The sequence below is a fragment of the Drosophila nasuta genome, unplaced genomic scaffold (assembly GCF_023558535.2).
Source record: "Drosophila nasuta strain 15112-1781.00 unplaced genomic scaffold, ASM2355853v1 ctg16_pilon, whole genome shotgun sequence".
NCBI lineage: Eukaryota > Metazoa > Arthropoda > Insecta > Diptera > Drosophilidae > Drosophila > Drosophila nasuta.
This window is the reverse complement of record NW_026869398.1, coordinates 901952-1046130: the sequence shown is the minus strand read 5'-3', so window position 1 is coordinate 1046130 and position 144179 is coordinate 901952. Positions and strand designations below refer to the sequence as shown.

Sequence of the window (144179 nt, the reverse complement as noted above, 5' to 3'; positions counted from 1 at the left end):
CAAATCTGTATTCCGTATAGCCATATTGGGGCTATGCATTGGATATGCACAGCCCTCTTAGCCCTAAGTGTCATGATGCTCTTAATGCAATTTAATGCAAACCCCAGGTATTTGGCTACCTTCGGCTGTTCTAAAGTAAAGCCTTCCAGCTGGATAAGGGGCCTAGTTGAAATCAACGCTTTCTGCGTGAAGCATGGGTTGACGGTTTTCAGGGGGTTTATCTTTAAATTCCAACTCCTGCACCAGAGTGATAAGGCACACCTGTACGGCGTTTGACTGAATGTTCGTCCTTCCAGGTATGATCTAAAGAGTCCATACTATGGTGCTGGTAAAATACTTTTTTATATTGCATAGCAAGCCGCCATGCCAGACTCTATCGAAGGCCTGGTTTATGACTTCTAGAAGCCGGTGGCCGAAGAGACTCTCCCACACCTTGGATATAGCAGGGAGAAAACTTATGGGGCGATGTGACTCAGGGTCTGTTTCCGGTTTACCTGGCTTATGGATTATCAGGATAGATGCCAACTTTCACTGCTTGGGATAAGCGTCCACTCTGAGCATAGCGTTAAGTATTAGCGTTATATACAGGAGCGCTCTAGTTAGTAGAGCCTTCAATGTAGCATAGCAGATCCTGTCTGCACCAGGAGCTTTATTGTTTGACAGTGTCTTGGTAATGCCAGTAATCCCCCTAATCCTGATAGGGCGGATAGGCAGAGACATCTGCCGTGGTGTCAGCAGGGTATTCCGAGTCTCGCTAACTTGCTGGATAGTGGCAAACTCGTGCGGTGTGAAACGATCCTCCAGGTGGTGAGCGAATGAGTTGGCTTGCTCCTCCTCATTTTTCGCCAACTCCCTGTTTGTGCACCTGATTGGACTTGCCTGAATGGCTGTCTTTTAAGTGATTTAGAACACTTCCATAGCGAATAATTTGTGCCAGCGGTGTAATCCATGTTAGCCAACTTTTGTTCGAAAAAATCACTTCGAAGTTCCTTCAGAATTTCGCGGAGCTGTTTCGCTGCTCTGTTCCAAGGAATACGATCCCAATGAACTTGCGATCGAATTGCTCTTCTACGAAGGCGCCTTTTCGTTTTAAGGAGCTCTCTGTCATAGATATCTGGACTATCGGAGGGCATGAGGGCGCTGCAACTGCCCTGTAAATGTTACTGGTAAGTGTTATAGGCGCCTCTATATCTTTCACTGTATCCAGTGATTCATTAAGCTGGAATGCCGTGTCTGTGAAATCTCTCTCAATCAATCTATTTCGAGGAGGGCAGTAGATGGCACTAACTTCCATATCACCGAGCCCGGTGACTACCTTAATTGTAGACATTTGAGTAGTTAATGTCTCAATAACTCTTTGTCGAAAATGTCTCAGGGAGCTTTTCACCAGGACCGCCGCTCCACCTACGCTCCTATTATTGTGAGATGGTTTAAAATGTGGGTAAAAGGCGTAACCGTGTACTTTAATGGTGGTTCCCATGTTTAATCGTGTTTCGCTTAGAAGGATTATATCAATGTTGTTATTGTGCGCAAAAAAGCTCAACTTCTTTGGCTTTCCCTGCGATGCCATTGACAATTCGGCTTAGAATTTTAAGAGAACTCATTGTGACGCTGATGCGTTGTTCGGGACGTGGAGGTTCGAGGGATCCCTATTCCTTTGCTTAATGGTTTTTTAATAATTCAAACACCATACCTTGAAGCCGGTCTAGTCGTTGACTATTTTGCTCGGTCAGTTGGTGTTGATCATGTTGTTGCTGTTGCAGGAAACGTAGTAGTTGCTGCTGTTGTTGTTGATTGTGTTGCTGCTATTCCATGAATTGTTGCGGCTGCTGCATACAATTTCCGTTGGAGTTGTTAGTCTGTATTTGTGTCTGGAGACCATGTAATCGGCGCTCGGCATGAGCATTGCTATTTCTAGCAACAGATGCATAGGACAGGCCAGCAGTGCACTGTGGTTCGACTTGTATGGAGCCGCGGCCATAAATATTTCTAGTTGTTGTATTGTTACAAAATTTTCCCCAAAATTATAAAAAAATATTACAAATATATTTTATAAAAATGGCCATATCGTGCATCTATATGATATAGCTGCTATAGGAATGATTGGTTAAAAATACAAATTTAGTATGAAAAATTTTTTATTTTTAAAGATATGTTACTATAAGTATGGTGTAGTTTTACATATGCTTAGCAAATTTTATTAAAATCGGATAACTAAATCATATGGCTGTCATAGGAAAAATTAACTATTTTGTGTTTTATTATACTTAAGTTAAATCTTATCCAATCCCCAAGCTGTACACCTACTAAAATATTATCATATCAAAAAATCCTAAATGAAATCAACCTAAACCAATTTATTAAATTGATATTTGCACAGCCATCAATGAATCAATATAATTATAACATAAATAAATACTTCCAGCTATACTGTTACAAAAAGCGTTGCATACTTTTACATCTAAGATAGTCAGTAGTAAACTATGCTCAACAATTATCTTTTTATTATAAAAATCGAAAATTCTGTAGGCTTGCGTTGATGTATGTTTTTCCTAAAGTATTTTTCCTCTTCGGTTGACAGTTGAGTTGTCTCTTTTTTGAACTGAAAACGAAACTGGCCTGCAGTAACGTGTTGATGAAAAAATAAGAGGTCGTGTAACCTTATTAACGATTACAAATACACCCGCAACTTTCTGCACCTAACTTTAACGATTTTAAAATCTTAAAACTATGACAAAGATAAAAAATAATAATTATAATGTGGAATCGTGTGGGAACACAACTAAAACTTTAGGTAAACACATTAAAGACACACAAAAAAAGGACAAACAAAAGGGTTTCACATATCAAGTTAGTTTTCATTAATTTCATATCAAGTTTGTATAAATTAATTTCATAAATTAAAATAAATACCTTGAGCTTCAAAATCTATTTTAAATAATATAAATTTATAAACTTAAATAGCCCGATTTGAAGTCCGCTTTTGCTCAGAAATATTTTACCAGAGCTGCGATGCGCTCTTAAAATGAACACGTGTTCATGCTTTGCCAGCGAAAACCGGTTTGTAAATTGAAAATTTGGACATTTTAGAGACTAAATGTGTAAATTGAGTTTAAATATTTTCTGATCGGTTTTATTATTTTTGGCCTCTGGCGAAACCACTGTGGTATGGCTTAAAAATTAAATGGAAGAAGTGCAGCTTTATGCAAAACAAAATAAATTTTCTTGGCCACTCCATTGAGGCTGGTAAAATTTGGCCGGGAAAGGAGAAAACTGTAGCAGTCAGCCATTTCACCACGCCGAAGAATATAAAAGCAGTACAGTCATTTCTGGGATTGACGGGATTCTTCAGAAAATTCGTTTGCGGATATGCTCACATTGCACGCCCGTTAACTGATCTTTTAAAGAAGGGAGCAGATTTCCATATTGGTACGGCAGAACTACAGGCGATGCAGCAGTTGAAGGATATACTGACGAAGGAACCGGTATTGCAGATTTACTCAAGAGATGCCCCGACCGAGCTCTACACTGATGTTTCTAAAGACGGTCTTGGAGCTGTATTACTGCAGTTGTTCGAGGGCAAGATGCACCCGATTTACTATTGGAGTAAGAAAACGACGGACGCCGAATCAAAAAAGACACAGCTATTACTTAGAGGTCAAAGCAGCCTATTTAGCCATCAAAAAGTTTAGACCCTACTTGCTGGGTGTTAACTTTAAGCTGCTGATGGACTGCGCCGCATTTAAGGCTACAACAAAAAAAAACAGGAGGTTCCACGAGAAGTTGGGCAATGGATATTCTACTTGCAGGATTTCAGTTTTGAAACAGAACACCGCCCTGGGAATAGAATGCAGCATGTAGACTTTCTTAGTCGTTTCCCAAATTCCTGTATGGTGGTAACTGTTGTGTGTGCGTTAGCATGTGCATTGCGTGTTGTGTGCATAAGAACTGAACTTTATTAAATATGTATAAGTAATTGGTGATTACAGAGTTGCCAGATGATATAATGTTATTAGTATAATAATGTACGATAGTATTATTAGTGTTGTTAGTGAGGAGAGATTTTAAAGTTTTTTTATTTCAGTATATATAACACATCTCCTCCCTAAATTAAGAGCGATTGTTAGTTTTTGATTTTCTAAAATCTTTTGGCTGAAATCGGTTAACTCCTTTTGGCGGACTGGTATTCCCGATGGACGTCGTGCTGGTTGAACTTCCTTGGTCTGTTGGGTTACAGTTGCTGGCGTATCAGGGGCACGTTTCTGAGCGGATGATGAGCTTAACGGTTCATCATGGTATTGAGACTCTGGACTTTTAGTAGGGATGTCAGGTACAAACCAGAAGTCGGTTGATTTGTCGTTATCATTTGAGGATCTTGATTTGAGCTGATTATAATGGCGTTTAACATAGCCACTTTATGTGGCCCTTCGAAATTTTCGAGTGAAGACCGGCTGATTAACTAGGTATTTGGTGTCTTCATGTTTGTGTTGCATAGGCTTCTCAAATATTTGGCTCAATAATGTTCGAACTGGTCGACCGTGTATTAATTCCGCAGGAGTTTTTCCTTGAGCATTTGGTGTAAACCTGTAGGATGCGAGATATTTGGTCACTGCTTCTCGAACTTTTTAATCCATCAGATAAATTTTTCTTTACAGAAAATTTGAAAGTCTGTACAAAACGCTCTGCCAATCCGTTAGATGCGGGGTAAAACGGTGCTGTAATAAAATTGAGGATAGTGCTGCAATCGTGTGGACGGTTGTAGTAGAAGGCATTTGAACAGCAAATGGAAATTGTGAGAAAGTGTCTACGCAAATTAGCCACATGGCGTCGAATATTGGTCCCGCGAAATCAATGTGAATACGTTCCCAAGCTGTTGTTGCTTCCGGCCAACTATGATATTCTCTCGGCGGTGCTGGATTGTTGCATTTGCAATTGGTGCATGAATTGACAAGATTTTTGATGTCTTGGTCAATGGTAGGCCACCAAACATGTTGCCTGGATAGCTGCTTCATACGAACAATGCCCCAATGTCCTTCGTGCAGGAGCTGCAGAATATGGGCGCGAAGATCGACTGGTATAATTACACGACTGGCATCTGTGTGTAAGCAAAGTAGTTGTCGGTTAGTAGTAATTGCAATCCTACGATTAAAATATGGCAACAAATCCTTTTGACTCGGTTGAAGTTTTTCTGGCCAGCCTTTAGTGACGAATTGTAGGACTTGTTTGAGAACTTTGTCGTTGCTTAAGTGTTTGTGAATTGTGTCAGCATTAATGGGCGGTGACGATTCAAGAACCGTGTTGCAGGCTTCCTCTTCTTTGTCGAAGACTGAGTCCATACCTACTGGAAGGCGTGAAAGAGCATCGGCGTTGCCATGTGCTGCTGTGGCACGATATTGAATCTCAAAGGTGTATGCCATAAGAATGATAGCCCAACGTTGTAACCTATTTGATGTCATCGAAGGAAGATGCTTGCCTGGATTGAAAATAGTTACAAGCGGCTTGTGATCTGTTATCAACGTAAATTTTCTTCCATATAAATATTGGTGAAATCGTTTTACTCCAAAGATTATAGAGAGTCCTTCCTTTTCGATTTGGCTGTATTTCACCTGGTGCTTGTCTAAAGTTTTTGAAGCGAAAGCTATTGGTCTTTCTGTGCCGTCATGCTGACGATGGGAAAGCACTACTCCAATACCAAAAGATGATGCATCAGTTGCAAGTATTAGGGGTAAATTTTCGTCGAAGTGGGCTAGTTGCGTTGCATTGATAATGTGCGACTTTAAATCCGTAAATGCTTGTTGCTGCTGAGGTCCAAACGTGTAATCTACATTTTTTCTGCGAAGTTGGTTCATGGGAGCAGCCAATTGCGAATAATTTGGAATAAAGTTGCAATAGTAATTTACTTTATCCATAAATGCTTCCAATTGCTGCAGATTCTCAGGAGGTTTCAGTAGTTTAACCGCTTCTAGGCCTGAGCTGTCTGGAAGAATTCCATGTGCGCTAATTTTCCGTCCCAAATATTCAATTTCATCTTCGAAAAAGAAGCATTTCGCCATTTTGCATTTAATTCCATTTTCCTGAAGGATTGCTAGAACTTGGTCAATTCTCTTTAAATGTTCTTCGCTGGTCGGCGCTGCGATGATGATGTCATCCAGATAATTTCCACAACCTTCTATCCCCTTTAGAAGTTGCTCTAAATATCTTTGAAAGATTGCTGGTGCGCTGGCTATTCCGTATGGAAGACGCTGATATTGGAAGAGCCCCAGCGGTGTGTTCACAACCATGATTTTCTTGGAGGCCTCAACCAATTCCATTTGTAGATAAGCATCCTTGAGATCTATTTTGCTAAATTGCTTACCAAACCGGATGATATGAAATATAGCTTCCTTTGTAGGCAACGGATACTGTTCCACATCAATTTGTGCGTTTACTCCTTGCTTAAAGTCGCCACAAATCCGAATTGCTCCACCTGTTTTTGGTGCTAGAACAATTGGGGATGCCCAATTGCTGAACTTGACTGGTTTCCATATTCCGGCTTGTGTGAGCCTGTCTGCTTCTGCCTTGAATTGCCTATATTTGTGCGAAAGGAATTTGGTGGCTTTTGTAAAATTTTGGTGTTGCTGACGATTTTAGGACTATGCTGGCTTTGAAGTCTTTGATAGCTCCCATTGCTGACTCAAATACGTCTTTATATTTTTAGCAGATGTCACTCACTTCGTTACTGCGCACTTCATTAATGTTCGACAATAGCATTATATCAAACCCGAATGTTTTGAATAAATCCATTCCGAAAAGATTGGTCGAATTTTCCACATTTGCCACAATTATGATTATTTCTTTTTCATTTTTGCCACACTTCGCGACAGTGCGAAGCTCTCCGAGTAATGGAATTGGTGTATGTCCGAACGCATGTAACACTCGCGAGCACTTGTGCAATACTGGGTTGTTTAAAAGCGCATATGTATTTGAATTAATTACAGAAGCGGTTGCTCCTGAGTCCATTTGAAATGAAATCACTTGTTTAAGTATTTCAATATCAATAACTTTTTTTGTTCATTTCACTTTTTTACTACGCCTGTAATTCTGTTCACTGCTTCTATCGCTTCTATTTCGTTTGCTTCGCTTTCGCTTTGTTTTTGGCCTTGGAATCTATTTCGCAACTTTGTTTTGTCTTGCTTTGACATACAGACGACAGCTATATGTCCTTTTCTACCGCACTTATGGCATTCAGCATCGCGAAACTTGCACTTCTCTCTTTTGTGAGAATGTCCACAACTCGAGCACGATTTTAATGTGTTTTTGTTTGAGCTGGTATCTCTCGAGTTCTTTGAATACGCGTTTACTGCATTAAGTGGAATATTTTTTTTAACATTTTTTTTCAGCGTTGCTACGGTTTTTGTCATTGTCTCATAGGTTTCTGCAACTATGAGCACATCTTTCAGAGTTGGCTGTGACTTCTGAAGAGCAGATACACGAACTGCATCGTATGGAGTATGTACTATGATCTGATCTCGTATCATTTAATCTACATATTTTGAAAACAACCTTCCGATTTACATACAAACTGACATTCAGGAGCGATCTCGCGTAAATCCCACTCTCTATGTGTTTGTGAATGTTGCATTCCTCTTTTAAAGAATTCGTACCGAGCTGCCACAATGTGTCGTTTCGTTGTGAAATGATCTGTGAGCTTGTCTGTGAGTTGTTTGTATGTATATGTGTTCAAATTGTTACTGCCGAACAGATTTTTTATGAGTTCAAATATTGTTACACCATACCACGAAAGAAAATAAGCTTTTTGTTTTTGATCTGCACTGACCGAATATGCTTTAAAATGTTGCGATAATTGTTCGAGATATGACTCCCAATTTTGTATTTCTTTGTCAAATACGTGAAATGGAGGACACAGAGGTTCACCCGCGTGGCTTGAATCACTCACACTTGGAGCTGCGTTCTTTTCTAATACTGCCTGCATCCAATTGCGTTGCTGATCTAATATCGCTGTTGTAAATTCTTGCTGTTGAGCAAGAATTGCTTGTATTAAGTTGTCATCTGCCGGCATCTTGATGAATATCAACGACTACGCGATACGATTCACTTTTATTTTATTTTTCTTCGAATTTTTCTCCTCGTCGCCAATAACGTTGTGTATGCGTTAGCATGTGCATTGCGTGATGTGTGCATAAGAACTGAACTTTATTAAATATGTATAAGTAATTGGTGATTACAGAGTTGCCAGATGATATAATGTTATTAGTATGATAATGTACGATAGTATTATTAGTGTTGTTAGTGAGGAGAGATTTTAAAGTTTTTTATTTCAGTAACGACCGAACTGACAGCTCCATAAGGAAAGCGCAACAACAAGACGATTTTATGAAGGCGATCATAGAAATCGTTAAAGAACGACCTTATAAAGAATTTAAGCTGAAAGCAAAAAAATGTTAATGAAAGCGAATTACTAGCTGTTCCAAGGTCACTGGAGCGGGAGGTTATTCAAACAGCACACGAAGTTGGTCATTTTTCGACACAAAAGACAATGCATGCTATCCAGCAGCAATTCTGGATCTCACATGTGGAGAGTAAGACAATTAATTTGATCTCTAATTGCATAAAATGTATAATCCACAGCAAGAAATTGGGAAAACAAGAGAGTTTTCTAAACACGATCGACAAAGGCGATGCTCCCTTACACACATTACATCTGGATCATTTAGGTCCCATGGATGCATCTGCTAAGCAATATAAGTACATTTTGGCGGCAGTAGATGGATTCAGCAAGTTCGTATGGCTGTTTCCAACCAAGTCGACTGGCCATGAGGAAGTTGTGAAGAGGTTGAACGAGTGGTCCAATGTGTTCGGGCTGCCCCAGCGTATTATTACGGACAGAGGAGCAGCATTCACATCGGATAGATTTCAACAATTCCTTGACGAGATGAAGGTAGACCACGTAAAGACGACGACAGGCGTGGCAAGAGGTAACGGACAGGTTGAACGGATTAACCGAACAATTTTGTCGATCATATCAAAACTGTCAACAAGTGAGCCAGACAAGTGGTTCAAGCACGTCGCTGCAGTTCAGAAAGCCATCAACTCACATGTACATACATGCATCTTTAAAGATGTCTCCGTTTGAAGTACTTTTTAGCGCAAAAATGCATAATCAATCCGAAGATCTTTTACTGCAGATGTTAGAGAAGGAGTTGGTCTGTCAATTCAACAATGAGCGTCAAAAGCAACGTGAGAAGGCGAGACGAAATATAGAGCAGACACAGCAGGTCTACAAACGTAATTTCGACAAGAAGCGCCGGCTAGAGCAGACATATAAAATTGGAGATCTTGTCGCCATAAAGAGAACGCAATTTGTCGCCGGACGTAAGCTGGCAAGCGAGTATCTTGGTCCATACGAGATAACAAAGACGAGGGGAAATGGGCGATATGACGTTCGTAAGGCAGCTGATGTTGAAGGGCCTAATATCACTGCTTCTAGCTGCGACAATATGAAGCTCTGGAGGTTTGTGATGGACAACGAGGAGTTACTGTCATTTGGGACAGATGAAGAAGATCAGGAGGGCCGAATGTAAACAGGTCACTTCTGTTAATAATAAGTTTAGCGATCCGGCAGCTCATGCACTCTGTTAAATATAAAGAAGAACAAGAGTTGCGAACGCACTTCACTCCTTGGAAAGTCGCGAAGTCACTCCTTGCAGAAAAAGTCGTAGTTGATGAAATATAATGCGTAGTATTGTTCACTCCAAGTTATCACGATTAATCATAAACAATTAATTTACATTTAATAAAATACTTTACATATATGTATCCATATATATAAGTAACACTACCACACTCATTTCTCGTACGTGACACATTCTCGTAATTATTCCCCTATATTCCAAAAGACCCTATGGCATTCACATAAAGATCATATTATATTCTAAACATAAACTTGTCGTGACAGTGACGAATCGTAACAAACAAAAAAAATCCACTTCACGCCACTTTCAAAGTCCAAAAAGATCAATTAAAATTTTAAATTGCAATTTGAGGACTCAGCATTATAACACTAACACACACAAAATATTACACATATGTTAGCTCCAAGTCGCGATAAGAAGTTTCTTGTTCCAACTCAACATATTGTAAAGTTAGTTTTTAAAGATTTTTTTTCGAAGACAAGACGCGTAGCCTGCTTTCTTGCAATCCCAATAAAATTCATCTAAAAGTAAATTAAAATAAAATCGTTTGTTTTATTTTTTATTTACCATTCGTGTAACGCGAACAACATAATTGGCGCAGCCGGTAGGATATGTTCTAAAATAACTAACAGTCGTGACCCCTAAAGGATTCTAACATTATCCAAGGTCAACGCGTATAACGTTGTGCCTTTTTAAATACATATCCGCTAAAAACATCTACGTGCATGAAGTGCAGTTAGAAATCGGAAAAACCAAGTTAATTGGTATCCGAACAACAAACCGCAAAAACCCGTACTAAAAACCCACGTAACACATAACAACTGGAATGGAAATCTGCGTAAGTTCACAGAAGAACTTGAGCGCAACTCCTATATTGTCATTAACAAATTAGCATTATATAACGACCCTAATGACACAATATTGTATTCAATTGCTTTAAAACAACAGTTAAAAATGTTATAACGAAAATATTACCTGATATTCATGACCTTAGCAAGGCATGACATTACTACATTAAGTAGACTAAAAGCAATTGTGAAACAAGAATTTATGAATCTTAAGAAAATCATTATAACTCTAAAAGTGAAAACAATAATAAAAGAAATAATAACAGGTCTTATGCAAACGATGCACCTAACAATTCTTATTTGAATGATCAGTCCAATTCTCAACCTCAAAATAATTATTTGAATCAAAACTCAAGAAATCAAAACCTTCATCAGGAATTCAAACAGAAGCTAAAAGAAGCTCAAGGCCAGAATCCTATTAATTATAAAGGAAAACTTCAAATAATCGTGCGCCAAAAAAAGACAGAAAGCCAAAGTGGTCAATTTAAAATGGAGACAAGTTAAAATATTCATCAAAATGCCTCGGACTCAAATGCAGAATGAATACCCCTTTTATAAAAATTAAATCAAGTAAGAAAGTTACACTAGAGTGTGCTCTACTGTGAGATACCCGCTACCCATTTTGAATAAAAGCAAAATATTGAGGGTTTTTTCAATATATACTAAAAATACTTAAAATAAACTAACTAGTATATTTGGTATATCGATATGGTACCACATTTAAAATATACCATAGACGACACAATATTCCAAAGCAACTCAGACCCCTAGTAAGTAGGCGTTTTTGCCTATACAAAAGTATTTCTTTAATAACTTATTGTATATTATACGAGGGCTGCTATTTAAGTTTCTGGCCTAGGTCACTTCTAGCCATATTATGACCAATTGGCTATTTCCCAAAGAAAGTTTGAACTTTTATCGATAAAAGCTCCATACAACTTTTTCATGTGCGACCACGTTTGATATCGATAAACGATTAATCAAAAACTTACCTCGGCAGAAAAATCGAATTAACTCGTGAACACTTTTGAGCAAAAATTTTTCACAACTTTCGACTTGGATTATTACGACACGAGTGCACCGATGAACTTAAATCTTTATAAGGCGATGAAGTGCCATCCTATAGCCCTGTGAAATACTGGTTTAATGGATTCTATCGTGGCCGATGCTCGCTGAAAGACGAAGGTTGTGAAGGTCGTCCAAAAACAGACGTTGTGCCAGAAAACATTGATGCCGTTCGTGAACTGATAATGCTAGATCGTCATGTGACATATCGTGAGATAGAGGCATCCTTTGACATTTCTTCCACCAGAATACATTCGATATTGCATAAACACCTGGTCGTAAAAAAGGATTGTGTTCATTGGATCCCGCACAATTTGACAATTGCTCAAGAAAAGATGGATCATTCTGCACCATGACAACACAAACTCTCACACACCAGCTCAAACCCGCGCCTTTTTTTCCGGTCAAAACGTGGAATTTATAGGTCATCCGCCGTACAGCCCTAAGTTGGCACCCAATGACTTCTTTTTATTCCCGTACATCAAGGAAAAAAGGCGTGGTCATCGATTTTCGATGTCAGAAAGTGCTGTTAAAGCGTTCAAAAACCATGTTTTGGAGGTGCCTCAATCAGAGTGGAAAAAGTGCTTCGACAATTGGGTTGAGCGCATTCAAAAGTATATAAATCTTGCTGGAGAATACTGTGACAAACAATAAATCCATTTTTTTTGATAAATATTTGCATTTTCATTATTAGGCCAGAAACTTAAATAGCAGCCCTCGTATATATTGTATATACATTCGCAGCTCTAGCTTTTAAAATTACGCTTGTTTTTTGATTTGCGGGAGCGGAAGGGGGCGCGGCAAAAATTTGAAAAAAAACTTGATCTGCGTGCAAACATAACTAATGCTATCGAAAATATAGCTCTATCTCTTATAGTCTCTGAGATCCAGTGTTTTATACGGACGGACGTACAGACGGACCTGGCTATATCGTCTCGGCTGTTGACGCTGATCAATAATATATATACTTTATAGGGTCGGAGATGCCTCCTTCTACCTGTTACATACATTTCCTGCCGGCACAAAGTTATTATATCAAATTCAATTCTTGGCACATCGTTATAGTAGAGAATTTGAAATTAAATTTTAGATTTAAAATTAAATTGTGAATCGCTAAGGGAAAACATTTGTTTTTTGTTTTATTAAGCGAAAGTGACTAAGGGAATTTTCTATTTCTATTGCATCGAACTTATTCTCTTAGTTCGTTGCAATTTTCGCTTTCGTCGCCCCCTTTGTCACTAGATTCGTAGCCGCTGTAACTTGTGTGCTGTTAATTAAGCGCACATACATACATATTATATATACATATGTACATACATATATACCCGCAAGCCAATACTGCACCGGTTCATTTTGGCTCCGTAGTTTGTTGTTGCTTGCATTTCATTTTCGTTTCGCACACAGTGCATTGCGCTCTGTAGTCTGTGTTGTTGCTTGCTTACATTCGTTGGTTGAGTATATCAGTGCGATATCTCGTTAGCTCCCTCGAATTGTGTACTCCCCTATAATTGTCCGATATAGCTCAGAGGTTGCTAGGACAATTAAAAAGAAAATTAATTAAAATAAAGTATAATTCAAAAATAAAAATTTAAAAATAAACAAATTTTTTTTAAGTTTCTTTTTTTGTTGTTGTTGTTTGTAGCAACAAGATTTTATTTTGTTTTGTCTTTATTTTCTCGTCTCTAATAATTTTTAAAAATGAATTCGAAAGAAGGCTTGAAGGCTCTAGGAAGAAACTTGCTATTTGCGTAAAGAGCATTAGCAGAATTCATGATCAAATTCTCGATGAGACTATCGGTCGAGATTTGACAGATCTAGAGTGCAGGCTTGAGATGTTGTCGTCGCATATTGAAAATGCTCTCAAATATCAAAGTAGAATTGAGACATTTGACGAATTTGATGAATACCGGTGCGAGTTAGAAGAGATTTGCATTTCTGTAAAGGCAAGGCTGAAGGCGGTGGTGAAATCGTTGATCGATACTTCATCTGCCAATACATCGATTCCGCTGATTGCTGCTCCTCGCACCCGTCTGCCCAAACTTTCATTGCCAAAGTTCAGCGGAAAGTATTCCGAATTTAAAAATTTTATAAGTTTGTTTGAGACTCTTGTTGACAATGACCATTCGATTCCGAGCATTGAGCAGATCAATCATCTCATTGCATGTCTCTCTGGCTCTTGGAACGGTGAGACCGTTTTAAGCAACTGAGGACAACTATGAGAAAGCAATGGCGAGTTTGAAAAGAGTATATGACAATGATTGTCTGATATTTAATGAAAATATCACAGCTCTTTTCAATTTGATGATTTCGCAAAGATTGCGCTCCGCTTCATCGTTGAGAAAGTTGATTGACACTGTCTCTGCGATATACGGATCATTGTTGTCGATAGGTGATGATATGAAGATTGCAAATGCAATCCTTATTCACCTAGTCATGCACAAAGTTGATGCAATGACAAAAAAGAAGATTCCATTTTGGAGTGAGTGTGAAACTGTGCTTAATCGTCGATATCGGAACTTGTCAGCTGAGAATTCGACAAAGTCCGATAGTCAAGCCGTTTCTGCCAAACAGCCTAATAAAAGCTTGTTTTAGTGTACAAATGTCAAATATAAGATTGATCAAAAGACCCAAATATGCGTATATTGCAATTCCGAAGAGCATTGCATCGTAAGTCGCTCCATGTTTTCTGCCTTGATAGTTAAACAGAGATTTGACTACGCGAAAACAATTGCATTATGCATTAATTTGTCTTTGGAAGGGTCACACTGTCGCCAAATGTAAGGCAAAAAAGTGAAAGTGAAAGTGCAGCTGTTCACATCATATCATACGTTGCTGCACATATATTCTGCGACTACAAATAGTTACCACCCCGAGTCCCTCCGCTGCACTATGGTCCGAATTCCCGATTTGGTGGCATAAAATCGAATATTGCATCTATCGAGCTGAAACTTGGCATACTTCATTAATAGACCACTCTAAATATTTAAGCAAACTTTCAAGTAAGTTTGACCACGCCTACTCCAATGCCCATATAGACATCATGACGTATACGTGATATTTTATTTAATTTTTATTATTTTTTTTTATTTTATTTATTGCTCTCTTTTTTGTCGTCACTCAGTGTACATTCATCTATTTGACCAAATACAAGTTCAACAAGCGCGGAAGAGTGGCGCCCGCTGTCCATCCACACGTCCAGCAACGTGGCGTGACAGAACTCAAGCACATCTAAATATTTAAAGCATCGGAAAAGCCGCAAAAAGCCGCCAACCGGACTGTTATTACAATTTAATATAAAGTGTCTACTATTGTTTAACAAACATTACACAACGCACAAATACGCAGAACACCTTTTTTTCCTCTACAGAAGACGAACACTTTTGTCAGCTTTTTGATTTCCTTTGACAACACAAAACAGTACACATATATAATTTAATTTAATTTACATACCTCAAACTTCAATATCCATTTTAAAAAATAGAAAAATATTATTTAGTTTGGATTTGCCAAGCGCTCAAAGTTATTAAAAGTTTCCCGCCAATTTTGTCACAAAAATCAGCTGCTTAATCACCTGACTTTAATCATCTGTAAAAATTGCAAGGACGCATTTTTGACAAAAATATTTATTGATAATTTCTATCTAGGGTATCTAGTTTAAATATATAAAAAAAAATTCAGATTTTCTTCCATAAAATTTTGGACTTTATGCCACAAAATCGGGAATTCGGACCATAGTGCGCTGTTGAGCCTGATCGTCCATCTACTTCGCATGCAATGCATGCGACCGTGTCGGATAAAGTGATCCTGGCCACAGCAATCATAAAAATAAAGACGAATTTAGGTGATTTCGTCTTAGCTCGAGCTTTGCTGGATTCTGGGTCACACATTAATTTTGTGACTGAGGAACTAGATCAGCGACTGCATTTGCGTAGAGAAGACTCGTGTATCAGCTTTGGCAGAGAGGTCCAGAGTGTCCACTACTCCAAAAGACAAGCCTTGGGTGGATTGTCTCGGGGCGGTAACCTCCTGGTGAAAAACTCATCAGAAGATGACTGTCAATCTGAGCTATCAGGAAGAAAGTTTGAGCTCGAGTGACAAGACCTTGCTGAAGTTTTCGACTGTTGAAGATGTGCGCTCTCCCTCCAAAGTCCTTTCCGCTGAACAACAAAGTTGTGAAGATCATTTCACGAATAATTTGAAATGATTGCCGTGTGGTCGTTTCGAAGTAAGACTGCCGTTTGAATCAGATTTACACCAGCTTGGGTGCTCATTTGAAGTTGCTAAACGGCGGTTTTTGTCGCTTGAAAAACGCTTAACTCGTTAAAGCGAATGTACTTGGAATTTATAGAAGAATATGTACAGATGGGCCACATGTCCAAAGTGAGTCACATCCTTCCAAGTACTGCACATTACGTTATTCCGCACCAAGCACTTCGACAAAGCTGAGAGTCGTATTTGATGCTTCATGTCGCACTTCGACACATAAAGCGTTGAATGACATTCTTATGGTCGGGCTGACCATTCAAGAAGAGCTGTTTTCGACTCTGCTTCGTTTTCGATTGCATAAATATGCATTAACGGCCGACATCAAAAAGATGTACCGCCAAGTTATTGTGCACGAGGCAGATCGAAAGACCCATCAGCCTCATTGAAATTATTATTATTAAATACTGTAACACATGGCACTGCGCCAGCGCCATTTTTGGCCATACGGTGTATGTCCAGCTGAGCGAGACTGCGAAATTCTCGCACCCCATGACAGCTGAGGTTATCAGGCAAGATTTCTAAGTTGACGATATACTGACTGGTGCCGCATGCGTCGAGGACCTGAAGACATTTAATTCTGAAGTGCCGCAGATACTGCTAGGAGCAGGTTTCGAACTTGCGTAGTGGTTCTCGAATGCTCCTGGGTTCTCCGCATCAGACAGTACACCAAAGCCGATAACGATCTCCGAGACTGACGCAACCATGACCCTAGGAGTGATTTGGTTGCCAAATGAAGACATGTTCCAGTTCCGGATCGACGATTCATTTATGGGTCTTAAAGCGACAAAACGGAATATTCTCTCGGTAACATCGCGGTTATTCGATCCGCTTGGCCTATTGAGTCCCTTAATTATAGAAGCAAAGAGCTCTGGCTTCAAAAGTTGGAGTGGGACGAATCCATACCATTGAGTTTGGATACATCGTGGCAGCAATTAAATTCAAATTTGACGCAATTGCAAAGCATGAAAGTGCCACGATATTTGCTCACAGAGCCTACGTCACCGATAGAGGTACATGGCTTCGCCGACGCCTCAATAAGAGCGTATGGGGCGTGTATTTACGTTCGTACACATAGTGCAGAAAGTTGTAAAATATTACTAACTTCCAAATCAAAAGTAGCACCCTTAAAGACTAAGACTCTTTCTAGACTTGAGTTGTGTGCAGCTTACCTTCTTGCAGAACTGCCACCGCATCCGAAGGCTGATCCGATCACCAATTGAACGGACGGTACTTTGGTCAGATTCGGAAGTCACTCTTCATTGGATTCGGTCACATCCTTCCACTCTCGCGACATTCGTGTCGAATAGAGTGGCCGAGATATAAGAGTAGTCGGAGAGCGTAGAATGGAGTTATGTTAAATTCGCTCGCTCTCGCAGTCGCAGTCGGACGTGTTTTTTTTCTTCCCTCTTAAACTTTGTGATTTTTAGCAAAACAATTGTGTTTTCGTTGCCGCTGCACTTTGTTTTTGTATTTTTGTTTACTTTAGCGCTCTTCTTTTTCCACTTGCTATTCTTTGCGCTCAACGCTGTTACAATAGTTAACTCTCCCTCTCTTGGTGTTGTTGTTGGCTATCGTCTATTTTGCGTCTCGCTCGACCCGCACTTTACTCTCAGTGCTTGTGCTTTGTGCTCTCAACGCAGTTTAGAATAGTAACTCTCCCTCTCTTGGTGTTGTAGTTGGCTATCGTTTATCTTGCGTCTCGCTCGACCTGTGCATACTCTCTGTGTTTTGTGCTCTTCGTAAGTACAGATCATATTAGTTTGCAATTAATTTATCTATTTTGATTTATTTCTTTTTTTTTTAATTTTTAATTGGTTTAATAATCTTTGTTTTAGCAATATGTTAGTCTGCTATAACAAGAAATGCCGGGTGCCAGTTGGTGCCAAAATGGGTTTTGTTTGTTGCTGGTTATGCGACAACGTTGCACATGAAAAATGTGCTGGCTTTAACGGCCGTATTGTGGATTTGATTTCGGCCAAGTCAGGATTGAGATGGACTTGTGAACACTGTAGGGACTCTGAACGTGATATGGCTGGGTTTATACGGCAGACGCGAACTGGTTTTAAAGATATATTGGCGGGCTTTAAAAAACTCTCCGATAGCTTTTCTGCCTTGGATTCTGGGTTTAAGAGTATGAAGCTCTTGACCGAGTCTCCGAAACGTAAAAAGGCCAATACGCGTCTGTCGATTACCCCAATCGAGCTTTCTGTCCCAGTTGATGTTCCAAGTTTATCTGTACCACCTGCTGGGGAATTAATGTCATTTAGTTCTCCGTCCCTCAACCTTCGGTAGCTCTGGATGTTCCACATCATGACATTACGTCATTAAGATTGGAGTCTCCTGCTCCGGCTTCGATTTTGTTGTCGACTGAGATGGAGACGGTTGAAGAAATTCAACCATCACCATCCTCTGTTGAGATCGTTAGTGCTGTAACGATAGAAGAATCGCCTCCAGCTCCTACCTCAGTTGTCCGCAACACATTAGTTGCAGTGCCGCCTCTTAAGCAGATTTTCGTTTCAAGGCTTTCCCCTGATACGACTCCTGATGATGTTCGGGCTTATATTAAGTCCAAATCTCAAGCCAGGTTTAAAGTGGATAAATTTAATTTCTCGTACGAACGGGAGATTTCATCTTTTAAAATAAGTGTTCCCGCTGAACAATTTAGCATGATGTGCAGTAAAGAGTTTTGGCCGGAACACCTATTAATTAAAGAATTTGTTGCTAAAAAGAAAAATCGGTCTCCGGTTTCTCTTCCTATTAGTGGAAAGAATTCTATTTCAAAGCCTCTCTATTCCTCTATGTCTGTCAGTTCAAAAAACTAACATCCTCTTTACTTCTTAGCTATCAGAATGTAAGAGGTATTTGTAGTAAACTTACTGACTTATATTTAAATAGAGTATCTTTCCCTTTGAATGTCATTGCCTTTACTGAAACATGGTTAAAAAATGACATCCTTGATACGGAAATCTTTTCTAGTAGATTTTCCGTATACAGACGTGACCGCAAGGTACGTCGCGGTGGTGGGGTTTTAATTGCAGTAGATGCTCAATTAAATTCTGAATTGATTGATCACACTTCTGATATTGAGCTAGTGGCTGTTAGATTATCCTTTGGTAGTTTAAACATTTTTATTTCTTTCTCATATATCCCCCCTGCTTCAGATGATGCTTTATATTTAGCTCATTTTTCTATTATTAATAACATTTCTAATATGCTTTCTGATCGTGATCACTTTATAGTCCTTGGTGATTTTAATATTGGTCATGGCATTCCGCCAAGAATCTAAATGGACTTTCCCCCTCTGTATCCCATGTTTTTATTGATAGTATCTTCGGGGTATCATTGTCTCAGATTAATGGTATTCCAAATTGCTTAAACAGGTCTCTAGACCTTATTTTTGTTTTAGACCCAGATTCATGTTCTCTATCGAGAATATCTCCTATATCTTCCCCTGAAGACCCTTATCATCCCACTTTGGAAATTATGTTGGAGCTTCCATTTATTGCATCAGAGTCGAGTGTATGTTGTGGTGTGCTTTCTCGTTGTTTTCGGAAAACCGATTTTGAGAAACTTGCTCTGCTTATATCTCAAAATGATTGGTCCCAACTTTCTTTGTCTACGAACTTGGATATAGCGGTTGAATTTTTATACCCGCTACCCATAGGGTAGAAGGGTATTATAACTTTGTGCCGGCAGGAAATGTATGTAACAGGTAGAAGGAGGCATCTCCGACCCTATAAAGTATATATATTCTTGATCAGCGTCAACAGCCGAGACGATCTAGCCATGTCCGTCTGTCCGTCTGTGTGTCTGTCCGTCTGTGTGTCTGTCCGTCCGTCCGTATGAACACCTAGATCTCTGAGACTATAAGAGATAGAGCTATAATTTTTTTTTTCGACAACATTTGTTATGTTTGCACGCAGATCAAGTTTGTTTCAAATTTTTTCCACGCCCACTTCCGCCCCCGCAAATCAAAAAATCGAATAACAAGCGTAATTTTAAAGCTAGAGTTACGAATTTTGGTATATGCAATATTTACTATAGTAGTTATGATTCCTGAAAATTGGTTGCGATCAGATAAAAATAGTCGAAGTTATTAAAGAAATACTTTTGTATGGGCAAAAACGCCTACTTACTTACTTTGTCTGACAATCTGGTATATTGTGCCGTCTATGGTATATTTTGAATGAGGTACTATAACGATATACCACATATACCATTTGGTATATTTTTTAGTATTTTTGTAGTATATTTGGTATATTTTGAGAAATATACCGCAAATGGGTAGCGGGTATCTCACAGTCGACTACACTCGACTGTAGCTTTCTTACTTGTTTTTATTCTACTTTGAACTCGTTATTTGATGCTTGTGTTCCATCAAGTATTCCACATTTGTCTGATAAACCCTTATGGTTTACTAAGAAATTATCGAATTTAAAAAATCGTAAGTCGAGACTTTACAAAAAAATTCAAGGGAACTGGCTCTTCTTTTGATTTTCTCCGCTATTCTGTTGCTCAAGCTGCTTTTCGCACCCATAACAATTTGAGTAGGTGCAGAATAAGATTTCAGCGCGATCCAAAGCGATTTTACGACTTGGTTAACTCGAAGCGTAGATCCACATCATCACCAGCATTTGTGTCTTTGGAGAATATGACACTATCTAATGGTCATGATGTTGTCGATTTATTTGCGGACTTTTTCCAAACGATATATTCTGTCCCAAGTTCTCAAAATTCCTTTTCTTATCAGTTAAATTCATCTAATTGTATTTTTGGTCCTTTAATTACTGAAAGCTCTATTTTAACGGAACTATTGGCTATAAAACCTGTTTTTTCGGCAGGTCCAGATGGAGTACATAGTTGTGTGCTAAGGTATTGTGCTGTAAACCGCTTTTAAAATTGTTTGAATTATCCGTTAACTCATGTTATTTTCCTAATATCTGGAAAAAATCATACATTATACTTATCCTAAAAAAAGGGAGCAAATCTAAAGTTCAAAATTATCGCGGTATATCTAAATTGTCTGCGATTCCGAAAGCATTTGAAACAAGTAAGAAAGCTACAGTCGAGTGTACTCGACTGTGAGATACCCGCTACCCATTTTGAATAAAAGCAATATATTTTGCGGTATATTTCTCAAAATATACCAAATATACTACTAAAAACCAAAAAAAATATACCAAATGGTATATTTGGTATATCGATATAGTACCGCATTCAAAATATACCATAGACAGCACAATATACCAGACTGTCGGCCAAAGCAAATTAGACCCCTAGTAAGTAGGCGTTTTTGCCCATACAAAAGTATTTCTTTAATAACTTCGACAATTTTTATCTGATCGCAACCAAATTTTTAGGAATCATAACTACTATAGTAATTATTATATATACCAAAATTCGTAACTCTAGCTTTAAAATTACGCTTGTTATTCGATTTTTTATTTGCGGGGCGGAAGGGGCGTGGCAAAAATTTGAAACAAACTTGATCTGCGTGCAAACATAACAAATGTTGTCGAAAAAAAATTATAGCTCTATCTCTTATAGTCTCTGAGATCTAGGTGTTCATACGGACAGACGGACGGACACACAGACGGACAGACACACAGACGGACATGGCTAGATCGTCTCGGCTGTTGAAGCTGATCAAGAATATATATACTTTATAGGGTCGGAGATGCCTCCTTCTGCCTGTTACATACATTTCCTGCCGGCACAAAGTTATAATACCCTTCTACCCTATGGGTAGCGGGTATAAAAATTATAACTTCTCAACTGCAACATCTGTGTAAATCTATAATTTCACCTTACCAACATGGGTTTGTGAAGTCTAGATCCACTTCTACTAACTTATTGGAGTTCTCTTCTATTGTAATTAAACGATTCGAGAATAAAATGCAAACGGATGTCATTTACACCGTTTTTAGTAAGGCTTTTGACTCTGTTAATCATCACCTCTTACTGTATAAGCCTAATGTTTTAGGGTTTCCTCATAGCCTAATTGAGTGGATATCCTCATACCTTTCCAACAAAATTCAGAATGTTTATTATAATGGTTTTGTATCTAAATGTGTCCAAGTCACTTCTGGTGTGCCCCAGGGCAGTCATTTAGGTCCTCTATTGTTTACTTTGTTCATAAATGATCTTCCTTCTGTTATTGAGCATTCCCGTGTACTTATGTACGCCGATGACGTTAAGCTTTGCCTGACTTTTAATGATAGTCTTGCGAGCTCACTGCTATATTGTGACCTTAATCGTCTAGAATCTTGGTGCAGAGTAAATATGTTACATCTCAACTGCAATATTGAGCGAATTGAAGGTGTGAATGACTTAGGGGTTCTGCTTGGTGCAAAACTAAAATTCGATAAACATATTCTGTTTGCTGTAAATAGGGCCATGGGTGTTCTGGGATTTATAAAACGCTGGTCGAAAGAGTTCAATGATTCCTACATCACTAAAACTTTGTACGTCTCACTGGTTCGTCCTATCATTGAGTACGGATCTCTTGTCTGGAATCCCCAGTATAGAGTTTATCAAGATAGGATTGAATCGGTGCAGAAACAATTCTTATTATTTGCTCTTCGTAGTTTAAATTGGAATCCTAATATTAGATTACCACCGTATCGTAGTAGACTTTTATTACTAAACCTTCCTTCTCTTTCTGACCGTAGAACTATGCAAGGTGCTGTTTTCATACAGAGACTAATTAATGGTGAAATAGACTCTTTGGAGCTGTTAAGTCAAATTATTTTGCAGTTCCTGTCAGGATCACTAGGAATTTTTTTCCACTTCTCATTTCACGTAGATCTACTAACTTTGCTTGCCATAATCCCTTCCGTATTCTGTGTGTGAACTATAATAATCTCAATAACGTAGTTTGCTCTAGTAAATCTATTCCTTTGCTTAAAACCTTATTATTAGCTTATTTATCGAGTATTTAATTGTTATTTATCTTATACATATATTCTAACATATTTTTAATCTAATTTAATTAGCTGTCCAGCGTCTTTTAATATTTATTCGCGGTTTTCGTGTAATGCAACAAGCGCGCGTCAACAAGCCCGTGCTTGGTTTCGCTGGGCTACTTGATGGTACTGCCGTTAGTACGTCAACGTTCAAATATAACTAAGCAGAACCCCGCAGACATTGTATCGAGAGGTTGCGATGTGACTGAACTGTGCGCGTCAATGTGGTTCAGTGGTCCGTCATTCTTGAAGGAATCACACGACGCATGGCCAGTTAACCAACATTTCGTCTCTGAAGAGGATCGCAATTTGGAAGTGCGCAAGACAGCTATTGGACTGACAGCTATAGTGGTAAAGTCAGATCTAGTGGAATCGATCGAAAATTTTTCGATGCACACAAGTCTGTTGAGAGTGTTCGCCTATGTGTTCCGCTTCATTCGAAGATGCAAAGACAAAACAGTTCAATTTGAACTGGTTCCAACGGCAATAGATCTGAGAGAAGCATTCAGTAAAATCGTAGAAGATATGCAGAATTTCGAATTCAGAGACGATATACATAGATAGGGTTCGTAAGAGTACACGTGCTCGAGCTCGAGTCTACAACGACTCAATCCTTTCATACATGAGTATGAAGGATCTTGGTGCTCGTTTTCGTTGTTGCGAATTGGGGGGGCGGCTGGTAAATGCTCCTATTTCGTATGATGCTAAGTTTCCACACCTTTTGTCGAAGCGTTCACAATTTGCTCGTAGCTATGTGAGGTACCTTCACATGACCGACTGTCTAATGGGAATTTGCCTGCTGATCGGCTCCGAGCGCTCCACCCATTTTAAATTTGTGGCGTTGATTTTTGTGGCCCAGTTGAGACTACCTATAGGATTCGCGGAAAGTCGCGTACATAGGGACATCAAAAAGGAAAAATTCTCAATGAAAAAAGTTCCAAAATTTTTGAGCTTATTGGCAAGGATAACTTCCACATAATACCCCTTGTAAAGGGCAACATTCAGGAAACAAAATTCAAATGAAGTCTGAAGACAATTACAGAATATTATCGAAATATCTTACCGAGAATAAAAAGAACTTTTACACGTATCAGCTAAAAATCAGCAAGGGCCTGCAAGTCGTACTTAAGGGCATAGAATCCGAAGTAACACCTGCAGAGATAACAAAGCGCTATAAGAGAAGGGATTTAGCGCAAAGACAGTTTTCAAAATTCTTAACAGGGATAGAAAGCCGCAGCCACTCTTTAAGTTTGAGCTCGAACCAGAACATAAGCCCCTGTAGAAATACGAGTGCAACCTATATAAATTAACAAAACGTTAAGTTTGTTTTTTAAAAAAAAGCGATTGCTTTATTCAGCTACAAAAATGAAACTAACTTATAACAATTCAAAGTCTTAAAATGAAAGCTCGCTGCCGCTACTGCTGCTGCCGTCGCTGCTGGTGATCCCACGTTGGTGCTGGTTGCGCAAGTGTCACACGTTCGATATTATGCTGACACAGGGCATGTGGCACTCGCTGTTGCTGGCGAACCCGCGTTGCTGCTGGTTGCGCAAGTGTCCCACGATCGATGTTATGCTGACCCGAGGCATGTGGCGGATGTTCTGCAGACTTTGCAGAGCTTGCAGAATTGGCTGAGTGCAGTTCAGGTGTCGATGCACTTAGCCATATTCTGATGTGTTAACATTGTTGTTAACTTATACAATCTTCGGTTCAAAAAGTTCATTTCTGCAATCAGCATACCAAGAACCGAACATGGCTCAGCAGCATCAATCGCCGGAGCAGCCAAAAAGCAATTTCGAAGCTATGTTATGCAGCCTACAACAAAGTCTTACGGAATTTATGTCATTTATGCGCACAACTATGCAAGATTTAATGCGAAACCAGGGTATATTGATTCAAATGTTTCACAACAATCCAAATAATGACTCCCCTACGGATCTCTACGTGGAACGCTAACGGCGTTTCACGGCATAAACTTGAGTTAGCTCAATTCCTACTCGACAATCAAATCGACGTAATGCTGCTTTCAGAAACACACCTTACAAACAAATACAATTTTCATCTACGAGGATATACTTTCTACGGAACAAATCATTCAGACGGTAAAGCACATGGTGGGACTGGAATTCTAATCAGAAGCCGTATTAAGCACCACTATCATAACAAATTTGCTAAAAACTACCTACAGGCCACATCTATAAATATACAATTAAGTACTGACAACCAACTTACACTAGCCGCCGTATACTGCCCTCCTCGCTTCACTATAGCTGAAGATGAGTTTATGCAGTTTTTCAACTCACTAGGAGACCACTTCATAGCAGCAGGAGACTATAATGCCAAGCACACGCACTGGGGATCTCGTCTCGTGACTCCAAAAGGAAAGCAGCTCTACAATGCAATTATCAACGCAAAGAACAAGCTCGACTGTGTTTCTCCTGGCACACCAACATACTGGCCGGCAGACCCAACGAAACTGCCCGATTTAATAGACTTTGTGATTACCAAAAACATTCCAAAAAAATCTGATAAGCGCCGAATGCCTTTCGGATCTTTCATCTGATCACTCGCCATATACTGTTTATTCTACTCCGTCATCCAGGTACATTGGAACAATCACTAAAATTGACCTCGCAGAAAACCAATTGGATTAAGTACAGAAAGTGTATTAGCTCACACATTGAGTTGAGTCCTCATCTCAACAATTAAGCCGACGTAGGTAGCTTTGTTAATTCACTGCAGTCTGTACTTGTCTTTGCAGCTCGAGCTTCAACACCTCAAACTATAAATACACAACGCAATCAAAAGAAGACAAATCTACAAAACGAGCAGCTCGTCCTCGAAAAGCGACGCTTAGGTCGAGAGTGGCAATTCTACAGATCGCGATCTGCTAAGCAATGTTTAAAACATGCCTCACGTTAACTTACTAAAGCTCTACAGCAAGAAGAAGCATATGTCCAACGCAACCACATAGAGCAATTGTGTACTTCTAGTACAAAAAAACTCACTATGGAGAGCTCACCCAACTCTGAGTTCACCGAAAGAAACCGTGATGCCTATTAGAAATCCCACAGGAGGCTGGGCGCGCAGCGATGCAGACAGAGCCAGCACGTTTGCTAGCCACCTTAAAGATGTCTTCCAACCAAATCCTGCCACGGGTGCGTTTTCTTTGCCTACTTTCCCATATGAGCCTCAGCATCAACATGAGCCAATTCAATTTCGCCCAAATGAAATCGTTAGCATCATCAAAAATCAACTGAATCCGCAAAAATCCCCGGGCTGCGACCACATAGCTGCCAAAATAATCATCGAGCTCCCTTACTGCGCCGTTTGCACTATCACCCAGCTTTTCAGTGCCTTCGCAAAACTTTGCCACTATCCAGTGAGATGGAGAAAGTCAATTACAATAAATATGCTTATCTAAAGTCTTTGAAACGTTTTGACTCGGATAAACACATACGTAAGACTCTAGTAAGGAATTCCGTCACAGTTTGGGTTTCGTGAAAAGCACGGAACAATTGAGCAGGACAACCTGATAACATCAGAAATTCTGAACGCGTTGAAGAATGCGAGTACTGTACTGCCATATTTTTAGATGTGTCTCAAGCATTTAATAGATTCTGGCTAGAAGGTCAAGGTCAAGACAATGCTCCCCAACAACACCCACAAGCTTTTAGAGTCTTACCCTTACGACAGAAAATTTGTTGTGAGATGCAACACTGCTATATCTAATGACGTGCTAGGGCCAACACTATACGTCCTCTATACAGCAGACTACCCGACAAGCACGCGAATAACAACATCTCGTTTGATGATAATTCTCAGCCGCTTAAAATGCCCGAGGCAAGCAACAACTCTTCATATGGTCGATGTTGAAAAATGACTACCAGATTGGAGAATTGAAGTGAATGAACAAAAATGCAAGCACGTTACATTCACGCTGAACAGGCAAAACTGCCCGCCGCTAACGTTAAACAACTCTCTACTCCCGCAAGCAAACGAAGTGACATATCTAAGAGAACACCTCAACAGAAGACTCACATGGCGCAGGCACATTGAAGCCAAAAGAAAACACCTAAAGCTAAAAGTCAAGCAGCCTTCATTGAAGTGAACGAACAAAAATGCAAGCACGTTACATTCACGCTGAACAGGCAAAACTGCCCGCCGCTAACGTTAAACAACTCTCTACTCCCGCAAGCAAACGAAGTGACATATCTAAGAGAACACCTCAACAGAAGACTCACATGGCGCAGGCACATTGAAGCCAAAAGAACACACCTAAAGCTAAAAGTCAAGCAGCCTTCATTGGCTTATCAACGCTCGGTCTCCTCTTAGCCTTGAATATAAAGTCCTGCTGTATAACTCGGTACTAAAACCTATATGGATGTATGGCTCCCAGTTATGGGGGAATGCCAGCAATAGCAATATTGACATAGTCCAGCGAGTTCAGTCGAAAATCTTGAGAACCATCGCCGTGGTACGTTCGCAACGAAAACATACATCGCGACTTAATTATTCAGAAGGAAAAGTACTTTACCAAGCTTTTGTTGCACCCTAACCACCTGGCGAGAGGTCTAACGAGGTTCAGCAAACAATCATGTCTTCGACGCAATTATATATACCTCTATAATGAAACAATTTTATATACCTATAATTATAAAACAAAGCATAAAACTACTAATAGAACCCCAGCAGACATTTTTATTTATGCACAATTCATAAAAAAACAAAGTAAATAAAATACACAACCTTAATAAAAACAGATGTAATTTTGAAGTATATATAAGATTTATACAAGCCCCGTCAGTAAAGTCTAAAACAAAGAACCCTTTCAAAAAGAAGGGTAATATCAAGAGACTTAACGAAAAACATTTTGAAAAAACAAGCAGAGGAAGAAAAGTCACCCATTATAAATCAACATTTAAAAAGAAGAAAGTAATTAATAAAAGCAATTATTACATTTCCAGGCCAAACGATGAAACATCCCAAGTTGCTGTTGCTTATTATACTATGAATTATTTGTACGCCTATAAACACTTGACGAGTTGAAGTTCACCCTATTCAAAACGACCAAGGATTCATCCTATTCGATTCAGGAATAATCAATTTACCTGTATCTCTTGAACATCATTGCTTAACTGTAAACGTGTCACAAATAGAAAATTCTTTTGACTTATCAGTAACTCAAAGCCATATCTTCATTAAATACCCTCAAAAACTATACTTAATAAATAAACTTGAGAAACAAACGACCCGTATTAGAATAGCAAGTTGTACCAAACGTGATTTATTTGATTTTATAGGATCTTCTTTTAAATTCCTTTTCGGTATTAATAACAGATTAATATCATCGCTCATAATTCAATCCAAGCAAGCAATCTTAATGATTTTATAAATAAATTTAATCAAGGCATAAATATAATAAATAACCAAAGTAAAATTCTGGTTATTCGCCCGCTCCTTCTGGGTCGACAAGTAAAAGGGAACTCCTTCAGCTCAACTCCGCATTAAAGTTGATCGGCCGTCTTCGTCTGCCAAAACTCTTTCGTTGCCGAGACGACTTGCCACACGCCAAAGCGACGCTCCGAAACTTCCAGGTGCTGTGCATAGTCAGGCAGCCACACGCTTATGCCACGTGCACCGATGCATTGCATCGGGTCGGCGACAACGAAGGCATAGAGGCCTTGGAGGCCAAGTACGACCACTGCTATTCAGTGTATGAGCGGTGTCTCGTCCGTGTGAAGGGCCAAATCGCTCAAGTATCCGGGTCAGTCAGGAGTGATCCGCGCATCCTGTGTATTCCGGTGGGTGCCGGCTCCCTCCAGTTGACACCGAAGTTTTCCACGAGGATCACTTGCGTTGGCCGACCTTCCGTGATAGTTTTACGGCCATCTACGTCAACAATCTAAGGTTGACTTCTGTCGAGAAACTGTTCCATCTGAATTCCAAAAATGCAGATATGGCCAACGAACTCATTGCCAAGTTTTCGCTCACGAAAAATTGTTTCGCGTCGGCTTGGAGTGCTCTCTATGAGCGCTTTGAAAACAAGCGCTTATTGATCACGAGCCAGCCCAAAATACTCTTCAACAACGATTACGGAGCTGCGAAGCACGATTCAGCGGTGCTTAACCGCTTTTGAGCACTCAGACATTTTCGTCTCTAGTCCATTCGCAGATTGCATCCCCATCTTTCTTTGCTCATCTACGCTCCCCAAGCTTTACTCTCATTATGGGAGCAATCATTAGTGGACAAGTCCAAGAGCACGATCCTGAACGAGCGTTATCGTACACTCGAGCCTATTGAGGACGTGAAACAAACTGTGACTTGTGTTCAAAAGAGAATCATCCTGTCCGGGCCTGTCCGCGTTTCCTTCAAATGTCGGTCAATGATCGTAGGACCTACACTAAACAGAAGAGCCTCTGTATAAATTGTTTTGCAAGAGGTCACCAGCTCCGAGAGTGTACGAGTGCGCACAATTGCTTCACATGCAAGCGGCGACACAACACTCTTCTTCATCGGGGCGATAGTGGTCACAATGGTGCCTCTTTCTCTTCGAATTTAGCGACACTTTCTAACATACAGTCCACTCCGAATCAATCAGCAACAAACGTGCAGAATTATTTTGCCATTAACACTCAGAATATCCTTCTCGGTACGGCGGTCATTAATGTATGTCATTTGGGTACTACATACACCGCGCGTGCACTAATCGATTCCGGTTCCGAAGCGACTTTCATTTCTGAGCTTTTATTCCAACGCATAAAGTTGCCATTATAGTCCGTGCAAGCCCAAGTATCTAGGCTGAATCACGCTGTTGCGGCCCAAGCGCGGAAGCTATGTCACTTCAGCATTGGTTCTCCAACGAAGCCATATCGAGACATCAGCGTTCGTCATTCCACAGTTGGCAGGCAAGCTGCCTTCATTCCATATGCCGCAAAGCGATCGAACTTCTACAAAAATGCTTAGATTAACATTTTAATTGGCGCGAATATCCTTCCGTCAGCCATCCTGAGCGAGTCCCGGCCAAACATTTGTGGCTCACTCCTTGGGGAAGAAACCGTGTTTGGTTGATTCTCACCGGCCCCATTTCCCAGAATGTGTCGATAACTGTCTCTGTGTTTTCGACAAGAGTCGCCATCCAAGCAGACGATCAGCTCGACAGACTCATTTCCAAATTTTGGGAGCTGGAGGATATTCGAGCGAAGCTGATAAAGGAAACCGATTTTGTTTGCGAAGAAAACTTCGTAAACACAACTTCTCGTAGCAAATGTGGCAGATATCGGGTGACTCTTCCATTCCGGAAGCCCAATGGCATTGAATTGGGTCATTCCAGATCCATAGCGCTGGCTCAGTTTCTCAAGAACGAGAATCGTTTGTCCAGAAATGATTCTCTAAAAGAGCAGTACAATGCCATTCTTCAGGAGTACCTGGACTTGGGTCGCATGACACCCAGCTCGCCACAGCCGATTGTCACGACTTCTAATTTTCATCTGCCTCATCATTCCGTCTTCAAACCAGATAGCACCACATCGAAGGTGCGGGTCATTTTTAACGCTTCTTGTCCATCCTCAAATGGCAAAAGTCTGAATAATATCCAGGGCCCATTCTCCAGTCGGATCTTACTTTGCACATCCGCAAATGGCGATACTTTCTATATGTGGACTCGAAGCATACACCGTTCCAACGAATTCTGTTTCGTACGTCGAACGGTGAGATCGGTGACTTCGAGTTAACACAGTTACATTTGGTATCAACTGCGCGCCTTTCGTGGCCCTACGAGCCCTCCAGCAACTCGCTGCAGACATACGCTTGCAAAATCCTCTCGCAAGCCGAGTCATTTCCAGCAGCACGTACGTGGACGACGTCCTGGCAGGGACGCACAATACGGAAGCGGTCATCCGGACCATTACGGAAGTGTGTGCAGCCCTGGACAGCGCTGGCTTCCCGCTGAGGAAGTGGACGTCGAATAACAGGAGAACAACCTACTCCGAGAGGACTTCATATCATCAGGTGGCAAGCTCACGACGACGAGTTCTTCTTCATGCCACCAGAAGTTGCCCATCAGGACTCCTATACGAAGAGGGAAGTACTATCGCAGATTGCAAAACTCTAGACCCAGCCGGGTGGCTGGCCCCTTTCGTTATCCGAGCCAAGATCTTCATGCAGGAGATCTGGCTGAAAACGGTCGAATGGGACAAACCTCTATCCGCGGATTTTTTACTCCAATGAACGGAGTATTTCGGGAGCTATCATGTTCTGAGTAAGATCCGGATTCCAAGGTGGGTTCAGTTCCAAACAAGAGTAAAGCTCCAGTACCACGTATTCTGCGATGCTTCAGAAAGGGCGTATGGAGCGGCGATCTTTGTCCGCGTTGAGACGTCGAACAAAGTCATTACGCATCTCCTCACTGCGGAGACAAGAGTGGTTCCTGTCAAGTCATTCTTTTATTTATTTATTTATATGGACGTTGACGTACTAACGGCAGTACCATCAAGTGGCCCAGCGAAACCAAGCACGGGCTTGTTGACGCACGGACAAAACAAAATAAATTTGTGAACAGCATGCATTACACGAAAACCGCGAATAAATATTAAAAGACGCTGGACAGCTAATTAAATTAGATTAAAAATATGTTAGAATATATGTATAATAAAATAAATAACAATTAAATACTCGATAAATAAGCTAATAATAAGGTTTTAAGCAAAGGAATAGATTTACTAGAGCAAACTGCGTTATTAAGATTATTATAGTGCACACACAGAATACGCAAGGGATTATGGCAAGCAAAGATAGTAGATCTACGTGAAATGAGAAGAGGAAGAAAATTCCTAGTGATCCTGACAGGAACTGCAAAACTAATTTGACTTAACAGCTCCAAAGAGTCTATTTCACCATTAATTAGTCTCTGTATGGTCAAAAAGAGAAGGAAGGTTTAGTAATAAAAGTCTACTTCGATACGGTGGTAATCTAATATTAGGATTCCAATTTAAACTACGAAGAGCAAATAATAAGAATTGTTTCTGCACCGATTCAATCCTATCTTGATAAACCCTATACTGGGGATTCCAGACAAGAGATCCGTACTCAATGATAGGACGAACCAGTGAGACGTACAAAGTCTTAGTGATGTAGGGATCATTGAACTCTTTCGACCAGCGTTTTATAAATCCCAGAACACCCATGGCCCTATTTACAGCAGACAGAATATGTTTATCGAATTTTAGTTTTGCACCAAGCAGAACCCCTAAGTCATTCACACCTTCAATTCGCTCAAGAGGAGTATCACATAACATATAGTTATTTAACTGGGAAGAACCCCTACAAAAGGTCATAAACTTACACTTATTGCAGTTGAGATGTAACATATTTACTCTGCTCCAAGATACTAAACGATCAGGTCACATTGTAACAGTGAGCTCGCAAGACTATCATTAAATGTCAGGCAAAGCTTAACGTCATCGGCGTACATAAGTACACGGGAATGCTCAATAATAGAAGGAAGATCATTTATGAACAAAGTGAACAATAGAGAACCCAAATGACTGCCCTGGGGCACACCAGAAGTGACTTGGACACATTTAGATACAAAACCATTATAATAAACATTCTGAATCCTGTTGGAAAGGCATTAGGATATCCACTTAATTAGGCTATGAGGAAACCCTAAAACATTAGGCTTATACAGTAAGAGGTGATGATTAACAGAGTCAAAAGCCTTACTAAAAACGGTGTAAATGACATCCGTAATTTTTTCAAATGCTTTCGGAATCGCAGACAATTTAGATATACCGCGATAATTTTGAACTTTAGATTTGCTACCTTTTTTTTAGGATAAGTATAATGTATGACTTTTTCCAGATTTTAGGAAAAGAACATGAGTTAACGGATAATTCAAACAATTTAAAAAGCGGTTTACAGATACTACCAGCACAATACCTTAGCACACAACTAGGTACTCCATCCGGACCAGCCGAAAAAACAGGTTTTATAGCCAATAGTTCCGTTAAAATAGAGCTTTCAGTAATTAAAGGACCAAAAATACAATTAGATGAATTTAACTGATAAGGATAAGAAAAGGAATTTTGAGAACTTGGGACAGAATATATCGTTTGGAAAAAGTCCGCAAATAAATCGGCAACATCATGACCATTAGATAATGTCATATTCTCCAAAGACATAAATGCTGGTGATGACACGGATCTACGCTTTGAGTTAACGAAGTCGTAAAATCGTTTTGGATCACGCTGAAATCTTATTCTGCACCTACTCAAATAATTATTATAACACTCATTGCTATGAGTGCGAAAAGCAGCTTGAGCAAAAGAATAGCGGAGAAAATCAAAAGAAGAGCCAGTTCCCTTGAATTTTTTGTAAAGTCTCGACTTACGATTTTTTAAATTCGATAATTTCTTAGTAAACTATGAGGGTTTATCAGACAAATGTGAAATACTTGATGGAACACAAGCATCAAATAGCGAGTTCAAAGTAGAATAAAAAAATTCAACCGCTATATCCAAGTTTGCAGACAAAGAAAGTAGGGACCAGTCAGTTTGAGATATAAGCAGAGCAAGTTTCTCAAAATCGGTTTTCCGAAAACAACGAGAAAGCACACCACAACGTACACTCGACTCTGATGCAATAAATGGAAGCTCCAACATAATTTCCAAAGTGGGATGATAAGGGTCTTCAGGGGAAGATATAGGAGATATTCTCGATAGAGAACATGAATCTGGGTCTAAAACAAAAATAAGGTCTAGAGACCTGTTTAAGCAATTTGGAATACCATTAATCTAAGACAATGATACCCCGAAGAGACTATCAATAAAAACATGGGATACAGAGGGGGAAAGTCCATTTAGATTCTTGGCGGAATGCCATGACACCCCAGCAATATTAAAATCACCAAGGACTATAAAGATATCACGATCAGAATAGAAAAATGAGCTAAATATAAAGCATCATCTGAAGCAGGGGGGATATATGAGCAAGAAATAAAAATGTTTAAACTACCAAAGGATAATCTAACAGCCACTAGTTCAATATCAGAAGTGTGATCAATCAATTCAGAATTTAATTGAGCATCTACTGCAATTAAAACCCCACCACCGCGACGTACCTTGAGGTCAAATCTGTATACGGAAAATCTACTAGAAAAGATTTCCGTATCAAGGATGTCATTTTTTAACCATGTTTCAGTAAAGGCAATGACATTCAAAGGGAAAGATACACTATTTAAATATAAGTCAGTAAGTTTACTACAAATACCTCTTACATTCTGATAGCTAAGAAGTAAAGAGGATGTTAGTTTTTTGAACTGACAGACATAGAGGAATAGAGAGGCTTTGAAATAGAATTCTTTCCACTAATAGGAAGAGAAACCGGAGACCGATTTTTCTTTTTAGCAACAAATTCTTTAATTAATAGGTGTTCCGGCCAAAACTCTTTACTGCACATCATGCTAAATTGTTCAGCGGGAACACTTATTTTAAAAGATGAAATCTCCCGTTCGTACGAGAAATTAAATTTATCCACTTTAACCCTGGCTTAAGATTTGGACTTAATATAAGCCCGAACATCATCAGGAGTCGTATCAGGGGAAAGCCTTGAAAGGAAAATCTGCTTAAGAGGCGGCACTGCAACTAATGTGTTGCGGACAACTGAGGTAGGAACTGGAGGCGATTCTTCTATCGTTACAGCACTAACGATCTCAACAGAGGATGGTGATGGTTGAATTTCTTCAACCGTCTCCATCTCACTCGACAACAAAATCAAAGCCGGAGCAGGAGACTCCAATCTTAATGACGTAATGTCATGATGTGGAACATCCAGAGCTACCGAAGGTTGAGGGGACGGAGAACTAAATGACATTAATTCCCCAGCAGGTGGTACAGATAAACTTGGAACATCAACTGGGACAGAAAGCTCGATTGGGGTAATCGACAGACGCGTATTGGCCTTTTTACGTTTCGGAGACTCGGTCAAGAGCTTCATACTCTTAAACCCAGAATCCAAGGCAGAAAAGCTATCGGAGAGTTTTTTTAAAGCCCGCCAATATATCTTTAAAACCAGTTCGCGTCTGCCGTATAAACCCAGCCATATCACGTTCAGAGTCCCTACAGTGTTCACAAGTCCATCTCAATCCTGACTTGGCCGAAATCAAATCCACAATACGGCCGTTAAAGCCAGCACATTTTTCATGTGCAACGTTGTCGCATAACCAACAACAAACAAAACCCATTTTGGCACCAACTGGCACCCGGCATTTCTTGTTATAGCAGACTAACATATTGCTAAAACAAAGATTATTAAACCAATTAAAAAATTTAAAAAAAAAGAAATAAATCAAAATAGATAAATTAAAAAAAAAAGAAATAAATCAAAATAGATAAATTAATTGCAAACTAATATGATCTGTACTTACAAAGAGCACAAAAACACAGAGAGTAAGCACAAGTCGAGCGAGACGCAAGATAAACGATAGCCAACTACAACACCAAGACAGGGAGAGTTACTATTCTAAGCTGCGTTGAGAGCACGATATTGAGAGCACAAAGCATAAGCACAGAGAGTTGAGCGAGACGCAAGATAGACGATAGCCAACAACACCAAGAGAGGGAGAGTTAACTATTGTAACAGCGTTGAGCGCAAAGAATAACAAATGAAAAAGAAGAGCGCGAATGTAAACAAAAATACAAAAACAAAATGCAGCGGCAACGAAAACACAATTGTTTTGCTAACAAAGCAAAGCAAAGTTTGACCACACAATTTGTTGTTATATTTTCAGAAAAATTATAATAATATGATAAATACAAGAAAGCACACAGCGATTTAACGATATGTAGTTAAACACAAGTGAGAGAGTAAAATTAATGTTATAATAATTGTAAATAAATATGAAATTCAATGAAAAATCACAAAGTTTAAGAGGGAAGAAAAAAAACTCGTCCGACTGCGACTGCGAGAGCGAGTATTCAGTGCCAGTGTATTCTCAGTGCCACGTTTGGAACTTTGTGGTGCAGTCCTGTTTGTTATCTTCGGTCCTCCTCCTAATTCTTCCAGCAGAGAGTTTCCAGACTTTCTTTTGCACTGATTTAAAAATTGTTCTAGCTTGGTTGAACAAGCCACCCTGCAAATGAACAGATTTTGTGGCCAATCGTGTGACCAAAATAGTCCAAGACAGCGACTCCATGCGTTGGTCGCATTTGCGATACGAGCACAATCCGGCAGATCTCGCAAGCCGAGGTGTCCTGCCAAAAGAACTGATTCATAACCCTTTGTGGTGGCATGCACCAGAGTGGCTTCATCTCCAACCGGATCAATGGCCAACATCTTCAAATCCCATTCCCGAGACTCTGCTGGAGCAGTGGATTAGGTGTAACATCGCCGAGATACCCCCTACTCCTGATTTACTGAGCAAGTTCTCTGATTTTGGCAGAGCAATTCGCACTTCCGCCTATGTTTTCAGATTGATTGATAAAAGTCGGAAATTGGCAGTTCCAGGCTCGACCGTGGTCAACGCTGATGAGCTGTTACGAGTCCAAGAGCGACTGGTCATCATAACTCAACGAAAAACCTTTCCGTAGGAATACCACTGTCTGCAGTCCAAGCAGCAGGTTCCATCTTCAAGTTTAATCCGAATCTTGAATCCATTCCTCGATGGCAAGGGGATTCTGCGGGCCAACGGGCGTCTGAGGGCGTCCCAGTCGCTGCGATATGATGAGAGTCATCCAATTATACTCTCATATTCCTTAACCTTTGCGCGACTTTTGGTTCATTTCACCCATGGTATATCCTTACATGGGGCTAACCAAGCGTCTGATCCGCTCCAGATTTTGGATTCCCAAGCTGAAGGTCCTCGTAAAATCCACCATCAGTTCTTGCAAGGTTTGTGTGATCTAGAAGAAGAGAGTGGAGACCCAAATGATGGGGGACCTGATGGGGGACTCAAGACCGTTCACTCACATGGGAGTTGACTTCGCTGGCCCATTCGAAGTCAAAAACTACACTGGCCGAGCCTGTTTCATTACCAAGCGATATGTCTGCATCTTTGTGCTGAAGCACACGAAGCACACGACGATCCACATAAAGGCGACGTCGGATATCACGACGGAGAAATTCCTGGCCGCATTTTCCCGTTTTATAGCACGGCGCGGGCTCACAGCAAATGCACTCGGACAACGGTAAGACCTTCATTGATAAGGTGATCTCCACCGACTTCATCATCGCAAAGCATGGTCACCAAAGCCTATCCTGATTATGGGAAGCCGGCGTAAAGAGTTTTAAGGCACTCTTTTGCAAGGCGACCTCCACCACAAAATTACGTTTGAAGAGTTATCCACTCTTCTGTCTAAGATCGAAGCCTGCCTTAATTTGAAACCGATCTCTCCGATGTCCGAAAAGCCTACGGACCTACTAGCCTTTACTTCTGGCCGTTCCTTCATAAGTGGCCCGCTTATTTCGGTGTTAGAACCGGAAATTACCCACCGGCCACATTCACCCAACCGACCACCTCTTCACCAACAATTTTGTTTCCGTTGGAAGGATGAGTACCTGAAGGAGCTACATAAGCGGACGAAATGGCAATCCCCTACACGGAACCTGCAGGTCGGTGACATGGTCGTCGTAAAGAAAGATAACCTTCCCTCCAACGAGTGGCGCCTAGGGACGGGTTCTGACGACGTGCCCAGGCACCGATACAAAGGTCCGAAATGCAGATGTGCTCACGGCGCGGGGAACTATCCGAAGACTCGACGCCAAGCTGATTCTACTCCCGATGGTGGACAGCAAAACTGACCCCTCTCTCTGACGGACGAATGACCTCCTATTTCGTTTCTCTAATCGTCCATGTGTCATTGCCAAATTATAAGAGGCTACTATAATAATCATTGTTTTGTTTCATTCCATGTAGTATGCCATCACATGCAACCGCCGCCCCGCTGGCGCCAACTCCTTCCAGTGTCGCGTGTGCCGTGGGATCCACCCGCTAAAGAAGTGCCAGCGCTTTCTCAGGCTGACAGCTGAGAAATTGTTGAGAGCAGTACTTATTAACAAGTACTGCTCTAACTGTCTGTCCCACCAATATTCAGGGCAATTCTGCCGAAGCGCGGGTGTGTCAGAAGGACCATCACACGCATCTCAACTTCAAGGAGGCACGCAGCGCTCGCCCCAGCCGTCAGCGACGACGCAACGAGCAACCGGTCTCGGTCTCCGCTTCCAGTACGGCCCCGCTCCCGCTCACCTTCCCCCATCGGCATGGCCTCACCTCTGCCTGAAGATGCATTTCCAATTTCGCCCACATCCTTGCTACAGGATAAGGCTGTGAGCATACTCCTGATGGCCAACATCCTAATCGACACAGGATGTAAAACACTGCGACCAGCCGTATCAGCGCATATTTGGCAACGGCCTATAGGTTATCCGTCAGCCGCGTTGGTACGTAGGGCGTATGCATGGCGATCATCCGCTCGCGGACATCCGATTTCCGTCGAAAGGTGCTATTGCAGGTTGATCCCCAACTTTTCCGCCGCACCCCCCTCCGACCAGTCGATGGCGAGAACTTTGCGCGTGTGACAAGGTCATCTAGTTTTCCTCTCGTGTTGGTCACTTGCCCACTTTTAGTGCTTTTTGCATATTATCATACTACTGTGGGCAAAAAATAGAAAAAATTTGTTCATAATTTTAAAATTCTTTATTTATTCTGCCAAATCTATTTTGTCCCCCTCAATGTAATCCCTGCGGCCACAATACACTTTCGCCAACGTTTTTCCAATCCTCGAAACAGTTGTTAAAGTCAATATCCTGAATAGCCTTCAATGCGCGTAGCGATTTTCGTTTAATGTCTTCAATTGACTCAAAACGGTTTCCCCGGAGCAATCGTTTGAGTTTGCTGAACAGACAGAAGTCACACAGAGCTAACTCAGGCGAATATAGTGGTTGTGGAACAATATTGGTTGAATTTCTGAATGTTTCGGCACCCGAAATTTGATTCCGCACACAAAATTTAATGGAACTTCTTTGTTGAATAATTTCACTCATTGTAAAAATCGCCGAATGCACTTTTTGCACTTCAGGAAAACAAGCATATACCAAAAACTAATGATATTAATTTATCCAATTTTATATCTTAAATATCAAAAGTCCATAAAAAAGTTGTTGAAATGACCAGAAAAAAAAACGAAAACGAAAACTAACAATGAATACCGGAGCATGTCTGAATGACCAACAAATTATAAAAACCGGAGCACCTAAAAACGAAAATCTCGGTTTTGGTCCCAAAACGAAAACGAAAACTGATACCGCAGCATGCCTGATAATTCAATATTATAATATTTGAAATAAATCATTAAATTTTATTTGGTTTGCTTTTGATTTTTTACGCTTATAGTCATGGGACTATCCTACGTGTTTTTTTATCGAACGGGTGTCGTAATGATATAGTCATACAGAAACTATAACAGAGTGTCTTTATCCAATTTGCTTAAGTTTTGGTACTTATTACGCATTAGCGCTCGGAAAATTGTAGAGAATACGACCATCCGCGTCGGCAATAACGTAATTAACTCGAAAACATTCATCAGGTATATTGGAGAGATCATCGATACCCGACTAAGTTGCCGGGCTTATGCCTTCTGCAAACTAAACTCTCGCAAGGATGATTGTAAATACTAGGGATCCTAACAAACGAGCCGTCTTATACTGATGAGTGCAAAAAGTTTTGCAAGAGAATCTAATTAACTATACGCGTTTGTTATGCCTTTAGAACGGTATCTGATGATTCGATCAGTCATAAGGGCAACAGGTTTCGCAAGAAAATACACTTACAAGCCCCGTCGGCACTATTCGCGTTTGTTGGAAGGTAAAACAAGTGGCGCGAAAGTGAGTGGGAACAAATCAGTAAAAATACTAAATATGAGACGCTGGGTCGAAGACAGATACAGCTGTGTAAATATTTGCACAGGATTGTGCATGGTTGGAGCCCCCCAATCTTTCGTTTTGCTTGCATTAGATGTGGTCTCTCTCAAGTTATGTGTGCCCTTTCCCGATCTCCTTCAAACGACATACACTTCCAACAAGTAGCTGTACCCAATCCGTCTAATTGTTCTTTTCCAACCTTTTTCCAGTACGAAAAGATTCTTACACATGTTGTTAGGGATCGATACTCTCATGGAACCTGCCCACCGCAGTAAACTACAAATTCCTCTGCAATTACATTACTTATTGTTTGTTAATTATTAATCTTACATGTATTTATTAGTCATTTGGGTAAATTGGGAGTTAAAATTAGTTATATACTAATTATATAATTATATAAATTTGGCATAGTATTCTGTTAATAAACAGACAAGGAACTAAAGAAATTGAAATAGAAAGTTCTTTCTTTCAATACAATCAATTTAAAATCCAAAACATTTTTTGAGGATATATTTGGGGGGCTGCAATACTCTTAAATATATTTGTATATTGAAGATTAGTTGTATAAAATGCAATGTAATTCTATAAGTTTGCCTCTTTTCTCGAAATAGCCTAATTTATTTTGATCATCACAGGGTTGAATTAAGCACCCCGTGACAGTTCTATAGTCATACGGAGCTATCGCGTTTTATCATAAGCGGAGTTTGGACGGTAGCTTCATCATCAGATTGTGTTGGTTCAATCGTGTTTATGATGTTGCTTGGTGCTCCCATACAAGCTCTGCTCGTTTGTGATTGATTCATATGATGTAACGCTATGGTTCGACCATGGGATTGAGCATATGTGTTTGATGCTGAAATCATAGAACTATTAGAAGTAGACGATGATGATCCAGCATATTCCTCCGGTGACTCTCGGGATACATGCGTATTACTTTTTTCCGCAGAAATCGGTAATTGATGAAATGTTGAAACGTTGGGAGTAACACGGTTTGGTTCAATGGCATTACTTGTATATCGGGGCCATTCGTTTTGAAATGACTGGCGAGGAAGGGTACATTGAGCAATGACATTTGAATACACATGGGGTGTAACATTCTGAAATAAAATTAAAAAAATATTATATTTATTAAACATTATCCAGAATGTCTGTCTGTCTGTATGTCCGTATAAACACATACATATGTAGATCCTATAGGTTATAAGAGATAGACATTTATTTAGTTTCCGCAAATCGACAAAATTGAGTAGCAAGCCTAGTTTTAAGGCTAAAGTCACGATTATTGGTTGCGATCTGATAAATAATTTATTTGGAAGTTGATGTACTATTGGCAGCACGGGTTTTTATACACGCTACCCATAGGGTAGAAGGGTATTATAACTTTGTGCCGGCAGGAAATGTATGTAACAAGTAGAACGAGGCATCTCCGATCCGTCAACGAGGCGATCTAGCCATGTCCGTCCGTCCGTCTGTATGTCTGTCCGTCTGTTCGTCTGTCCGTGTATTTGTATGAACACGTAGATCTCAGAGATTATAAGAGATAGAGCATTTGTTATGTTTGCACGCAGATCAAGTTTGTTTCAAACTTTTGTCACGCCCCCTTCCGCCCCTGCAAATCAAATAACAAGCGTAATTTTAAAGCAAGAGTTACGAATTTTGGTATATACAGTAATAACTGGAGTAGTTATGATCCCTGAAAATTTGGTTGCGATCAGATAAAAATTGTCGAAGTTATTAAAGAAATACTTTTGTATGGGCAAAAACGGCTACTTACTAGGGGTCTTAGTTGCTTTGGCTCACAATCTGGTATATTGTGCGGTCTATGGTATATTTTGAATGCGGTACCATATCTATATACCACATATACCATTTCGTATATTTTTAGTATTTTTAGTATTTTACAGTATATTTGGTATATTTTGAGATTAATACCGCAATATATATTTCTTTTATTCAAAATGGGTAGCGGGTATCTCACAGTCGAGTACACTCGACTTACTTGTTTTAATTTTAATTTTTGAAACAACATGCATTAATCAATGCATCGGCGTCTCATAAACTGCAGATCTTAACTGAGCTCAGCAAAGGAAGAAGTGTCTGGCGGTTAAACAATAACCTATAAATTCTAACCTATTAATTCAACAATAAAACTCAGGTTGGGATGTCAACTCAAACGACCGAAGCCTCTCTGCGTGTAGCGGTCACGCCTCTAATACCAGAGGTTGATGCGCGAGATGTCAATTCAACGGTGCACGTTGGGGGTCTGAAGAAGTTATAGTTAAAGAAGAACACGCGTTTGTCTTGTTTCTTGCGAGAAAATAATGCACAGAGTTTTTTATTAGTACTAACCGCTTTTAAGGAGTATTTAGTCGGAACTAAATGTTTCCGGCAATTCGGTCATCTAGCCAAGCTTGGCTCTGCGTAGGAGCGTTACAAGAGAGAGAAGCTGAAAGCACTCGAACATAGAGTGCTTTCTAGTGTGTGAGCGCATTGTAGACGAGCGATAAGCATTGAGTGGTTTTTGATCAGCGGAGCGGCTGTTCGTTTTCAGGTTCGGCTCGGCGACAGAGCACATAACTAATGCCACCTTGCACCTCAACATAACAGACTAGATGGAAAAAAAAGAGAAAGAACTGTGTCCAGGGCGGATAACATTTGTGACTGTGAGTTTTATAAGATGACTTCCTCGTCCAACAGAGATTCATTGCGAACGTTCTGCTCAGGCTTAAACATACACATACACATCTATGCTAATAAAGCTATTGTCCAAGCAGTCTTTCAATCCAATTCTGATTAATACGAGAAATGGAGTGTGGACCGAAATCACAATAAAACTCTTAACTTCCGAGAAATAAGAATGGTGATTAACAATAATGGTGATCTTGACTCATTTGCGAGTGTCAAGATGCCCAGACTCGATGGACTTTCGCTAGCAATGCTGCAATCTAGCAAATCTGCGGTAATTATATGACTATTTCAGATATTCTCAGCGTGACTCGCTTGGCGCTTGACCTATTGTCTAGAGAATCTCCAAGATCCAGTACAAACGACTTTTGGTTAATCAGCCTGACGTCGTTTTTATTAAAAGCTTTGGAGAAGTTCATCCTTCATCGAAATAGCACTCGACTACAAAGAATATGCTTTCCTAGATTTTCTTGTTGTTTCAGACATCTTCAATAATGTGTCCAATGCCGTCATTGCGAGAAGCTTGTTCCACGGACGCCATTAGGGAAGAGCCTTACTTTAGTCAATACGACTAAAGATCTTAGCGACAGGCGGATAGAAGTTATGTGTGGCGATTCGACTATTGCAAAGTGCGAGGTGCGCCCAGAGTGGGGTACTCTAGCCATTTCTTTGGAATCTGGATCTCGAAATAATGGTTGGCATCGATCCTCTGGACATGTACGAATTTACTAAAGCCCATCTTGGGCGAATAGGTAGGGAGGTGTCTGGTTCAGGTGTAAACAAAAAAAACCAATTGAATTTTATCAGAAAAGCTTGTACTGTACTGCAAATCCTTAGCATTTCCACTGTATTTTGATAAGAGTATGCAATGAGCTGTCTAATTGGACAGCTGTGCATATAATGAAGTTGTATAATTCTGGAAACCAAAACTCAATATGGATTCGCACAAACATGCGATATTTTGTATCCTGTAGTATATTCCTTGGGTACACTCACCATTGGCAATGTTCCAACCGGTCTTATATTTTGAGCATTTCTTCCACTGCGTAAGGTACAATAGCCAATGCTATGAGCCCCGCATAATGTTTCTTCCGTTATGTCCATATGCTGCCCCGTGGCGGAATTTATCAGAACATTTCTACAAGGATTACAACTGGTATCTATTGTAGATATATGTTGTCGCTTTCGTGTGTATTCCACCTGTTTGAATGAAGCAGAATGAATAGGTCACTTTGTAATTTTTCATTTGGTAAAAAAAAAATTTATAGTAAACAGTTGTGGTTCAGTATTACAATTTACTATTGGTCTATTTTTGATCTGTGTTACAAATTTGTAAAACATTCATGATACTATTACAACTGGAGTTATATGGAGAAGAAAATGCCTTTTGACCTACAGCTAGAGATAGTTAACATATTAAACTACTGTATAACTATAATATGTTGAAAATATAAATACTTACTTGATCATCATAATCAACAAGTTCTGGAACTACATCAGGATTTCTTTCATCATTTTCATCAATATCCTTATTGACACTGTGATCACTTGGCCCAGGAGACGCATCTCTAGACTCGTGGTCGTTTGACAGTTCTTTTTGTCGCCTTCGTGATGTAGCTGCGCAAGGAATTCGGAGTGCAAGCACTATAGCTAGGCTTGCGACAAACACAGCTAAAGTTAATCCTATAGTTAATGACACCATTGGAGAGAATAGAAGCTCTGCTCGTGGTTTATTGGCTATAATTAAAATAAAGGGATATAATTTTGAATAATTTCTACTGAAATTTTTATTTAAAGGTTCAATTAGATATATCTCAAAGATGCAAAAGCCGTTGAAAATATTTTCCTACAAATTATTAAGAGAACCTCTTTGGTTGACGGTCCTAGAAGTCGAAGTCTGGCTCATGGGTGACGTTTTCAAACGCATTACTTCGGTGGAGACTGCCAAGAGTGAATGGACACGCGAGTGATGAAGAGACCAATTACAACTTTCATCATCTCGCTGATTCTGCTTAAAAAACATTAGGGACCAACACCCATACACGAAAAGCGGTGATTTTCTCAATAAGTACTATATAAATGATTTCAGTTTGCTTTTTGAAATACCAATCGGAGATGGTAAAAGTTATAGTTAGCATTATTAGGTAAAGATCTGATGTGTTTATTTCTTAAATTCAGAGGGATATAAAAGGATAGGATTCTGATCTAGACAGAATAACGCTGGATGATTTAGAAACAAAGAATAATTGACGGCATAGAGTTTTGTATACGATTAACTTGACCCACCGACACTTTAAGAAAACCGGTAATAAAATCTAGCCTAATCAATCAATATGGGCTTTGTCGAGGCAAGGCCAAAACAGGTAAATCGGAAAACGAGGAAGACCGATTGATGCTTAGGACAAATACTAAATATGGATTCAATAATAATAATATACGAATAATAATTGTAATAATAACAATATGTTTTTTTCAAGATTACTTAAGACCAGAAAGGGACAATAATGAAATTCTGTCAACTAAGAGACAGAGAATTGTTGAGCGATAAATTCGTTGCACTGTTACACTGTTACACGGCTCGAAAATGTACAAACCAAGACAGACTCTTGTCTAATTGCTGGAAAATGTCACAAAGTCTTACATTATTTGTTTACGACCAACCGTTTGTTTTCGAAACGTATGGTGAAATAGCAAAGCGTCAAAGAAGATTTGATCACAATAGCACGAGATTCATTACTGGTTTTGAAGTTGAGATGGAAAAGTTTCAAAACTTCTGAAATTTGGAATTGCGAAAGTAGTACGCGAGAAAGCCTTGGTCTCTTTTTCTACCTTCTCCCCATTTATATTGGCATAGCATATCGAAAGTAAGCGTATTGACTCTTATCGCAAATAGGCTAATGTGGTCGCTCGCGGCTATGAGGTTTTTTGGGCCTGGTTCGACTCGTTCTGCGCCATTATACCATGCGTGTGATAATTAGGAGAGTAGAGTAGAGGCGAATGAAATTCCTGTTCAAACTCTTGCGACATTAACTTTGAACTGCATTGAGTACTTTTATAGATTTAGATAGGCTTTTCTCACCATATTGGACAGTTCTTTATCCCTCCAAGCGGATGCTCGAGATTAGAGCGTCTCTTTTTATCCTGGCTTGTTTCTCAAATTGCATTATATTTGGTGAAAATCTCGGTACAATTTCCAAGTTTGATATTTTGACGGCAAAGTAGAGATAGCTAATAAACGGTTCGGTATAAATATATCTTGCGAAAATACATGATGGAAATAATCGAACCACCAAAATATTGTGGTGGCGCAGAAAAAATTTAGAACCTTTTTATACCCGCTACCCATAGGGTAGAAGGGTGTTATACCTTGTTCCGGCAAGAAATATACATATGTAGAAGGAGGCATCTCCGACCCTATAACCTAATTTTCAGGAACGCTTGTTATTTGATTTTTTTTATTTGCGGGAGCGAAAGTGGGTGTGGCAAAAATTTGAAACAAACTTCATCTGTGTGTAAACATAACAAATGCTGTCGAAAAATTATAGCTCTATCTCTTATAATCTCTGAGATCCAGTGTTTCATACGGACAGACAGGGTGACGGACATGGCTAGATCGTCTTGAAAAAGGGCAAAACGCCAAACGCCACACAACAAAAGATTCACACTGCACAAAAAAGTTCGTGTTTATTTAACGATTGTAAGTGTTAATTCCTTTAGGCACTATTCCTTCAGGATAGTTCAGTTCACTTTCCTGTGGCATAACCGAATTTCTACTATAGTTTGTGCTTTGCTCATCGGCTACTAGCTTTGCAGTGACTCTCTGGCACAAAAAGACTCTGAAGTGATAACCAAACCATAGTGTGTCCAAAAGCCAAAAGGATTCTAATAAAGACTCCAAGCTCTTCCTTAAGGACGCTTATGCTACGCGCGCTGATAACCGGACGGCGACAATGAAGTCATAGAGGCCATGGAGGCCAAGTACGATCATTGTTATTCAGAGTACGAGCGGTTTTTCGCGCGTGTGAAGAGGCACATTACCCAAATATCCGGTTAGGAGTGAAGCATCCGCGCTTCCTGTGTATTCCGGAGGCTGTCTGCTCCCTCCTGTCGACACTGAAGTTTTCTACGCAGATTACTTGCGTTAGCCGTCGTTTTGTGATCTTTTCACTACCACCTATGTCAAAAACCCGAAGTCGACTCCTGTTGAAAAACTTTTCCACCTTAATTCTAAGACTGCAGATGATATTTCCGTCTCCAGAGCATTCGCAGATTGCATTCTTGTGTTTCTGTGCTCATCCAAGCTCCCAAAACTCACACAATCGCTATGGGAGTAATATGTGGTGGACAAGTCCAAAATTCCCGCATAGCAGGACTTACCCACGTTCGTCAATGAGCGTTACTCGAAGCGATTGAGGATGTGAAGCCAACTTCCAACTGACAGCCGCTGTATCATCTCGTCCACAGCAAAGTTCAAAGCAAGTTAACTTTTTCGAGGCCTGGGTCAGTCAGAAGGGCAACTCGTGCTCGTATGCTCAAAAGAGAATCACCCTATCCGGATCTGTCTGCGGTTTCTCCAAATGGCGGGCAACGATCGGATGACCTTTATCAAACAGAAAAGCCTTTGCTTAAACTGTTTCGCAAGAGGTCACAGCCAGTCTACCAGCGATCGAACTCGCGGATACATATTTCTACAAAAGTGCACAGATTGACAAACTAATCGGCGGGGATATCCTTCCATCAGTCATCCTGAGCGGCGCCTGGTCAATCATTTGTCTCGCTCCTTGAGTAAGAAGCTTTGTTTGGCTGGATTCCCACCGGCCCCGTTTCCCAAAATGTGCCGACAACTATCGCTACGTTTTCGACGAGTGTCGGCATTCAAGCAGACGATAAGCACGACGAAGTAATTTCCAAATTTTGGGAGGTAGAAGATATTCCGGCGAAGCTGGTTAAAAAGTCAGATTTAATTCCAGAAGCCCGATTGCATTGAATTGGGTCATTCCAAATCCTCAAGAACGAGAATCGTTTGTCCAGAAACTGCTTTTGTGGCCAAAATAGTCCTAGCCAGCGATTCCAAAAGTTAGTCGCATGTGCGATCCGAGCACAATCCTGTTATCTCGCAAGTCGAGGTGTCCTGCCAGAAGAGCTCATCCATAACCCTTTGTGATGGAGTGGACCAGAGTGACTTCTTCTCCAACCTGATCAATTGCGCACCTCATCAAGTCCTATTCTGGAGAGTCTCCTGGAGCAGCGCATTAGATGTAACATCGCCAAGTTACCTCCTTCTCTTGATTCACTGACTTTCCCAGAGCACTCCCGCTGACGTATTCCGTTTTATTGACTAAAGTCGAAAACGGGCAGCTCCATGCTCGATCATGGTCAACTCTGATGAATTTTCACGGGTCTAAGAGTGACTAGTCATCGTGTCTCAACACCTAAACTTTCCGAAAAATTATCACTGTTTGCAGTCCAAGCAGCAGGCTCCTCCTTCAAGTTCCGTCCGGAACTTTAATTGCTTATTGGCTGGCAAAGGGATTCTACGGGCTTGTGGGCGTCTAAGGGCATCATAACTCACTGCGTTATGATTATAGCCATCCAATTATACTCTCATATTCCTCTTCCTTTGCCCGACTATTGGTCCGTTTCACCCATCGTATATCCTTACATGGAGATAACCAAGTAGTCATGCGTCTGATCCTCTCTAGGTTCTGGATTCCGAAGCAAAATGTTGTCTTCAAATCCATCATCAGTTCAGGTAAGGTTTGTGTGATATAGAGGCTGCAGACCTAAATGATGGGGGACCTGCCCACAGAACGGGCATCCTACTCGATACCGTTAACGCACACAGGAGTTGTTTTCGCTGGCTCATTCAAAGTTAAAAATTACACCGGCCGAGAATGCCTCATCATCAAGGGGTACGTCTGCGTCTTCGTGTGCTTTCCACTTGGAGGCGACGTCAGACCTCACGACGAAGTAATTCCTGGCCGCGATTTCCCGTTTTATATCACAGCACGGGTGCCCCCAGCAGATGTACCCAGACAACGGCAAAACCTTCGTTGAAGCCCATCATAACCTATTCTGTCACAGGTGAATCCACCAGGCGCACATATGGAAGGGTTATACAAAGCCGGCGTAGAGTTTTAAGGAACTCTTACAATGCAACCTTAACAAACAAATATACGTTCGAAGAGCTATCCAATCTATCCACTCCGCAGTGACTAAATTCTCTCCATCAACAATTCTGTTCCCTTTGGAAAGATGAATACCTAAGGGAGCTGCATATGACAAATCCCTCTCCAAATGGCAAACCCCTACGCGAAAGATTGATGATATGCTCATCGTTAAGGAAGACAACTTTCTCTTCAACGAGTGGCGCCTAGGACGGATGCTAGCGATATGCCCAGGCACCGACGCTATGGTCCAAGTCGAAAAAGCGCTTATGGCGCTGGGTACTATCTGCAGACTTATCGCCCAGCTGATACTACTTCAAATGGAGGACCGCAGTTCTGACCACTAATCCACTATTTTACCTCTATATTCGTCGTCCTGTGCTGTCCTACTAATGCCATTTGTTATTAGAAAGAGGCTACTACAATAATCATTGTTTTGTTTCCGTTCTTTTCCCCCTCTATTTGCATGTATGCATGCCATCCTACGCCAACCACCTAATCGATACCGGATGCAAGACACTCGAGATGCGCGTGCTGATCGACCGGTGCACTGCAACCAGCCGTACCAGCGCATCTCTGGAAACAGACTATCGGCTATCCGTCACCTGCGTTGGTACCGAGCCGATCAAACGCTCTCGGACATCCGACTTATATCGAAAGGTGCTGCTGCAAGTTGATCAGCAACTTTGCCGCCGCAACCCTCTCCGACCAGCTGAAGACGAGAACGTGGAACAGTTCCGTAGCATTACGATTACCGATGAACACTGGTTCCAGACATCTATAGTTTTCCTGGCGCTCGGCACTGATATGTATCCTCATTCAACCTGGCATACTGCCGAGCACCAACGGCTTGCCAATGGCCAAGAACTCCAAGTTGGGTTGGATTCTGTACGGTCGATAAATCCGTTTGCAACTCATTGCAAGGGGGGGGAGAACGTTGATGGCAGATGTTACCGCACAAACCAGCTGTCACTGTGAAAGCGATCCACATATTGAATTGTTATCGGTAGCGTCAAAGTTGGCATATTCTGCGTGTGACTTTGTGACACACACAATCCTCCTAATCGAGCTTCTCTTCGTGCTGGTCACCCTGCCCACTTTTAGTGCTTTTTTGATGCTATATGTTCTTTTTTTTCAAGTTCACGACAAATATTTTGTAGAAATTAAATAAAAGTGAAGTTTTTCTCCAAAGAAAAAGTATTTTCTTATTCTGCGAAACACAAGCACGAGCAGGCGATGGATAGGTCAATATTCGTTTAGACAGCAAATTGGGCTAAGGACATAAAGTGGTACATTTTGTGCCATTTGTTGGCCACGTGAGTAACTTTGTAGAATTACTTCAATCGCTACCATATGTTGGTCACCATTTGAACAAATCGCTCTTAGTGAACCATTTTTCGAGAGCACCTCGTTGGGGTTTGGCTACCGATACCAGAAGCGTGACGACATCTTAATACCACGAAGCTGTGGTATGATTCAAAAGAAACTGCTAAGCTTTCAGAAGAATATGAGATTCGATCCATAATTTGGACTAACATTAGAGAGTCAATCGACTACAGGCCGCAACTATCACATGCGAAAAAAAGATTCGTAGTAAGTTACCCGCAATACCGGGTAGCATACTCAAAAATCAGATCTTAGAGCTAAATTATTTTCCAGGAGTCCATAAGGCGTAAGCTGCTTACAGAAATTGTATGTAAGAGACAGAAAAAAGGCATCTTGGACTCCATAAAATAAAATTCTAGCATTGATCAGCGCCAACAGCCATATTCGTTTGTCCATATAAAAACCTAGATCTCAAAGACCATAATAGAAAAAGCTTTAATTATTTATCGACAGAACTTCATATTGTTGGATGCGGATCAAGTTTGTTTTAGATCTTTTTCACATAATTTCAAGGGTACATATAACAAGAAAGTTACAGTCAAGTGTGCTCAACTATGACATACCCACACCTATTTTGAATAAAAGCAAAGAAGTGCAGTACTATTTAAAAAAAATATACTAATTTCAGTATCCCAATTCCTATACTAATTTCAGTAATAATTCGGTAGTAATATATAGTTCAAAAATACGCTTTTTATTTATGTTGATTTTTCTCGATTTGATTGTATTTATTTTATTGCATTTGAGATGCCAGATTCCCTGCAGGCCAAAATTTATAATTCCGTTTTACTATATTACAAAAAGAACAATGGCTACAACAGATAAAGAACTAGCGCAATAGATCAGAAATTCGTATAAGGCAGACCAATCAATTTAGGTATAATATATAAAGTGCTTTGATAGGACTGTACGATAGTTTGTTAACCGAAAGAAAGAACCGAAAGCCTTAAAAGATAAACCAGTCGCTAGACTACATCCTGTCATTAGGTAAAATATACCCCATTATTTTAATTAAGGAACTCCACGAAGATATTCTCATGACTGCAATTCGTCACATAATATATACATTGCTGAGCTCGAACAACACCTATCCAAGCTGAAGGACAATATCTAAATGTTTGTCGATAAACAAGATTTGATCAAATCATCGAATGCTTTCATAGACGCAAATAGACAATGTATCTTTTCGCGCTAATATCGGCAAAGCGATAATATGCAAAATTGTAATAAAATTAGAAGCAATAAAAGGAAATAGTGTGGTGGCATTATCTCGTGAAGAGAAATTGCAATAATGAAATCAAAGAATGTGAGTTCATCTGTTTCTTTTAATATTATATTTTCATTTGTTTTAATTGACGAATGTTTCATGATTTTTTTTTTAGCTTTTTACTATTTCCGTTGCAAATATAGGCACATAAAAGTTGCTAAAAACGGTCTGAGTAATTTTCGAAATATATAGCTTTTTCGCAGATCATTTGAGTTAATTTGGGAACAATGTTTAACTCCGAAAAAATTACTACGCAAAGAGAAGTTATTGATGTTAAGGTACATAAAAAGCTAGAATTCAAGTTATCGCCAAAGTTTAGAAATGAATTAGATTCAAAAGCTAGAAATACTACCAGACAAAAATCGTCATCAAGATATATAGACATAATATAAAAACATAATATCTGTCAACAGATTTTTCTTGCCGATTTACCATGAAAATTGAGAGCCATAGTCACCATTTCTGGAATATGAACATAAAAAAGTAAAATTTAATTTACGTAGACTCAAACCTACTAGAAAAAAAACGAACACGAATTAAACAAATGAGAAATCTACATGTACACGCTACCCATTTTTAGGTAACCAAAACAGTCCCCTAATACTGTTAACCCTCTAGTGCCCAAGTCTTCCTCTAGACGGGTAAGGTTAAAAATACCGTTATTTCATTCTTGTCATTCCTTTTGACTCGATTTTGCGTTTATTTTTTAATTCATAGAAACCCAAAAATTAAGTTAATTGCTTCAGTAGGCATGGAACGACTGGAAATATATAAGGTATTAACTATTTCCGACGATGATTTTCAAATTCAATTATTTTTGACATTGATACAGACAAACCACACAAAAATAATTTCTTTCTTGGACAGAAAATTTGGGGACTAGAGGATTAAGATATACGAAATTAATATACCGAAAAAATACTGAAATATGCCTAAGGACATTTTGTATATCAATATACCATTCAAACTATATAACCGAGTAGAAAATATATATCATTGTTAGCCAAAGCACTATGGGCAAAAAGTCCCGAATTGCGGCATTTTTACCATTTTTAAAGATAGAAACATGAAACTTTGTACATATACCTAAAAAATAAAGATCGAATTTCGGATTTTTTCTTTTTTCAATTGGACCACGCCTTCCCCTGCCCACCTTGCCATGAGGTTACAATTTTCGATTTTTTTTCTAAAAATTTGTTTTTAAATATTTTAATTTAATAAAATTAAACTAAATTTATTAAATTAATATATTTTTAGCAAATTCGCATTTTACATTTGATTTGGATCCATGCAAAATTAGAGCCCAATATTATGTTTTGTGACTCCATACCTTGGTGTCCAGTTAATAATTTAATCTTCACAAAGCTCCTCCTCCAACTCCAGGGGACTTTGCCCGAAAATTTCGAGTTCATTATCTCCGCCTTCTTGTACCTGATTATCATTATTGTCTACACATGCCCATGTTATTGGAGGCTCAATATCAGGAGATTCCAAAAGAGCTATAACATTTCTTGGAAGGCTTTTTTATAGTTTAATCTTTGGCGTTCCTTTAGATTTATAGTTGAAAGCAGTGGGTCAGAGGAATTCAATGCTCTATTAAACACATCTGATATAGTATTCAGGCGGCTGTTTTTCCTTGCATGAGAAAACATATCGAGTTTGTACAATTTTTTGCGCTCTTCTGACGCATTTTCACGGAGAGCCCCTAGAAGAAGTACGGAGATTTCTATAATTTGGTGCCAATGTACCAGTACTTAATGCAAAATTTGAGACATTGGATACCACTTATAAGTATTAACGTATAAGTACATCAAGTACCTGCTTTAACTTTTGATGGGCATACCTCAAACTCACATTATGCAGCAATTAAAATTATATAAACACTTTTCAAAACGGCATGCAACAATAGCATTGAATTTTCTGTTTCATAGACTAGTTCAAATGCTAATTTTCACTTTAACCTTTGTCCTGCCTCAGTATACGTCAAGCGTTTACGACCAGGCTTTTCGCGTGGAACATCATCTTAAGAAACTCAATTATGAACGAGGATGCAAGCCATTGCGCAGGTTTTTCTGTTGCATTTTCGTAAATTAGTGTTATTCAATCCAAAAAACTGAATAAGCTTATTTTTTATTAGGATTTGCTGAACATCACTTAATTCATTTTCATCGATATTTTGCAAAACTGCTTCACAGCAGTTGGCGGTTGTTGTTGCCCCCAAAAATCAAACAACGTTGCAAAACAAGACGTAAATACAACTGCAACATTGAGTTTTGCCGTAAATCGGGCAAAAACGGGCAAAAATGTTAATCACTATTTGATTGTTAACTGTTTAGTTAATAAAATTCAGCTTTAATATTGCCTCGACCGGCCTAGACGCATTAGTTATACTCCACAGAAACACAAATACATTTGTTACCAGGGACCTAAAAATATACCAACAACTCATTGCACGATTGGACAATATATCACATCTACTAAAAATTTAGTGCCAATAATTAATATTACATACCTTGACGATTAAATTCCATATTCAAGCTTTTTTGTTTGATTTAATATTTGAATATAAAATTGACAGAAAAAATCACAAATTTTCCCGCCATTTTTTTTTTTAGAGGGTCCAGACCATGGTCTTTAAATATGGGCGAATAACAAGTTACCAACGAAGTCTAAATTTTTTTAAAAATATCTTTCAGTATTCTAATTCAAAAAATAAAGTCAATTTAATGATACCGAACACAAAAAAAAAATGTAAAAATGTCGCACTTTGCGACTAGCAATTTTTAACCATATTAAATTGTTTCTTAAACAAAAATCTTTATCTGATCGCAACAAAATTTTCAGGAATTATAAAGACTAGCAATTATTGGACGGTGCGTGACAAAATTTTAAAATAAATTTGATCTGTGTGTACAAATTGCAAATGCTGTCTCTTTCTTTAAAAGTGTTTGAGATCTTGGTGTTTAAATGAACAGACGGACGTGGCTATTTTTTTTCGGCTGCTGGTGCTGATCAAAAATTTATAAACATTTTTTTGTGTCGCAGATTGACTTATTGACTTTTCATTAATTGACTCCACTTTATTTTGCTTTGCACCATATTAAGGTACTCATTGATACGTTCAGTTTTTACTTACTTTGTTCAAATGTCAGCTGTTTTTCTGGCATTCTTAACATTGCAGCATTAACTACAGTTGGATCTGATCGACCTTTTGAGTTATAAGCAAAAATGGATAATATGTAGACATTACCCGGATGTAGCCCCGATACAGTAAACCTTGGAACTGTTGATGTAATATTTGCTTTGATTTCCTAAAAAAGAAGAATGTTAAACAAAATGTATTATAGAGTTTATAAAAATTTCTAATCATAACAAGTTAAGTATCGTGAAATTTCTTACCCGTGCGACGTTCATTTGTTGTACATTATTATTTACATTTAACTCTTTTGGGTTTCCACACCATGACCGCCTTAACTATTTATTGAACATATGTATGTACATATATGGGAAACTCTATTTAACGGACGGTTGACGACAAAAATGTATGCAAAAATTTATTTTATGGAATGTCTAAAAGATTCAAGTACCTCATTGCATGGATGTCAAAATTAAACTTACTTTTATAATTATGTTATGTAACAAGTTACCCATTCAATTAAAAGACAAAATCTTGTAACAATTATTTGAGAGCCATATAAGCAGACACATCTGTTGGCCAGATTAAAAAGCGAGTCTAGCCATTTCACTTACATACCAAACATTTGGTATGTTAATTACTCTAACGTTTGTACTTACTTTATTATTTGCATCTTGAAGCTCTAGTATAAATAGTTGTGGTAATCCTCCATTGAATCCATCGCTACAAGTTGCGGTTAATGACGTCATTGAAATATTTAATATAGTGCAATTATGTACTTGATCCGGCCGACCTTTAAAGCAGTAAGAAAAATTTCCCAAAATTAGTAAAGAACACTTATGTATACCAAAAACACCAATGCAGATTTCCGAAACTATTTGATTTTGTGTTAGTAAACGTGGTGCATAAGATAGTGATAACTTCTTCCCTTCTTCTAACCTGCGGGTAGAGGCTCTATTTTCGATACATACAATAATAATTACAGTATTTATAATTTCTTAAATTTTAATTGTGATCTGACAAAAATTGTAGAAGTTATAAAAGAAATGTCAAATGCTATTTATTGATATAAAGTAGATTCCGGTTATAGCGACTTTTAACGGACCGACGATTTTACGTCGTTATACCCGGAAGACGCACTAACCGAAAGGAGCAAAACAAATTTTTGTTTTTTTTTTATGGTTGCCATGTTCGTAATAGGGTTTTAAGATAAAACAAATTAATTTTTAAACAAAACAAAAAAAATGTATAAATTTCATTTAATATCATCGTTTTTCCATAGTAAATCGTTTGCCTGCATGTTCCTTAGCATAAGCTAAGGCGTCAGCTAAAACTAACAGAGAGTAGTGAGAATATAAGAACCTTCCTGTCGCTCATACGAACACAAGCAAGATTGCCGATCACTGTTAAATATTATTTAAATATTTTGGCATTATTTCGCTGATTTTTTTTTTCGTTGCAATATCCGGTTGAATTCTGAAAAATTTCGTCGGTATAAGCGGTTAGTCGCTAAAAGCGAACACGTTCATATAAGTTTGTATGGGGACCAACCAAGCCATCGAGTTTTCGTCGTAATAACCGGTCGGACACTATAAAAGGAGTCGGTATAACCGGATTTTACTGTAGTTTCTTTTAGATTTTTCAGGGGCTTCAGTCGAGTGAGCTCGACTATGAAATATACGCTACTCATTTTAAATAAAAACAAACTATTGCGGTATTATTATCAAAATATACCAAAATAATGTACACCAAAAATACTATAAATATACCATATTTGGTATATTGATATATTACTACATTCAACATATACTAAACAGTGCAAGATATACCAGATTGTCAGCCAAAGCAACTAAGACCCCTAGTAAGTAGGCGCTTTTGCCCATACATAAATATTTCATTAATAACTTCGACAATTTTTATTTTATCACAAACAAATTTTCAGGAATAACGAAGATTCTGCCTGTTACATATATTTCCTGGTAGTGGGTATAAAAACGAATAGCAAGCGTGATTAGTGTCTCTATTGTCTTGATTTTTAGCACTCACAATAATAACAGTCATTATGATTAATTTGTGATTCAGCAGAAGTTATTTAAGCAATTAGAATTACACTGCATTTATTTGTTTTAATTGAAAATGGGAAGCGAGTATCCCACAGCAAAGAGACTCGACTGCTTTCTTAGTTTTTTAAATATGTTTTAAGTATTAGCTATATGTTCGCGGTTTAACAGTCCAGAGGGCAAGGTCCGCACAAACTATTTAAGTAACAAGCTCGCGATAACCATAAGCCCACCAATGTGCACACTCGACTGTAGCTGTCTGACTTGTTATTTTAATATTTGCGAGTTTCTGGAATAACTTTTATAATGTTTATCTGATCGAATCATAAATGTATATATATATACCCAATTGAACCAATAGGCTTTTTTCAAACAAAAATTTGGACTTTTACCGATAAAAGCTCCATACAATTTTTTCTTGTGTGACCACGTGTGATATTAATAGATGATTAATTAAAACCCTCAGCAGAAAAATTGAATTAACTCGTGAACTCTTTCGAACAATTATTTTTCACAACTTTCGACGTGGATTATCACGACAAGAGTTTATCGATGAACTTAAACCTTTGTATGGCGATGAAGCGCCATCCTATAGTTCTGTAAAAAACTGGTTTAATGAATTGTAACACCAATTGACCATATAGGTCTTTGAAGACAAGCCAAATCCAACGAAAGTTGTTCGTGGAAGAAGAGTTTCGAAGTAAATGGTCGCCTGTTTCTTTGATAAAACTGGTCATGACTGTTTCGCTTGAGCAACATAGGACGGTTAATAATGGTACACCCCAATTTGTCTGCCTGAAGTCTTCGGAGAAATTCGAAAACCGAACAAGAAAATACGGATCATTCTGTACCATGACAATGCGAGCTCCCACACATTAGCTCAAACCCGCGCCATACAACCCTGATTTGGCGCCCAATGGCTTCTTTTTATTCCCGCACATCAAGTGAAAAATGCGTGGTCAACGATTTTCGTCGCCAGAAGATGCTATTGAAGCGTTCAAAAACTATAGTTTGGAGGTGCGTCAATCGAAGTGGAAAAAATGCTTTACAATTGATTTGAGCGCATGCAAAAGCGTATAAATCTTGCTGGCGAATAACTTGAAAAACAATAAATCCATTTTTGATGATAAATACTCGTATTTTCATTATTAGGCCAGAAATATGTATACATAGTATAGCAATCCTCGTATGGGAGTGTAGTTTATAAAAAGACTATTGGCATATGATATATGTGGCGGCATTGCGACTATATTTATGAAGGACTTTGACGTGCTGTTTATTGACTTTTTTATGAAATTCTTAAAAGTTATAAAAATATACCGCACAAGAAGAACAAAAACAACCCACGGCAACATTTCATCTGTTTTTACATATTCGGGCAACTTTTACAGTTTGTTTGTAAAACAAGTCGCACGATAGCCCTAATTTAAAAACAAGTAAGAAAGTTACAGTCGAGTGTGCTCGACTGTGAGATACCCGCTACTCATTTTTAATAAAGGCAAAATATTGCGGTATCATTTTCAAAATATACCGAAAATACTAAAAAAATATACCAAATGGTATATTTAGTATATCGGTATAGTACCGCATTCAAAATATACCATAGACTGTGCAATATACCAGATTGTCAGCCAAAGCAACTAAGACCCCTAGTAAGTAGGCGTTTTTGCCCATACAAAAGTATTTCTTTAATAACTTCGACAATTTTTATCTGATCGCAACCAAATTTTCAGAAATCATAACTACTATAGTAATTATTGTATATTACGCTTGTTATTCGATTTTTTTGATTTGCGGGGGCGGAAGTGGGCGTGGCAAAAACATAACAAATGCTGTCGAAAAAAAATTATAGCTCTATCTCTTATAGTCTCTGAGATCCAGTGTTTCATACGGACGGACGGACAGACACACAGACAGACAGACACACAGACGGACATGGCTATATCATCTCGGCTGTTGACGCTGATCAAGAATATATATACTTTATAGGGTCGGAGATGCCTCCTTCTACCTGTTACATACATTTCCTGCCGGCACAAAGTTATAATACCCTTCTACCCTATGGGTAGTGGGTATAATAATAACTGTAACAATTTTACCTGCGGCGATTATATGAAATACACATGGAATCCGCTGTCTTCCGATTTTGTTTGTTGCTATACAAAGAAGCGTTCCGTAGTCCAGTTCAGTTATTGGAGTATACGTTACAATAGAAGTTGTACCTGAAAAGATTTCATATAATTTCAGATTAAATGTAAAATTCGCATTATAACTTTTTACCAATGCGGGAAATATGATTTGTCGCAACATCAATACTTTCAGCAGAGTTGTTGAAGGTCCAACTAAAGTCAACTTCCTGAGGATTTGCATCAACAACACATTTTATCTGTGCGTCTTCCTGTTTTGCTACCCCATATATCTTAGGCTGATTTTGAGCACATGTAGGAGCATCTATTTATATACAAAGAAAGTTATAACTTTTTATAAACCCTTTTTACTCATTTGCTTCAAACTTACACAAAATATTAAGGTTAAATGGTTCGCTAATACCCTCTCCTTCCGCATTAAATCCGACACAGGAATAATTTCCGGCAGTGGCTCGAGTAACTCCTTGTAAAACTAGAGAATGGTTACTTATAATAATTCCTTGCGAAATATTATGTAGTAGTTGATGGTCCTTTAAAAAAGAATAATTATATTTTATTTGCCATAAAACTTAATAGAAGCGCGAGTACGAACGTTAAAGTCGAGTGTGATCGACAGTAAGATACCAACTACCTATGCGCAGTAAGAGCGCGGTATTATTCTCAAAATACATACATATATCCAATTATTATACTGGCGAATTCCCATAATTCATGCCGGGCGTTTCACCTAAAAAGTTGGCCCCATCACAATGCGGAAATAGTGAGTACATCATTCTAAACAACTATAGACATATATTATCATATATGTATACTATACTATAAACATGAAGGTTTTCCAGCTGTCTGCACTCTGCTTCGAGCGAAAAGGTATTACTACCGAAAATAAAATATATATATTTTTATAATTTTTACCCAATAATAAAGTTAAAAAACACGTAAACAGTTAATTAATTAAACTTTTATCGTATCTGATTAGGTTTTTTCTTCGCTTTCCCTTATCCTTACATATTTCCTTAATTTTGATACCCGCTACCCATAGGGTAGAAGGGTATTATAACTTTGTGCCGACAGGAAATGTATGTAACAGGTAGAAGGAGGCATCTTCGACCCTATAAAGTATATATATTCTTGATCAGCGTCAACAGCCGAGACGATATAGCCATGTCCGTCTGTCCGTCTGTGTGTCTGTCCGTCTGTCCGTATGAACACCTAGATCTCAGAGACTATAAGAGATAGAGCAATATTTTTTTTCGACAACATTTGTTATGTTTGCACGCAGATCAAGTTTGTTTCAAATTTTTGCCACGCCCACTTATACTAAATATATACTAAATATACCATTTGGTATATTTTTAGTATTTTTGTAGTATATTTTCGGTATATTTTGAGAATAAAACCGCAAAATATATTGGTTTTATTTAAAATGGGTAGCGGGTATCTCACAGTCGAGTAAACTCGACTGTAGCTTTCTTACTTGTTCGTTTTCAAAACGAAAACGAAAAGTGAATACCGGAGCATGCCTGTTTATATCCCTATCTCCCATTTATCTTGAAATACTCTGTCAATTTAATTCTTTATTCCTTATGCTCTGGCTAGAATTAAGTTCACGTCATTACAATTCCTCATTTCTTGATTGTAATAAATTTTGTTTACGCGGGTTGATTGGCATCTGCCCATCAGCCTTTTTGTAACACCTAAAATTTTGTATATCACACGTAATTAGTTTCAATAGTGATACACGAAAAGGTGTATACAAATTTTAAAGGCAAGTCCTATAAATTTGCGAAATATTAATACTAAAGTTCTTATGTGTCGTTAATTCCTCCTCCTGTTACATAAATTTCCTGCCGGCACAAAGTTATAATACCCTTCTACGCTATGGGTAGCGGGTATAAATAGTTTAATATATAAAGTAATGTATACAATTATTTTTTAATATGTTGATCGACATGAGGAGATGTCTCCTACCCATTGCATACATTTCCGGATTGCCCAATGTTATAATACGCTATAATATATTTTGTACCATATAGTATACTATGAACGTACATCACTATATCAAATATAGTTTTCTGTATATTAATTTTGTATGATCGCAACCAAATTATATTTTATTGTTACTCTATCTTTAAAATTACGAGTGCTAATAGAGGTAGATCTGCCCTTCTACCCTAGCTTTTGTTTGTCTTATGTTATAGATAACAGGCTTTTACCTGCAATGTATTACTTCAGCATTACATCTATAGAAAATACTTACATTATGGCGCCATTCAATACGAAACACCTGAGGATGGGCAATTACCAAGCAATCAAAGTAAACATCAGTTCCCTCTCGCAAGGCATTGGCTTCTAACGATGTACCCAAACGAACGTAGGCTTCAGGAATATCTAAATTAATTACATAGAATAGGATACATTAAACTATATATATATACGTCATCGTGACATATGGTTACATATAAATATTAAAAACATAGAATACAATCAGGCTTCCAAGTGGGCACTATATAAATAAGTACGATTATTCTATGTAAGATATAGAAAGTAATAGTTACGAGTATATATAATATTACTATATTTCAAAATGTTGGGCTTTTTTAAAACACAAATTGAAACGAACAAAATACATAAAAAAAAACAGTTATGCAATTAAATTATATGGTTGGAAGGACTATTTAAAACATAGCACTTAAATGTAGCTGCAGTTTTTTAGCAACAACAGCCGAGGCGATACTGTTGAGTGAACACTAATATAAAAATCTATTTTTTATACATGCTGCTACCCATAGGGTGGTAGTAACAGCCAGAAGGAGTCATCTCGGACCATATTATGTATATATATATGTATATTCTTTATCAGGGTAAACAGACGAGACGATAAAGCCATCCTCGTCTGTCCGTCCGTCTGAATGAACACCTAGATCTGAGACTATAAGAGATAGAGATATAATTTCGACTGCGCTTGTTATGTTTGCAGGCAGATCCAGTTTGTCTCTAATTTTTGGCACTCCCACATCCGCCCCCGCAAATCGACAAAAATCGAATAAGTGTAATTTTATAGCTAGAGTTGCGAATTTTGGTACATAAAATAATATCTACAGTCTTTATCATTCCTAAAAATGTCGAAAATATTAAAGAAAAACGTTTGTATGGGGAATACTCGTACTATAGAGGATTCATAGTTCCTTTGGGTGACAATTTGGTATATTCTGCACTCTATAGTATATTTTAAATGAAGTACTGTATTAATATACCTACTTCGGTATATATTTACCATTTTGTGGCCAAATTAATAGTATATCATAAATTAAATACCACAATATTTTGCTTTTATTAAAAATGAGCCGCAGCTTAAATTTCTATTTTCGATCACTCGCTATTTAAAACTCTTTCGTATGGCCGAGCATCGAAGAACTACTTTGTATTTTGCTGGTTGGAGCGAGAAGGGTCGTGAGCGAGAGAGCTCTGAATTATATTCTCTTGTTTATCGGTTTGCCAAGTACGTTATTGTATGCGGTCAGATCTTCGAAGACTACATTATGAAGAAGAATACACTATGTTATAAGTAATTTTCAATACACTATGTAAATTTCACTACAAACCACTATTGTGATACACCTTCTATATCAACTACTATAGAAGCCTGCGCACTAATCTTTTGGTAAGGCAACTCCGTTACCTCCATGATTTCAGTTCCAAATCAGCAGAAGTATAGTCAGATAAGTAAAGCGTTTATCTCTCAAATGACAAAATTATATTGCGTATTTTTAAGTGTATTATAATGAATAATCGTAAATATGCTATGATGGATATAATATTTTTAGTTTTTTTATTAATATAGTTTTTGCCAATAATTATCCAATGTTGTCCTTCACTTCACATCAAAAGTGTTTAAAAAGATCAGATCGGTATAGAGGCGTTTAATAGTGACGATGAATATTGATGCAAATTAGAAAAGAGTATATGGGCGAAACAACGTAAGTTTAGTAATTTTAACAATGGTAAACCCCTTTCTGTTTAGGAAGTTGCAAATATTGGTTTCGGGACCACACAATGCCACAAATATCTTGAAAGTGCTTTTACATCCAACGTCTAGCTTTCTTCTCGAGGGATGATTGGTCACAGGAAGAATGGAAACGCTCCATTGCAATGTCGTGACTCTTCACTTCATAAGTCTATGTGGCAGGTTTAAAGTCTGGAAAGACCCTATTCCTACGTACGGTGGAAGGCCAGGGTCTTCGCCATCGATCCCGGACAGTGGCGGTCTGAAGTGGTGTCGAATTGTCTCATCGCTCAAGCGAGCGTTTTGGCAATGAAGAACCCCGGTCACGGGAGATATAAGATGCACCCGACGAGGCAATAGTCTAGCTCGCCATCGACGCAGGTTATGAAATCCCCTGCCATCGCATTCGTGGATGACCGGACGAATAGAACCGTGTTTCAGATAAAATTTCTAAACTCAGCAAGAGCACAAGAATATTTAAAATTGCAAAGGAAAAGTGTAAGTAGTGTAGTAATGTAATATGAAAGTGTGTGCAAAACCAATTTTCATGTGGGCAAAACACCATACGCTCTTCAGCATACAAAACAAGTTAGAAAGCTACAGTCGAGTGTACTCGACTGTGAGATACCCGCTACCCATTTTGAATAAAAGGATATACCAAAAATACCCCGAGTAAGTAGGCGTTTTTGCCCATACAAAAGTATTTCTTTAATAACTTCGACAATATCTGATCGCAACCAGCAATCACAACTACTATAGTTATTATTGTATATACCAAAATTCCAGCTTTAAAATTAATCTTGTTATTCGATTTTTGTTAATTTGCGGGGACGGAAGTGCGCGTGGCAAAAACTTGAAGCAAATTTGATTTGCGTGCAAACATAACAAATGCTGTAGATAAAAATTATAGCTCTATCTCTTATAGTCTCTGAGATCTAGGCGTTCATACAGACGGACATGGCTAGATCATCTCGGCTGTTGACGCTGATCAAGAATATATATACTTTATAGGGTCGGAGAAACCTCCATCTACCTGTTACATACATACATTTCCTGCCGGCACAAAGTTATAATAACCTTCTTGTGATTGTTACATTTATTTTAATAAAAGTGACGGAGATACCTTCTGTGATTGTTACATTTAGTAATGTTATACTTACATTGTATATCCAATTTCCATCCATCTTCTAAAGGATCAGATGGGACAGCATGGTTATATGCTTTACATGATAAAAATTTTCCGGAATCGGTCTTACTTAAATTGATAGAAAGCGTACTGGTCGTTTGATTTCCGTCACTTGATGTCTAAAATGTGAAAATAAAAATGGAAAGTTTATTGGATCAATTTGGTAGAATCATCACAGGAAATATAAAGGCTAAAAAATACTAAATAGCTGCAGTTAATACAATTTTTTGTTGAAAAACTTTTCAGTTTTAATTTGATCGAAATTCAATTGATTGCATCAAAAGTCTAATATAGCTTTTAAGTTGCGTATTGGATTTTTCCACATTCACTCAATTGTAAGGTGAATATAATTTTATTAACGCGTTATATTAGTCCATTTGATACCCTTTGAGTAGCAATGTAGGAAATGCATGTAACAAGTTGAAGAGCCTTCTCCGACTCCATAAAGTATATATATTCTAGGTCAGCATGAACAGCCGAGACAATATAGCCATGCGCGTCAGTCCGTTTGAAAATTAGATTTAACTAACTTACGTTGGCAATACGTACACAGTTGGCGAAGCGAAAACAGTGGTGGAATCATACAACTCTGCGATAAACTGGAAAGTTATTTTCAGACGTCTAACAGTTATTATGCAGATAAGAGAGATCTAACCATTCTCGAGTATCAAGTCGTTAACCTAAAGTAGTTCGTCCATTATGGAATTCTATTAAATGGTGTACTATCAGCTGCCATTAATCCTTAACCAAGTTGACGTATAGGAAAATTCTTCTGACCCAATAAAAGAGTTATCGAACAGCTGTGGAGGCAAAGCTCTTCTAAGAAAGTATGCTTACGGGGGCTCAGTGGAGATTTTCTACGTCTTTTAGCTGTAAAAGAACCAAGGAATGCATTGCATTTATATAGTTTGCTGCGCAATCATTGAAACCCTTTCTTACCAAATGTCAATTACCCCTGTACCACTTAAGCAATTCAAGACTCTGCTATACACCACGCCCAACTAATCAGCACCTCCACCAAGACAACGACCTTTTCAACCTAGAGCAGGAGCAGGAGCCTGAACAAAGACTTGCTCCGGAAAACATCATAATTTCAGAATGAATACTGGTTGTAACCAGAACTGTTTTCAACCTTTATTCGTAAAAAACCCAAGGAAGAACAAGAAATCTTTTTTCGTCGTTCTTTATGCCGCCAGAATATCAATTAGGCTTGTAATTACTTTTAAAAGGACTAATTTCTGACTCCACCTCAAATTTGCAAATAAAATTTTTGGCGTCGGCAACAACAATTTTCGTTTTGGTGAGCGACCGATAAGTCCGACACCATGAGTTATCGCCTAAACTGCCATACTTTTGGTGGAATGAAAGTTAAAAATACTTGAAACGGATGGCATTAAATTTGTTGAAGCTTTTTTTTTTTTGTGGACTTTGCTTTTATTTATTGAATCTTCTTCTAAATTTTGAGACTAACAATAAGTTTACGAATCTTAACATTAAAATTTCGCTAACAGTGTATTAAGACTGCATTCTGGTTACGTGTCACTCAAGTCGGTCGCTAGGTATGTAAGTCATTATGACGAAGACGTCATTCGTTGCTCAACCTTGTTAGACCTCTCGCCAGGTGGTTAGGGTGCAACAGCAGCTTGGTAAAGTACTTTTCCTTCTGTTTTGCAATCACTTATTTAACTGGTAGAATGTTTATGTCGCGTTGTATGTTTTCGTTGCGAACGTACCACGGTGCCCCGGTGATGGTTCTCCAGATCTTCGACTGAGCTCGCTGGACTATGTCAATATTACTTTTGCTGGCATTCCCCCATAACTGGCCACCGTACATCCATATAGGTTTTAGTACCGAGTTATACAGCAGGACTTTATATTCAAGGCTAAGGGGAGACCGAGCGTTATAAGCCAATGAAGGCTGCTGGTTTTTAGCTTAAGGTGTGTTCTTTTGGCTTCAATGTGAGTTTTCTGTCGAGGTGTACTCCTAGATATGTCACTTCGTTTGCTTGCGGGAGTAGAGTGTTGCCCGGGGATTTGTTCGGATTCAGTTGATTTTTGATGATGCTAACGATTTCATTTGGGCGAAATTCGATGGGCTCATGTTGAAGCTGAGGCTCATTTGGGAAAGTCGGCAAAGTAAACGCACTCGTGGCAGGATTTGGTTGGAATACTTTTTTAAGATGGTTGGCAAACGTGCTGGCTCTGTCTGCATCGCTACTCGCCCAGCCTCCTGTGGGACTTCTAATAGGCATCACGGTTTCTTTCGGTGAGCTCACACTACTTAAGCTCAAAGCAACCAATACAAACCTCCAGTCACATACGAAACATTAATCCAATTTTCCACGGCATAGGGGCTCTATTGATATACTCTGGCAACGGAAAGGCCTTCTGGAAGCGACACGAGATTGCACCGTATCTAAGCCTGACAATAAAAGTTAATCATAGCTTTTCAACCCCACGAACGGCCCATACTTAGGAGGACTATAGGAAGCAAGCATTTCTCCACTCTTCTGTCCAAGATCGAGGCGTATCTGAATTCATGGTGGATAATCCCAAGTCGATGAGCTCTACGGACTTAATGGCTTTATCTCTCGATCACTTCCTGATATGCGGCCCTCTTGTCTCTGTTACTCAGACCGTGGTCTTCATTCTTAATATGGATTATCAGATGTGTCGCTTAAAAATATATATATATATATATATATATATATATATATATATATATATATATATATATATATATATATATATATATATATATATATATATATATATATATATATATATATATATATATATATATATATATATATATATATATATATATATATATATATATATATATATATATATATATATATATATATATATATATATATATATATATATATATATATATATATATATATATATATATATATATATATATATATATATATATATATATATATATATATATATATATATATATATATATATATATATATATATATATATATATATATATATTATATATATATATATATTATATTATTATATATATATATTATATATATATATATATTATATATATATATATATTATATTATTATTATTATATTATTATTATTATTATTATTATTATTATTATTATTATTATTATTATTATTATTATTATTATTATTATTATTATTATTATTATTATTATTATTATTATTATTATTATTATTATTATTATTATTATTATTATTATTATTATTATTATTATTATTATTATCCAGCGCAAGGGGTCGGAGGCATTGTTTTTATGGCAAAGCGTCTGATCGGCTTTAACTTGGCGAAGTCCAGCGTGATCCATACACACGTGTCTCAAGCATCTCACCGCCTCCTCGCGGCGACCCTGGCAAATAAGCAGCTATCGTCCGATAGCTTCTTAGCTAAGGTGAGAAGGCGTAAAAAAAATCCAGCATGCGTCTGTTCCCGAATCGGGCGGCAAACTGGTTAGCGTCTGTTCCACATTGGACGGCTATCAAACATGTCTTTCTCCGGATCGGGAGACACAAAAGAAGATTCGCTCGCTGATAACCAAGGCAATCTTTCACCTCAGTACCCAGCTTGAACCCCTGGCGAAATGGCTGATGGGCAAATGCCAAGGTTACCTCCGCCCTATTAAAACGTAGCGAGTCTTTAGGTACGTTCGACTCGTGATCATCGTTGATTTGATGGTACAGGTGCAGTTGAGTTTCACTCCTGCTTAACGCCGTCCTGGCTCTGAATACGAGTTTCATAAGAGCTCGCATCAACCCATCGCATGGACCTCACTGCTTGCAAAGGGACCCATGGGGACGAAACAAGGTATCTGTACATACGCGAGGAGATAGCGGCCTAAAGTTTGGACCCATATAGAATGAACATACAATCAACAAAAACCACACAAACAAAAGAGAAAGAGATGGAAGAAAATATCTTCAACAAAAACACGAAAACAGCGAGAACACCACCTAAGCAAGCTGACGCCATGGAAGCAAACAAAGCTGACTCCCTGAGCACGAGCAAGCCCAAGCTACAACAAAACGAAGATAGCACACCTAGAAATGTTCTACTCTCGAGGCTAGGTGACATAGAAACACCAAGGATTCCACACGATGCAGCACCACTCACATCGCAAAAAACCAACGCAAATCCAGCGCAACAAACAAGGATCAACTCTTCCCCACGGCAAGAATTCATACAAAAGATGCGACGGGAAGAAGAAAATGCACTGCAAGAGTGCCGGCGGGTTTTGCGGAACATGAAAGCCGCAATGAAGATCCAAAAAAACATTTCTAGAGATGTTAAACAAGGAGTCGGCGAACTCGATGAAATCCTCGACCAAGTGGAAACATACCGACGAAACTGGCTAAGCCAGGAGGCTGAAGGTAAACGCATAAGTGACATAAAAAAAAACAATGTGGATGAATCGACTACGCCGAAAACCTCTGCCGCTCCGCAGTCAAAACGGCCCCTCCCAAGCCCAGTGGACGTCGACTCACCAAACACAAAGAAACCATGCGCCACGAGCACAGGCGCAAACTGGCAGGTTGTGCAGTCAAAAGCTGATAAAGCACAGAAGCAAAAATCCAGCGCTCCCAAACAAACAACTGGCGGCGAACAAAATAAACCCTCAGGAGTCAAGCCAAACTCAGAGAAAGGCAGCACTCAAAAAAGACGGCCAAAAAATGAAGCCCTTCTTGTGAAACCAAACGAAGGACACACTTATGCAGACATACTTAAAAGCCTTAAGGAAACTGTGGACCCAAACGACGCTGACATTAAAATTCATGCAGTTCGGAAAACAATGTCTGGAGCGCTACTACTAGAAATGAAAAAAGGCACCCAGGTGAGCACCGATTTCATTAACAAAATCAAAGGTGTCCTACAAAAAACAGCGGAAGTAAAAGAACTCAAACCGACGAGCACACTGGAAATCCGGGATCTAGACGCACTCACTACAGCCAACGAAGTCGAGGAAGCCATACAGAAGATCCTCCCGGACATAGGGGACCGACTAAAAGTAGTGGTGACAAAACCAAATAGTCGGGAACAAGTGAGAGCATATGTCACACTCCAAACTGAAGCTGCAGAGACGCTTCTCAAAGCAGAAAAATTAACTGTTGGCTGGATTTGCGCCAGAATGCGCATGCAAACAATTCCCACGCGCTGCTTTAGATGCTTCGAGTCGGGTCACACCCAAAGAGAGTGCAAAGGCCCAGACAGAAGAAACCTTTGCATCCGGTGCGGCGAAATTGGACACAAGTACAAGGAATGCAAAAATCCCCCAAAATGCTGCGTGTGCGTCACTGCCGGACTGAAACCAGTTGACCACATCCCTGCCTCCAGCAAATGTGCATCGGTAAGAGCCCAAACATGAAGATCCTCCAAGCAAACATGCACCGGAGCAAAACAGCCGACTCGCTTCTCTCTCAACTCGTGCTAGAGAAGGCGGTTGATGTTGTCATCATCAGTGAGCAGTACAAGACTCTCAACAATGGTACATTCCTAACTGACAACACCGGGACGGCAGCCATCTGGCTGCCAAACATAAACAACTTCACCGTTACAAGAAGCGGTGCCGGACAAGGCTTCGTATGGGCACAAACTAAAATCTGTAATATCATGAGCTGCTACCTGACGCCTAGTGACAGTATAAATGAATTTAAGACGAAGCTAGACGCAATAGAAGACCAAGCACAGCAGCTTGGCGGAGACTTGATCATCGCGGGTGATTTCAACTCTAGAGCCATCGAGTGGGGCATGACGACAAGAAACCCCCGGGGCAGACGGGTACTTGATATGGCTGCCAGGCTCGGGCTAGTGGTCGCAAATGAAGGGTCCACACCCACTTTTTGCAGACCAGGATGCGAGGGTACAATCCCAGACATCACTCTGGTGACAGAAAGAGCAGCGAGCAAACTACAGGAGTGGGGTGTACTGGAGGACTACACGGGCAGTGACCACCAGTATATCTGCTTCTCCATAAACTCAAACCATAGACGTCGGCCCGATCACAATAAGAAAATCACCCGAAGGTGGATCGCGAAAAAACTGGACACCGAGAAACTCATCGAAGTACTAGACGCAAGTATGGAAACAGCCGTAGACCCTAGGGACGCAAGAAGCACAGTACGCCACACCATGCGCGCTATAGAACATTCTTGTGCGCAGCGATGCCCAAAACGACGAGCTTCCTTAAAAGGAAAGCTGCCTACTGGTGGAACGAACAGATCGCGGAGCTCCGAAGAGCCTGCCTACGCGCGAGAAGGAAAATGACTAGAGCCAGATCTCGAAGCAGTGCTACGGCGGAAATCGAGGAGCACAAAGAAGCTAGAAAGCGCCTTAAACTTGCCATTGTCCACAGCAAAAAGAGCAAATGGGAAGAGCTGCGAAACGACATAAATACCAACCCGTGGGGTCTCGGCTACAAAATCGTAACGCGCAAGCTAGGAGCGCAAAGGCCGACTCCGGAGCTCAACGAAAACGTCATGGCCAATATAGTCAACACGCTCTTCCCACAGCACAAACGACGCACCGACCCAGAGATGCCCGCCCTCGAAGAGGTTCCTTTCTTTACAGAGAATGAACTCAGATCGGCAGCAAAATCTTTGAAAAACAACAAGGCACCCGGACCCGATGGGATTCCATCCGAAGCACTAAAAGCCATAGCAGACGCACGCCCGGAAATCCTGCTAAACATGTATAATGCTTGCTTGATGGAAGGAATTTTTCCAGAGGTGTGGAAGCGACAGCACCTAATGCTAATAGATAAAGGAAAGGAGACCCAGCTACCCCAAGTGCATATCGACCGCTATGCATGCTCGACACAGCGGGGAAACTGCTAGAAAGATTGTTAAAACCTCGGCTATCTACAGCCATAGAAATGGCAGGTGGCCTATCAAATAGACAGCATGGCTTTCGACCAGGTAGATCGACAGCTGGAGCACTGCAGTGCGTCATAGAAGCGGTAAGCGATGCACAGAGAGGAAACGCCTATTCCAAAAAAATAGTGCTCCTGGCCGCCCTTGACGTTAGAAACGCCTTCAACAGTCTGCGATGGACTGACGTCATCGACGCGCTAGAAAATCGCTTCGGAACACCAGCCTACCTGATGCGCATGGTCCGCAGCTACCTAAGCAACCGAGAGCTGATATACCAGACGCAAAGTGGGACCAGGCGAAAGACCGTCACTTCGGGTGCAGCACAGGGCTCTATCCTCGGCCCGGACCTGTGGAACGCTAGCCATGACAGCATCTTCTCAATAGAAATGCCAGACGACTGCAACCTGGTCGGGTTCGCCGACGACATCGCCGCCATCATCAAGGCACGCGACATGACGGAAGCGCAGCGGAAGCTAAACCAAGTCATGATGCGAGCAATGGCTTGGTTTGAAACCCATGGTCTAAAGCTCGCCACAGAGAAGACTGAACTAATAATTTTAACAAAACGGCACATCCCTCTCGAAGTGAACATGCACGTGAGCGACGACATAATAAAAACAAAATTATCGCTCAACTACTTAGGCATCCGTATCGACCCAAGAATGACTTTCTGGACCCAAATACACCATACAGTGGAAAAAGCGTCAAGGGCAGTGGCATCACTCAGTAAGCTGATGGCAAACGTTGGTGGCCCAACTGAGGGTAAGCGTAAACTGCTGATGTCAACAGTAAACTCGATACTGCTTTACGGCTCTGAAGCATGGGCAGACACCCTGACCATAACACAAAAATGCAAAACACTGTTGGCCGTTCAGAGGACGGCGGCACTTAGAGTAACATCCGCATACCGGACAGTGTCGACAGCAGCAGTCTTGGTGATTAGCAGCGAAATCCCTATAGACCTGAAGGCCAGAGAGCGACGGCGCACCTGGCTAAAGCGCCAAAATAACCAAGAATCTGACACCGACCCCAGAGAGGAAACTATGCAACAGTGGCAAGATCGCTGGACAAACGAAGAAACCGGTAGGTGGACTGCCAAACAAATACCTGACGTAAAAATATGGAGCAACCGAGACTTCGGCGAAGTAAACTATTATTTGACACAGCCGCTTTCTGGGCACGGATACTTCGGAAAGTACCTGCACCAAAGAGGACTACGCCAACAGCCAAGCTGCGTGTATGGCGATGCCGATATAGATGACGCAGAGCATACTTTTTTCTCATGCACTCAGTGGCAAACAGAAAGAGAGCTACTTGAATCGCAGATCGATGGAATCTGGAGACCACAAAACGTTGCAAATCTGCTCGTAAGTAACGAGCAAAACTGGAAAATAATAACGATACACGTCGAGAGAATCCTCCGACGCAAAAAGAGGCGCCTGGACGCAGGTGGAACATGAGCTAAAAACACCAGAGCGCCCAGCCTGAAGTTATGCGCACTCAAATGCGGTTCCGGGCTGGGAAATTCCGCCCTGAAACAGCGAAAGGGGAGTTTTTAGCGGGTCAGCATGCATATGCGATCCCCGCACAGCCATAGTTTGAGACGTCGCTATGGTGGTGTGTAGACATTTTCTTCCCTACCTCAAAAAAAAAAATGATTATTATTATTATTATTATTCATGGATTATTTTTTTGCAACAATAACCCAACCACATATTATTGCCTACATAGTCTTGCTACTATTAATTAATGCTATTTTTCTTCACGGGGAAAATGTCCCAAACGTTCTATTTTTATTTGACCATCTTGATGTTTCTCTTCACTTTCACTTAATATATAAGTTCGGAATAATAGGTTGTTTATTTTTAATAATAGATATAATTCGACATCACTTGTTATATTTTGCTAGCCAATCAAGTTTGTTTCGAATTTTGACAAGCCAATTTTGGCCCCCGAAAATCAACAAAAATCGAATAGAAAACATAATTTTGACACTAGAGTCGCGATACTTCTTCGATACTGGAATTTATGTGGCTGTCAAATCAGTAGTTCCTCATTCGAAACAGGTAAGAGACAGTGTCGCCAACTTGGCTAATTTCTTGCCAGATTTGGCTATTTTGCATGACCTAAATCTGGAAACCACTCAATTTTGCAGGATATTTTAAATAATTTGTAATATTTGATTATATTCATTTATTTAAAGTCGACTAAAAAAACAGTCGACCTTCAAATTTAATTTTCGGAAATCGTACATTGGCAATAGAGACATTGTATGTGGCTATCGATACATACACACCACGTTTACCAAATTTTGATTTGATTTCGTTGACCGAATTTTTTATTTAAATACTAAAATATTATTTACCCCTTTCTAGCTTTCGGGTACTTGGAATTTTCTCAACATTCAATTTCACTGATTTTTGTGTTTGTGCGGTCGCTTACGAAAAATTCTTAAAATATATGCTTGATTGAAGGATCCTTCAATTTAAGGACGTATAATGCGTTTACATCAGACAACCAGATCATTTTGAAATCTACATTTGTTTGGAGTAGAATTGTTTAAAACCAGTTAAGTTATTAAGTTATTGAATATTTTGAAATTCTTTAACACGCCTTCCGATAAAATCGATCCTATACTGAATCAGTATGCTAATATTCATTTATCTCTCATTATTTTGGACCGAAGTTAATTTGTACAAATACGCTGGAAGAAATATTCCATTTAACGATTTGGCTTCACTTTCTATCATGCTCCTAAGCTTACCATGGACAAATGCAATGGTAGAATAAGTTTTTAGCCAGGTGAACCTGGTAGTCATTTTTTTTCAGATATGGATTGCAACGAGCTGAAAAATGCTGTTTTCAGTACGACTTCCCCCCATAAGTGTCTTTCACAGATTGGTACAATGCACTATGGGTCAAAATCCCAAATTTGCGGCATAAACTCTAAAAATGGACCTAAGATTCTGAAAATTTGCACAAATATCTGGGAGAGAAAGATAGAATTTCGGAAAAAATTTTGTGTCAATTTGACCACGCCTTCCTCCCGCCCCCATATAACCCTCCGTATGAAACACTGGATCTCAGAGACTATAAGAGATAGAGCTATAATTTTTTTTCGACAGCATTTGTTATGTTTGCACGCAGATCAAGTTTGTTTCAAATTTTTGTCACGCCCACTTCCGCCCCCGTAAATCAAAAAAATCAAATAACAAGCCTAATTTTAAAGCTAGAGTTACGAATTTTGGTATATAAAATAATTACCATAGTAGTTATGATTCCTGAAAATTTTGATTCAATCAGATTAAAATTGTCGAAGTTATTAAAAAAACACTTTGAGCAGCGCTGCATGAGAGAACTCATAAACACCTGCAACATGTATTGTTATTTCAAAAGGGGCAAAAACGGGCAAAAACCATTACTAAAAATGGATTCTATAGAGATTTGTTAAAAATATTACATTTTTACCTTTAAGGCACTTTGAGGCACTTAAAAGAAAAGCTTCACAGAACACATGTACTTTTGTTAGAATAAACTAGAACAACACATTTGCAACACATTAGTCAAAACAACACAAACATTTAGAAATATAGAAAAACGTTTAGTAACTATTAATTTACATACCTTGATCTTTATTTTCCATTAACACACTTTTAACTTTTAATGTTTGGTTCAATTGAATTACGAGCTGCAAGTCGTCAAAATTTTCGCGGGTTTTTTGTCTAAAACAAAACAACACTGAACAGCTGACTTTAAAAGCGCGCCAAAAATTAGGGGTATTCCCAAAAAATTTTATCAAAATTTTTTTATATCATTTAAGTATTCAAGATACCAAAAAAATAATTAAACAACACTATTTCAAAAAAAAAAAAATCATTTATGCCGCATATTTGGGCTTTTGACCCATAGTGCAATGGGAAAGTATTTAAGTACCGAGGAGGAAGAAATTGGGCAAATTTTAAGCAATTTGCTTAACGAAGAAATATCATAAAATAATCAACACTTAATTAACAAAAATATAAGATTTTGTTATTTACAACTAACGGCTATTTTAATTTACTATTTTTGAAAAAAATCTAGTTATTTTTGTCTATTTTTTTTGCCTTCACTGGTATAATTGTCCACTAAGAGTTGGCAACACTGGTAAGAGAGTGTGGCCAACAAAAGTAAAACAGACCAGTATTATTCTTAAGGACATACGGGTTTTTACATTCAAATTTCGCGCTTCGCTTGTGAAGTCAAATATAATCGTATATGGCAATGCTGTATATCGTTTGAAAGGTATTGGCATCACCTTTAAAATGTCATATATATATGTCAAAACGCCGAGCAGTGGTTTAGGCGATTCCGAAGTTGCAATTTTGATACCGAAACACCCAAGCCTTCCGGACGACCAGTGACGGTTGATACGGAGAAAATCATGGAAATAGTGGATCGAGATCGTCATGTGACTATTAGAACCATCGCAGAGGAGCTGCAACTAAGCACGGAAACCGTCCATAGGCATTTAAAGTCGAAAAATTTACCAAAAAAGCTCGATGTATGGGTGCCTCATGAGTTATCCCAAAAAAACCTTTTTGACTGCACTGTAATAAACTTGACTCATTTCTGGATCGGTTAGTCACTGGTGATGAAAAATGGATAACATAAAGCGTAAAAGATCCTGGTCAAAGCACGTCGTCTCAAACGGTGGCAAAGCCAGGACTGACGGCTCAGAAGGTGTTGCTGAGTGTATAGTGGGATATCAGAGGAATTATCCATTATGAAGTGTTGCCCTATGGCCAAACCATCAATTCTGACCTCTACTGTGAACAACTGGAGCGATTGAAGATTGCTCTTAAACAGAAGCGGCGAGCCATGGTGAATCGTAAGGGCGTTGTGTTCCATCTTGACAACGCCTGGCCCCATACATCTGACGCGTCACAAGCTACGGGAGCTTGGTTGGGAAGTGTTAATGCATCCACCTTATAGTCCGGACATTGCCCCAAGCGATTACCATCTGTTTTTGGCCATGCAAAATTTTTTCGATGGACAAAAATTGAGTTCAAGGGAGGATTGTGAAAATCGAATCGCCGAGTTTTTTGCCAGTAGGAACAATGACTTCTTTAGGAGAGGCATATACAAGTTATCATCAAAATGGCAGAAAACCATCGAAGACAACGGTAATTATAGCACTTAAATCGGACAATGCTAACTATCTTAAAATCATCGTCAAAAATCAATAAAAAAAACCGGTATGTCATTACCAAACAACCAATATTTGGTATGGATATAGTACTACACTCAAAATAAGCCACATTGTTAGCGAAAACAACTAAGACAGATAGAAACAAGTAAGAAAGCTACAGTCGAGTGTACTCGACAGTGAGGTACCCGCTACCAATTTTGAATAAAGGAAATATATTTCCTGTATTTTTCTCAATATGTACCGAATATACTGCAAAGACTCCGAAAATATACCAAATGACATATTTGGTATATCGATATAGTACCGCATTCAGAATATACCATAGACGGGACAATATACCAGATTGTCAGCCAAAGCAACTAAGACCCCTAGTAAGTAGGCGTTTTTGCCCATGCAAAAGTATTTTTTTAATAACTTCGACCATTTTTATTTGATCGCAACCAAATTTTCATCAAATCAAAACTACTATTGTAATTATTGTATATATCAGGAAATGTATGTAACAGGTAGAAGGAGGCATCTCCGACCCTATAAAGTATATATGTATTGTCTTGATCAGCATCAACAGCCGAGACGATCTAGCCATGTCCGTCTGTGTGTATGTGTGTCTGTCCGTCTGTCCGTATGAACACCTAGATCTCGAAGACTATAAGAGATACAGCTATAATATTTTTCGACAGCATTTGGTATGTTTGCACGCAGATCAAGTTTTTTTCAAATTTTTGCCACCCCCACGTAATTTAAAAGCTAGAGTTACGAATTTTAATATTATATATACAATAATAACTATATTAGTGATGATTCGTTAAACATTGGTTGCAGATAAAAATTGTCGAAGTTATTAAAGAATTACTTTTGTATGGGAAAAATCACCTACTTACAAAAGGGGTCTTAGTTGCTTTGGCTGACAATCTGGTATATTATTTCGTCTATGGTATATTTTGAATGCGGTACTATATCGATATACCAAATATATTGCTTAGTATATTTTTTAGTATTTTTGTAGTATTTTGGTAAATTTTGAAAAAAAAAAATACCGCAATATATTGCATTCATTCAAAATGGGTAGCGGACATCTCACAGTCGAGCACACTCGACTGTAGCTTTCTTACTTGTTTTTTATATATATATATGTCGGAGAGTGAGTAAAGCAGCATCTCGTGTCGGCACATTAGCACTGCGTAGTTGTAGGTGCGTATCGGCACATTGACACTTTTTCGTTTTTTTTTTTATTATTATTATTATTATATAAATTTAACAGAAAATAAAACAATAGATAGAAGATAGAAAGGAACTGTCAAGGAAATTCTCGTGTACTGCCGTGTGGTATTGGTTCACGAGACCTTGACAAGAGCTCACTCCCCTCCGCTTCGCCTGCGAGTACGTTCCCTCTCTAGAGTCCGTAGTGCGGTGGTCACTTTTTCTGCATAGCTGCATACCGCTGATCAGTACTCTTCTTTCTCCAGCATGTGGTTCACAATAGAGTCCGTCGTGACTCTACATCTTCTCTCTCCTTTAAGCTCTCGTCGCTCACTATGGCTCTTGCCATTTCCTTAGGCACTCTGTCTTAAAATTGGCCCTCTACTCCTGTAACTATAAGACCTCTCTATCGCCAGAGTATCCATCGTCATGCCAGCTATTGCTAAAGCGGCGTCATCCGATATGGTCCTGAAGCCACTGCAGACCCGCAACGCGCAGAGTCGATAGGTCGACTGCATCATTGCACCCATACTGGAACGCCGTAGAGCATTGTTGCTCTAACCACATGATCTTTCGACTATTTATCAGGACCGCTTCAGTCTTGTGATCAGCTAATTGCAGTCCCACTGTCGCGAGCCAATCTTGGACAGTGGCAACCACTAAGGCAACATCGTCTGCAAAGCGGACAATGGTTGCACACTCTGGAACGTCAAGGCGCAATATGTCATCGTACATGATGTTCCACAGTAGCAGGCCCAACACGAATCCTTGCGGAACACCTCCAGTGATGTTGAACGATTTGGTTCCGTTATCCGTCCTATACCTCAGAAAGCGTTTCCTAAAGTAGTCCTCAATTATTCCCATTAGGTAGCTCGGGGTATTGAACCGCCTTAAGGCGCCTATAATACAGCTCCAATTTGCAGAATTGAAGGCGTTCTTGACGTCAAGAGTCATGACTATGCAGTACTCCTTTGCACCACGCAACACGTCATCTTCTGCCTGACTCTCTTAGCTATATCTGCTATATCTTGTGAGATAGCGTCTACGGTTGAGTGCTGCTTTCTGAATCCGTATTGCATGGGTGACACATCTCCTGCTTGACGGATAGACTCCTCTAGCCTATGGCTCACAAGCCGCTCCAATATTTTGCCTGTTGTATCGAGCAGACAAATCGGTCCGTAGGACGACGGCGAATCTAGTGACTTGTTAGGTTTTGGGATCAGCACCAGATTCTGCAATTTCAGTCTGCGCGGGAAGACACCTTGCCTCATACACTTTCCAAAACTTCTGCAAAGCACTCCGGATTGAGCCTAATCGCCATCTTCAGCACACGATTTGGCCGGTGCTCAACGTGATCTTCCATTAAAGGAACAGTGGATGCGCCCGTGAACAGCGCACCCACTTTGCCATTATGGACGCCCTCCTCTCTGCGGCACTGCGCAGACATTTGGCTTGAGTTTTTTCAGTACCACATCCCCAGATGGCTCTATCGGCTTCGTTGCAAAGTTCTAGGAATTTGTCCCTCATGCTGCTCAGGATGGACTTTTCAGCAGCCTGCGATTAACCTGCGATAAATCAGCTCTGCCTCTTGATTGTTGCAGGATCCTTCGCGATCTTATACATCGCCTTCTTGCGTCTGCGATCTGCTGGTTTCACCAGAATACTGGTACGTGGTGTCTTATGCATGATCTTCACACCGCAGCGTCGCAGGCATCCGTGATTGAGCGCATGAGCAACTCGGCGCTTACCTCTGCGTTGTCACTCCAGTTGGGAACTACAAAGGATCCAGCGAAAGTTTCCGATCCAGTGCCAGCTCTGGCGAAAGTGTGTTGGTCGCCATTGTTCATGAGGGCCAGGTCTGATGTGGCAAGGGCTTCCAACACTGTTTGTCCTCGGGCGGTTGTCCGCCTGCTACCCCATTCCTCCGCCCAGGCATTGAAATCCCCAGCGATGATCACCTGTGGCTTTCCCCTAAAGTCGAGTGCTATCTCCTCCATGATGGATGCGAATTCTGTGAAGGTAAGACTGGGAGCCAGATAGCAGCTGTATAGCCACTGGTTTCCCCATCTAGCCCGCACGAAACCACGGGATAAGCGCACATTAGTAATCTGAGGCTGTTCTAGGCCATATACCCATATTGACGCCTTTCCTTTCGCGTCTTCTACGTAGCTTGGATTCTGAATGCTTCTATATGGTTCGTTCAACAAAGCAGCATCCAGAGGTTGGTAATGATTCTGCTCATGATTCTGCTATGGCTCATGATTCTGCTATGGCAGCCGCTTAAATTTGATGCAGCTCTTTCTGTAGCTCCTGAAAGTTTGCCGCGTTTCTTTCCTCCCTTTGGTTCGTGTCTCTGCTCTGGGTCGTATATGCAGTGGCTTGGCACTTCGCTATGCTCACCACTCAGCTGCTTATTTTGGCTCCACCGGTTGCACTCCGCAACCGCTGACCAGCACTGCCGCCAGCTGATCGTCTGACAGCTGCCAGAGTGCAACGAGATTGCAAAATGCAAAGTGTAGTGGTCACAAGTGAAAACATCAAACAAAGAGATTCGCAAGAAAAGGAGAGTGAGTGACTTACTCAACTGAGCGAGAGATGGTGTACCTCTGCCCCTTTCCTACCCGGACCCACGGCCCACGCTTGGGCCGCCGATATAAAACCACCTAAACTCCGGCCGCCTGGGCTCGAGCGGCAGAAATATGATGCAGAGTGAGTGACTCTACTTGCCGAGTAGCGATTGGTAATATTTTCTATATTTGCAGACTGTGAATACTATTTAAACAACTCGGTGCACTATTAGCGTATCAATAAACGCGTCCGCGCATATGCACACTCTCTCAAGAATCTTCTTATGTTACATTGACACTGCGTAGTTGCAAGTGCGTATCGTGTGCATGTGTGCATGTTGCATCATCCTTTATTTGCAGAACATACTCCGACATATATTTACACATCTATATTGTTGTCTATTTTTTTTAATACATTTCAATACAATTATAACAATGATTTAATACTAATTAAAAAAAAGGAAATTCCAGCATATTAAGAAACAAAAATCTTCATTGAAATATGTTTCAACATTAAAATGTTATTTCAAAATCGTTCTTTTTAAGATTGAAAAAAATCTTAAATCAAGATTATTTCTCTCTGTGTAGTAAGTAGTCGTGTTTTTCACACAAAAGTATTTCTTAAACAACTTCTAAATTTTTTACCTAATCGCAACCAAATTTTCAGAAATTATAAAGACTATAGTTGCTTTTATATATACAAGGAAGTGCTGTCTTTAAAAAATAAAAGTTATATGAGATTATATGGCTTTATCGTTTTGCTTGTTGACGCTCATCAAGAATATATATATCTTATAGGAGAAGACGCTCTCCTTCCACCGTACGGGTTGCGCGTATAAAAATTAATTTAGATCAATATCTAGGCTACTTGAAATTATTGAATTTACAAATAATGAAATGGAATATATAGGTATACATACATAAATATATATGAAATGGAATAATTAAATTATCAATTTTCGTTTCATTTCCTTGGTAGCTACTAGATACTCGCAAAGCTAGCCGAAGACTTCATTTTGTTCATAATGTTTTATGCATCAAATAACTAATCATAGACCTCGGTTTCAGCCTTGACCTCCCATTTCCAATTATCTTGTTGAAAATATCAAGTTTTTATATGTATTGCTGTCAGGAAGTTAGAATTTAAAACATTTGTTTTTGCAAGAAATACACATTGGTCTATTTGATTTAAAAACAATACCATTTCGTAACAATTTAATGGATTATCAACATTTTTAAACTATTTAACTTAAAAATATCAGCGACCACTATTTCCGTTAGATTCCTCAAACAACGTTAGAAGTATAATTTTAGATTTGTCATAATCAAATTGTAAATAAGTTTTTAAAACAGTTATTTGATGCTTACAGTTTCAGTTGTCTTTTCCAGTCTAATACCATTTTGCCACCATGTGATTACGGCAGGTGGTCGCGATCCAGCACTTTGACATAGAAGGTCATATCTTCGGCCCGCTGATAGTGGTTGATATGCACCTAGCAATCTTATATTTAAAGGTGCAACTGAAAACAAAAAAGAAGAATATGAAAATGTGCACATGAAGTAAAGAGAGAAATTGTGCAATATAGTATATGTAGTCGTTTTGCGCAGCGCACTTAAGACAAGATAATCTATGCAAAGCCTATTGCGAATGATATTAAGATTTGATCATTTTATTTCCAGCTACCTATAGGGTAAGATGGTATTATAACTTTTCGCTAAAACAAATTTTTTTTGATCAGAAAATGGCATCTCTGAACTAATAAAGTATATATTGTGGGACGATAACAAACGTTAAGATATACCAACACTTTTGCCCATATCTTTTACGATCTTTTACGTAAAACTCATAGACAGTATATCTTGTAGGATACAGCAATTGTATGGAAGACTTGAAGACTGCTCCAGTTTTCGGGCGAAACTTAGATTTAAAAGAGCCCGCCCAAATAGAGCAATATTTTTTGAAATTCTTTAGTGAAACGGATAAGTGATGTGTTTTTGGAAATTTTTTCCGTGCGTTTAACTAAATGTAGCAGAAGTGCTCTCTAAACATTTAGGTGGAGTATTCGCCATGAAACATGTAGAAGGACATTTTGTCAATAGAGAATTCGTATACAAAGAAGGAAGTTATTTCCCAGATTGCGAAGATGTTCATGTAGAAGATCAATCTGAAAACTCTCGATTAGGATAAACCTTTGCCGCTGGATATTCTGGGTAAATTGAAGGAATACCACCCGCGCATCCCTTTCCCAGGGTGCAATTCCAGGGTATCCGTAAGCTGCAATATGACAACTTCTGTGATGCTTCAAACCCAGCTTACGGAACAGTCATCTAAGTCTAAGTTGAGAAAGTGCAGTGCGTTGCCACTTCCCTCCTCACAGCAAAGTCCAAAGTCCTCCTAGACAAGTCGTTATCAATCACTTATTTACAACTGCAGTGCATCCACTCTTCCTAAACCACCGGGCGACAAGTAAAAAAAGGTTATTCTCGGCCGACTATAATTACCCTGGCATGGTTAAACAAACCAACCGACACGTGGATGGCGACGGTATTTCCAAGAAAACGCAAGTCAGTGCTTCAGAGATGTCAGCGGACTGGACACGGGCGAACCGGCCCAGTCTGTTCACCATCCAAACGCCTTCAGTTCTCGCCACAGCAACCACCTGAGGGGGGCTCTGCCGACTTCTCTGATGTCACCACCGCAGCATAAGGCCATAACCATCCTCCCGACTAAAAGCATTTTGGTCCACCCCGGAAGAAGATCAACGTATCAGCGATCATCTCGGATTTCCGTCAAGAAGAACTACTCCAGATTGACCCTCAACTTGGCTGTCACACCCGCCTCCGGCCGCTCGAAGACCTCGACCAGTTCTGCAGCTTCGCGATGGCTATGGTTTAAACTTGCGACGGTCTCCATGGTGCTCAATGCATTTGCCAGACCGGCAGTTAAAATGTAACCGCAGTAACAATGTATCCGCATTATCGACATTACATTTTGTGGTATATTGTGTGTAGATCATCCCATATATTGTTTGCATGCCATTACCATTCTTTTTAACCACCTGTGAAAAAATGTATGTACATTTTTCAAACGCAAACAATACCAAACTGTTTTTTTTTTCATTGAAAATTGTATCTCAGAGTCAGTTGAGGCGAGTGCATTGTGAGTGACTTTCACTTAGTACTCTTTTGCTCTCTCACAATACCTTATCACACAAGCATATGGAACCAGTGTCGCCAACTTTGCTATTTTCTAGCCAGATTTGGCTATTTTGCATGACCTAAATCTGGAAACCCCTCAATTTTGCAGGATATTTTAAATAATTTGTAATATTTGATTATATTTATTTATTTAAAGTCGACTAAAAAACAGTCGACCTTCAAATTTAATTTTCGGAAATCGTACATTGGCAATAGAGACATTGTTTGTGGCTATCGATACATACACACCACGTTTACCAAATTTTGATTTGATTTCGTTGACCGAATTTTTAATTTTTTTACATTATTATTATTATTTGGACGTTGACGTACTAACGGCAGTACCATCAAGTGGCCCAGCGATACCAAGCACGGGCTTGTTGACGCGCGGACAAAACAAAAAAAAAATTTGTGAACAGCATGCATTAAACGAAAACCGCGAATAAATATTAAAAGACGCTGGACAGCTAATTAAATTAGATTAAAAATATGTTAGAATAAATGTATTATAAGATAAATAACAATTAAATACTCGATAAATAAGCTAATAATAAGGTTTTAAGCAAAGGAATAGATTTACTAGAGCAAACTACGTTATTGAGATTATTATAGTTCACACACAGAATACGGAAGGGATTATGGCAAGTTAGTAGATCTACGTGAAATGAGAAGAGGAAGAAAATTCCTAGTGATCCTGACAGGAACTGCAAAACTAATTTGACTTAACAGCTCCAAAGAGTCTATTTCACCATTAATTAGTTTCTGTATAAAAACAGCACCTTGCATAGTTCTACGGTCAGAAAGAGAAGGAAGGTTTAGTAATAAAAGTCTACTTCGATATGGTGGTAATCTAATATTAGGATTCCAATTTAAACTACGAAGAGCAAATAATAAGAATTGTTTCTGCACCGATTCAATCCTATCTTGATAAACCCTATACTGGGGATTCCAGACAAGAGATCCGTACTCAAGGATAGGACGAACCAGTGAGACGTACAAAGTCTTAGTGATGTAGGGATCATTGAACTCTTTCGACCAGCGTTTTATAAATCCCAGAACACCAATGGCCCTATTTACAGCAGACAGAATATGTTTATCGAATTTTAGTTTTGCACCAAGCAGAACCCCTAAGTCATTCACACCTTCAATTCGCTCAAGAGGAGTATCATATAACATATAGTTATTTAACTGGGAAGAACCCCTTCACCCCTTGGACACATTTAGATACAAAACCATTATAATAAACATTTTGAATTCTGTTGGAAAGGTATGAGGATATCCACTCAATTAGGCTATGAGGAAACCCTAAAACATTAAGCTTATACAGTAAGAGGTGATGATTAACAGAGTCAAAAGCCTTACTAAAATCGGTGTAAATGACATCCGTTTGCATTTTATTCTCGAATCCTTTAATTACAATAGAAGAGAACTCCAATAAGTTAGTAGAAGTGGATCTAGACTTCACAAACCCATGTTGGTAAGGTGAAATTATAGATTTACACAGATGTTGCAGTTGAGAGGTTATAATTTTTTCAAATGCTTTCGGAATCGCAGACAATTTAGATATACCGCGATAATTTTGAACTTTAGATTTACTCCCTTTTTTTAGGATAGGTATAATGTATGAGTTTTTCCAGATTTTAGGAAAAGAACATGAGTTAACGGATAATTCAAACAATTTAAAAAGCGGTTTACAGATACTACCAGCACAATACCTTAGCACACAACTAGGTACTCCATCCGGACCAGCCGAAAAAACAGGTTTTATAGCCAATAGTTGCGTTAAAATAGAGCTTTCAGTAATTAAAGGACCAAAAATACAATTAGATGAAATTAACTGATAAGGATAAGAAAATGAGTTTTGAGAACTTGGGACAGAATATGTCGTTTGGAAAAAGTCCGCAAATAAATCGGCAACATCATGACCATTAGATACTGTCATATTCTCCAAAGACATAAATGATGGTGATGACGCGGATCTACGCTTCGAGTTAAGTCGTAAAATCGCTTTGGATCACGCTGAAATCTTATTCTGCACCTACTCAAATAATTATTATAATACTCATTGTTATGTGTGCGAAAAGCAGCTTGTGCAACAGAATAACGCAGAAAATCAAAAGAAGAGCCAGTTCCTTTGAATTTTTTGTAAAGTCTCGACTTACGATTTTTTAAATTCGATAATTTCTTTGTAAACCATAAGGGTTTATCAGACAAATGTGGAATACTTGATGGAACACAAGCATCAAATAGCGAGTTTAAAGTAGAATAAAAAAATTCAACCGCTATATCCAAGTTTGTAGACAACGAAAGTTGGGACCAGTCAGTTTGAGATATAAGCAGAGCAAGTTTCTCAAAATCGGTTTTCCGAAAACAACGAGAAAGCTCACCACAACGTACACTCGACTCTGACGCAATAAATGGGAGCTCCAACATAATTTCTAAAGTGGGATGGTAAGGGTCTTCAGGGGAAGATATAGGAGATATTCTCGATAGAGAACATGAATCTGGGTCTAAAACAAAAATAAGGTCTAGAGACCTGTTTAAGCTATTTGGAATACCGTTAATCTGAGACAATGATACCCCAAAGAGACTATCAATAAAAACATGGGATACAGAGGGGCAAAGTCCATTTAGATTCTTGGCGGAATGCCATGACACCCCAGCGATATTAAAATCACCAAGGACTATAAAGTGATCACGATCAGAAAGCATATTAGAAATGTTATTAATAATAGAAAAATGAGCTAAATATAAAGCATCATCTGAAGCAGGAGGGATATAAGAGCAAGAAATACAAATGTTAAAACTACCAAAGGATAATCTAACAGCCACTAGCTCAATGTCAGAAGTGTGATCAATCAACTCTGAATTTAATTGAGCATCTACTGCAATTAAAACCCCACCACCGCGACGTACCTTGCGCTCACGTCTGTATACGGAAAATCTACTAAAAAAGATTTCCGTATCAAGGATGTCATTTTTTAACCAAGTTTCAGTAAAGGCAATGACATTGAAAGGGAAAGATACACTATTTAAATATAAGTCAGTAAGTTTACTACAAATACCTCTTACATTCTGATAGCCAAGAAGTAAAGAGGATGTTAGTTTTTTGAACTGACAGAAGAAGGCTTTGAAATCGAATTCCTGCCACTACTAGGAAGAGAAACCGGAGACCGATTTTTCTTTTTCGCAACAAATTCTTTAATTAATAGGTGTTCCGGCCAAAACTCTTTACTGCACATCATGCTAAATTGTTCAGCCGGAACACTTATTTTAAAAGACGAAATCTCCCGTTTATCTTCTTTAACCCTGGCTTGGGATTTGGACTTAATATAAGCCCGAACATCATCAGATGTCGTATCAGGGGAAAGCCTTGAAACGAAAATCTGCTTAAGAGGTGGCACTGCAACTAATGTGTTGCGGACAACTGAGGTAGGAACTGGAGGCGATTCTTCTATCGTTACAGCACTAACGATCTCAACAGAGGATGGTGATGGTTGAATTTCTTCAACCGTCTCCATCTCAGTCGACAACAAAATCAAAGCCGGAGCAGGAGACTCCAATCTTAATGACGTAATGTCATGATGTGGAACATCCAGAGCTACCGAAGGTTGAGGGGACGGAGAACTAAATGACATTAATTCCCCAGCAGGTGGTACAGATAAACTTGGAACATCAACTGGGACAGAAAGCTCGATTGGGGTAATCGACAGACGCGTATTGGCCTTTTTACGTTTCGGAGACTCGATCAAGAGCTTCATACTCTTAAACCCAGAATCCAAGGCAGAAAAGCTATCGGAGAGTTTTTTAAAGCCCGCCAATATATCTTTAAAACCAGTTCGCGTCTGCCGTATAAACCCAGCAATATCGCGTTCAGAGTCCCTACAATGTTCACAAGTCCATCTCAATCCAGACTTGGCCGAAATCAAATCAACAATACGGCCGTTAAAGCCAGCACATTTTTCATGTGCAACGTTGTCGCATAACCAGCAACAAACAAAACCCATTTTGGCACCAACTGGCACCCGGCATTTATTGTTATAGCAGACCAACATATTGCTAAAACAAAGATTATTAAACCAATTAAAAACCAAAAAAGAAATAAACCAAAATAGGTAAATTATTTGCAAACTAATATGATCTGTACTTACGAAGAGCACAAAACACAGAGAGTATGCACAGGTCGAGCGAGACGCAAGATAGGTAGGCAACTACAACACCAGGAGAGGGAGAGTTACTATTCTAAAGAGCGTTGAGAGCACAAAGCACAAGCACTGAGAGTAAAGCGCGGGTCGAGCGAGACGTAAGATAGACGATAGCCAACAACAACACCAAGAGAGGGAGAGTTAACTATTGTAACAGCGTTGAGCCCAAAGAATAGCAAGTGAAAAAAGAAGATCGCGAAAGTAAATAAAAATACAAAAACAAAGTGCAGCGGCAACTAAAACAGAATTGTTTTGCTAACAAAGCAAAGCAAAGTATGACCACACAATTTGTTGTTATATTTTCAGAAAAATGATAATAATATACTAAATACAAGAAAGCACACATCGATTTAACGATCTGTAGTTAAACACAAGTGAGAGAGTAAAATTAATGTTATATTAATTGTAAATAAATATGAAATTTAATGAAAAATCACAAAGTTTAAAAGGGAAGAAAAAAAAACACGTCAGACTGCGACTGCGAGAGCGAGCGATAATATTTTAAATACTAAAATATTATTTACCCCTTTCTAGCTTTCGGGTACTTGGTATTTTCTCAACATTCAATTTCACTGATTTTTGTGTTTGTGTGGTCGCTTACGAAAAATTTTTAAAATATATGCTTGATTGGAGGATCCTTCCTCGCTATGCTTGATTGGAGGATCCTTCAATTTAAGGACGTATAATGCGTTCAATGAATAAGTTACATTCTACATTACATTTTCACATCAGACAACCAGATAATTTTGAAATCTACATTTGTTTGGAGTAGAATTATTTAAAACCAGTTAAGTTATTAAGTTATTGAATATTTTGAAATTCTTCAGTATGCTAATATTCATTATTTTGGACCGAAGTTAATTTGTACAAATACGCTGGAAGAAATATTCCATTTAACGATTTGGCTTCACTTTCTATCATGCTCCTAAGCTTACCATGGACAAATGCAATGGTAGAAAGAGTTTTTAGCCAGGTGAACCTGGTAGTCATTTTTTTCAGATATGGATTGCAATGAGCTGAAAAATTCTGTTTTCAGTACGACGTCTCCCAAAGGTGTCTTTCACAGATTGGTACAATGGGAAAGTATTTAAGTACCGAGGAGAAAGAAATTCGACAAATCTTAAGCAATTTGCTTAACGAAGAAATATCATAAAATAATCAACAATGCACAACAATGAACAAAAATATAAGATTTTGTTATTTAAAACTAACGGCTATTTTAATTTACTATTTTTGAAAAAATCTAGCTATTTTTAGCTATTTTTTTTTTTGCCTTCACTGCTATAATTGTCCACTAAGAGTTGGCAACACTGCATGGAACTCATCACTTCCGTCTATAAGTTACAAGCTCTTGTATCTCAGCGAGCTCTGGATACAAGCTGTCGTGTACGAGTTGGGGATGATTAGAGAACCCATGTAAAATGGGTACTGATACAGCCGCGATGATTATTGATTCAGGCTCGAAATATAATCTGATAAGTCAGGCGGATTGGCAGAAACTCTGTGCCTGCTCAGTGACTAAAAGTGTTGGATCATTTCCCAAATGGAATTCACATTTATTACACACCATGGTTTATTTCGACACAAGGAGGACAAGGAGGAGCTCTTTGGAAAGTTTTTGTTCGTGTTATTGATTAACGAAACACAAGCCACTTAAAGCCATTTTTAAGACAACCTCACAACCTCCAGCAAGAATCGAAAAGTTGCTACTAAGATTACAATCATATCAGTTCCGAGTAGAATAAAATAGCTGGAAACAGCCTAATGCCGACTCAGTATCAAGACTCTGTGAAACACCGAACCTTTCGACTGGGCTGACAAGGAGCATATATCCATACGTCTTCTATATTTAGGGATGAGTATTATATAACAAGTCTCTGAGATGAGTATTCAAGATAAAAAAATACTCGAATACTTGATCCTAAACATTTCAAGTCCGTATTATGCATATTGATTAGATTTTTTTATTGTTGCAAATAGCATATTACTAGACTCTATTATTATTATTCGGACGTTGACGGACTAACTGCAGTATCATCAAGAGTCCGAGCGATACCAATCACGGGTTTTTTTGACGCGCAGACAAAGCAAAATAAATTTTGAACAGCATGCATCGGAAACTGCAAATATGTAATAAGACGTTGGACAACTAACAAAATAAAGCTTATGATACTATAACAGAAAAAAGAAAAATTTTTTTTATATATGTGTATATATAGATAAAAATAACTAAATACTAGATAAATATTGTAGTATGAACGTTTTAAGTTGTGGAATTGATTTACCAGAGCAAATTACATTATGAAGATTGTAATTTTCACACAGAATACGGAAGGGATTATGGCATCGTTAGTAGTTCTAGTTGGAATGAAAAGAGGAAGAAAATTCCTAGTAAGCAAAGCTAATTTGGCTTAATAGCTCCAAAGAATCTATTTCTCCATTAATTAGTTCCTGAATAAAAGTAACACCCGTAGAAACAAGCTTCGGTCAGTAAGAGAAGAAAGGGTATGTAATAAAAATGTAACACTGTAAGGTGGCAATCTAATACTATATGGCAGTTTAAGCTACAAGGAGGAAAAATCAAAAGTGTTTCTGCACTGACTTAATCCTGCCTTTATAGACCCTGTATTAGAGCTTCCAGACATAAGATACATACTCAAGTATAAAATGAATTTTATTTTTGCATTAAGCAGAACACCTAAGTCATTCACGAATTCTATTCGCTCTAGAGAAGTGTCATATAATGTAAATTTATTAATCGGCCAGATCCAGATTGATTGAGCGTTTTGTGACCAATCGGTTGCTATTGAACAGTTAGGAATATTATTCCATTTGCCCGCCATTGAGAAAGAGTCTGGTTTGACTATCCAAGAGTTATAAAGTACCATAAAGGGTACTGCGCTCGAAGATCAGAAGCAGAAAGTTGGGATTGTATCCTTGTCTTCTTGTTTTCCATGAGGCTACCCAAAAAGGTCGTCCTTACAAAATGAGCAGGAAAACTATCGTTTTGTACAGTTCCACCAACAATCTTCGACAATCTTCCATGCATCCAGCTGGCAAACTCAAATTGACGTACTTTTAGAAGTGGATATCCTTCATCTATTCTTCTCGGAGACCCTTTCCAATCGTTCAGAGGTCAAGAGGCCATTTTCGGTTGTATCATGGCTGATCCTGTGTCGACACTCCATTCTAACTCCATTTCATTCTTTTCTGCTTGACTGACTTTCAAACAAGTTCCTACACTCGAACGACTTTTCTCCAAATTTGGAAGGTGGACCTTCCGATAAATCCGTCAAAAGATATATCTGATATTACCTGTGAGATGTCCGTTAGGACATTTCTTACACAAGACAAATCCTTGTGGACCCCAAACAAACTCATTTTAAAAGGATTCTCTACTGTGATAAGAACGAGAACTTGTGCGACTGTGAACTATAAGAGTCACTTATGCAGTAAACTGTGCTCCGTACCGGGAAGTCCGTGCTCTGCACCTATTTGGAACTCAACGATTCCACGGATTTTACATTTAGCTAGAAGTGGTGTTTCGCCTTAGGCTAGCCGCTAGCCGCCTCTGGTGGCAGTGACCTAAAGAGCTAACGCATCACATTTTCCCAGTGTTAGCGGCATTAATTAAAAAGTCTCGAAAAAGCGGTAAATCCGCGAAAACTGACTGATGGTTCTGTATTAGAAATTAAATACTCTACAACAATGTATGTGTATGGGTAATTCCATGACGTATTTGTACCGTGCGAGACTCTTTACATTGAAAATATGTAGGGGTGAGCATTGACCGTTAATTTGCAATTTGAATTTAAATTGTATGGTAGTATCAATATTTGCGACGATGATAGATGCACTCGCCAACAGATGTTAGTATATTATTAATCTATTAATCGAATATTTGCAGTGAGTTAGATTTCTCAAACAATATCGATACCCACGCTTAATCTAGGCTAGACCATCTCTTTTTAATTCGAAAGCTTAAGATATAAGTTGTGCCGCAGCGAAAAGATAAAATAAATCTGACGACATCAGTCATAATATTATAAATAATTATTATTGGTATTGCAAAGTGCATTTTTCTGACATTTTTTGGCCTTCTCGTTGGTTTTACAAGGTACGTAGCGAGAAAACCAAATTTCTTAATTTTCACGATTACTCTTTTCTTGGTGTAGGTTATTGTGTGTGTTAAATCACGTGGCGACGGCCACAGTACAGCACACACTAACTGATCTGCAACTGCAGATGCCCCGCGCCAAAGAGGCGTGGCAACAACTTTGCAAAGGAAGTTGCCACCAAGTGCCTAGATATTTGCAATTGAGTCACCAGTTTAGTGACACCCAAGACAGCAGGAGGCTGTAGAAGCTACGCCATGCTTTGCTAAAGTGGTTCCCAGAAGGAACGCTAGCTTCGGATAAACTCCTTTTTTGAGAGAGAACGGATCAGCATAGTAGAGTTGTCGAACCGCTGATCGTTGCCACTTCTCGTTATCATTGTGGAAGTTGCGCCATGCGCTGCTGAGGCTGCGCATTTCTGACGCAGACTCGTTGTTACGATTCGATGCTATCTGTGGCTGCGCCACTCGTCGTCGTAGAGATTGCGCATCTCTTATTGGATGTTGTGTTGACAGTGCGATTGCCACTGGAGGCCACTGCCGATTTTCGTTGCTGCTTCTGACGCCGCCGATAGTGCTATTGCACTCGCTGCCGCTTTTGTTGCTGTTGTTTCTTTTTTTATATAATTTTTCATTACCATATAAATTGTTCAATAATATAAGGTAAATTCAAATGAAAAATCGTATTGAAATGTAATTTCTATTTAAATTAAAATTTGAGCTTTATAGATAGCATTTTAAGTTAGATATAAATGAAGATTAAGTCCTCATATTTCAAATGGGTATGCTATGTATAATTATATAAAAGCTGTTATATATTGTAATCCCTTTTGAAGATCATCCAGCTCATCAATCATCACAGGCCTGTCGATATCGGTGCAGTAAGAAAAAAAACAGCATATAAAAAGTATGTGTAAGTACGGCATAGCCGCACAAAATTTATTTGTAAATTGTATATGACAGCTATTATTATTATTCTTATTATTATCATTGTTAGTATTATATTCATACCCATCCTATTAGGAAATACAAGTAAGTAAGTAAGAAAGCTACAGTCGATAATACCCTTCTACCCTATGGGTAGAAGTAACTATAGTTGTTATGATTCCTGAAAATTTGGTTGCGATCGGGTAAAAATTGTCAAAGTTATTAAAGAAATACTTTTGTATGGGCAAAAACGCCTACTTACTAGGGGTCTTATTTGCTTTGGTTGACAATCTGGTATATTGAGCCGTCTATGGTTTATTTTAAATGCGGTATTATATCGATATACCAAATATACCGTTTGGTATATTTTTAGTATTGTTGCAGTATAATGGATATATTTTCAGAAAAATACCGCAAAATATATTTATTTTATTAAAAATGGGTACCGGGTATCTCATAGTCGAGTATACTCGACTGTAGCTTTCTTACTTGTTTTAAGTTAGAATAATATACGTTGCATTTAAAAATCGCAATTTCGTTACTGAAATTTCAGCCCTGCTAAATTTGGTGGCCCTGAAAGTCAGCTGTTCGTTAATCAGAAACGTTGACTTTTTGGCGCGCTAAATAAAAGCAAATTTTAAAGTAAGATTGAAAAAGTTCCACTTAACATTTTAAAACAAAGTAAAATGGAAAATATTAGTTGAGGTATGTAAAATTTATGTGTTTAATGCAATATTTATTTAATGTGATTTGTCTTTGGGTATATGTGCTTTTGTTGAGTTGTGTATTTAACAATTTTAACCTAGCTTTTTTCGTGTTTCGTGGAGCAAAAGTAGGTTGGATTGTGCCGGACTATAACAACTATTTACGCAGTTTTGTTCTTGCATTTATTTACAATACGATGACATAAACGTTTTTTTCTCGTTTTTGCTCCATTTTACAAGAAAAACTTTTTCCTAGACAACATTGACCTATGTTATGCAGAAATACTAAAGTATTAGCTGGCACATGGCCGCAAAACCGAAAGTCTTTACAACTTTATGTTGCAGCATCGAATTGGAAACTTAAAGCAAAACATAGAGGATCCTTTGAAAAAGAGGATTAAGAACTTTATTGCTTATGTTGATGCTGGAATAAAAAAATGCTTTCGAATAGTTCCAAGGTGTAAGGCGCATTACTTTTTCAAGCGAAATTCAGACTATATTAAAGAATCCCCCAATAGTGAAAGCGGCAGCACCAACGACGGGAACATAGCGAGGAGAGCATTTTTTCATACTGACAAATTTGAAAATGCTCTTAGGTTCGACCAGGAGATTTTGAAAAATTTCTATTTTATTTTAATAGCAATTTCAAGCAACTTTGAAATAGAAGCTTTAAAATTTAAAAGTTTCTGCGCAAAAACTGCATTTTTATACATATATAGACAAATATCGGTGGTACCCAATGTCAGCTAATGCACATAAAGTACTAGCTCATGGGGCCCAGATTGTTGCCGCATCGTCCCTTCCACTTGATTGCCTAGGCGAAAATGCATCCGAAGCTCGGAACAAGATTTATAAAAATGATAAATGTTCGCCTGCAAGACAAAATAGTCGCTTATACACCATGACTGACTTTTTTGTAGAGCACTTGATTCATCAGATCCGATGGTTTCCAGCATCCACATCAAGGACAGAGTGCTTAAAACCAAAAAACGCAGCAGTTACCCATTAGAAGCAGTGTTTAAAAAACTGCAGCAAGTTTCATTTCATGTGATTTTGCTTCTGCTTCTGCTTCTGAAAAAATCAGAAGTCGCAGTCGAAGCAAAAGCAGAAAACGATCGCCGACGAAAATCGAATCAGCAGCAGCAGACGCCGTGTAAAAAATTTTGATTTTGCTTTGCTGCTGCTTTCGCGAAGCAACGCAAGTCGAAGCAGCAGCGACTGCTCGACTTCTGCAAGTCGAAGCAGCAGCGACTGCTCGACTTCTGCAAGTCGCCAGCAGCAGCAGTCGCGATTACTGTCGAGATTTACTTTGCTGCTTATGCTGTTTTTTGCTCCCCCTGTATTCTGATAAATTAAATAGTTTGAGAATTGTTTTTTTTTTTTAATTAATTTTTTTCATAAAACACAATATTATTCAAAATAAACTTTCAAAATCATGAATGAATGTGTTTTTACATTTGAAAGTCTATTATTTTTTAATTTTTTTTTTTTATGTTTTACATGTACATAGCTATCTATGCCTTCATCAACGTTATTTTCAAAATACATCCAAATATCACTTTGCGCCATAGTTAAACAATTAAGCTCCTGTATCGAATTCAATTGACACTGATGCACAAGAATCAAACAGTATAAGCAGAAAAATTCAGACGCGACAGTAGTCGACTGCGACATGTAGCGACATGCAGAATCGAAAGCAGCAGCAAAGAAAAATCAAAAATTTTCAAACAGCGACTGCTGCTGCTGGCGACTTGCAGAAGTCGAGCAGTCGCTGCTGCTTCGACTTGCAGAAGTTGAGCAGTCGCTGCTGCTTCGACTTGCGTTGCTTCGCGAAAGCAGCAGCAAAGCAGCAGCAAAATCAAAATTTTTTTACACGGCGTCTGCTGCTGCTGATTCGATTTTCGTCGGCGATCGTTTTCTGCTTTTGCTTCGACTGCGACTTCCGATTTGTTCAGAAGCAGAAGCAGAAGCAACTGTTCATTTTAAGAAGTCGCTCGCAGTCGAAGCAGTGAAAAGCAAAAATATTGCGACTTCTGCTACTTCGACTGCAGTTTTTTTAAACACTGATTAGAAGTTATTGATTATTTGGATTATTATTCCTTTGATTTAGATGCCAAAAGTGATTAAAAATTGATTAAGTAAATATATTATATTATAATTGTTCAAGATGCAGTATTTAGTTTGGAAGTTGAGTTGATAGGGCGGGAGGGAATAGGGGATATTTACTAAAGTTATTTTATATATATTTAAAATTTATTGGATATATTGGCCCAATTTTCATGGATGTAAATTTTTGTCCCAGGGTGCATTGGTTTCTATGGGGCGGAAAGGAAGGCATATATAATAACTATATAGTGTGCCAAGTTTCAAGTCTGTAGCTTTATTTTTCTAGTTTATGCAAAAATATTGGGCATTGGGACCAGTGTGCTTTGGTTCTTTTCCATTCAGTGCAAATATTACTTTTGATTCATGTTGAAACCAATAAGGAAAAAACCAATTTTTCTACGTTCGTGAGCTATTTGAAAATATTGATAATAAATAATGTCAAACACATTTTTTGGGTTGTCACGCGATATTTTTTCGAGGTGAAACCGAAACGGAGCTTACCATAGCACCAATTTATAATAAAACTGCGTGCGAAGCTATGTACTGATTTTTAAAAATCATTCTGTTTCAATTGTTTGACGATTTTGATCGCTTATTTTTTGATAACTTGGTAGTAAAAGATTGTTCACATTTTGCGCAGCTGTTTTGCATCAGAGCGGCTACACCACAAAATTTACCGTTGCCCATTCTTTTTGTTAGTACTATTATCAGCAGATAGTAAAAACATGACGGAGGGATAAGCGTTCAGTTGAAATTTCTATGTACTTATTACTTTTTTTGTTGAAAATATAAGTTTTTAAAAATGCTCTGCAAAATTAATATGAATGACTTCTGTTACGTAATTTAACACGTTGATCTATTCTTCATTTGTTAACATCAAATTTTTATAAATTTGCATATTGCATATCGTTTACTCATAAACGAGCAACTTAAATTGAACAGAATTATGCTTTCATCAACACATGCTCATTTTATTGAACGCTGTCTTTTGTTTAGTGACTTGAATTGAGTGAGAAATTTTGATCCAAAGACTCAAGATTATTTAAATGATGTGTACGGCAAAATAAGTTGCTACAACTCATCACTGTGTTGTATTCAGGGAGTTGAATGAATGTTAAATGTTCGCATATGAGCAAATGAAGAAAATATTGAATTTTGCAGAGTTGAACCCTATTGGTGCCCAACACACACCTATTTATAGCAAACACTATGGATGGACTCCATCGCCGCAAGCTCTAATCGCAACTGATAGCCCTCTAACGATGCGGTCGACTCTTACAACACCGTTAACTAATATCCGTTTACTATTCGCCGATCCAAGGCAATCCATCTCAAAACCACCACGGATTTTAAAGCAGAAAAGATTTTCCGCGCCTCGCACTAGGACACCCCTAGGGGTATGAGTATCTGCCACCAGGCACACTTGCCGTAGCGGTGGTCGAAGGAGGCACGGTGCCGAGGACCACCATGCGGTCTAACCGACAAATGGCGCGACAACCCAGGAGACAACCCAAACGGTAATCACAAACTTCTGCTGTGATTTAAATTTCTAAGTTTTAAATAATCCAATTATTTTAAACATAACAGTATGCAGCTCTTATATTCATTTAATTTGTGCAATAAAAAGGGGGTTTGGAAAATTCTGCGCCACAAAATCACAGTCGAACAAATTCAAAACATTTAATTTAATAATATATTGAAAAAATTAAATAATTAATAAGATATAAGTATTTTACGGACACTCAAATATAGAAACATGTTCATTTTTATCGTGGGTTGTGTAAATCGTTCAAACATAAATTGCTATCGATAAGAAGTGTGATGCAATCAGTCACTTTCAGGCGTGCTCCGGTATTCACTTTTTGTTTTCGTTTTAAAAACTAATAAAATTGATGCCCCATTTGACTTTCACAAGTTTCATACGATTTGCAAAACGACCAAGTTTGTCTTGCCGAAATGAAAAATAAATGCCATTTTCTACATTAAATCAGATCTTAGTCGCGAAAAGGAAATAAATGGTTGACCCATTGATTTATTGACGTTAATTTAAGACCACCAGTTGATCAATTATGGATGTAATTATTTCTGACAGTCGGCAACAACAATTTTCGTTTTCGTGAGCGGTCTATAAATCTGATACCATGAATTATCGCCTAAGCTGCCATACTTCTGGTGGAATGGAATGGGTTGTATGATGAAACGTAGGGCATTATTTTATTGAAGTTGGGTAAAATATTTTTTTAAATAAATAATCTGCTTAATTTAATTACTTAAATGCTAAAAAAAAGTAGTAAATCACCGGAATGAAATCGGTTAAAAAGGTGAAATACCCTTTTTTGTGGGAAACAGCTGATTGCCGTTTAACTGATTTTTGAAAATGTAAGTTACAAAATTTCATTTGTAAAAAGGAGAAAAAACAAATATATTTATTTTAGAGGAAAGCATAAATCATCTATGCTGGATGAAATTATCTTTATGTGAGCACTATCCTCGAAAGAAATTAAAAATACTAAAGGTTTTTTTTGCGTTTTTTACTTCTGACTGAAACAAAAGTCAGCTGTTTCAGCAGTAAGGAATGAAACAATAGCAAAGCGTTGGCCAAAACTTTTGAAAACCAGAGCACTTAAAAACTAAAATCCCGGTTTTGGGCGCATCTTTTACGAGTTAAAAATTACTAAAATTTAAAACAGACTTGGAATGTTCCATTTAATCCAATTTAATGGAATAATAATTAAAAGTTATAACTAAAATTAAATTAATAAAAGCTGAGACCGTATGTGTTACTTACAATTCATATCAATTTGAACAACGGCTTCAACAGAAGAGGCTTTAGGATGGTTTAATGCTTTACAAACAAGCCTTGAGTTGAGATCGCTTCTTTGTAGTGGTCCGAGAGATAATTCGCTTTGAAGTACTTTTCCTCCTGATAAATACGTAATTTGACTAGGTATTTCTATCCCATCCCGACTCCAGGTAACCGATGGTGTGGGGTAACCTGAACATAAAGATAGATTTTAATAGAAAACAGGTAAGATAGCTCTTGAGATATCCTCTACTCAATTTCAATATAAACAATGCAATTGTGTTTATAATATACCAAATAATAGTAAAAACAAGTAAGAAAGTTACAGCCGAGTGTGCTCGACTGTGAGATACCCGCTACCCATTTTTAATAAAAGCAAAAAAATTCGGTATAATTTTCGTATACCGAAATACTAAAAATATACCAAATTGTATGTTTGGTATATCGATACAGCACACCATTCAAAATATACCATAGACGGCACAATGTACCAGATTGTCGGCCAAAGCAACTAAGAGCCTTAGTAAGTAGACGTTTTTGCCCATAGAAAATAACTTCCTGAATTTGTATCTTATCGCAACCAAATTTTCAGGAATAACAACTACTGTTGTTATTATTGTATATGACAAAATTCGCAGCTCTAGTTTTAAAATTACGTTTGTTATTCGATTTTTTTTGATTTGCGGGGGCAGAAGTGGGTGTTAAATCAAGCGCTTTGTTTACTTATAAGCTTTCGCTCATCTTTGTTTTCCTGTAACTACTAGTGTGGGAATAACCGGCAAACAATAAATTGTCGCTTTCTCCTTTTGCAACCATCAAACGAAACAGACGTGTCTGAATTACGCAGCAGCAGCCTTCAAGGTGTTCTTTATTTTTTTGCTCCCAACCAACAATAAACTTTTTTTCGACTTTCGTAATTTTACATTGCGCCCGAGCAGGGACTACAAAAAAGAATTTTATCGATTTATTAATTTAACACATAGAACAATCAATTATTGTAATTGAAAAGTTTAATTAATTTCAAACATAGTTGGCAGCTGAATGCGTATAATTAAACACATACGTTTGCTTTGTTTCGTTGCTGGCCTTTGGATTTATGGATCATTCAGAAGTCAACAGCTCTTCTGATGAACAGATAACAGTGCCAACAACTGGTTACTTTGTTAATAACTTTGGACCTGGTAACATTCATTGTGATTGTTCCAGTTGCCTGACACTGATTATTGAATTTGTAGTGAACAATTGATGCAACACACATACGTGAATTCCAAGTGCCAAAAACAAACCCCCCCTCCAAACTTTATGATTATGCTTCCAGGTTCTTTACATTGCATTGAGTTACAATAATAACTAGCGCATAGCACCCGCGCATAATTTCGGTTATTTTTCGCTCTCTCTTTAAATAAAGAGATTACCAAATGGTAATCTTCGCTCTCGCTTTGTTCGATCATCTTCGCTCTCGCTTGTTTAATAATTTTCGCTCTCGCTTTGTTCGATCATCTTCGCTCTTGCTTTGCTTGTTCGGCGCCGCTCAAATTAACATTGAAGCTACGCTCATTGTTGAGTTTGACATTAGAAACATTCTCTTGAGTTCTTGCATTGGTGTTTCTCTTACTAGTAGAGTGTGTTTTTTCTTTGCTTAACTTGTAAAACCCTGCAAAATAAACCAAGTCGCAATGTCGAAAGAAAAAGGGAAAATTGAATTAAAGGAAGCCGTGAAGAAAGAGAGTCTTAGATTAACAGTTTTAAATGAAACAGCTTCCATCAACAAAATTGAGATCCAATAACGTTTGGATATACTAAATAAATACATAGCAGATGCCATGGAGTTGCGATCTGAAATTGATTGCATTGACCCGGATAATTCTAGCCGTGCTTCCTTAGAAGAATTATTCATTAAGACAAGGTCGTTGTATCTTATTAGTTTGAAGGAGCCCGACTCGAACCGAGTGGCTCAGCCAGCATCGTGTAGGTCTCACTTGCCCAAAATGAACTTGGCAAAGTTCAATGGTAAGCACTCCGAATACAAGCAGTTCATAAGCCTTTTCGAAAGTCTTGTAGATTCTGACCGGTCACTATTTAATATTGAAAAGTTTAATCACTTGATCTCATGTCTGTCTGAACTATAAAGGCGTTCCAAGTTCGGGTGTAAATTACCCAAAGGCTTTAGAAAACTTGAGGCGTGTATACGACAACAAATGTCTTATATTCTTCGAAACAATCGCACAATTGTTTCATATCTCGCCTATGAATAAACCTTCGTCATCTGGATTGAGGACCATCATAGATACTGTGTCGGCAGTTTTTGAAAATTTGTTGTCACTAGGAGATGAACGAGATATCACCAACGCGATTCTCATACACATTGTATTGTCAAAGGTTGACCATACCACCAAGTCCAGCTCTATTATAACAGGCTTCCACAATGGTCTGATTGTGTAAATGTTTTGAATAGGCGCTACCAGCATATTTCAGCTGAGGAAAGCTCAAAATATAGAACGAGCCCGAATCCATAATCGAGTCCCAAACGGACTACCAAAGCGTCGTATTCAGCGTCTAAGTCCAGCAACCTTAGTTGTCAGTTCTGTAACGCGAATCATTTTTTAAGCAGTTGCCAAGGCTTTACTGCACTGCCGGTTACAGAACGATTCAGTTTCGCCAAGATCCAGAACCAGAACAGTGTCTGACAGTTACGGCCATAGGAACGTCAAATTTGGTAGCCCGACATGAAGTGTCATACAACGATAGCGTCTCGTGTTAACAAACATCAGTTTGACGCTTAGTTTTGGGTGCTGAAATCAATTTCGAACCAGCAGCCAGACAGCTTGATTCCAGTTAGGCAGTTACAAATACTGACTAACGTGGAACTGGCTGATCCTTACTTCTACAAGCCGCAGAGAATCAACTTTCTATTAGGAGCCGATTCCTTTTTCGACCTTCTGTGCACAGGCCAAATTAAATTGAAGGACAGTGGCCCTCTGCTACAAAAAACTCTGCTAGGGTGGATTGTGTCAGGGCGTTGCAAAGGTATTCCGAGTCAGAACCCATTATGTGGTGCAACGACGTACTCATCGGAAGATTTAAAACTTGACTCGTTGATAGAAAGGCTATGGAACTTAGAAAAAATTTCAGACTTATCGAATATATATTCGCTAAATATTCGTCAGAGCAAAGACCCTGCGTACAGGACTTTATTGACCGAGTGACAACTCTATCGACAGGGCGACTAGAAGTTAGTCTTCCTTTTAAAACTGACCCGAAAATACTTGGTTCGTCCTTCGAAACGGCAAAACGTCGGTTTCTTTCACTTGAACGTAAGGTTTCAAGAAACGCAACGTTAAAGGAAATGTATGTCAGTTTCATGAAAGAATATATAGAACTTGGTCTCCAAAGATCGGATGTTTCAACTTATTTTCTGGCGTGAAAATCCATCAGAAAAGCTTCAAATTTATCAACTGAATACAGTTACTTATGGCACTGCGTCTGCTCCTTTTCTGGCCATACGAAGCTTTCACGAACTTGGTGTTCGCCATAAGGAAACGCATCCTCTTGGAGCTAAAGTCGTCTGCAATGACGTCTACGTCGATGACATGCTTACTGGAGCTGACACGCTGAAGGAGATTTGTGTCCAAGTGTCAGATATCCTAAGCTCCGGTGGTCTTCAATTGGCCAAATAGTACTCCAAACACCCCACTTTATTCAATGGGAATGAAACTGATAAAGTTCTCAGTTTCAACGACACAGATTCGACCATGCGGTGGACGCCATGCCTGATATATTTCGATATCATTTGGACTCCAGCTTCACCGATCTTAGCCCAACAAAACGAAACGTTTTGTCTGTGACAGCTTGTATGTTTGACCCACTTGGCTTGCTGAGCCCCATCAGTATCAAAGCCAGAATCTTACTGCAAGAGCTCTGGCAAAATCATCTGACATGGGACGAAACCATCCCTATGCAGATGCATACGAGTTGGGAGAGATTTAGAGAAAATCTACTAAACCTTGACAAAGTATCCATTCCACTATACAACAATTCCAGCAAAGCCAATATCCAAATTCATGGATTTGTGTCAAGCCAATGCTTGGCAAATGTAGAATCGAGAGTGTGCATTTTTGGAGAGATTCAAAAATCACACTGCATGGGATTAGAATGTCGCCTTCTTCGCTAGCAACATTCGTAGCAAATCGTGTATCCAGTATACAAGACCTCCCACAAGACCTCCCTTCAAAATAGCTGTATTGCCGAAACAAACAAGAAAACATTGCCAGCTAATCCCAGTGTATTGTCGCTTATATGGAGTCTTAGCTATAGCTAAACTATACTTAGAAACTATAGTTTCCTTGCAACAGCAATGGAAACATAGAAGTCTAGACAACGTAAACAAAGGGGTCTTTCGTTTTTTACCCTGTGTTGATCACTTGTTGATACGAGTGAAAGTTAGTAGTGATTCAATAATAACCTGTCCGTATTCGGATATTGTTATCCGCTTGGAACGAGTTAGTGGTTTTGAACTACTTTAACTTGCCGCTATTTTTGGAATAATTTTTCGAATTCCCTATTTTTTTTGTTTTCGATACTTTCTTCGGGACCAGATGCGTGAACAGTGTACAGCTCAGTTGAGTGAGCAAATAGCCAGTGTATTCCAGGCGCTCACCCCCCGTTCACCCGTACAACCTTCATGCCCATCGGGTGTCGTTTGCCTCTGTGCTTTCGATACTTTCTTCGGAACCAGATGCGTGAACAGTGTACAGCTCAGTTGAGTGAGCAAATAGCCAGTGTATTCCAGGCGCTCACCCCCCGTTCACCCGTACAACCTTCATGCCCATCGGGTGTCGTTTGCCTCCGTGCACCGGACGGAAGAGATTACACTCGCTGGCCACTTTCACTTTCACTGCTATTTATATAAAAATCCGAGACTGTCGGAAGTTTTCAAACGGTTGCTCGTGAAGAGTCAGCTGAGAATTTTGTTTAATTTGCCCGGCATTGGGAAAGAGTCGGGATTGGCTAACCAAGAGCTGCAGAGTACCATTCAAGTGTGCCTGATCAACATCGAGAATTTATCTTCTCGTGTTCTTCAAGGCTCCCCAAATTGACCCTTTCTCTCTGGGAGCAATCGATCCAAAACAAGAGCGATATTCTAACGTGGGTTGACATAAACGCTTTTCTTCTAGAACGACATGGCACCCTAAAAGCGATAGCGGAAGTGTCATCCAGCACGAACGCTCCGACGGTTTCACGCAAGGATGCCCCCGTCTCCAGGCAGGTCAACTCCTTTGAGAGTAGGGTGACCATTAAGAGCCAGTCCTGCAAATTCTGTTCCCGGGAGAATCATCCGATTCGATTGTGCCCTCACTTTCTTCAGATGGGTGTCAATGAAAGGGTCAACCATATCAAGCAGCAGAAGCTGTGCTTAAATTGTTTCGCACGAGGCCATGTGCTGGCCGAGTGCACAAGTGCGCACAGTGGTCGTTATCATACATGCATCGATTCAACGCAACGCCGACAGTCACTAATCCTTCTACTAGTATACAGTCCACTCCTTCCCAGTCAGCTAATGTGCAATCTTTCCTGGCAGTTAACACACAAGGTGTTCTGCGGAGTACAGCTGTTGTACACATTTGCCATCACGGCGTTCGGCACACAGAACGGGCTCTGATCGATTCTGGATCAGAGGCTACCTTCATTTCTGAACGATTGTTCAAGCGCTTGAAGATGCCATACACATCCGTTCAAGCCCACGTCTCTGGGCTGACTCAAGCTGTGGCAGCCCAGCCCCGAAAGCATTTCCAATTCCTAATTGGCTCCCCGATGCGACCAGATCTGCAGATTGAGGCGTCGGCATTCGTCCTTCCTCAATTAGCAGGAAATCTGATGTCATGCTCTGTCCCACAAACAATCCTCGACAATCTGCCAAGCATCCCGCTGACCGACCACAAGTTCTATGAGAGTTAGCAGATAGACGTGCTTTTAGGCGCAGATATCCTCCCATCCGTTCTTCTCGGCGGCTCTCGTCCGAACGTTTGTGGGACCCTCATTGGTCAAGAGATCATTTTCGGTTTTATCCTGACCGGCCCTGTGTCGGGCTCCATTTCTAACTCCATCTCGTCCTTTTCGCCTCGACTGTCCGTCGAACGAGCCCCTAAGAATGGTCCTGTGATAGGACCTTCCGGGACCCCCTCTGATCCTTCTTCGATTCGACTGTGCGTCGAACGATCCTCTAAGCGCGAGTCTTTGTTAGACCCCCACTCAAAATCTGTTTCGACCCCTTCGGCTCGACTCTCCGTCGACCGAACCTGTAAGATCGATCCTGTAATAGGACCCTACATGAAGTATATTTCAACACCTTTGGCTCGACTGTCCGTCAAACGAACCTATACGATTGGTCCCGTGACAGGACCTCCTCAGAACCTCTTTCAACTCGACTGTCCGTCGAACGATCCCGGACGAAGACGTATCCTTCCTCAGCACCGATGGCACCGGTCACTCCGCGCGGGGTTTCCGTGCCGTCGGCATTTTGCCTCTCAAGCGTCGACTTACACTTATTCTAAAGCGGTCACCCCCCATAACCCCCTCTCTGTGCGTTTTCGTAACTAACAAACCGAAAGTTAAAATATATGTATAAAATAGAAAACGCGAGTGTTTTTAAAAGGCAAACATCTTGGGAACATCTGCGCCACCACAAACACCCGCTAACCATTTTCAATAAAAACAAAATATTGTGATATTAATTTTATACCAAATTAATATATCGCAAAATTAATAAAAATATACCAAAGGATATTGATGCAGTACTACATTTAAAATATACCATAGAGTACGAAATAGACAAGATTATCAGCCAAAGCACCTAAAACCCCACTGCACAAGCATTTTCCCATACAAAAGATTTTCTTTAAAGCCTTCGACATTTTTAATGTAATTTCAAACAAATTTGGAATATATATATACAGACAAGCAAAAAATTTAAAACAAAATTCGACAAAAAATTATATCTATGTCCTTTATAGACCTTGATTATGGTTAGCGGATATGAAAAATTGAGCTTTATCTCAGTTAGCTATCTTATTTATAATTGTTGACTCTTATTTAAACGCTTACCTCCAACAACTTGACATTTCAAGGTAATGATGTCTCCTTCGCTATATGGGCCAACCACCGTGGACCGTTCAACATTAGCACTATCCCGTATAAGAATTTGTTTTGGAGGCGCTGAAACAAGAATGGTCCTCATAAGTGACAAATTTTTATTTATAAATATTCAAGTTATTCTCATTTAAAAAAAGTAGTTACAACAAAATAGAAAAATAATAAAAATTTGGAAATATTTCTTTAACTACATATTTTTTTACCTAACCTTCGCAATCAATACCGTTAATCTTGAGTCTAAAAAAAGGGTTCCTTTTAAATTAATTTTATAGACTAACCTACGGAATTATTTATGCCTGCAAAAAAATCCTTTACCCTTAACATTAACATTATTTTTAATTGGGATTATCAATTTATTATATTATCTATGATGTAATGGTAAAATGAATGAAAATGAAGAATCAGAATAGTTTTCAACAAACCAACTTTGACCACAAATATGAACGGACTCAAAATATATTTTTAAGACTATGCCTCTTGGCCGGTTCGCCCAACGTAATTTTTTAACCATATTCAATTTATTGTTATTTTGTGTTGTATTGCAGACTTTCTGAGACAAACCATAACTGTCACTGGCGTTCTAATTTCTTTAATCATCTTTGATGATTTTTTTTTTTCTTTCTTTGTTGGATCGATGAAGCAATCGCTAGTAGACTTTTTTGTTAGTCATGTAATCAAAGCCGAAAATACCATATACGGGAACTACAATTAATTTGCATATATGTGGAGAAGTTTAATGGAAGTCGGCTCTATTGTTATTTTTTCCTAATTTTTTGGTTTTTTTTATTTGCGACCAGTTCATAAATAAAAAAAATGGTGGAATTGAAACTGAAATTGCGAGAATCATTCTACAATTTCGACCTGACTCCACAATATTATGTTTATTTATGTTGACTCCGTGCAACAATCCAATCTTAAATCGTGAACTACGGGTAACTTCATAACTATCGCCACTGAATCCTGAAAAGAAACTCTCTCTCTGATAGTAAGTACATTCAGTTCAAAATTCTATTTATCAGTTTTTCAACGGCTGATCCATTCAGAACCCCTAGTAACTCGAACTGATTAAAGTTCTCCAGTCTCGGTACTAACTCTAGGTCCGCCGAGTGCAATAAACTCGGTGCAGTACTTAGAAACATTTGTAAACGTCTTCGCAGTAGGGGTACTTTCCGCGTTTCGCCAATCCTGCAGGCTCTACAGACCAAAGAGAAGATTGAAGACACCCTGGTGGAACCCAGAGCTCTCATCGCTTCGTGAGCGCACTGGGACAAGTAAGTAAGTATCTCCAAAAGGTGCTAATGGCGAGCCTTCTGCTCAGACCTGGACAATAATAAAGACTCTTCCATACTGAGGAAGCTGCTGTCTAACCAGACTTCTAGCCGAGTCTGCTCAAGACGAGCGGCGGAGTGTGAACATGAGCAATGAGGCGCTGCTAAAATCTCCCGGAATGTATCGAAACAGAGGATAGTGATTGGCAGCTCTTTCATAGTCTCTTGGACATAAAACCCCTGACGGTCTAATTATTGCAAACAAAATAAAGTGAGGTATCGACTCATTTGCGAAGGTCAGGTCGCCCGGTCTCGATGTACTATCGCCAGCACTGCTAAAAACCCCCAAAACTCGGATTGTTCCATAGATATCTGAAATTTATTCGGCGTGTCTCATTTGGTGTTATATCCCTACTCTTTGGAGGACCTCTAAAGTCACAGCCAGGGCCCCTTATGACGTCCGTCCAAACAGGCTTTTCTGGATATGTCTCTCTGTTGTTCGCCCTTTTAATCAAAAAGGTCATGCAGCTTTCAAGTAAATACTGCAGGCTGCCCAGCTTTACAGCGTGGGCGTACGAACATTGATCAGTGCAGGAAATGTAACGAAGTCGGAGTTAAGGAAACATTTAAACATCTCCTCTGTAAATGTCCAGCGTTATCCCGGCTCCGGATGAAATACCTCGATACGCCATGCCTTAACGATATTCGTGACATTTCACGGCTACCACCTACTGTGCGTAGGGGCGGCCTGTCCTACTTACCTTTAAAAAAAGATTTATTGGTTACAAATAAGCTGACTATTAGTTGTAAAGTCTTTTGGTTTTATTCTTATAATACGATGTTACATTTATGTATGTACATGTATGTACAGACAATTAAAAACTAAATTATTCAGTAAGCGAGCGTGGTTGGTACGAAACCAAGAAAATAGTAAAAACAAGAACTTATGGCCACACCACTCAAACATTTGCTCATTAAATAAATATGTACATTAACCTAAAAAACAGATGAAATCACATTCATTACCTATTTCTATAGCGACAATATCACAAGCACATATTGTTGCAACTTGGTTGCAATATTATTTTGATTTTAAACTTCATATGTAATCCTGCCTCAGACGCTTTCATTTTTTTTTTTTAATTGTCCATATTGATGCTTCTATTCACTTTGCCGATATGAGTGCGGAATAATAACATAGTTTGTCTATTTTGTCGCATGTGGAACTGGTGATTTGATATCCGCATTCATTCTAGTATCGGAGTATCGTTACGCTCAAAAATATTTTTGGGCCGATAAATTTTTGCAAGGCCGTTTATTTTGTATGGAGTTCCGCGGAAAAAACACGCGCATCTGGTAACATTAGAAAAAATTTCCAGTTTCTAATGAATTCGAATCAGAGGACTGTATTAGTTTTAAAGTCCTTTAACTTTAATCTTACAATAGTAACTTATATTTGTGTACAAATATTTCAAAACTAAATTATTTGATGAGAAATCGTGGTTGGGACCATTAAATAAGATAAAGTGATTATTACGAAACCTTTGAAAGTCAAGCAGCACAGAAGCAAGTTATGTTAATGCAAAATTTTACAGTTAAAACAAGTAAGAAAGCTACAGTCGAGTGTACTCGACTGTGAGATACCCGCTACCCATTTTGAATAAAAGCAATATATTTTGCGGTATTATTCTCAAAATATACCAAATATACTGCAAAAATACTAAAAATATACCAAATAATATATGTGGTATATCGATATAGTACCGCATTCAAAATATACCATAGACGGCATAATATACCAGATTGTCAGCCAAAGCAACTCAGACCCCTAGTAAGTAGGCGTTTTTGCCCATACAAAAGTATTTCTTTAATAACTTCGACAATTTCTATTTGATCGCAACCAAATTTTCAGGGATCATAACTACTATAGTTATTACTGTATATACCAAAATTCGTAACTCTAGCTTTAAAATTACGCTTGTTATTCGATTTTTTTTGATTTGCGGGGGCGGAAGTGGGCGTGGCAAAAATTTGAAACAAACTTGATCTGCGTGCAAACATAACAAATGTTGTCGAAAAAAAAAATTATAGCTCTATCTCTTATAGCCTCTGAGATCTAGGTGTTCATACGGACAGACGGACAGACACACAGACGGACATGGCTATATCGTCTCGGCTGTTGACGCTGATCAAGAATATATATACTTTATAGGGTCGGAAATGCCTCCTTCTCCCTGTTACATACATTTCCTGCCGGCACAAAGTTATAATACCCTTCTACCCTATGGGTAGCGGGTATAAAAAGCTTAAAGCGTGCTAAAATGACGTGAACTACGCTAAGTTAATTGTTTAAAAATTATGATGAGCAATGTAATGGGAAACAACGACATCGGAAGCACTCAATGCTTTTTCGCTCACTTGCAATGCGATCACACAATCAAGCCATCAAGTTCCACGCTCTCAACTTCTCTCTCTCCTATAACTCTCCACCACAGAGACCATGATACAATTATACAAGGTAGTCTCGTCGGCAAAAGCATGTACCCTAGTAATCTTGAAAGGGTCTCAGCGTAGTAGTATGAGCGAGACGACAATGAAATGTGCATTAACCCTAATACGATGCATTACAAAATGTCGTTTTGTATAAGGGTTAATTTAAGAAAAAATTCGTCCGCAGACAACCTCTTGCGTCGAAAATGAACACGCACTGACGAAAGCGTTTGCCGACGAGACTACCTTCTATATCATGGTCCCGTCGGCAAAAACTTTCGTCAGTGATTATAGAGGGACAGCTTTCGCCGACGGGACTACCTTGTATTATTGTATCATGGACGACTACCTTCTATAATGACAGAGACAACGTTTTCAAAAAGCTCGCCGCTAGCTAAAATGCCGTCGGAGTTTTCACTTTCGATCTCTCTAGCATCACAAACCTACCCCCAAGGTGTGCGATTTTATAATAATAATCCGAAGTACAAATATAGATACATACTCGTATATTGAAAATTAAAACGCGTGTATTTTTAATTCAACGGGAAAAGGAACAACATTTGTTAATTTTGCGCCTTCACGTAGTAGATCCGATAACTTACAGCTCGCATATATTTTTGTGATTTTTTACACTGAACGATTTTGGTTTTTAGTGTTCTCATAATTAATAGTTCATAGTGGTTGTGTTTATAAATTTGTTAGACCAACTTCAATAATACTATATAAACGGCAACAAATTTGTATTTTTATTTTTATTGTTAGTATGCGTTGACTACATAGGTCTACTGCTATAGGTTTATAGGTCAATAATAAAATATTACAGCAATGCCGTCAATATTAATAGTAATTTACACATTCGTCACTTACTTATGACATCTAGCCTTATTCGTCTATTATAAGTTTGTGCCTTCAAAAAATCCACTCTACATCTATACACGCCAGAATCACTTGCTTGTATTTTGTCCACGGACAGCTTTCCAGGTTCGTTTTCAAAAATAAAGAATGCTCTGTTCGCGAAGACTGCTTCATCAGACCACCGCTTCGGTGCCTTCGATATACCAGCGCGCATATCCACACTGAAAGGGAATAAATAATTTTTATATTACGTTAATAAGGTTAAGTTATTAAGTTTATAAGATGAAATTTAAAAAAAAATGTTGGTTCCCACCCTTTTAACCGATTTCATTCCGGTGATTCCAATCATGTATATTTAAGTAATAAACATATGTATATTTCCCGCAACTTCAACCAAATTAATGTTATCCGATTCATTATACAAGTATTTTTAACTTGATTTTTCATTAGGCGATAACTCACTATGACGGACGGCAAGACAAACTTGCTCGTTTTCTAAATTAAAACAAACTTGTGAAACTTTAAACGTTTTGAAAACTTGGGGTAGAAGGGTATTATAACTTTGTGCCGGCAGGAAATTTATGTAACAGGCAGGAAGAGACATTTCCGACCCTATAAAGTATATATATTCCTTGATCAGCGTCAACAGCCGAGAAGATATAGCCATGTCCGTTTGTCCGTCTGTCTGTACGAACACCTAGATCTCAGAGACTATAAGAGATAGAGATATAATTTGTTGATGGCGGATTTATCCATATATTACGTAATCACTTAGGGGGTGGGAGGGGGTCAAGGAAATGATTATGTTTGATTACATGGGGAGGGAGGGGTCTTGGGCAATGATTACGTAATCCTTTTATAAAAATTTTGGTGTTAAAAGTATTTATTCAAAAATTGGTTTAGCGCCGATTACTCCGTCGATAAGTAACGAATGCAATAATTCATAAAAATGTAGCTGTAAGCTTCGATTGGAAATCAAAGAAACCCCTTTACCGTGTGGCTGGACGGCGAAAGGGAGAATGCCTAGTAATTCAGTCATACGAAGGGTGTAAAGACCTCGAATGGCTTGACGAGGACTATGTAGACGATGAAGACGAAGATGATACCTGCGGATATAAACAGATTTTGACAAGCCAACTTCCAATAATAAAAAATATTAAAGATTGGCTGGAATCTCCTTTTGAAAATGCAGATTAAAAGAACAAATTTTCATATTTTTCTTTTTTGTGATTACGTAATCATTGCTAGGAGGGGGAGGGACAGGGTGTTCATCAAATGATTACTTATGATTACCAGGGGGGGAGGGGGTCAAAAATCCCAGAAAACGTGATTACGTAATATATGGACAGCCCCCAATGCAGATGTGATCGCGTAATCCAGTTGACAGTGTGGTCGCGATCCACATATCGAATTGCTATCGATAGCGACAAAGTTTGTATATTGTGCGTGTGACCTTGTGTCACGCGCAGTCACACTGATCTAGCTTTCCCTTGTGCTGGTCACCCTGGCCTGGCCACATTTAGTGATTTTTTTTTTCAACTCCATATGCAAAACTTCTGCCAAGCGCATGGCAAGTGCATCTTTTCAAAGTGAAAAATAAAGTGAATTCAAAAAGTGAATTATTTCTCAAAGGAAAGTGTTTTACTCATCTTGCGACGCCACCCCCACAAAACACTAATCCTTCTAATCGAATTGTTCACCCTCGACCCTAGCAATAGCGATTGGCACGAACACTTTTTATATACCTTTTTTTAATTGTCCTGTTGGCGCCATTATATATACATATATATATATATATATATATATTATATATACATATATATATATATATATATATTAGAGGTGGAGAACTATCGATAGCACTATCGCCACTATCGATGGTTTAGCACTATCGAGCCACCAACGATGGCAGCAGACACCTTCGATAGTGGCCCATCCACTATCGATGGTGCTATCGATAGTGCGCTTCTTACATCCCTAAAAAATTTGTTCGCGCATTTTCTGTGTCGGCGTCAAATGCAACAACGAGGAAAAATTTAAAAACAAGAAACAATTAGTTAAATTAATATGGATCGCTTTTTTAAATCTGGGTATGTTTATTATATTATATACGTAAGTGTTTTGATCTATAATTTGTTAAATTTAAGGTAAACGTCGAGTGTCTTCATCAAGTGCCGACAAGCCGGACTGTGAGTGCTCCTCCAGCACAGACTCTGAAAAAGATTTGGAACCAAATCGACAGAGTAACAAAAAGAAGTCGAAAATTTCACATGTTTGGAAATATTTTAAAAGGTCTGACGACAAGAAATATGCCAAATGTCTCGATTGTGGCAAAGAATACAAGACAAGCGGCAATACATCTAACTTGCACGACCATTTAAAAAGGTTCCATCCTGGCGTGGAAAGAAAGAGCGCAGAATCGAGCACACAAGTTGTACGTGCTGAGAGGAACGTCACTACATCTACAAGCAGCAGTTGCAGATCGAGCATGAACTCTGTGGCGTCTTACTTTAAAAGAGCCGTCATGTATGATACAAATTCTAAAAGAAAGACAGACATAGATAAAGCTCTAACTGAAATGGTTGCCAAAGATGTGCAGCCCTACAATATTGTCGAAAACGAAGGGTTCGTGCAATACACTCATGTATTGGATCCTCGGTATAAATTACCCAGCAAGACGCACTTAAGAGATGTGCTGATGCATAATTATTTTACCGAAACTTCTGCCAAGTTATCAGCAATCCTTGTAAATGTTTCGAATATCGCAGTTACGTGTGATTTGTGGATATCAAGTGCCAATGCTAGTTTTTGACTGTGACGGGTCATTTCGTATATAACTACGAATTAAAACAGCATCCTTAGCAACAAAAACTTCTAAGCACAACTAATCATTGTTCACAAAACATTGCTGATACATTGCGGGACATTTTATTGAATGGAACATACTGGAAAAACTGTATGTATTGTTACCGACAATGCCAGCTCCATGCTTAAAGCATGTGATCTATTGCATATTCGCAATCTGCCATGCTTTGCGCATACTATAAATCTCGTGGTGCAAGATGCTCTAAAAGTTGATGACCCAGTGCTTCAAGCTTTATTTACTAAATGTAAATCAATCGTTCGATTTTTCAAGCAAAGCACTATATCAAATGAAAAGCTCAAATTAGCTCAAGAAGGCTCAGAATATACTTTGTTGCAAGAAACGCCCACTAAGTGGAATAGTTTTTATTTTATGATTGAGCGTATTATAAAATGAACGATGCCATTGCCAAAGTTTTACTATCAACAACGAATGCACCGCAGCCATTTACTGCTGAGGAAATACTTATGCTGAAAGATATTGAAAAAGTATTGGCTTTCTTTCAGCAAGCAAGCGAGAAAATTTCTGGCGGAAAATACGTAACGATATCGCTGATTATTCCCATGACATATGGACTTTTTCGGAAAATCGAAAGTGTTGTACCTTTACTACAAACTCTTCAAGGAAAAACTTTAAACAAAATATTGATGGAATCAATCAAGCAACGTCTTTCCGTATATGAGCAGAGAACAGTCTGCAGGATGGCTACGCTTTTGGATCCACGGTTCAAAAAAAGTGGATTTCAACATAGCTCAAACGCTGAACAAGCAGCAACATGTTTTGAAAATGAGCTGGCCAATTTTCCAGTTAAAGAGACCGCAAGTAATCAACCCGTAGCACCGGATTCAAGTTTACAGGATACTTTGTTAGATTTTTTGGGTGAGCGTTCCATGAATAATTCTGTAAACTCAAGAGTAGATGCAATTTTAACTAAGAGGCAGTATCTGGAAAGGGCAATTGTCGGACAAGATATCGACCCTCTATTATGGATGAAGGTATGCCTTAATTAAAAGTGCCGAGTTATAAATTGCATATAATTAAGTATATTACTTTTTTCCAGGTGAATCAAACTGATTTCCCTGCCATTGGGAGCCTTTTCGCCAAATATCTTTGCATTCCGGCTACGTCCGTGGAGTCTGAAAGAACATTCAGCAAGGCGGGCCAAATAATATCGGAGAGGCGAACCCGGCTCAAAGAAAAAAATGTTAACATTCTTTTGTTTTTAAATCGCAACTCTTGGCTGAAATAAAGCATATTTTATTGTATTCGTTTCATTTTTTTTTTTAAATCGTAACTTAGTTAAAATAAAGCATAATATTTTTATATTTGCTTAAAAAAAATTTTTTTGTTGGGCTACACTATCGAGCCATTATCGAGCCACTATCGATGGCACTATCGACACTATCGATAGTTTAAAATAAACCATCGTCGACTATCGATGGCGCCCACTATCGATAGTTCTCCACCTCTAATATATATATGTCGCAGAATGGTAAATTAGCCGACTGTATATGTGTGGCATAGAATGGTAAGTTTGACCATTGTGCCTGCATGTACATTTTTGAGTGGGACACAATGTCGCTAACGGTTCTTTTAATGCGCAGCGACTCTGCTGCTGAGTAAGGTCTGTTCGTAGGGGTGTAGAAAAAAAGATGGCATTATGATTGATCAAAATTATGAAACAGCTTAGAATGTGCGCGGCGAGTTTAGTGAATGTTGCGACACCGAGACGAACAGAACTTGCTGCGAAATAGAACTTGAACATGGAAACTAATGAGCCTTCTCCGACATCAGAAGTTGGATCTGCTTTGCCTACTGATCCACATTTGCTAGCATTAGAACTGCAAAATCGCAACATGATGGAAATAATTAAAAAACATGCAGACTCTAAAGGCGCCGCAACCCGATTGTAAAGCGTCACATATTACCCTACAAAAATGTAACCCTGACGTTGCTGGACTGGAGCCCTCATCTTGGTGTAGCACGGTGGACCTCATATTTGCTGATAACATTCTCCAAGGTAGCAATCTGCTGATAGCACTAAGTAAGGCATTAGAAGGCACCGGATCACAGTGGCTTTCACAAATATGTTTTGCCGGCATCACTTCGACGCAGTTCAGGGAACTGTTTCTTCAGCGTTTTGTTGGAATTGAAACTTCTGCAGACATGGTTCTAAATGTATTGAATGGTCGACCGAAACCAGAAGAAGGCTTTTCTGAATACGGCAGCGGGATTGTCACGATGCTTATGTCTAAATGGAAAGCCAAGGAGTTAGAAGAAATAGCTGTGTCTGTAATTTTGGCTTACATGGCTCAATAAAAACACGCAATGATCTACAACAACAGTTGCAGGCACACTCCTTCATGAAACGCAGCATAGAAGACGGTGCGACTGGCTCGGATCGGAAGAAGTTCAAATCTCCGACCCTGGTAAAATGTAATTACTGTGGAAACGCTGGGCATAAATATGCCGAATGTCGGGCACGTTTGCAGAAGAGCCAGAGTAAAGGCAAAACCTACAACAGCACAAATACGACAGGTGTGAAAAATCGATCTTGTGTCAAATGCTTTAAATGTGACGAAATTGGGCACTTTGCAATCGCATGTCCTAAAGGCCGATCAGGTGGAAACGAACGAATTTCTGAGAAGCGTGTGGATATCTGCGCATTAGCCCGACCCGATGGAACAATAAAGGCATCCGGTGAGTCTGTTCCATTTTGTTTTGATTCTGGTGCAGAATGCTCGCTGGTCAAGGAAGTGTCGCCCATAAATTTAAAGGAAAAAGAGTTAATAATGTTGTAAAACTCAATGGTATAAGTAACGATGCAATTTATAGCACTCAACAAGTTTTATGTAATATAAATATTGAACAATACTGCTTTGAGATTTTGTTACATGTAATTTTAGAAAAGTATTTGAAATACGCTGTGTTAGTAGTCGAGAGATTCTTAACTAAGGCTTTGGATAAATTTCAAATTTATAAATCGTGGTGACTTGATAGAGATTTAGTTGATTCCGATAAAATTGTCTTAACAAATATCCTAAAATGCTACTCTGATTGGCTTATTAGCGGAATACCAAAAAGTTGAGTCTCGACAGGGCTTTTGGACATTAAGCTAATAGACCCACAAAAGACAGTGCAATAACGTCCCTATAGGCTTGGCGAGGAAGAAAAAAAACCTGGTGCGTTGTATTCGACCAAGTTGCTAGGTTAGGTTAGGTTGAGGTCCGTAGCTGTACCGGTAGAGCGTATCTTCGTCTCAGAAGTCGCACAGTATGGATGCATTTTTTGTAAAAGCCAGCAGCATCCTAGGAGGTAGCCATGAAACGTCACGAAGATCGTTGTGGCACGGCGAATTGAGGTATTTCAGCCGGAGTCGGGATAACGCTGGGCATCTACAGAGAAGATACTCAAGTGTTTCCTTAACCCCGGGCTCGTTGCATTTCCTGCACTGATCACTGATCGTGATACCCAGCTTTACAGCATGGACAGCTGACAGACAGTGACCAGTTAAAATGCCTAGCATTAGCCTGGAGTCTTTCCTTGAAAGCTTCATGACGAATTTGGTTAAGATTTAGTTAGTAGAGGCACACATCAACCTTGCAGTTTAGCACGAGTTGGCATTGCGCCAGCTCGCGTCCCACTGAAGTCTAGAGCGCACCTCAATTTCCCTGCCTAGAGTTCGCACGATCGCAGATGCGTTCAGCGACTCTATTGCTCTTCTGCTGTCCAGGACAAATTTGGACTTGACCACATCAGAGTGCATTGATCTTATTGCAGCCTGGCTGTCAACAAAGATATTAATAGAGTTGTGATTACGCTGTAAACTCCGAGCCACTTCTGCAGCCTTACCAATGGCAAAAACTTTCGCCTGGAAGATGCTGCAATGGTCTGGAAGTTTTAAGGAGTGTTTGGAGACTGGGTCTGGCCGCTCCGACACCATCATCCATCTTCGACCCGTCGGTGAAGAGGTTGAGGGCTTCGGGAATGCATAACTCTTCCCGCCAGCAGTCCGGTTCCATGAATATCGTTTTTATATGATCAGTACTGGTAAGGGGGATAGTATAGTCCAAGTCTCTACTAGTCTCCCTACCAATGGCGCTGTGATCATAGCCTAGTAGACCCAGATTGCCTGTTGCGGCAATTCTAAGGGACGATTTTGCGGCTATGGATTGCGTGTATAGGTTCAACGGTTCGACACCAGCTATTACCTCGAAGCCGTCGACTTGATAGCGCCTGTGATACACAGTAGCGCTTGACGCTGTGTCCTTTCCATGATGGATAGGTACGTCCTTTTTACCGTAGCCTGCCACCACACTAGAATGCCATAGGTAAGGATAGGGCGAACAACAGAGATATATAACCACCGCATTAGCTTAGGAGAGAGGCCCCAATTGCAACTAAGCATCCGGTGGCCTTCTTCACCCTTTCTAACACGTTGAGCTTCCATGACAGTTTGCTGTCCGGTACCACACCTAGGTATTTTACTGCCTGGCTCGGCTTTAGCATAGTGTAACCTATTTTTGGGGGGGACCACGCAGGTACCTTATACCTCTTCGTGAAGAGGATAAGGTCTGTTTTGTCCGCGATAATGCTGAGCCCGGCTGATTCGGCCCATGCTTTAACTTCCCGTAAAGTAAGTTCCATTACAGAACTAATGGTGGTTGGGCATTTCCCAGTTAGCAAAATACTTATGTCGTCGGCATAGGCAATTAGCTTGGGGGCCCGTCTAATGAATATTTGAAGTAGGCTATTTACGACCAAATTCCAAAAGAAGAGGCGAGAGAATCCCACCCTAGGGAGTGCCATCTCGCACTTCCTTTGTAATGGCCGCATCACCCCACGTAGCCACCACCCGCCTGTCGCAAAGAAGGCGGTTGACCCACCTGCGTTATTGAAGGCGCCTGAAATATCTAGAAATGCACCCAAGGCATATTCTTTATAATGGAGGCGGTGAAGGCTACTAGGGCATGGAGAGCCGTCTCAATGGACTTGCCCTTTGTATACGCATGCTGATTTGGGGACAACAGATGCATTGAGTTGCTTTTGATGTGCAAATCAAGTAGCTTTTCCAATGTTTTTAGCAGGAAAGAGGTTAGGCTGATAGGCCGGCAGTCATTTGGAACCACATGACTGCTTTTGCCTGCCTTGGGCAGGAAAAGGACTTTCGAGGTCCTCCAAAGAGTGGGGATATGACCCCATACGAGGCGCGCCGAATAGATTCCCGATAGCCACGGAACAATCGTGGGCTTGCTGGCTTGCAGCATTGCTGGCGAAAATCCATCGAGACCGGGCGACCTGACCTTCGCAAAGGAGTCGATAGCCCAAATTATTTTATTGTCTGATGTTAGTAAAAAAGAAAAATGGCATCTTTGGCATCTTTGTGTGGACTATAGGATGTTAAATGATAATACTATTGCTGAAAGGCATCCTTTGCCTCTTATCGCAGACCAGATTGCCCGACTTCGCGGTGCAAAATATTTCTCGTGCTTAGATATGACTAGTGGTTTCTACCAAATTCCCGTACACGAAAATTCAATTAAACGAACCGCATTTGGCATGGCTTAAAAAATGCACCTTCTGTTTTTCAGAGGACCATAATAAGAGCATTGGGAACACTGGCACACTCATGCGCTGTCGTCTATAATGATGTCGTGTTGGTTATAGCCGAAACTAAAGAAGCTTTAGAACGGTTGCGTATCGTATTACAAATATTGAGTACCCAATTGTCTTTTGGTAGCAGACAACATACCAGTTGTCTTCCAGTCACGTCATGTGTAGACACAAGATGAGAATAGACTTTTCCCCGTTGTTTTGCCGTATACGCGGAACTGATTATCTACAAAACTTGTCAAGTATCAAGTCAACCAAAGGAAAATTTAAATTTCCCTCAGCTGCGCTAGGGGAATTTGTACTTGACGTGTCTACCAGAAAGTCTGGTGTCCAGGTCATGCAGAAAATCTGTGCATAGATTCTATTGCGTAGTTCGGAATATGCAAAATAAAAATACACTAAAAAATATATGCAGTAAATAAAATGTTTATTGTACTTCAAATTAAATTTATTAAAACTATGAGTACTTAAATTTATAAATTATCTAAACAGTTTTACTTATAACAAAATATTCTAATAGCTAAAAAAATAATTTATTTCGCCGTTTTCTATTTTCTTCGCCCTGGACAATGCCTTGTAGTTTCTATTTTTATCATCCAACATAGCTCTTTCGTGGTCCTCAAAACTGTACATATAAATACAAATACAAATATATTTCTTAATTTAAATCAGATTGAAATAGTAGTTTAAAAATATTAACAACTTACCTCTTATTGTTTTATAAAAGACGCGCAGGAAAAAATCAACTTTCTTGTACAGCACTCACAAAACAAATGACGCATGATCCACAAAATTGCACATGTTCGAGAAAAAATCCCTGGTCTGGTCTGGTCCTAGGACTTTTAGCAAGAACTGGTCGTGTTTAAGTAAATTTGCAAAGTTTTTTGAGAAAAGTAGGCATTAGGGAAATTACGTGTTGCGGTATGAGGGCGCGTACACCAGACTCATTGCCGGACGCTGTCTGCAAGACGAGTCATCTAGTGATCTACTGGACAGTCTGCCAGTCACGGGCATGGCATGACACGAAACACAATTGGGTAAGGCGGGATTTTCATTTAACTTAACTAAGTGCTCTTTTCTTAAAACTCGTTTAGAGTACCTAGGTTTTGAGATAAGTAACGGAGAAATTAGTCCAAACGCACGTTAAGTGAGAGCATTGCTAGATTTACCGCCTCCACAATCTATATCGCAATTACGACAATTCATAGGATTGACTTCGTATTTTAGACAGTTCGTTCCAAAATTCTCGGAAACGCTTAAGCCAATTGTATCAACTCACGGCAAGGAAAAATGTTGATTTCATTTGGCAAAAGCAACATGAGTAAATAAGGACTAAAATTATAACAGTATTGACGCAGGCACCTGTGTTGACTATATTCGACCCGAAACATGCAATAGAAATGCACACCGATGCAAGTTCGATTGGCTATGGTGCTATATTGTTGCATAAAATTAATGACAAACCCCATGTGGTAGAGTATTATAGTAAATGCACATCCCCTGCTGAGTCAAAATATCATTCGTACGAGTAGTTAATGGTATCAGACACTTCCGCCGTTACTTGCGGGGACGCAAATTTGTCGGATATACAAATTGTAATTCCTTAAAGGCTAGCCGCACAAAGCTAGACCACTAATCATACAATACATAGATGCTTCAGCCCATACAAATTTTTGTATCATCAAAAACAGTATTATTGCAACCCCAGTCGGGCCGGGCCACAGTGGATCCAATCTAAAATCTAGCAGAATAAAAGTATATTTTTTAAATATAAATATTGCGTTTAGTTTTGATTTTATTTAATTGGTAACACTCTGAAAAGCTCAAAAAACTGTGAGAATGAGCTTTTCAGCGCATCTATGATCGGCTGCGAGCTTTGAAACTTAACTTATTTGCGGCACGTGTCTACACAAAGATTTGAGGTTATTTGTGATTCGTTTTAAATTATCAAAATAAGTGATATATTTGAGTATATTGATATAAATAACTTTTGTTTCCCTTAAAATAAGATATGTACTAAATACAAATTGTATGCTCGTGGCCCGTCTTTTCATGTGTAGCTTAAAAATGTGTTATTTGTAAGTTGACTTAGCAAGAATTGTTTTTAAGCGTTTTACTGTCTTCATTGGACTGTAATTAACGTTATTCAATCGTATTGAAGCTAATTTTAGTATTTATGTAAAGTGTGAGTTCTTGTGATGTGCAAATGTCCAAAATGATAACCAACTACGTCCAACACTTAAGCTTATTGCACTTTTAGGTGAAATGTCAGTCCCGAAGCGCGTTCTGTTTTGCAGGTGGCTTGGCGAAAATGTCGCATCAAGGAAATTGTTGGTGCTAAATGAATATGTATTTGGCACAATTTTGAAGAACATAAACATATCTGACAACGATATTAAAGAAATTAATAAAAAAATTGGCTAATTTTATAAGCAGGCTTGCAGTGAAATGGAAGGATTGCCATTACAACACTAAGTTTTTTGAGAAAAAAATCAGAAATGGCTTGATATGCCTCTCATTTTATATCATTTCACGTCAACATCAGATATTGGTAGGCCTAAAAAAGGATTTTGGTGATTTGTGCCCTAAGGCCCAGATCAAACAAGTGTCTACTCTTATGAAACAAGCAACTTGTGAACAATTGATGCGAACGGCTTCAAAAATTGTTGCCACACTTAATACATATGAGAGTGCTGGACAACAAATAAAGAAGTCATTGGACACACCAGTGAAATTACCTGTTCCCTTCTCACCTGATGAAGCGCTTGCACTGTATGTAGATGTTGGGCACACAAAACATACATACCAGCTAACGCGAATAAGTGCCAAGAAGAGGAATGCAGATATATACCAACTACCATAGGCTGCAAAAAGCAAAGATTATGTGTTACCCAGACGGACTAAAAGTAACCGATTATTCTGCTGAAATAACTCTACAGAATTTAGAAGATCATAAGGTAAGCCGTATCATAAATGCGCACTCGCAGGTTGTTTAAAATCATGTTGCAGGGGAAAATAAGAACAGAAGTTTGACTGCAATTTACAAATGGGGCTGCGATGGAAGCAGTGGCCACGCGACCTATCGCCAAGATGGTTTTCAAGATGGTGAAACAAGTATGGTCGATCAGCATTTATTTACTTTTTGCCTTGTACCATTACAAGTTCAGCTTGGTTCGACAATATTGTGGAAGAACACGCGACCTTCATCAACCCGCTATTGTCGTCCCATAAAACTCATTTGTCAGAAAGAGACAAGTGAATTAATAATTTTGGAGACTGACAATGTTAAATGCCAAATAACGTCGATCAAGCCTACACTGACAAGCTCATATACCATACTGCATGAATTTCATCTGACGGTGGTGGATAGTAAAACATTTGCTGTTCTGGCAGAAGCATCCACACAGACATGTGGAATTTGTAGAGCAGTACAAAAAGACATGAACAATTTGGATTTGGTGAAGCGTTACCCGGTTGACTCAGATCTATTAAAATATGGCTTATCTAGTCTTCATGCGTGGATTAGATTCTTTGAATGTGCTTTACATTTATCATACAGACTTTCCATTAAAAAATGGCAAGTTCGCGGCACAGATAAGCCTGAGGTGGCAGATAGAAAATTAAAAATACAGTCCGAACTAAGGAAAGAAATGGGCATTTTAGTGGACATACCAATCGCTGGTAGTGGCAACACCAACAATGGTAATACTACAGCTAGACGATTTTTCAGTCAACCTAATTTGGTATAATTTTAGTGTCATTCTACATGCATTAACTTGTGGCTATGAAATCAATATCGATGCATTTAGTTCATATGCCATGAAATCAGCTAAAATGTTTGTCGAATTGTATCCATGGTTTTATATGCCATCATCTGTCCATAAGATTTTAATTCATGGTGCAGACATCATAAAGCATGTGGGTCTTCGTATTGGCATGATGTCTGAAGAAGCCCTGGAAGCCAGGAATAAGGATTTCCGGAATATACGGGAGAATCATTCTCGAAAGAATAATAGATCTAATACAATGGAAGATGTTATGCACGCATTACTCGTGTCTTCCGATCCACTAATAACATCATTGTCTAAAATGTCAACAAATTCGGTGAGATCTATTAAATTTGATAAAGTTGTTGCTGGTCTTCTAATAAATTTCCCACATTTAAATAATGATATTGAATCTTCAGATTCCGAATAATAGTAGCGAATAATATGTAGAAAAGAAACTCATTAGTTAAAATGTAAATTAAAAAATAAACACTTAAAAATTTAAAAAATAAATGTGAACATTGATATTGTTGAATATGGTTTTTTAACATTTGTATGGGAGCTATGAGAAATACCTAACCTAAATACGTTGAAATTTGGAGAATATACGTAAAATGAATTAGAAACTGTAAATACAAACTTTCATTAAAATATCTATTAATTTACTAAAGTTATTAATTTAACTCTGCTAGCAGAGCTCTTGGACCCACTGGGCGTGCGCTGCGATTCGAACATTTTCGCAATTTTCGCTAGATTTTGTAAATTATGTAATAATACAATTTATACAATACAATACAATTACATAAAAATATTAAAACCATAATTACAATAAAATATTAATTATATTTGTAACACTATGTTTTTAATATTTATATTTAATTTTTTTTCCAGTTTTAATTTTAATTTAATAGAAAATTTTCTAGCGAAAATTAAAATTAAAACTAAATTACAAAAATGTATTTATCTTTTAAAAAAAGATTGAACTTTTAATAATAATAATTGTATTATTTTTATTTTCTTTTATTTTCTGGAATGTTAATGTTATCTGAATAATGTAAAAAAAAAAAAATTTAAAGTTCAAACTTTTTTAAATTTTAAATATTGCTTGCAAAAAGAATTTCGACTTTATTTTATTATTTAAAATTACAAAACTGTAAGTCATCAAAAATTAATGCGACTAGATTTTACTGCCGTCACTAAACTTGAAAGGGAATGAAAAAATTTAAGTCGCATTAAAAAAAAAAACAAAATATGCATATATTCTCGATCGGGAGTTGAACCCGGACCCACAACATGTTGAGCTTGCAAACCACCAGCAGAGCCAATGCGGTCCTTGTGCAAGTGTCATTTACCTGCAAACATATAGAACGCGAGCAATTGTTGTTGTCTTCATCTTCAAGACTTTCGTCGCGGCAAAACAAAATTGGCGTGCGCTAGCTGCTTGTTTGCGAGGCAACCGCACGTTGCAAAACTTCACATGCATACACATACTGATATAGGCGAGCATGTAGATACATACACGCATACATAGAAAGGAAAGCGGAGCGCAACGAAATACACCCGTGCTCATCGCTCCGCATTTGATCTGCGACTGAACTCAACGCTGCGCGCTGCGTTAAAACTTCGAATTTTTGAATGAGCCGAAGAGGCTCGGTGTTCGAATCGCAGCGCACGGCCCGACTGGGGTTGCAATAATACTGTTTTTAATGATAAAAATTTGTATGGGCTGAAGCATCTATGTATTGTATGGTTAGTGGCTAGACTTAACGCCGAGGGTTCATAGGAGGTGGGCCGACATAGAATATAGGAAGGGTGATCGTATAGCGCATGTAGATTGTTTTTCTCGGAATCCAGTGTCTGATAAAAATAAAGATCAGAATAAAATAAAAAAAAAAACATTAATTTGACCGAGGTAAGTGACAACTGGTTGATTTCTGAACAACAACGGGATCCTGAGGTAGCAGATATATTAGCTAAGTTCAAAAATAACGAAATGCCAGAACATTTATTAATTAAGGAAATAAGTTTAATATAGAAAGATACAACGAAATTGTAAGTCTAAATTAAATCCCTAGGGCATTTACATGGGCAGTGATTAATCATGTTCACGAATCTGACATATTATGCATGTGGGTTGGGAGAAAACATTGGATAAAGTCTATGGATTTTATTGGTTTCAAAATATATTAAAGTACGTTCGTAGATTCGTTGAAAATTACATTACTTGCAAATTAGCTAAGCCACCAGTTGGAAAAATTCAATCTGAATTACATTCATTTCTAAGGTAGACATCCCGTGGCACACAGTGCATATAGACATAACAGGAAAGATGGGTGGAAAGAATGACCTGAAGGAATACGTAATTGTCTTGGTAGATACTTTCACGAAATTTGTTTTATTACATCACACCTTAAATATTGATACTGAATGATCAATCAAAGATATCAAAGCTGTCGTGTGTTTGTTTGGTGTGCCTACGAGGATTATAGCGGATCAGGGTCGTAATTTTTAAGGCTGAGGATTCCGTGAATTTTGTTCCTCTCAAAAGATTGAGTTACACTTAATTGCTACAGGCGCGAGTAGGGTAAACGGCCAGGTAGAGCGTATAATGAACACACTTAAGAGTATGTTGACAGCATTCGAAACCAGTCAGAGATCGTGGCAAGATGCTCTAACCGAAATACAATTGGCAATGAATTGCACCACACGAAGTTCAGTCCATTAGAGATACTAATTGGTAGAGAATCTAGACCTCTCTGCTTGTTACCAATAGGTGAAGAAGAGGATAATTTAATTGATAGAGAGTCTATAAGAAAACAAGCCAAGGAAAACATGGATGCTAATGCTCGTTATGATAAACTTAGATATGATAAGAATAAAGCAAAAATAATAAAATATAATGTAGGAGACCATGTGTTATTAAAAAACGAAGAGCGTCACCAAACAAAGCTTGATCCGAAATTTAAAGGTCCGTTCGGAATAATCGAACAACTAGTTGCACATGAGTTTGAGTTTGAGGACATTGCCCAATAGAGAATTAAGTATAGAAATTGATGAAGAATTAGATGACTCAAGAGGAGATGCATCTGACTCTCAAATGAGAAATAGAGATAAAGAAGGCACAGCAGTTGCCTTGGAATCCCAAGAGGGGATATAGAGACCGCACAATAATAGATGGAATTGTTATGGCGGGGGTCAATTGACTGCACCATAGTAGAAGGACTTGCTGTAGCGGGGGTCAGTGGTGATCGCACCATGACAGAAGGATTTGTTATGGCGGGGATCGGTAAGAGTAACTACTCATCACAATGGAATTACAGAAAAGAAGAATTGTTAAGTTTGATTTAAATGAAAATGTTATGAAAAAGTTTATGTGATGGTATTGTGAAACCAATTTTATTGTTTTGTATAAAAGTTTAAACTTTATATATGTAAATAAAAGTTAATGAAGTAAATGGTTAATAAAATTTGAAGATAACTGAGAAAATCTTGTCATATGTATGTATGAACATACGACACATATACATCCACATACGACACACATACATACACGACACTTACACACATATACACTCCGTATATATTCCATATACACTCCGTATTTATTCCTTATACACTCCGTATATATTCCATATACACTCCGTATATATTCAATATACACTCCGTATATAGTTGTGTCAGCTTTGTTCACTATCCTGTGATAGCCGAAGTTCCTTTCCATTTTTTGTGCTTGCTCTCGGCTGCCGAAGCGTAGTATGTCCAAAAGCCAAAAGAGTGAAAAGGTCTCTAAACTTTCCTTAAAGCTTCCGACCACAGCTCGTCGCCTGTCGTCCGCTTCGCCCGCTCCTTCGGGATCCAAATCCGCCACTCCTGCCGCTCAACTCCGAGTCAAAGTTGATCGTCCGTCGCCGTCTGCTTCTTCTGCAACTACACGATCCGTCCAGGCTAAACTTAGAAACACCCGTGCGATGGCTCTCAGCAACTTCGTCGTCGTCTCTGACAGACTGGTGCACTTTGAGAGTCGGGTCAGAGGACCTGCAACCGAAGACGACAATGTACACACGTACGAGATCCGTCGTGACCGCCTGCAAGCCCTCTGGGACAGTGTAGAGACCGCTTATGCCACGTGCGCTGATGCACTGCATCGAGACGGCGACAACGAAGGCATACAGGCCATGGAAGCGAAATATGACCATCTCAATTCAAAAACCGCAGATGAGGCCAATGAGATCGTAGCCAAATTTCCGCTGACGAACGATGGTTTCGCGTCGGCTTGGAGTGCTCTCTGCGAGCGATTCGAAAACAAGCGCTTGTTAATAACGAGCCAGTTAAAAATTCTCTTCAACCTATCCACGGTTTCGCAAGAGTCTGGAGCAGCGATTAAGGAGCTGCATGGCACAATTCAGCGGTGCTTGACCGCTCTTGACCACTCAGACATTTCAGTCTCTAGTCCTTTCGCCGACTGCATCCTTCTTTGCTCATCCAAGCTCCCCAAACTTACACTCTCACTATGGGAGCAATCATTGGTGGACAAGTCCAAGATTCCCGCATGGCAGGACATGAGCACATTCCTCAACGAGCGTTATCGTACGCTCGAGGCTAATGAGGACGTGAAGCAAAACAACTCGCAGAACTCTACCGCTGGACCATCCCGTCCTCAGCAAAGTTCAAAGCGAGTTAGATCTTTCGAGGCCCGGGTCACTCAGAAAGGTAAATCGTGTGACTTGTGCTTAAAAAAGAATCACCCTGTCCGGGTCTGTGCGCGATTCCTCCAAATGTCGCTCAACGATCGGATGACCTTGATCAAACAGAAAAGCTTCTGTTTGAACTATTTCGCAAGAGGTCACCAACTTCGTGCGGCACAACACTCTGCTTCGCGGCGATAATGCCCACAATGGTGCCTCTTCTTCTTCCACTTCAACCACACATTCCACTTCGAACAAATGTACAAAATTATGTATGCCATCTAAGTACTAAATACACCGCACTTGCACTAATCGACTTGGGGGTTGAAGCGACTTTCAGAGCGTTTATTAAAGTATCAGGGCTTTCCAGTCCTGTGTTCGGCTAGATTCTCACTTGCCCTGTTTTCCAAAATGTGCCGACAACTGCCTCTGCGTTTTCGACAAGAGTCGGCATTCAAGCAGACGATAAACACGACGAACTAATTTACAAATTTTGGAAGGTAGAAGATATTCCAGCGAAGTTAGTTCAGGCGTCTGATTTCGTTTGCGAAGAAAATATCCATTCCGGCAGACCGACTGCTATAAATTGGGCCTTTCCAGATCCTCAAGAACGAGAATCGATTGTCTAGAAACGATTCTCTGAAGGAGTAGTACAATGCCGTCCTACATGAGTACTTGGTATTTGGTACGTGCCCAGGTACCGACACAAAGGTCTGAGTCGTAGACTTGCTTACGGCACGGAGTACTATCCGCAGACCCATCGACGAGCTGATACTACTCCCAATGGAGGACCGAAAGCCTGACCCCATTCCGGCAGAAGGACTGACGGATATTCTAAGAATAAAGCCGCGCTATTTTGCTTTTATTCTAAATGGGTGGCGGGTATCTCATAGTCGAGGACAATCGACAGTAGCATTCTTATTGTTTTGAATGAATGAATTTTTGTTTTTTACCATTTCCATGCCAAATGACACAAAGGTTGCTAAAAATTGTCACTCTATATGTTGAATTTACGAAATGACTCCCACACGTTAAAAATGTAGCTCATCTGGGAACAGCGCTTAAGGGTTAACTATAGGTATTTGGAATCCTGTGAACTAAAAGCCAAATAAGTCCAAAAGGAAAAGTATATAGACGGAGGCATAGTAAAAGATTGAAATAAAATTGCAAAGACAATCAAATTGACTACTTTGTGCAGGTAAAATGAATTAGATTTATCGTTTTCAGCTGATTTAGTTCTATTCGATATTCTTATTTTTATACCCGCTACCCATAGGGTAGAAGGGTATTATAACTTTGTGCCGACAGGAAATGTATGTAACAGATAGAAGGAGGCATCTCCGACCCTATAAAGTATATATATTCTTGATCAGCGTCAACAGCTGAGACGATCTAGCCATGTCCGTCTGTGTGTCTGTCCGTATGACCACCTAGATCTCAGAGAAATAGAGCTTTTTTTTCGACAGCATTTGTTATGTTTGCACGCAGATCAAGTTTGTTTCAAATTTTTGCCACGCCCACTTCCGCCCCCGCAAATCAAAACAAGTAAGAAAGCTACAGTCGAGTGTACTCGACTGTGAGATACCCGCTACCAATTTTGAATAAAAGAAACATATTTTGCGGTATTTTCTCAAAATATACCGAATATACTGCAAAAATACTAAAAAATATATCAAATGGTATATTTGGTATATCGATACAGCACACCATTCAAAATATACCATAGACGGCACAATGTACCAGATTGTCGGCCAAAGCTAGAGCCCTAGTATGTAGGCGTTTTTGTCCATACAAAAGTATTTCTTTAATAACTTCCACAATTTTTATCATTTTGAGGAATCATAGATACTATTGTTATTATAGTATACAGCTCTAGCTCTAGCTGTAAAATTACGCTTGAAATTCGATTTTTGATTAGCGGGGGCGGAAGTGGACATGGTAAAAATTTGAAACAAACTTAAAAAAATTATAGCTCTATCTTTTATAGTCTCCGAGATCCACTGATGATGCTGATCAAGAATATATATACTTTACAGGGTCGGAGATGCCTCCTTCTACCTGTTACATACATTTCCTGTCGGCACAAAGTTATATTACCCTATGGGTGGTGGGTATAAAAACTGTGGTATAATTGTAGTCAAATAGTTAATAAATATAACAAATATACGTTTGGGTAAATTTCAAAATTGAATTTTTAATTGATAATACTACACTGTTTTGCTTTTACGAACTTGACGCTCTGTTTTTAATATGTCTATCGTTAAACATTTCTGAAACAAATTGTTTATTTTATACACTATTACTTATCAATATTCATATAATTTCGCATAAACAAAAAAGCAAATATTCATCTGACTATTATGGGACTTCAGTGCCAACCATTGAAAAATAATAATTTTCAGAATTCTTTGTACCTGTATATGGGGGTTCCTTTGTCATCTCGATACCACAAAACTAAAACAGCTTCATCGCCTTCGTAGCTTGTTACATTACATGGTAGATAAACGTTTTCTCCAATTAAAGCTTCAATTTTTTGAACAAACACTGAAATTACATAAGCAAATTATTAAATTTAAATAATATAATGAATGAAAAACTGAATGTTTCATTTATCTAGGAATATTGTTTAGTCATACAATAAGATAATATTTACATATTATGCGTATGTAATGAAGTGTAATTTAATTAGTATGTGATTATAGTATAGTATATAGGAAATGTATGTACAATAATAGAGCGAGGTAGTTTCGACCGCATGAAGTATATGCTTCAGCGGTCCGATTTCAACACCAGAGCCTCTTCGACTCTTTTTAAAATTCGATGTTCAAAGGCAGTGCACAGCGTCCGTCAGTCGCAAATCGCATGCGGAACGATAAGGACGGGCATATTTCGTTGCATTTTGTACTTATTTGAGTGTATGTATGTGTATGCATGTGAAGAATTCAACGTCGCGGCTAGAAGATAACGCAACTCAATTTTGTTTGGTTCCCGCATCATCGGTGGAGCAACAGTAACGTTAACAGAGGAAGTGTCTGGTATCATAAAAAAACATCGAAAAACTCGAGGTAATGTGCTGAAAATTGAAAGCGAAAAGCGAAAGAAAGAACTGGTTTGCCAATTGCAAAGTTTTATGAGCATACGAAATAGTATAGCATAGCACTTAAACATTTCTAACAACGTAAAGTTAAAGGAGAACCTCTTAGTTAGACAAAGTGAAATTTATATTTCCAGCTCTTCACAGAACGGCTTATTAGATGTTGTTCTGTTAGTTCGGTAGCTATTTTCGCTTTCGTCGCCCTCCTTTTGTCAAAATACTCGCAGCAGCTGTAAATTGCGTGCTGTTAGCTAAGCGCACATACATACATACATACATATGTGAATACGCCTGCAAGTCAGCATCTGCACCCCGGTGCACCGGTGCATTTAGTTCTGTAGTCTTTGCCGTTGTTTGCACTTTTCGTTATCACGCGCTAGCAACAGCTTTCGTACTGTTTAAAATTCGCTCCTCTACATTCGTTGGTTGAATCAGTGAGATATCGCGTTTGCTCCTTCGAATAAGTCACTTCCCAATAGTTGTCCGATATAGCTTATTAGTGGCTAGGAGAATTAAATAAATAAATAAAACCAAATAAAATTTTTTTAAAAAATATTTTTGTTTTGTTTGTTGTTTGATTGACTTTTGTTTAATAATTAAATAAATAAATAAAAACAAATAAAATTTATTTTCAAAAAATATTTTTGTTGTTTTGTTTGTTGTTTAATTGACTTTTTTTTATAAAGTAACGAACCAGTACAGCAGGAAGAAAGTAGTACTATAAAAACAAAGGGAAAAAATTTATTTATTTGGGCCATATTAATTTAAGGAGTTTATGTGAAGATCACGTTTGGGTTTAAGCGCCTCAGCGGTCTAGCTGGTAGGAGTCTTCTAGAGAGTCTGCTCCTATGGAATAGCAACCTCTCGCTATATCGGCTCGTGTGTGTATTTTCAGATCCTGGTGTAGGGTGGATTCTCTCACGTACCAATGGCGGTTTGTAATTTGTCGTAACACTCGATTATGCGCTTGTAGTTCGATTTGGCAGCAATCCCCCAAATCTGTATTCGATTTAGCCAAATTGGAACTATGCAATATGTATAGCTATCTTTGCTTCTTTTGTTGAGCAGACAGCGCACTTTCTGTAACCTTTGGCCACTGTTCTTGGTCACAGCTTTTAAGTGTGGCGCAAAAGTAAGTCTCTTGTCTAGAATACCGAGATATTTCGCACAAGTAGGTTGTTCCAGTATCACGCTTTCGAAGTGAATAGCTAGAGTGGTGGAGATTAATCTTTTCAGAGTAAAACATGGGTTTACTGTTTTTGTGGAATTGACCTTCAGATTCCACCTTCTGTCGGAGGCTTGTTGCATATCTATAAAGATTGCGATGGCATATCCTATCTATGTCAGGTGCTTTGTTGGTGCTTAACGATTTGATGACGTCACACATCTCCTCAGTTCTCACTGGCTTAATGGGAAGTGACATTTGCAGAGCCGTCTGTAGACAATGTTGCGTGATCCTGACCTGTTCCGTTGATGTAAAATCGTACGGAGTGAATCGAGCTTGATTGTTGATTTGAAGCTTTGCTGTTGTTTCAAGCAAATGTGTCAGCAAAGCAGAGATAACGGCACATGCGCAGCAACTTGCCCGTTAGGTCAGGCGTACACTTTCTGCTACGACAATTATTTGTTGTTATTGTCTTTGTTGTCTCTATTACCGACACCGACTTGGGACGATGTCAACAAATAGAATATTGTTTGTGTAAATAACTTTGACGAGCGCGACACAACCGTCAGCTTTGAAAGCATGTACAAGACTCTGTTTGATTGTCTACAATTTGATTTTATTTTTTTATTTGGTTTGTTTTTTTCGGCGCTCTTTTTAAAATGCATTCAAAAGAGAGATTCTCAAAGGTTCTTAAAAGCAACTTTCTATTTGTGTCAAGAGCATTAGCAGGATTCATTATCAAGTTTCCGATGAGACTATGGGTCGAAATCTGATAGAATAAGTGTGCAGGCTTCAAATGCTGTCCGCTCACATTGAAAATGCTCTAAAATATCAGAGCTGGATAGAGACAATAGTACAGCTTTACCACCCACAAGTCCCTCCGCTTTTCTGATCTGCCTGATCGTTCATCCACTTCGCATGCAATGCATGATAAAAGCAGTTATCGGTCAAATATAGACGAACGCAGGCGATTTCGTCGTAGCCCAAACTTTGTTGGATTTTGGGTCACAATTTAATTTGATCACTGAGGGCTAGCTCAACGACTGCATTTGCATAGAGAAGTTAAGAAAAAAGATACAGACTGTGGTGAGTATACGATCGATTTATGGACCTTCAAATTGATCTCAGGCTATCACTTAGATCAGACTATGAATGTCAGTAGCTGGCTGATACCTGATAATCTTCAACTAGCGGATACCTATTACCACGGTTGCCACTTTTGGTACAAATGTACCAAAACTGGTACATTTTTTATGCGTTGGTACATTGGATCACTTTTTTTCATTTTGGTACATTTTTAATATGCCTGGTCTAGTTTTTTTTTTTTTCATAAAATTTTATGTTCACACATATTATTTTAACAAATGGCTCTGTTCCACCAGGCACAAATTTTGTATCAGTTAGAAATGGAACCATTACTAACACTGAAAAATATCGCATGCAGTCGATTTGAGATGTTCCGTCTCAAATTGAGAAAATATGTATGCGCCAACGTAAGGTCCATCACTACGGAAACAGTTATAAATTGTGAAATATATAAAATCTTTCGAGAACCTTAATTTGAAAAATGTATTGTTTAAACAGTTTTTAAAGATTATACATAGTGATGGATAGGTAAGTAAGCTAATGTCTTTTGAAACAACAAAGTATATACATATGTACATATGGGCAAATCCCACGTGTCGCACGCTACATTCGCACGATTTTATCTAATAAAAATCAATTTTTTGTGGGGTTTTTTAAAGATTTACGGTAAACTTTTGTTATGTATTTAGAGTGAATTGAGAGTACTTTCGGAGGGTATAAGATTCAATTTCACTGTAGTCACTGTTTTGAAAACAATTAATAAAATTTTGACGGTTGTGACGGTTGACACAACCGTCAATCAACGTTATTTACTTTTGATTTGTATGTGAGCCCAAGCAGAGGCAAAAAAATTGTGAAGAATACAATAGGGATTTGAAGGTGTGCGCAGAGCACAAATGTAAGTAAAATTATGAAAATTATAAATAAAATTGGGTTTGATAAAAATGTTTTCATTTATAATGATCGAAATTTCTTTTTTGCTTTAAATTCTTAAAATTCGATATCAACTTTAATGTTCCATATAAAAAAACATTACAAAATGTGAAATTTAAAAATTTGTCGCTGGTGGACTTTTTCTGGGATTTGCCCATACATATATCAATTTTATAGATTCATTACAAAAAGGCAGCTTCTGGTGCAACTGAAGCTAATGCTCCGCAAGTGACAGTAGATGATGAGCCAAAGTGAGTCTTATTAAAACATTATACACTTATGTATATATGTATAAGTTTTCTAACATCGCATTCTTTAATAGCAACTATTCGCCCAAAGCGAATCGAAAATTTCGCAGCGAGTGGCTCACCAAGTTTTCGTGGCTTAAAAAACGAAGGCGGTCGTGGTTTTTGCAAGGCGTGTGAAAAATTTGTTTTCAACCACATTACCCATATTGATCGGCACAGCAAGCAGGCTCTGCATCAACTCAATGTCAAAAGCAAGGAAAACCAAATAAAAATGGACGAATTCGCCTCACGGTCAAAAAAAGTTGATGATGAAGTTCAGCATGCCATTTACACATTAATGATGTTTGTCATAATGCATAACTTGCCAATTTCGCTTATGAACTATCTGCCCAACTTGCTGTGTGTATGCTGTCCGGATTCCAAAATAGCGAAAGAAGTAAAGTGCGGGCGAACAAAAGCATCACAAATGACAGAGCGGCTGGCGGGAAAATCATTCAAAAACAAGTTCAAGTTCGCTAAAAAATTCAAAATTTTCCCTAATTGTTGACGAAGCTACTGATGTTTCGTGCCGCAAGGCGCTTGTGTTGGTGGCAAGGCAGTTTCAAAGCGTTACGAAAACAATTACGGACAAGTTTCTTGGGTTGATAGAGCTTAACAAATGTGACGCTGAGTCAATCTATCAATCTATTAAACAAATTTTTACATCAAACCAGATCCCACTAAACAATTTAATTGGACTTGCAACCGACGGAGCAAATACTATGGCGGGAAGCTTATCTGGATTGAAAACAAAAATGAGTAAGAACACCAACTTATTTTATATGAAGTGTACTTGTCACTCACTACATTTGTGCGCAAGCTACTCTTGCAAAAAATTGCCATCAGACGTTGAAAAGTTGTGCAGGAACATTTATTCCTATTTCGCGTGGAGTTCTAAGAGAGTGCTAGAGCTAAAAGAATTTCAAGACTTCTGCGACATCAAGCCCCATAAGATCTTAGGATTAGCAATGACACGGTGGCTTTCTCTTGAGAAAGTTATTTGTAGAATTGTAGAGCAGTGGGATGCACTACAGCTTTATTTTCTATCCCAATGTTCGGAAGTCAATAACATAAAGCCCAAGGAGTCAGCCAATATTATGTTAGTACCTGAAATAAAAGCATATACGTTGTTTTTAACGAACGCTCTAAAAATTATTAATGAACTTAACACTGAATTTCAATCCGAATCTGTCAGACTTCCATACCTATACAATAGACTTGAAGTTTCTGTTAAGTTAATATTATGTAACTTCTGTCAAACTCCTTATATTAAAAACAAAAATATAAAAGATATCGTCCTTAAAGATAAAAATCACTTTTTACCAGTAGCAAATATTTGTATTGGTACAAAAGCGCAGCAGTATATTGATAGCGAAAATCTGAGTGAATTTGAAAAATGTAAAATTAAAGAAACTATTCGTGAATTTTATATTGAGCTGATTTCACAAATAAAAATGAGATTTGACTTCGAAAGAGAAGATTTAAAACTTTTAGAGGCAATAACACCAGCTAAATTTCTAAGCGAAGATGAACTTTCAATAGTACCTTTGATGAAAACCTTCGAAAATTTATACAATGGTGATCCTGATGATCTAATATCCCAATGGAACCAACTCCGTCTGTCTTTAAATGAGGGAAAAGAAAAAGACATTTGTAAATTCTTCGGTCTTGACGAACCGCTGTTCAAAAGCTTGATAGAATTCATATATAACTTGATGTCGTTGCCACACAGCTTTGCTGCTGCAGAGAGAAATTTTTTTTGAAATTTCTTTAATAAAAACTAAATTACGAAATAAATTAGAATTTAAGACACTAAATAACATTATGTATTGTAAGGAATTGATTAATTGTAAAGACCTTCACTATGTTTGGTCTCCAAAAGACGGTTCATTTTTAAAAATGAACTAAGTTTAAATTTAATTTATTATTGTTTAAGGAAAGTTCTATTTTTTTTATACGCTATATACTATACTACTACTATAATTTGAAGTAAAAAATGAAATGTGAAATAATAAAAGATCATTTTAAAAAAACGTTAAGAAATTTTAGTTTTAAAAAATACCGTGAAAAATTTGTGGTACATTTTTGCTGAAATTGGTACATTTTTTCAAAATTTTGGTACAAAAAATTTTTTGGAATGGCAACCGTGCCTATTACTTTAAGGCTCAGAAAATTGATCTACTTATCGGTGCAGAAACATTCTTTCACCAATTGTCAAGATCCAGAGTATTCAGTCCTTCGAAAAACAAGTCTTGGGTGGATTGTTTCAAGATGTGAGTTCTTCCACCAAAGCAGATTTGTCAACAGCACATTTGTGAAGATCATTTTACAAATAATGTAAAAAGACTGCCGTCTGGTCGGTCTGAAGAAAGACTGCCACCAGTTTGGTAGCTTCTTTAAGGCCTATTTCGAGTCGACGAGTTAAAGCGAATATATTTGGAATTCATGAAAGAATAATTTGAGATGGGCCATGTCCGAGGTGAGTTATATTTTGTCATTCTTATGTACGGACCGAATATTCAAAGAAATCTATTTCGTTTTCTATTGCATAAATATTCATTAAAGGCCGATTTCAAAAAGATGTACTGTCAATTAATGGCGCACGAGGCAGATCGAAATTATCAGTGTGGAGAAAAGACCCAAAAGACTCTTCAAGAATAGTTTGATTCAGGTAACAATCTCAGCCTTGTCCTTTTAAGTCCCTTAATCATAAAGGAAAAGAAACTGCTTCAACAGCTCTAGCTTCAAACGTTGGAGTGGAATAAATCCAATCTTTTGAGTTTTGATGTGTGGCAGGATTTGAAGTCAAATTCGTCGCAATTGCACAGCATCAAGGTACCACGATATTTGTTTATTTAGCGTACGTCACCAATAGAGATACATGGCTACGACGACGCCTTAATAAGAGCTTAAATTTACGGTCGCACGCATAATGCAGTTTGTCCAGTAACGTAGTTGTCCAAATCGAAAGTAGCGCCCCTCAAGACTAAGACCTAGACTTGATTTGTGTGTAAGCTGATACGGCAGGTTCAGATTCGAAAGTCACTCTTTATTGGATCCGGTCACATCCTTCCACTGTCTCGAAATTGGTGTCGAATCGAGTGGCCAAGATTCAGGATTTAAGTTGACGAAAGGTTGCGATATGACTGAACTGATCGCACCAGTATTGTTTAGTGGTCCGTTATTTTTGAAGGAACCACCTACTGGTGGGCCACTGGTGGGACCGGCAGCAATCAGGATCAGGATGCTCTGAGCTGCTTCAGGCGATGGCGAGCTGTCTCGTCGCTCAAGCGAGTGTTCCAGACGCTGCCAAGCATCGAAGTCGGAAAGCTCGTCGTCGCATAGGACAACCAGCCACTGCAGCACTGCCTGGTAAGGTCGGGGCGGTGCGCGTCGCAGACGTGAGGTCTAGCTTTACAAGCTTCAAATACACAAACTGGCGTCTCTGCCAGGGAAATAAAGGCACTGCCGTTCATAGGGGCAAGTGTTGGCGTATTTAGTAGTATTTAAGAGCGGATCAATGAAGTTGTCAGAATTAGGGCAAAGCGAGCACGTAATAAAGCTTTCGAATTCGCCTCACTTCGCCTCTTTATTTATGATAGTTAGTTAAATGAGTTTGCAATCATAACTTAAAGCGCGTCGGAATTTTCGTTTGTTCGTTTTAACTAACATAATTAATTAGTCCAGCTTCTCGATCACGTAACAAAGCTATTACTGAATTGCAAATACTCTTGTAATTTTTCACATACTTTACTGTTATTTTTGTAAGTTACGTTTAATCCACTCAATTAGCAGTGCGTTTAAAGCTTTTCGATCATGCTTAAGTGTCATTTGACTTAGCTCGTTAGAGAAAATTGATTGCATTGATACCGTAAGTGAAACCCATCAAAACTATGATATGTGTTTCGCTGAAGTGAAATCCCATATATGAGTGAGTTTTGACAGTTGTGAGCGCCATTTCATCAAGTCATCTACATTGCGCCGCGTCCGTAGATTCCAAAGGCCTCTCATATTGATAAGTTCCAACACCATTTACTTTCATGTTTCACTGGTTCGGTGTTGAAAGCGGTTCGATCATTGTAAATATCTAGGCGAAGGTATTTTTGGTATCAAAAAGTTGGAGGCAGGGGGTATCCATGGCTACAAAACTTCGTCAATTCTGCGATAAACCTAGGAGAAGAGCAAGGGTTTGGGTAAATCTGCAGCAGATAAAGTGCCGACTGCTTCTGAGCTGTTCACATTTTTGAACGTGTGATGTAATTCATGTATGAAAAGTCTATGATAACGATAATATCAGCAGGAAGGCGTTTGCACCTGAAGTCAATTTCTTGTGTTTTGGGACACGCCCAGTTATGGCTCATATTTGGTAATTTGTCTCTTTTCTTACGCATCTCAAAGAGTCTATACAAGAGTCAGCTCTAGAGTAAATGTTTGAATGCGCTCCCGTATCATGGACTGATCTGTCAGTTTCCAATGTATCGATTTGTGCGAGTAACTTCATTAGATAGCTATTACAAATATTGGTTACCAAGATGAAATTGTGTGATGCTTAGCCAAGCTAGCCAAGCTTTACGAATTTCAATTCACCTATTGGTCCCCTGGTATATAGAGTAGTGTCTATTGGAAATTGAAACGTATTGCGCTCGCAAAGCTGTAAGGAAACTTCAATGTTAGAAATGTGTCGCAAAGTCATAATAGTCAAGTAGTCAATGTAGTGTCAGCGAGAGCCCTCTATTATACTGCCCTGACGTATTACTTTGACACTATCGCTCACAATCATAAAATGACTCTTCACTTAAAAACTGGAGCCTTATTAGAACTACGAGCTGTTACAAGGATTAGACGCAATTGAATCAGTCGTCTAGTGTTTTTTTAATTTGGGGAGTGGACTTCTGCCGGCCTTTAAATCAGAAGTTCCTAATAGACCTCATATCAAATTCTACATCTTCTTTACTAGCAAGGCGGTTTATCTTAAGTTAGTGAAGCATTTAACAACTGTCGCCTTTCTAAGCTCACTAAAAATATAAAACAAGATAGAAAGCTACAGTCGAGTGTGCTCGACTGTGAGATACCCGCTACTCATTTTGAATAAAAGCAAAAACTTGCGGTAATAAATTCAAAATTGAAAAAAATATGTGTTTGTACCCCGACCAGAGCTCTCGTATAAACATAATAAATGCGGCCTAAAATATTATAGCTCTATATCTTATAATCTCTGAAATCCAGTGTTTCATACGGACAGACGGACATGGCTTGATCGTCTCGGCTGTTGACGCTGATTTGGTTGCAATCACATAAAAATTTTGGAAGTTATTAAAGAAATACTTTTGTATGGGCAAAACGCCTGCTACATTCTCGCCTATATTGGGATGTGTATGCATGTGTAGTTTTGCAACGCAGATAAACACGACAACAATTGCTCGTGTCTTTGATGCTTAGAGTTAAATAGCGGCTTCGTAAGCAATACGTTAGCTATAGTGGAAGGTTGCAAGCCCGGCATGTTGCGGTGCTCGAGTTTAAATCCCGATCGAGAATACATACATGCACAATTTTTTTTATATCTTTTGAGATTATTACCGCAATATTTTGCTTTTATTCAAAATGGGTAGCGGGTATATCACAGTCTATCACACTCGGCTGTAGCTTTCTAACTTGTTTCAAATGATTTCGGATACGCTGAACACTTAGATATACCGCGATAATTTTGAACATTAGATATATTCCCTATTTTCGAATAGGTTACTGTACGATTTTTCCATATTTTTGGAAAAAACCATAAATTTCGGACAATGTCAACAATTTAAGAAACGGTGTTTAGATGCTTCTCTCTGATAAGGTAGAGCTTTCCAATTAAAGGATCAAAAATACAATTGAGTGAGTTTACCAGAAAATATGAAACAGAATTCGCGCGCTCTCACAGTCGCAGTCGGATCTGTTTTTTTGTTCATACAAACACTTTGATTTTATAGAACTTAACATTCCCTGGAATTTATATAGTTGTTGCTAAGTTTACCTGTTTTATGTGCTTGTGTTTTGTGCTCTTTGTAAATACAGATCATAGTAGGATGCAATTAACCCTAAAGTGATACTTTTATTTTTTTTTTGTTTCATCATTTTTATTTCCGATTGATTAGTTTTTTTTTCTTTTATCAATATGTTTATCTGCTACAAAAAAATTCCCGTTGGTATAAAAATGGGTTTAGCGTGTTGCTGGCTGTGCGACGTAGTACATGAGAAATGTGCTAGATTTAACGGCCGTATTGTTTATTTGATTGCATCTATGTGAGAGTTAAGGTGGACCTGTAAATATTGCAGGACGAAATATCGCTAGGTTTATTCAGAAACCGTGGACTGGCTTTAGATATCTATCCGAAAAAAAAACAGAATTTGCGCCGAATGAGCTTTAGCTCCCTTTTCAACTAATGTCATTTAGTTCTCCGTCGCTTTGTCCCTCGGAAGCCGTTCTACATAACTATATTGCAATAAATGTTGCAATTCCTATTCGTGTTTCGATTTTGAAAATGGTTGTAGAAAATCAATCTTTCCAATCCTCTGTCGAAATCATTAATTTTTCAACTATTACGGTTTTACTTCCTAATAGTAGCAATAATTTTCATTCTTCCGCCTTCGCCTTCTTCCAAATCTGTTGACCACTTGGCTCAGAATGTAAGATGTATTTGTTGTGAACTTACTAATCCATATTTAAATAGTATATCATTCTTATTAATGTCATTACCTGTATGGAAATATGGTTATTCAGACGGGTTGTAGGTGTTCAATATCAATTCAATATAACAATATATGCTTTCGGTTTTCAATTTTCTATAATTATTAACATTTCTAACATACCTTCTGATCGTTATAACTTTATAGTTCTTGGAGAATTAAATTTTCCTGGTATATTTTTGGACTGTGGGCTGTGCCCCTCTACAACCCATGTTTTTAGTCTTTTCAGTGTATCATTGTCCCAGATAGATGATATTCCAAATTGTCTGGATAGGTCTCTAGACGTTACTTTTCTTTTTAACCCGGATTATTTGATGGAGTTATAGTAGGTGAACTTAAAATCAGCCGTTTCACAAACGAAGGATAGACAACCTATTCGGTTGCGCTGATTATTAACATTACTCAAATATGAAACATTATTTATAACAAAAAGTTTAAAAGAAAGCGAAATTGCATCAAATAATATTGTGCAGTCGCAAAAGCGATCTGAAAGCTATAAAATATTGCAACTAATTTGCTATTTAATGTGTTTGGGAAGATGGAGAATTAATCTGATTCTTTTTTTATACCAATTTAATTTATTAAATAAGCAAATGTTTTATTAAATAAGTGCAGAAAGCACGGCGGTCACTGAGGGACACTTTGATTTTCTTTATAGCATTTCACGTTTAATTTATTTTCAAAGAACTAAAGCAAGTATCTCACAGTCTAACAAAGTTTAAATATCACAGTTATTTATAATCCCTGCTTTTAGCGTAAATATTTTTAAATTCATTCTTTAAGCATGTAAAATATAAATTTTTCACATTATGTTATTTAACAGTACTCATTATTTTTTACATTTGGATTTAATAATACATACATACTTGTACATTCTTGGGTACCTTTAAAAGGTTGATTTTGTAGTCCTTCCCTTTAAAGATTTCTATCCACCGGTTGTCTGTTTAGTAAAAACTCTCTTGAGCAGATTGTCACAGTCGGCCAATTTTCGTTCGCCCAAGGAAAGTGTCCGGTTAAAAAAGATATTACAATTTTGTTTCGCCTTCTTTAATTTTTTTTCGTAAGCAACTCCTGATGTTTGGCTATATTCTCTATTGTTTAACTCATAAAATGACTTATGAAATGCCACTTAAAATACAACTGACTATTTGCAAGAAATAATGGCCCACCACCCAAGAGAGTTTATACAATATTTTCTGAACAAATTCGAAAATTGTGTTCGCTCAAAAAAGATGAATTGGTTTCGATATATACATATGTATGTATGTGTATATATGAAATACGTAAATGTGAATCTGTGTGCATGTATACATTTGGTAGTTGAAGTAAACTTACCATCTCTCATTCCGATAATCGTTTTAAAAAAACACAAAAGGAGTAGCAGAACAAATTTGTTCATTGTTTAGTTTGATTATAGGTATACATAAGGTCATGTAATTGTATTATATAGAGCTTATCGGCTTTATTATCTTATTTGACAAACTTTTCGCACTTCAAATGCACTCAGATTCATTGGAAATTTTTTATATGTTCTTTCTAAAGTGTCAATTTCCACGATTGTTGCATACACAAATAAGAACATATACGTTACACAATATAATCTTTTAAAGCGTCTTATGGTTCACTTCTGAACAGTATTTGAAAGCTGAACAATTATCTAGCAATGCAAAATGAGGCCATTTAACCGTATTAATACAAGTAAAGCGGTAGAAACGCGCACAATAATACTGTACAAATTTTTGTTAAAATACGTATGTATGTATCTATGTAAGTATGTACATAGTATGAAGCTTTCCACTTCCAAATGGCTATTTACTTTTATTTTTTTATATGAGTAGTTCATAAAATATTTAGTCTTACGTGTAAGTATACTTGTATACACATACATATGTACATACATACATTGCAACTAAATAAATACTTTTGTATGTATATATATATTTTCACATATAAATCTATTTTACGAGTGCTTCTTTTTTATACTCTTGCGTCGAAAGTACTTATGCGTGTATATTCTTGCAAATATACATTTTTAACAACTAATTGTAACCAACAGAAGTTTTAATGTGTCTTGATTACAGTCCCGAAACAAAGCTAACCAAATTTAGAATACAACCTGTCAAATTTTCAGAACACTTTTAAGCTCACGCATGCGCTTCAAATTGAGCTTTTGATGTAAACATTGGAAATACGACCTTTGCATATACAATATGAACTTTATTGTATGTAAGTATGCCAATATCTAGGTGTTATTGTACATACATGTATAAGAATGTTGATGAAACATTTTCCACCTAACATCTTAGGGAGCTAAATATTCCTAAAAATAGCAATAATGTGGCAAAATGTTATATAAACTTTAGAGGGCTGGATGTTTAACTAAGCGGTATACTTTATATGGGAGCATAATCATAATATCATAATATGTAAAAAATAATTTTTTTCTCGTTTTTTAAAATATGTTTTTTAAAGGATGAGGTGAATTTAATACTAATTTTCAAGAATATTGCTGAAGCTGAAATATTGAACAAATTAATTTTTTTGACATAATAACTAAAATTTTATAATTAATTTGGAAAAATTTAGTCCAGAAGTGCTTCAAGCATGCTTACGAAAGAGCAAACACCAAAACATATAAAACAAAATGCACCAAAGATTGACCACGGTACGCTCTCAAGGCCGCAGCCAGGACCCCGCTCTTTACCAACAATCCAATAAGATTTGTAAGCGCTTTAATATCGGAAATACTCATACATAATACATAATACTCTAACAACAGAATCCCTTCAACAACTAGAAAACAGTCAAGCCAATTAAAAGGAAATGATATATGTATGTACTATGCTAGTATAAGCCCATGCAATATGCTAGAGTTTATCGCCTGGCACTACCTGAGAATTTGAGTTCACGAAAAGTATGGAAATATACGACGCGTTTACTACACTGTTTTTGACTATCTCAAATGCATTTGATAGAGTTCGATTGAAAGTTTGAAGTTTTAATAAACAACGAAGAAAAGTACAATAATACCATACACCTAATTAATAAGCCGAAAAATGTATTCACCAGGCAGAAGGATACTTCTCCGACCCTATAAAGTATATACATTTTTGATCAGCGTCAACAGCCTAGACGATATAGCCATGTCCGACTGCCCGTCGGTCCGTATGAAGACCTAGATCTCAGTGACTATAAGTCACAATAGAGATATAATTTTTTCGACACTTCCGCCCCCGCAAATCGACAAACATCGAACAACAAACGTAAATTTAAAGCTAGAGTCGAATTTTAATGCATACGATAATAATTATAGTTTTTATGATTTCTGGAAATTTGATTGATTAGATAGCAAATGTTTAATTTAAAAAATTATTTTGTATGGGGAAAAACGACTTCTTACTACGGGACGTGGAAGGGTACAATCTATTAAAATTCTTGACAGAAATCCAGGAGATTCCGGCACTATTAAAATATGAAGTTCTCATTTCATATGGACAAGAAATATCATTAGTTATACAACTATGAGCTAAATGCAAAGCGTCATCAAAAGCAGGAGGTATATACGAACAGAATATAAAAACATTAAAACTGTTAGTTGTTTTTAACCAAATAATATAGGAGTTTTAATTTATTATTGCAACTATTTTCCCAATAGTAGTGAAATCGTAGAACGAGTTTTTTTTTAGCTAGAATTTTTTTAAGTGGCAGGTGCTTTGTCTAAAATTATCGAAAGAAAGAAGAAATTATCCCCTCATAAAAATTAAATTTGTCCACCTTAATATTTGCTTGAGTTTTTAACTGAATATAAGCAAGGGAAGCAGTCAATCATATTAACAAAACTATCAAGTACCATTAAAAGTACAATTTTGATCATACAAACGAATTTCTTCAGTAACTTCAAAAACTTGTATCTGATCGCAACAAATTTTCAGGAATCAAAAACTCTATGGTTATTATTGTACAAGTTATCACCCACCCAGCTCACATAACAAATCGTATTGGAAATATAAACACTTTCGATTTCTCACTTCAGCATATTTCCAATTGATTAATTTAATACATATATGCTCCAGCCCATACAAATTTTTGTGTCATTAAAAACAGTATTATTGCAGCCCCAGTCGGGCCGCGTGCTGCCATTCAAACACCGAGCCTCTTCGGTTCATTCGAAAATTCGAAGTTCTAACGCAGCGCGCAGCGTTGAGTTCAGTGTTGCCAACTCTTCTGGTCATAAAATAAAGTAACATATGAAAAACGCTAGAAACCGCCAGAAAATTAGGATGATAGTCAAAATATAAAGCTATGTACGTGTTGAACTAAAATAGTTTATGGCAACACCTATGCATATAGAATATATATTTAATTGTGCTTTAGGATGATTAGCATTTTAACTTACCAAGTGTCTTGCAGACACTTACATATGTATATCAGTACTCTCATCAGGCAACAAGCTGTACTTGGCATCACCGATATCCTCCTTTAATAACGATTGAAAGCTTGGAGCCA

General features: G+C 38.6%; 3 protein-coding genes across 7 annotated transcripts; 2 read left to right on the top strand and 1 right to left on the bottom strand.

Moving 5' to 3' along the window:
- Window positions 1-40115: 40115 nt before the first annotated feature.
- Window positions 40116-141754, bottom strand: LOC132797686 (hemicentin-1). Of its 3 annotated transcripts, none has more exons than XM_060809437.1 (17): window positions 141534-141754; window positions 141009-141330; window positions 128797-128926; window positions 109467-109675; window positions 104794-104904; window positions 97678-97884; window positions 81004-81155; window positions 63762-63906; window positions 60856-60986; window positions 58969-59128; window positions 58732-58902; window positions 58551-58673; window positions 55051-55184; window positions 54392-54566; window positions 43898-44172; window positions 43432-43635; window positions 40116-40847 (listed from the first exon to the last, which is right to left on the bottom strand). In XM_060809437.1, the coding sequence occupies exons 2-17, from the start codon at window positions 141070-141072 to the stop codon at window positions 40419-40421; spliced, it is 2820 nt and encodes a 939-aa protein (XP_060665420.1). In that variant the 5' UTR covers window positions 141073-141330; window positions 141534-141754; the 3' UTR covers window positions 40116-40418. The 3 variants fall into 3 exon arrangements, with proteins under 3 accessions (XP_060665420.1, XP_060665421.1, XP_060665422.1); XM_060809438.1 differs by having other exon boundaries at window positions 141009-141209; XM_060809439.1 differs by having other exon boundaries at window positions 141595-141754.
- On the top strand, window positions 112725-113569 carry LOC132797676 (E3 SUMO-protein ligase ZBED1-like). Its single transcript, XM_060809426.1, has 2 exons — window positions 112725-113312; window positions 113378-113569. The coding sequence occupies exons 1-2, from the start codon at window positions 112785-112787 to the stop codon at window positions 113564-113566; spliced, it is 717 nt and encodes a 238-aa protein (XP_060665409.1). The 5' UTR covers window positions 112725-112784; the 3' UTR covers window positions 113567-113569.
- On the top strand, window positions 132161-134902 carry LOC132797688 (uncharacterized). 3 transcript variants are annotated; one of them, XM_060809441.1, is made up of 4 exons: window positions 132161-132255; window positions 132387-132625; window positions 132838-132911; window positions 132983-134902. In XM_060809441.1, the coding sequence occupies exon 4, from the start codon at window positions 133670-133672 to the stop codon at window positions 134708-134710; it is 1041 nt and encodes a 346-aa protein (XP_060665424.1). In that variant the 5' UTR covers window positions 132161-132255; window positions 132387-132625; window positions 132838-132911; window positions 132983-133669; the 3' UTR covers window positions 134711-134902. The 3 variants fall into 3 exon arrangements, with proteins under 3 accessions (XP_060665424.1, XP_060665423.1, XP_060665425.1); XM_060809440.1 differs by lacking the exon at window positions 132387-132625; XM_060809442.1 differs by lacking the exon at window positions 132387-132625 and having other exon boundaries at window positions 132161-132259.
- Window positions 141755-144179: the final 2425 nt, after the last annotated feature.

Bases quoted from the DNA above. Each gene is read 5' to 3' on its own strand.
- LOC132797688 (XM_060809440.1), top strand. From the start codon at position 133,670: ATGGCGGGAAGCTTATCTGGATTGAAAACAAAAATGAGTAAGAACACC.
- LOC132797676 (XM_060809426.1), top strand. From the start codon at position 112,785: ATGCTGAAAGATATTGAAAAAGTATTGGCTTTCTTTCAGCAAGCAAGC. The intron at 113,313-113,377 runs GTATGCCTTAAT...ACTTTTTTCCAG, and splicing joins ACCCTCTATTATGGATGAAG to GTGAATCAAACTGATTTCCC.
- LOC132797686 (XM_060809437.1), bottom strand. From the start codon at position 141,072: ATGAACAAATTTGTTCTGCTACTCCTTTTGTGTTTTTTTAAAACGATT. The intron at 104,905-109,466 runs GTAAGTGACGAA...TTCTTGTTTCAG, and splicing joins AATAAGGCTAGATGTCATAA to CGCCTCCAAAACAAATTCTT. The intron at 60,987-63,761 runs GTAAGTATAACA...TAATTAATTTAG, and splicing joins ATGGAAATTGGATATACAAT to ATATTCCTGAAGCCTACGTT.